The sequence below is a fragment of the Loxodonta africana genome, chromosome 27 (assembly GCF_030014295.1).
Source record: "Loxodonta africana isolate mLoxAfr1 chromosome 27, mLoxAfr1.hap2, whole genome shotgun sequence".
Classification (NCBI taxonomy): domain Eukaryota; kingdom Metazoa; phylum Chordata; class Mammalia; order Proboscidea; family Elephantidae; genus Loxodonta; species Loxodonta africana.
The window spans coordinates 35,543,744-35,665,639 of record NC_087368.1 but is presented as its reverse complement, the minus strand read 5'-3'; the positions used below and the strand labels follow the sequence as shown (position 1 = coordinate 35,665,639).

The window sequence follows — 121,896 nt, the reverse complement described above, 5'->3', positions numbered from 1 at the left end:
TCTATTCTCTTGTCGACTGCCTGTTTAAGGCCTTCACACACTTTGGTCAGGGCGTTGGTCCTTTTTTGCAATGGGAAAGGTATTTATAAAGGAGAAGTATTAACCCTTTGTCAGTTACTACAGCAATTTTTTTTTTTCCCTCTAGTTGTCTGATCACGGCCAGTTTAAAAAAGTATTTATTGGACAAATGGCAGACTACATTTGAAAGAGAAACATCTCTATTTCCTAGTAAATTAGTTCTTTACATTTTTTCATGTTCTCCTCAGTCATCCCTGTATAGATGTGAGAGTCACACGATTTAAAGATTATTTGATGAGAAAATGCAGGTGGAGTTTTTCATTCTGACTGCTGCAATCCAGGAATTGTGTGCCTCCTTCTGGAGTCACTGCCTGAGGGATGCAGTGCGGTTCAAAAACCCCATTCCCAGTAAGCTTGTATGAGTTTAAAATAAGCCACCACATGTACCTGCTTAGATCTCTGCGTGGCACAAACGGTTTGCACTCAATGACTAACTGAAAGGTTGGCGGTTTGAACCCACCCAGCGGTGCCACGGGAGAAAGGCCTGGCCGTCTGTCTCCATAGAGATTATAGCTAAGGAAACTCCATGGGGCAGTCCCACTCTGTAACACAAGGGCCTGCCATGAGTGGAAGTTGACTTGATGGCAACGGGTTTGGATTTTGCTTGGGTCTGCCTTCTTTCAACCTTCCCAACAAATATTTGATATGACAAAAATAATTAAATTATTTACCCAAGAATTGTGTGGGTCAGCAAGACACCCACAGGTACACCACATATATGAACACCTGAGTTGTCCCCACATCCTTGTCTTTCCTAATGCCATCCTGGGAGGATGACAATCCTAAGGGCCATCTCTTCTGACTTCCGCCTTTTCTCACTGTCCTTGGCAGTTGCTTCTTGAGGCTTTCCAAGTCTTTCTCTTTCAGCAAACCCTTCTCCAGCTGCCCTCACCACAACCAGAGAAAGTCAATAATCCGTGTGTCCTCTCCAGGTCTGGCGTTCCACAAGTATCTGACTACCTCCTGGTGGTACACATGGTAAGTGTTGGACTACTAACCGTAAGATTGGCAGTGTGAGTTCACACAGCAGTGTCTTGGAAGAAAGGCCTGGTGTTCTATTTCTGAGAGATCACAGGCACTGAAAACCCTATGGAACACAGTTCTACTCTGAAACACGTGGGCTTGTCATGAGTCAGAACTGCCTTGATGGCAACTAGGTTTAAAAAAAAAACTTTTTTTTATGTGCTGGGCCATCCAAACCCACTGCCTTTGGGTCGATGCTGACTCAGAGCAACCCTGTAGAACAGAGGAGAACTGCCCTGTGGGGTTTCCAAGGCTGCAAATCTTTACGGAAGCAGACAGCCACATTTTTCTGCCAAGGACCAGTTGGTGGGTTCAAACTGCTGACCTTTTGGTTAGCAGCAGAGCGCTTTAACCACTATGTCACCAGGGCTCCTTGTGTTAGGCCACTGGGCTACAAAAACGAGTAAGAGAAGGGCCATGGCCTGAAAGAGGCAAGTACCCTTAGGAGGCAGACAAGTAAGCAGGCAATGGCAGTGCAGGTGGAAAATTTTAGTGTTTTGGGAAGGGGTGAGGAGGAGAGGCAGTGGCTGGGTCTCTGTGTCCTTCAGCTGAGCACTTAACCACTGTGCCACCAGGCTCCTTCTCTGTGTCCTAGCCTCTTCCATACTGAGGCCTCCGCAGCTGTATCTTCCCTCCCCTGCCCCTCTGCCGAAGGGAGTAAAAACTGGCTTTTGTTTGTACCAGTAGATGACGTGATACAGTGGGCAAGCGTGGAAACTTGGAATTGGCAGGCTCTGGGGTCAGAACCTTAAAGCGCTCAGCTGCTAACCAGAAGGCCAGCGGTGCGAACCTACCAGCCACGCAGCAGGAGAAAGATGTGGCAGTCGGCTTCCCTAAAGATTTATAGCCTTGGAAACCCTGTGGGGTCGCCATGAGTCAGAATCGACTCCACGGCAGTGAGTTCGGGTTTTGGTGGACTTGGGGTCAGAACCAGGGAGTTCCTTAGCGGCTCCTTAGGCAAGTAACTTGGACCTTTTTTGAGCCTGAGTGTCTTCACCTAAACAGTGGAGACAGTGCCTCTTAGGGGCTGTGGTGATGGGTGATAATAGTACCAGTTATAGCAACAGCTGCACTCTCTCACTCAGCCCAAACCGCCTGCCAGGTTTTGTTGTCTCAGGCGTGGAGACAGCCTTGCTCAGTGCGTAGCAGATAGTAAAGCAGAAGGTAAAGACTGAATAAATGGAATTGGGCTGGTTGTCCCTGAGGCGGAAAAAACTGAGAAAGATGTAGTCTTGCCAGACATCCTGTCTGGTCCCTGTGGGCGAGGGGTGGTGCCGGGGTGTGTCCTCCAGGGTGGGTGGGGCCGGAGTGAGCCAGCTGCCTCCCCAGGATCTGGGCACTGCAGATGTGAGGGTGAGCAGCTGCTGGCCTGGCAGCGAGCCTTTTGGTCTCCTCTGGCAGGATGGACGTGACAGGTTACGCCGAGCTGCTGAAGGAGTCCGGCAACCAGGAGTTTAGGAATGGAAACTTCTCTTTGGCCATCAGAAAGTACGACGAGGCCATCCAGGTTCTCCGGCACTTATGGAGGTAAGTGGGGGTCAGTTGTTGGATTTCCCCCCACCTTCTTTTTTTTTTTTTTAGCAGATGGGGGACTCTGTTGCGTAGGTTAAGGAGCCTTGGTGGCACAGCGGGGCAGTTCTACTCTGTCCTGTAGGGTTGCTCTGGGTCGGAATCAACTCGACGGCTCCAGGTTTGTTTGTTTTTTTTTTAAAGTGTTGCTTACGTTTCATTTCTCATCGCCTGGGCTGGTTTCTGTTTCCTTTCTCCCTCTCACTTCCTATTTGTCTTTCATGAATTGGGAGCGCGGGCACTGAGCGGGGAGGATCAGTGTGAGAAGGGAAATAGAAAGTGAAACAGGTCCGTTGACAAACATAACAAAGCCTCCCCCTCTGTCTGGCTGCTGACCAGGGTTCCTGGGTGGCTGAAGTCCTCACATCTCCTTGCTGCCGTTCACCCATCTTCTTGACAATCCACGCCACTCCCCCCACACAGGTGTCATCACCTGGGCAGTGAGGACCACCTCATGTCCCCCGCCCTTCTAGCTTTCAGTCGAGTAGGCGTTCTTAAACCTTTTGGTGTTTTTTGGACCCCTTTACACTTTTAAAAATTATTGAGGACCCTAAAGAGCTTTGCTTTATACTTATTTGGTTGGAGCTGTCAACGTAGCCTACACTGGAACTTAAAGCTGAGAACACTTTTTAATATGTATCTATTAATTTATTTAAAAATATCAGTAATAAGCCCATTCCATGTTAACATAAGTAAGAAATTTTTTTCCTAGATCTTATTTATGTTGTTGTTGAGAAGACACACAGCAAAACATACACCAATTCAACAGTTTCTATGGGTACAATTTAGTGACACTGATTACATTCTTTGAGTTGTGCAGCCATTCTCACCCTCCTTTTCTGAGTTGTTCCTCCCTCATTAATATGAACTCACTGCCCCTCAGGTTCCTATCTCATCTTTTGAGTTGCTGTTGTCAGTCTGATCCCATATAGATAGTTCTTAAAAGAGCATAATGCTCGAGGCAGACCTTTTTTTACTAGTTAAGCTAAACTGTTGTTTGGTTCTAAGATGACTTCAGGGGATATTTTTGGTTTAAGGCTTAAAGATTATCTCAGGGCAGTAGTTTCAGGGGTTCCTCCACCCTCCATGGCTCCAGGAAGTCTAGAGTCCAGTAACACATTTTTATGAAAAATAACTCAGTCTTCCCAGTCAAAACATTGAGCGAGAAGAGGGGCGTCATGTTGGTTTTTACAAACCTCTCCAATTAATGTCTGCTTCAACAGAAGGCAGCTGGCTTTTCCCCTCTGCGTCCGCACTGTACTCCGTCTTTCGTGATATCACACGCCGTGTAGGCTCTGGGAAGCTCCCCCGTACACCTGGATGAGAACGAGTCTGAAAAGGCGCATTGTGTCTGTATATCTGTATGAGTACCCTGTTTTCCCTGTAACAAATCACCAACACATTTAGTGGTTAAAACAGCACCAGTTTATTATTTTGCAGTCCTAGAGGTCCGATGTCTGAAATTAGTCTCACTGAGCTAAAATCAAGCTGTCCATAGGGCTGTGCTGCTGCTGGAGGCTCTAGGGAAGAATTCATTTCATTGCTTTTTTCAGCTCCTAGGGGCTGCTTGGAGCCCTGGTAGCGCAGTGTTTAAGAGGTCGGCTGCTAACCAAAAGGTCGGCAGTTCAAATCCACCAGCCGCTCCTTGGAAACCCTGTGGGGCAGTTCTACTCTGCCCTGTAGGGTCTCTATGAGTCGGAATCACTCGACGGCAGTTTAGTTTTTTTGGCTAGTGTCTGCTTGTATTCCTTGGCTTGTGGCCCTGCCCTCCATCTAAGTGCCTGCCTCACTCCAGGCTCTGCTTCCACTGTCCTTTTGCCTCCCCCTCTTCTGTGGTGCTGAGTCCCTCTGCCTCCCTATTGGAAGGACCCTTATGATTACCTTATCATCCTGGCTCATCCTCCCAGCTCAAGATCCTTAACTCCATCACACCTTCCAAGTCCCATTTGCCATAAAAAGTAACATTCACGGTTTCAGGGGATTAGGATGTGGGCATATTTGGGGGGAATTATTCAGTCTACTACAAGTGTAAAAATAGTTTTGACCTTGTGCATGACCTGAAATGGTCTTGGGGACTCCCAGGAGCCCTCAGGTCATACTTTGGAAACTTCTGTAGTAGAGGAAGTGGAAGTTGGCATCTGTGAGGTATGTGGAGCTCATACTTGTACTGAGAAACAGCACCAAGTTACTGAAACATGGCTCCCGTCTCCTACTTCCTACCACGCCTTGTTGCCTATAGTCTAGTTGAACTTAAAACCAAGCCAAACTCATTGTTGTTGAGTCGATTCTGACTGACAGTGACCCTGCAGGACAGAGCAGAACCACCTCATAGGGTTTCCAAGGAGTGGCTGGTGGATTCGAACTGCCAGCCTTCTGGTTAGCAGCTGAGCACTTAACCACTACACCACCAGAGCTCCCAGTTCAGTGTGAGTCATTGGCCTGGGCCTATAGTTCTTTTATTCTGTCCCCTCCTGGTTCCCATGGGAACTGTCTCAGAGATGGGCTCAGAGCGCCTCACTCAGGACAACACACTTACCTTCTGTAAATAAGTAGCATTTGTAGTGCTCGCTTCAAATATTTAGGCCAGCACTGCCTGATAGGACTTTCTGTGATGATGGAAATGTTTTATAGTGTGGAACATGGCTATTGAGCACTTGACGTGTAGCTAATACAATGGGAAGTGCATTTTAAATTTTATTTCGTTTTAATTGATTAAAATTTAAGTAGCTGCCTGTGGCTAGCGGCTCCTGTGTTGGACAGTGCAGATTAATCAAGTGGCCCGTGGGCCTCCGTTTGCACTCTGGCCCCGGTCCTATGAATGTTGGGGTGGACCTGCCAGTGTGACAGAGCAGTCCTCATCCCGTGCCTGTCGCTGGAGGTCCGTGGAGTGGTGTGATCTTATGCTCCGAAAGAGCACTGGGCCTTTCCTATGGTAAACACTGTGTTTGTTCAGCACGGACGTGCGTGTGCAGCGGTTCATGCCATGTCTGGGCTCTGCTAAGACTCAGTGGGAACTCCCATGTTCCCCATTAAATGAATAATTTTTTATAAGGATCAGCACAAATCTGGTTCCTATGGGGCGGAGGTTAAAGACGTCCCAAATGTCTAACCTCTCCAAGCTGCTGTCTACTCCATCATCTCTAACATCAACTGCTCCCTCTCCCCTCAGCACTCTCCCTCCTTGCTTTGGTTTCCCTAAGTAGCTGCAACGTCTCACAGGACTCACGGACCATTTAAAGGTAATGGCTTACTGGCTGTGGACGCTGGCAAGTCCCAAATTTGTGGGTCAGGCGTAGACTTCTCCTTGGCCCTCAGTCTCTGCCCAAAGGCACTCAGCTTTCTTGCTCCGTGGGCTGGAAGCCCACTGCACTGTCTCCTGCAGATCTCTGCTATGGGTCTCTCCTTCTTTAGTGGTGGTGGGCTTTCCTCTCTGCTCTGGTATTGGCTCTCTTCTAAGGCAAAACTGACCAGTCCCCTTGGCGGGACACAATTATCTTATTTGCACAGCCCCATCCAATCACCTGGGTGGGAGTTACAAGATGGCTAGAAAGGCCACACGCAAAAGTAATTAATGGCCCCGCACTCATCCTTAGGCCAGTTGCCATTTTAGCATGATGTTCTCCAGTGGTCTCTAAAGAATAAAGATCCATGGGGGTCAGTGGGGCATGGAAGCAAAGCGTTGATAGTGTTTGTTGTTAAACGGTAGGAGCTGAGGAATTGGGAGTGAGGAAGGGCAGATTTGTACATTGCGAATGTTGCAGGCTTTCCAGGGGCCTCTTGGGTCACATCTGAAGGGCAAAATTGAGAGATTTACTGCAGAAACGCCCTTCAAAAAGTAATGGCAGCAGCCAGCACCAGAATGGTGACCGTCGAAGATTGTTTTCTGCATTTGCAGAATGACGAGGTTACAGGCCACCTGTTGTTTCTCACAGGACTCCCACGAGGGACCTGGCCGTGCTGCTCTGTAACAGATCCAATGCGTTTTACAGCCTTGGGAAGTGGAAAGAGGCGTTTGTCTCTGCCGAGAAAAGCCTCCAGTTCGATCCAACCTATGTGAAGGTACGTCACGGCGGCAGCTGGGGTCGGAGGCTGCCATCTCCTGTCTCTTCACCTGCCTCCTTTCCTTATTTTTAAGGTAAAAATGCTAGGAGAGCTTCTCGTTCAACTCATTTTGCATTTTAGACAGCTGCTCTTAAGGCCACGTGAGTGTTGCCTGGAGAAGAGAAAAAATGACGTTGGCCGAGCCGAGAAATTCACGTGTAGGAGGAGAGCAGGACTGGGCTCTTGGCTCCTATTGGAGCGTTAGCCTGTTCTGCCATGATGGAGTCATGCCAAAACTCATAGACTGCTCATGTTTTTTGCTGTTCGTACATTCCATCTTAGCACAGCTTTATTTCAAATGGAAGCTGGTGGGTGCCATGACACCCATCCTTCAGAAAACGTTTCTTACAGTAGAAATAAGACCCTTGAAGTTCGCCAGTAAAGGTCAGTAAACAATTATTTGATGAGTTTTTTCAGCTACAATGCCCTGAGTACCCACCCTGGTGGTACGGTGGTTAAGAGCTCGGCTGCTAACCAAAAGGTTGGGAGTTCGAATCCACCAGCCAGTCCTTGGAAAGCCTATGCGGCAGTTGTTCTACTCCGTCCTGTAGGGTCGCTATGAGTTGGAATTGACTCATTGGCAATGGGTTTAGCCATTCTGCAAGGCATCGTTACCATTCTTGGTATCTCAGAGGCAAACAGAAGGAACAGAAAACCTCATTCCTGCTCTTGAGTGATTCACAGTCACGCTGGGGAAGGGAAGAGCAGGATAGAAAGGTGAGGAGTTAAATTACGTAGCAATCCTGACTCCAAAGGAGCAACAGAGAATTAAGGTGGTAGAGACAGTTTGTACAGGGGCTTCATGGTAAAGTGGGAAAAGCATGGGCCTTACTGTCTATGTACTTGTTCCAGCAGCTTGGACAAGTTCATTTCTCTTTCTAAGTTTTAATTTCCTTAACTGCGAAGTGGGATAATACCTTTATCTTAGCATTGCCTCGAGGATTAAGGAGACATTAAGTAAAGCTGTTGGCGCTCAATAAATAGGAATTTTTATCATCGTCATCATAGTTCCTCACATGGCTGGAAACAGGAAATAGACCCAGGTATGTTTTGTTGTTGTTAGCTGCCGTTGGGTTGATTCCGACCCCTGGCGACCTCACGTGTGCGGAGTAGAGCTGCACTCCACAGGGTTCTCAAGGCTGCGACTGTTCAGAAGCAGATCGCCAGCCTTTACTCCCGAAGAGCATCTGAATGGGTTTGAACTGCCAACCTTGCAGTTAATAGTCCAGCATTTGTGCCACCCAGGGACCCCCGGATATTTTTAGCCGTTTACATTTTGTGTACGACTGCTAGAAACAGAACAAGATGGAAGGAGGAAGCGGGAGGGGCCGCCAGCAGACCCATCCAACCCCGAGGGGTTTGGATGTTTAGTAAAATGTAAAATACCCAAATCCCACGGGGTCGAAGGGATCTGCTGGCCGCTCCTCCCCTTCCTCTTCCCATTACAGGTGGAGTCCCTGGGTGGCGCAGGTGCTTAAGTTCTTGACTACTAGCTGAAAGGTGGCAGTTGGAACCCACCCAGAGGTACCTCAGAAGACAGGCCTGGCCATTTGCTTCCAAAAGCCCACAGCCTTGAAAACCCAACGGAGCAGTTCTGCTTTCACACGTTGAGTCATCGTGAGTTGGAATGGGTTCAACGGTAACTAACAGCAACATTACAAGTGGGCATTGTCTTGCCAGACCTTTTCCAGGGGAGGGTGGTTACCCTGGAAGCTACCGACTTGGTTTGAAAATGGAAATGCATTCCCAAGGAATTGCCTTTGAAGACACTTTGGGATTTTCCTGGTCTTTTACCTGGGATGTGGGTGGGAAAGTCTGTCCAGTCCATGGGCAGAGGCGGTGGCTGTGGCCCAAGGGGCTGAGAGGGTTCTGGAAGATGCTGCCAGGGCCTTCGCGAGTGGCCCAAACTGCAGCAGGCTTTGACGGCACAGCATCTAGGGTCACACCCCCACTGTCACCTGGAGCTCCTGGGTGTCCCCCCCTTCCCTCTCCCTCCAAAATAAAAGACGTTGAAACTTAAATCTGAGAGAGGTGAAGACATGACAGATTCTGTTCTAACTTGCCTGGTGGGATAAAAAAGGCCAACCTTCTCCCCCTTTTCTGGTTGTTATCTGAGGTCTTTAGACCTTCGAATCACAATGAAAACAAATCAATTACTAATCAGAAATTTGGTATTAAGTGGAATGTTTAAATGCTTGCTTTTTTTTTCTTTTTCATGAACCCTGCCGGTGTAGACCTTTTGTTATCATAGAAATAAATGGGTTTTGGTGGATCTCTGATGCTGATTCACCTGGTCAAAGTGGGTAAGGAAGTATCATTTTATTCCTACTTGAGAATCCCATGGTTTGTACACAGGCCAAACTAGCCACTTTCCTCTGTTAATCATTGTAACTTTACATGCTCTTTCCTCTACAGAAATAAATTTTTTTTTTTTTCTTTGCTTCTGGTGTATAGGTTTTCTGGTGTATATTGCCTGTAGTGTGGAGTCTGGTTGCCTCAACGTTTGCCATTGTGATTTTCCCTTACATAAAAAAATAGTGGAAATTGTGTTTACTTGGACTGAAAGGAGAAGGAAACACCTTTTGTGTTTACACGACCATCTCATTCTTTCCTTGAACACTGAATTCATAGAATCTTTCATTCCTCTGCCCTCGCCCAAACAGTGATTTGAGACATGAGTGAAGAAACCACACGTAGACTTGTGAACTAGCTCTACTTCCTTCTCCCTGCGTCATATGTTAGATGCTGTCTAAGTCATGGATTTGAAATGGATTATTTTCCAGGCATCTAAAAAATAACAGGAGGAACATGGCACAGAATATAACGTGGCAACCTCGTATCCAGGGCTGGTTGGAAACCCGTGTTTACGTGGAGTTGGATTTTCCCAGGTCGTCAGTCTTGCTTTTTCTTTCAGCAGCATGTTAGAAGAGATGGGGTGTCTTAAAGTTTTGCTGATCTTCCCTTTCCAGGGATACTACCGAGCTGGTTATGCCTCGCTGAAGTTGCTCAAGCCTTTTGAAGCCGCTTGCATGTTTTTTGAGGGTCTGCAACTTCTTCAGGACAACCAAGACCAAGGACAGGTTGCTGATTTTCTTGTCGGAATCTTCACCGTGGTGGGCAGTAAGTTGGAACTGCGGAAACATTTATTTATTTATTGTGCTTTAGGCGACAGTTTACAAATCGAGTCAGCCTCTCATACAAAAAGTTATACACACCTTCTATGTACTCCCAGCTGCTCTCCCTCTAATGAGACAGTACATTCCTCCCCTCCATCCTGTATTCCCTGTGTCCATTCAACTAGCCCTCTCCCCCTCTTCTTTCTTATCTCCCCTCCAGACAGAATTTGCCCACAGTCTCACGTGTCTACTTGAGTCAAGAAGCTCACTCCTCACCGGTATCGTTGTTTATCTTATAGTCCAGTCCAGTCCCTGTCTGGAGAGTTGGTTCCGGGAATGGTTCCAATCTTGGGCTAACAATGGGTCTGGGTACCATGACTGTCAGGGTCCCTCCAGTCTTAGTCAGACCATTAAGCCTGGTCTTTTTACAAGAATTTGAGATCTGCATCCCACTGTTCTCCTGCTCCATGAGGGGTTCTCTGTTGTGTTCTCTGTCAGGGCAGTGATCGGTGGTAGCTGGGCACCATCTAGTTCTTCCGGTCTCAGGCTGATGGAGTCTCTGGTTTATGTGGCCCTTTCTGTCTCTTGGGTTCATCTTTACCATATGTCTTTGGTGTTCTTCATTCTCCTTTGCTCCAGGTAGGTTGAGACCAATTGATGCATCTTAGATGGCCGCTTGCTAGCGTTTAAGACCCCAGACGCCTCTCACCTAAGGGGGTTGCAGAACATTTTCTTAATACCTTTTGATACGCCAGTTGACCTAGATGTCACCTGAAACCATAGTCCCCAGAACCCCGTCCCTGCTACTCTAGCCTTTGAACTGGGAAACTTTATTTTTTTAAGTCCTTGTTATTTTATTTGTGATGGCTCCCTTGGTGGAGCAAACGGTTCACGAGCTCAGCTGCTAACTGAAAAATTGCAGGTTTGCATTCACCCAGTGGCACCTTGGAAGAAAGGCCTGATGCTCTACTTTGAAAGGTCCCAGCCTTGAAAACCGTGTGGAACACAATTCTGGTTCGCAACACGTGGGCTTGCCACGAGTTGGAATCCACTTGACAACAACAGGCTTGACATTTTTTTGGATTTATTTTATTTAAATGGCCAACTGTGGGACTCGGACTCCTGGGGAGATAATTTCAGGGTGTTTCTTTGTGGCTAATTTATGTAGTTTAAATAAGATTGCTTTGCACATAAGAAAACATTTTGGAAAATTTCGTGGCTGATGCCTTTGTAAAAATCACTAAGTTCTTTTGCATAAATTACTTAATTAAAGCTTTCCCAATTTTGTTTCAGACCCCTTAAGTTTTTGGATGATGCTGTTCATAGAGATTTCCCTACTGATACCCAAAACAAAAAACACATGGCCGTCAAGTCTGTTCTGACTCATAGCGACCCTATAGGGCAGAGTACAGCTGCCCCACAGGGTTTCCAAGGCTGTAAATCTTTGTGGAAGCAGACTGCCACATCTTTCTTCCATGGAGCGGCTGGCGGGTTGGAACTGCCGAACTTTTGGTTAGCAGCCGAGCGCTTAACCACTGTGCCACCAGGGCTCCTCCCTATTTATACTACATGTTTTATGTAATTTCTGCATATGTTTCTCTAGTACATTGAGAGAATATTCTTGTTTGTTAGAAAATAGCCTGGAAGGTCAGACGGAGCGTTCTGTGAAGGCTGATAATGGATACCTGCTGCCTCGTAGCGTCTCAGCAGAGGACCCAGGCACTCAGCCTACGAGTGTGACCCCCTGCTGCATCAGATCGTTACTCTAGCGATCTGGCCCGTGAGTGGCTTTGTCTACAGCCTGGATTAGGCAAAACCTGAAGATGGCAAAGTACAATGTAATATACTCCTTGTCAGTGACAAAGGAGGAGCCCCGGTGGTGCAGTGGTTAAGTGTTTGACCGATAACCAACAAAAAAGAGATTAGCTTAAGACACCACCTAACCTTATAGACCCCATCAATGTAACTGCTGCTACTCCATCTTATTACGTCACAGGATAGGATTTACAACACACAGGGAAATCACATAAAATGGTGGGCAGTCACACAACACTGGGACTGATGGCCCAGCTAAGTTGACAGATATTTTTGGAGGACACAGTTCAATCCATGACAGTCTGATTTAAGATTTCCCATTAATTTATGTTCTGCCACTGAGAGACAGGAGCCCCTGGGTGGTGCAAACAACTAATGAGCTCGGCTGGTAAACTAAAGGTTGGCAGTTCAAGTCCACCCAGCGGTGCCTCAGAAGAGAGGCCTGGCAATCCGCGTCTGAAGTCAGCCATTGACAACCCTACGGAACAGTTCTACTCTGACACACATGTCGTCTCTGTGAGTTGGCATCGACTTGACAGCAGCTGGTTAACGAGAGACATTGATTGTAGGACATGCCCTGGTTTCAGAGCTGTTAGAATGTGAAAAAGTGGATCACGTTAGAGTTGCTGTAAAATGTTTTTTGGCTTTTAGAGTTGGGGAGATCGCCGCTGACAATGGACTCAGCTGTTCCCATTGCTATTGTGGTCTGTGGACAGAACCTTCCAGGTTCTGACAAGTTTGGCACAGAGAGTGAGTGTGAGCAACAGGCAAGGGGAAGAGGTATAAGTGGGCACAGCCGTGTCCCCTGGACAGAGAAACGGAAGGGCTCCAGAAAGGTGCCAACGGGTCACAGCTGTCCAGTCAGCCCTTTGATGACAGTGACCGAAGCTGGCCACTTTTCCTCCTAACCGGCAGGCTCAGCCCATTCCCTCCATGTCCTCCCTGTCTTCTCTGCATCTTTTAAGAGTCACTGTTCTATAGGTTGAAACCCTGGTGGCATAGTGGTTAAGAGCTACATCCGCTAACCAAAAGGTCGGTAGTTCGAATCCACCAGGCGCTTCTTGGAAACCCTGTGGGGGCCGTTCTACTCTGTCCTACAGGGTTGCTATGAGTTGGAATCGACTCAAAGGCAATGGTTTTTTGGGTTCTATAGGGGCCAGGCTGGAGTTATGGGAATCCCAAACAACTGCTTCTTGGTGACTACCCTCTAAGATAACCTGGGCCATTTCTGTTCTTCCCCCACCCTGAGAGGGGACAGTTACCAGTGCTTCTTAGGCAATGCACTGGGTACTTCTTACCAGAACACCGTATTGGGGAAGGAACCTCGGTGGTGCAATGGTTAAGCACTTGGCCGCTAACTGAAAGGTTGGCGGTTCAAACCCACCCAGCGGCTCTGTGAGAGAAAGACCTGGAGATCTTCTCCTATAAAGATTACAGCCTAGAAAACCCAATGAAGGCAGTTCCACTCTGTCCCAGGGGGTTGCCATGAGCTGAAATCAACTCGATGGCACCTAACAACAACAACAACAACCCCTATTTGGAGAGTGAATGTATACCCACAATCCAGTTTATAAATTTTGAAAAATATATTTACGACTATCTTGAGTCTTTTCCTACAATATGTTTGTTGTGATATTGACTTATTTATTTGGAAGCTGATAACCTTGAGAGAGATGCCATGTTCTTCTCTCCCCTGACCTGTCCCCTTGGACATCCATAAGATTGAGAAACACGGTTTTGGGGGATCATGAGATAGAAGAGGTCGATGGGCCACCTGTGTTAGAAGAATGAGTGTTGCCTTACAGAGTTGGTAACGCAGAGTTCAGGTCTTGGTTTTGTTGTGAACTAGCTGCGTGACATACCAGGAAGCTTTTCCCCATTCGTCATGTCTCTCATCTGTTGGGGGATAGTAATACCTGTCATGTCTTCTTAAAGGAAGTGAGCTGTGTCACTTAAGCTTCCACTTCCTCCTCTGTAAATGGGGCCAATAGGCACTGGCTTGTTGAAGAGGTTAAATGTATCATACATACCACTGTGCTCAGCAAATAGAGAAGCTGAATGAAAGTTAGCTAACGTTATGCTGCCTTACCCTCAGGGGCTTGATTTCACGGGGCAGCTTAACATGGTCACTGCTTTAGTCAGTCATATAGGAACTTTATGCATTGAAAATGCCTGTCTTCCTGATATCTGTCATTTACCATTGTCTGTGTGTGGTTTTAATTGGAGGACCTTTTCCTAAAGGTTTCTAGACTTTTCTGCATGATAAAATTTCTAAACTGTGGAACTTTCTTTCAGGTGATTCTATTGTTTTGCAAAATTTATTACCACGCTTTGATCATCTTTTCATTATTGGATTCTCAACAGAAGTGTGGCAATCTGTTATAGAGAAGCTGGCTAAGAAAGGATTATGGCAGGTGAGTAACACGAGGTGGCTCTGTCTGGGGGAAAGTACATCCTTGATGAAATGATTTCTGTTTCAGCCCTGGGGCATTGTAATTTACCATTTGTTTATTGGAGCCCCAGTGGCACAGTGGTTAAGAGCTCGGCTGCTAACTAAAAGGTCAACAGTTTAAATCCACCATCTGTGGAAACCCTATAGGGCAGCTCTGGTCTGTCCTACAGGGTCGCTATGAATTGGAATCGACTTGATGGCAACGAGTTTGGTTTTTTGGTTATTTGTTTTGAAGCCAGTATAACTTTTTAACTGGACCATCGGTAAAAATGCAGAGTCACTGAGATACACTAGTCAGTTTCCTTTTTTTTTTTTTAAGATAGGAAAAATATTAAGTTTGTGGCATCCTTGCTCTGTGTCTCCATTGTCATCAAAGAAAAGTCCAGGTGTTTGTGGTAACGGTGAATGAGGAACATAAACAATTGCATGTTTGTTAATTTAGAATATTTTATTGTGTTTAAGGTGAGAGTTTACACAGTAAATTAGGTTCCCATTTAACCATTCCTACACACGTTATTCAGTGATATTGGTTATGTTTTTCGCAATGTATCATCATTCTTATTCATTCCGTTCTGTTGTACTATTTCCAGTTCTCTAGTTTCCCTACCCCCTTACCTTCTCATTTTTGCTTTAGAGTAATATTTGACCATTTGGTCTCCTGTAGTTGATATATATATATATATATATATTTTTTAAAGAAGCTCACTGCTTGGGAGTGACACTATTTTATGATCCAATCTGTTGTTTAGATAAAAGTTGATCTCAAGGGATAATTCTGGTTTAAGGCTTAAAGAACATTCCACGGCGATAGTCTCGGGCAGTGCTCTAGCCTCAACTGGTCCAGTAAGTCTGGACTTCTAATTTAAGAGCGTGAGTTCTGTTTGCTTGTTTGTTTTTATAATCTTTCTACGCGGTGTTAGCTAGCGTGGGCCTGTACTGTGCTGCTTTGAGGGTTTCTGTGTAGGTCTGAGGGGCTGCTAAGGGCTTTTTTAGCGCCTGGCACATGCCAAGTGTCCAACACACAGTAGCTGTGTTAATGACAGGCTGAAAGCACTCATAAGCACGGGCTAGCCAAGGTGGAGAGTTTGGTTAGAAAGGGCCTCCTGGACCTTCTAAAGCTGGAAAGTCCAGAAAAGTCACCAAAAGCAAGGCAACCCATACGGCCTCTAGATCCAGGCAGGCCAAGTGGCTTTAGAATTGAGAATTCTTAACTTTTTGGAAAGGTCCCAGATTCCTTGTGAAATCTGTGGGACAGTTCTCTGTATGAACAGACTATAATGCATGTAGTTTCAGGGGTTCATGGGAAACTCCTGACAGTCCAGCCATGGGTTCCCTGAATTAAGAGGCTGTGGGAGGGTAGGCGGCAGAGGTGGGGAAGGCAGACCGGACACTTGGGGAACCGGGAGTCAGAAATCCAGAACCCTGTTAACAAGAGGTCTGGCATCTGCTGTCTTCAGATAAGGTGGCTGGACCAAGAGATCCATAAAGAGCTTTTCAGATTTATTTTTAAAAAAGTCTCCAATTCTGTGATTCCAAGTACTAGGGCGGATGTGTGAGTAGAGTAGGTGGCTCAGGCCTCGTTCGTGGGCTTGTAGTTCAGTTTCCAGCTCCCAGGAAAGAGTCCCTTAGTCCCGTCTCTCCAGCGTGGAGTGGAGGTGGATGGAGCCTCGTGGCCTAGGTGGGCTGTCAGGGAACGGGATCCAGGCAGCTCCTTATAGGTCATAACTCAGCCAACCAAGGGAATGCGCAGAAATCCAGCCCAAGTGTCAGGTCCAGCTTCCTGCTGGCAGCAGGGCCTGGGCCATTCCCCAATATTGGAGACAGAGGTATCAGGTGAAAGCCAGGCCAGCAGTTAGGACTGTCAGAATCCTGAAGATGACACTGGGGTTGAGGATGGGGCAGTGGGGCCTGTTTAGGGTCAGCAGTTAAGGGAGGGTATCAAGCTGAAAGAGACTGGAAGCAAGACGTGGCAGCGGGCTCGGTTCCTGAGGTCCTGCAGTCCACGGCCAAGGGCATTCGTGAGGGAGGTTGGAGCTGAGGCTGCTACTGGCTCCCATGGATGGACATGACTGGCTCTCTAGTCAGGGCCGTACAGAGACTGGAGCTCCTAGACCGTAGGGCCCCTCAGGGTGTGCTGCCACTGTCTGTGTGACCTGGGGAAAATTGTTTCATCTCTCTGAGCATCAGTTTCTTCAGGTAGGGTTAGTGGTTTATCGATTGGCTCTCTGAGGAAAAAAAAAGTCCTGATTTGTGGCGTTTGCCAGTTTCCGTGGTATAAATACTCTCACCATGGTCGGTTTCAAACTACTAACATTGTATCACAGAACTCGGAGTTGGGAAGAGATAGACACAATGGATTCTCACTAGCTGATAACAACCAGCTCCAGCACACCACTGGGTAGAATCTAATGGGCTCCAAATAAACAAAAAAACCCCAAACCGACTGCCATCATTTGATTCTGACTCATAGCGACCATGCAGGACAGAGTACAACTGCCCCAGGAGTCCTGGCGATGCAGTGGTTAAGAGCTAGGCTGCTAACCCAAAGGTCAGCAGTTCAAATCTACCAGCCACTCCTTGGAAACCCTATGGGGCAGTTCTACTCTGTCCTACAGGGTGGCTAAGAGTTAGAATTGACTTGAAGACAACGGGTATAGGGTTTTCAAGGCTGTAAATCTTTACGGAAGCAGACTGCCACATCTTTTTCCCATGATGCGGCTGGCAGATTCAAACCGCCGACCTTTCGCTTAGCAGCCTAGCGCTTTAACCACTGCACCACCAGCGCTCCTCCACTGCCCCAGATAGTTAGGACTTATGAAACACTCATGTACTAAAGACTTGATTAGGGTGAGATATTTCTAAAGGCTCTGAATCTTCTGCTGGCTGAACTTCAAGCATGTCTTACCCCAGCTCCTCCGTTCTCTGTACGATGCTGCTTGACCTCAGCGTTCCCATCCTCGGGAGCCTCTGAGGAAACGCAGAGACAGAGAGACTCCCGTTATCATGGCTCAGGTGGCTTAAAAAGAAACAAGGCTAGAGGGTTCTTTTTTTTTTAAATTTTAATTGTGGTACAAATATATAAACAATATTTGCCAATTCAACAATTTTTACATGTATAATTCTGGAGCCCTGGTGGCATAGTGGTTAAAGCGCTCGGCCACTAACAGAAAGGTTGGCGGTTTGAGCACCACCAGCTGCTCCGAGGGAGAACGAGGTGGCCGTCTGCTTCTGTAACAATTTATGGCCTTGGAAACCCTACGGGACAGTTCCCCTCTGTCCTATAGGGTAACTATGAGTTGGAATCGACTCGACAGCCGTGGATTTGGTTTTAATTTTTGGTATAATTCCATTCTTCACATCGTGCCACCATTATCGCTATCGTTCCCCTCATTATTCCACCACCATTAACAGAAACCCAGTGCCCCCGAAAGAGGAACTTCCCTGTGCCTCCTCCCTTCCACCTGGGGTAACCACTAATGAGCCTTCGTGTCTATGTGTTTGTCTATTTCATGTCGGTGAGAGCACACAGTATTTGTCCTGTGACTGACTTCACTCAGCACCATGTTTTCAAGGTTTACCCACGCTGTCACATGTATGAGAACTTCATTTCTCTCTATGGCTGAGTAATATTCCACTGTGTGTGTGTACCTTTTTTTTTTTTTTACCTTAAGTTTTGCTCTAATAACCTATATGAAGAACAATATTATTCCAACTTTTTCTTTTTCTCCCCTCCGATCAGTCGTTTCTACTTTTGTCAGCGAGAAAAGTCCGACTGCCAAGTGATATCCACGTCCCAGGCTTATCACTGAAAAGTCTTTTTGAGGTAAGGTGACCTTCTTACATAAAGTTTCAAGTCAGGCCACCTCAGCTTTGTATGTGGGGCCTTCCGCTTCAGCCGCCTTGCTGCAAATTTGTTATTTGTGTCTTCGGCACGGACCATAGCTAATTCAGGTTTCACTGATGCCAAACTTTATGGTTGAAGGGATTCGAAGTTTCATATCGATGTAAAGACTTCCATGGTTCTTCCTCGCTTTCTGTTCATTTCCAGAAATATGTCTTCATTGGACCCTATGAGAAAATGGAGCAGGTGCCCCAGTTAGTCCAGTGGCTCATCTCCATTGGTGCAAACATTGAGAGTATTGGCCCATACCCTCTTCATGCCCTCATGAGACTCTGCATCCAAGCGGGTGAGTCTTCTTTCAGCTCCACGGCCTCCAAGCCACCCGGCCAGCACGGGGCACTCTGCCGAGCTCAGGGAAACCAGAGTTTAGCGACTCGAATCGTTTGAGGACAGGAAGCTGGGAAACCACATCATTTTATTTCTCTGGGGACTAGTAGCTAAAGCCAGATTGAAAGGATGTCGTGTTCTCAGACAGATCCTGGCAGCAGGGTGGCGCTCTGGAACCCACGGAGGGGACTTGTGACAGACAGCTGCTGGCAGGCAGAGCTCCAGGAGATCTGTGGGGTTTCCTCCCTCTGGCCTTTTTCCGTGTTCACTTTGCAGCCTGGACAGCTGCCCAGTATGTTCTGGGACCATGGCCGGAGGACCCCAAGGGAAGCATGGGCTATTGATGATATGTTTTGGTTGTGGTTCTTTAAAGGACTGACATTCTTCATATAACTTTTTCTTTAAAACTTCACCTTCTGGCTATAGGATTTAAATTTTTAAATACTTTTGCTTTATCATTAAATCTCTCCTCACTCCCCCCCCACATACTTTTGATACAAGCTTGTTTTTCTTTTTCAAGCATATACGGCATTGCTTTAGGACATTTGTGTCGTCATTAGTTGCTGTAGACTTGAGTCCTACTCATAGCAACCCCGTAGGACAGAGTAGAACTGCCCCGTAGGGTTTCCAAGGAGTGGCTGCTGGATTTGAACTGCTGATCTTTTGGTTAGCTGCCAAGCTCTTAACCACTCCACCATCAGGGCTCCAACTTTAATTATACCATCTTAGAGGTGGAAGGGGCAGAGAGATCTTGTTTGATCTACATCTTCTCAGCTGAATCATCCCCTGGAACTTATAGAATTGGGTCGGGGCAGGGGGTAGGGGGAGAAGGCGGGCAGTGACCAGGGACTTGGGGCCCTGGGGCCCGTCTTTGCTTTAGCAAATATTATCCATTTCATATATTGGAGAGTCCATAAGAGATTTTATTCTTGTAAAAGTAAAGTCTGATTACCCAGAAAACCCAGTGCCGTCAAGTCGATTCCGACTCATAGCGACCTTATGGGACGGAGTAGAACTGTCCCATAGAGTTTCCAAGGAGTGCCTGGTGGATTCGAACTGCTGACCCTTTGGTTAGCAGCCGTAGCACTTAATCATTACGCCACCAGGGTTTCCAAAGTCTGATTACAGGGCATTTAATCGAATCCTTCCAGTTTCAGATTAGGAAACTGAAATGCACAGAAGCATGCCCCCGGTTATGAACGTCACTGTTCCCTATTGTGTTGCTCTTTACGTTGGCCCCTGTGGTTATGGGGTGGTATCGGTATGACCGATAGGTTATCCCTGATTCTTTCTCAGAGGGAGACTCTGATATGGTGACAGATAGTGCCCACAGAGTTGGAGGAGTGTGTGTGGCTTTCCTTGATCTCAGGAGCCCTGGAGAAGAACTTACTATCTGTGCTGTTATTAGTAACGCAGCACGGTGTCCTTCAGATCAGAGATCCTGACTTGATGATTGAAGCGGGGACCCTGCTGCCAGAATCTGCCTAGGAACACGAAATCTCAGTGCCCCACATGGATCTTCCTTACCACTGGTGCCTGAACCCCCAGCTGCCATGAGTGTTGGCTGCTGACAATTCACAGCTGCCCCCTTCTCCAGAGAATTGGCCTTTGCCATCTGGCACCACTTTCCAGGGAGGCTACTGCCCGAATCTTGCCTCACTCCTGTGGGCATTCTTTAGCTCATGACTTACTCACATGGGGCACAAAAGACCGGCTTCCTTGCCTGTAGGTGGGAGCAGCGCTGTGGAACATTGTGTACGTCAGAGCTCCCCGTGGGCACAGGCTGCAGTGGACTGCAGCTGAGAGCACACTGTTGCTTAGCGCCTTCCCCTACCCCCTTCGCTCACCCTCTTTCTCCTGAGAGCTCCCTCCCAGTGGCTGTGTTGCACAAGAATCCCTGTCTCAGGCTCTGCATATAGGGAACCTGACTGAAGATTATTCTGAACAGCTTTCTGGTACTCAACCTTGCCATTTTACCAGCCCCTGTGTCTCTCCACTCCTATTTGTGGTGAGTGGAAAAGTCTGTTAGATGCCCCATTTGGTTCGCTTAGTGTGGTATATATTGATTTGCTTTGCTAATATTTTGTATGTGGGAAATAACCTTTGTAACTCATCTTAATTCCCTTCAGGGGAAAACCACCTTTTCAGATGGGTAATGACCCACAAGCCGGAGTGGAAAGGCCGCATCAACCAGAAGGACGAGGATGACCGCACAGTCCTGCACATTGTGGCCGCCCACTCCCCAGGATACCTCATCAGGCGTAAGTAGGGCACCACCATCGTAAAACCACACGACTCACCGCTGCGTCCCATGACTGACCACTGCATCTTACCTGTTCCATCCATGACAGGATTCTCTGGGTGGCACAAATGTTAAGACGCTCAGCTGCTAACTGAAAGATGGGCACAATCAATTTCTAACTATTTCATCACCTCAAAAAGAAACCTGATATTTATTAGCATCCACTCCTTTTTTCTTCCCAACCCCTCCAGGTGTGGGTACCCACTAATCTGCCTTCTGTCTCTGTGAATTTGCCCTGGACATTGCATATAAATAGAATCATACAGCACATGGCTATTTTTGACTGGAACTGACTCAACGGCAATGGCTTTACTAACTCGTGCACACACACACATTCATTGTACCTGCTGCTTGTATTCTATCAAAGACCATGAGTTTATACTGGTACCTCTGATTCTAATCCAACGCTGTGGTCATTTAGGTTCTCCTTATTTGTAACTTCTTTCATCTGCAGTATATTTACTTATTTGTTCAGTGCTAGGAAACCCTGGTGGTGTAGTGGTTAAGAGCTTAGCTGCTAACCAAAAGGTCGGCAGTTTGAATCCACCAGGTGCTCCTTGGAAACTCTACAGGGCGGTTCTGCTATGCCTTATAGGGTCACTATGAGTCGGAATCAACTTGATGGCAATGGTTTTTTTTTTTTTTTCTTGGTTTTGGTTCAGTTTTAGGAGTTTCAGACTTCCTCACTCCCTTTAGTGTGGTTATGTGATTCATTTGTAGTACGATTAGGTTCATTTTTGTGTGTGTTTGCATTACATTGTGGCAGTTCCCCGCATCCTGGTTGGTTTTGTTTGTTTATATTTCAGGTTTATGAAGAGCATGTGACATATTACTGTGGTTCTAAGAGTCTGAGCTTTACAAAAAGACATACTCAGAGAAGCGTCACTTCCTTGTCATCCGTGTGACACCTCCTCACATTTTCCCGTTCTTTTGACCCTTTTCCCACCCCCGTAGGTAATCAGTTTTTTGTAGTTGTGGACTCATCCTTCCTGAATTTCTTTTGCAACAATGAGCAGATACATATATACTTTCTTGTATCTTCTTTTTTACTTGAAAAACCAAGCGCTTTGCCTTCAAGTCCGTTCTGACTCATAGTGACTGTCTTAGTCATCTAGTGCTGCTGTAACAGAAAAACAAGTGGGTGGCATTAACAAAGAGAAGTTTATTCGCTCACAGTCCAGTAGCCTGGCAATCCGACTTCAGGGTGCTGTCTCCAGGGGAGGCTTTCTCTGTCAGCTCTGGAGGAAGGTCCTTGTGATGCATCAGTCTTCCTTGGGCCTGGGAGCATCTCAGCACAGGAACCTCAGGTCTGAAGAATACGCTCTGCTCCCAGCACTGCTTTCTTGGTGGTATGAGGTTCCCAACTCTCTGCTTACTTCCCTTTCCTTTTATCTCTTAAGAGATAAAAGGTGGTGCAGGCCATACCCCAGGGAAACCCCCTTTATATTGGATCAGGGATGTGACCTGGTAAGGGTGTTACAATTCCACTCTAATCCTCTTTAATATAAAATTACAACCACAAACTGGGGGACAACCACAGAATACTGGGAATCATGGCCTAACCAAGTTAATATGCACATTTTTGGGGGGACGTAATTCAATCCGTGACAGCGACACTATAAGACAGGGTAGAACTGCCCCGTAGAGTTTCCGAGGCTGTAGTGGACTGCGACATCTTTCTCCTGCTGAGAGGCTGTTGGGTTCGAACCACTGACCTTTCGGTTAGCAGTCAAGTGCTTTAACCCCTGTGCTACCGGGGTTTCTTTTTACACAAAGGGTCACATATTACAGATAATCTTTGGCACTTTGCTTTTTTCATTAACAGTTATACTGGAAGCCACTCCATACATGTTCATATATGCATAGATACACGGGCAGTTTGTCGGATATTGTCAAGTCTGTATCCAGAAGGCTTGAACCCCCCATCCGTGTTAAACTACCAGAAGTGTCTGAATGTCTCCATCCCCACAGCCTCACCAACAGAATGTGTTGTGTTCAAAAACTGTTTCCAGTCTGATGGGTGAGAATTGGTATCTTAGTGTTATTTCAATGTGCATTTCTTTAATGATGAGTTTGACCTTTTTTATGTATTTAAGGACCATTTATATATGTGTATATTTGTGAATTATATGATCATATCTCTTTCCCATTGGGTTTTTGGCCCATTGTTCTTCAATTTTTTTTTTTTGAATCCCTTTGTTCATTAGCTCTTTGTCTGTGGTGTATGTTATGAATATTTTCTCCCAGTTTGTCAGTTGTCCAAAGGAAAACTCAATGAATGATCCAAACCATTGATCGATGGAGTGAACAGGGTTTATCAAGCAAGAAGCTGTTTGCCAACAGGGAACATCCAAGCCAAAAGTGGTGAGGAGCTCATTCAAGCAGTGTAAGTTTAGGTTTTTTTTTTTTTTTTTTTTAAAAGGCAGCTAGGAGCCCTGGTGGCACAATGGCTAAGCTCTCAGCTGCTAACCGAAAGGTTGGCAGTTCTAACCCATCCAGTCGTCCTGCAGGAGAAAGACCTGGCAATCTGCTTCTGTAAAGATTACAGTCCGAAGACCCTATGGGCAGTTGTACTGTGTCACATGGTTGCGATGTTGATTTTAATAGGGAATTTCCAGTGATTGAGTCTTAGCTATGTCTTCTATCGAAGGCAGCGTTTTACAAAGCAGGGGTCTTTCTGTCATTGGCTTTGTAGGTAAAATTGTCTATTGGGAATTGGTGGAGTCTGGTCTGCTGAGTCAGAAACATTCTTAAATGTTAAGTTGTTTTTCTGGAAAACTCTCTGTGGTTAGGACACTTTGAAAACTCCCTATTGTTCTGTCAAAGTTTGTACCTGGCACAGACAGCCATTTTAACTTATCGTTCTCAGGAAGGTTTTGTACCTGGCACAAACACCCATTAATTTTTATTTAATATTTAACACAGTTGTCTTTTGACTTTGATCTTCTTTGTCGTGTAAACTTTTTTCTTCACAGTCATGTTTATCCATCTGTTGTTTTATTGTGTCTGAGCTATCTTCTGCTCAGTGTCTTGCAAAGCTAAATCAAGGTGTAGGCTGGGCCTCTTGCAAGCCCCTGTGGTTGGGCCACAACCCAACCCTTGCAGTTGTCAGGCTGAGGTCCCTATTTCCTTGTTGGCTGTCAGCCAGGGGTCACTCTCAGCTTCTGCAGGCTGCCCACATTCCTCGATACCTGAATACAGGTGCCTCTCTGGGCGGTGAATTTTAGGAAAGTATTCACGTGGAAGTTGGGGATCAGACGTGGCTTCTTTTAACTCTGTGCCCATGTAAATCTTTGTGTACCCCCAGGGACACACGTGCTCCATTTTCAGAGCTGTTGCATCTACATCACAGAGCCACCTTGGTGCTTGGCAGATAGATAAGGAGCTGGCAGCTGGAGGGTTGGGGCCAGGAGGGTGGTAGCTGTGCCAACAAAAGACCCCAGCAGCAATTGCCACTTTCTTCTCCTGTCCCCAGACAGGGCTCTTTCCCTGAAAGAATATTCTATTTCCTCTCTATGGAATAAAGAGTCTGAAGTCCCAGCTTGCTGTTAGCCTTACAGCTGTGACTGCTGCCTGGTAACCAGATTCCCTGTCTCCTTGCTTGTTGCCAAGGAGAGGGGAGAAAGGTAGCCAGGAGCACACTTCTGAACCTCTTTGAAGCTATTTTCCCTCCTGCTCCACACAGGACTCCCTGCTTCAGGGAGCTGGGTGGACTGCCTAAGCCTGGCGCAGGTCAGGTTTTGTCAACAGAGGGGCTGCTGGGGCAGGGAACGGGGAGGAAGAGTGCTCGTGGGGACATGTCCTTATAGAAGGCCCCGTGACAGTGCCCCCTTCTGGTTTTGGCCTGCCCTAGGACAGACGGAGGACGTGCAGGCACTCCTACACCTCGGGGCAGACCCCACCCTGCTGGACCGGCAGTCCCGCTCCCCTGTGGACATCCTGAAAAGAAATAAGAACTTCAAAGCTATCCAGAAAATCAACAGTCACTTGGAAAAGCTGGCTACGTGTTCCAAGGAGTTATCAGGTACGCTTCCAGTGACTTCACTTTTTGGGGGGGTAAAACTGATTCTGTGATATTAGATACAAATCAGTTTACTTTTCTTGGTACACATAGATGGAAGTGAGACCCTCCCCAACCTTCAGAAAACTTGTTTGCATTTTTTGAAAGATAGAATAAGAAAACTCTCATTTAGAGAATATCGAGGACATTCTGAGAACGTTGCCGGGTCCACCATTGGACACTGTGAGTGATTTTTTTCCCCATGTATGTACAGAGTAAAAATGAAAAAAATTCAGACAGAACAAGACACAACAGAAGGCAGGCCTACTCTTCAGAAACAACCACTTCCAACTGTTTAAAATATAGATGTATCTCCGTTTCTTGATTTGTTATTTTGAGACAGCACCGCTGCTGAATGAGACCAAGTTCTTGGCTGTCCCAGCCCCACTTGTTGAGTTTTATCTAGTTCTATTATCTGTATCGTTTCCATTCTGTTCCTTAAGTCTTAAGTTTTCCATGCTTCATCTATAGATTGCTGCTAAAAACTGAAAACCAGTAAATGGCATTTGCATGGTTTTTAGATCGTGTAAATGTTACTCTTTCTACAAATAGTGGGATCAAAAGTCCTGAAAACTTTGCTCTTTAAATATGGTACTCTAAGCATCCCTATTTAATGAAACACCTTTTATTTTTCTTTTGTGATTTTAGTTCTTGTCATACTAATATTTAATTCTTTTTTTTTTTTTTGTATTTTAGATGAAGGTTTACAGAACAAACTAGCTTCTCATTAAACAGTTAGTACACATACTGTTTTATGACACATACTGTTTTATGACATTGGTTAACAACCCCACGACATGTCAACACTCTCCCTTCTCAACCTTGGGCTCCCTATTACTAGCTTTCCTGTCCCCTCCTGCATTCTAGTCCTTGCCCCTGGGCTGGTGTGTCCCTTCAATCTCATTTTGTTTTATGGGTCCGTCTGATCTTTGGCTGAAGGGTGAACCTCAGAAGTGACTTCATTATTGAGTTAAAAGGGTGTCCGGGGGTCATACTCTTGGGGTTTCTCCAGTCCCTGTCAGACCAGTAAACCTGGTATTTTTTTGTGAGTTGGAATTTTATTCTACATTTTTCTCTAGCTCTGTCCAGGACCCTCTATTGTGATCCCTGTCAGAGCAGTCAATAGTGGTAGCCGGGCACTATCTAGTTGTACTAGACTCAGTCTGGTGGAGGCTGTGGTAGATGTGGTCCATTAGTCCTTTGAACTAATCTTTCCCTGTGTCTTTAGTTTTCTTCACTCTTTCTTGCTCCCAAAGGGGTGAGACCAGTGGAGTACCCTAGATGGCCGCTCACAGGCTTTTAAGACCCCAGACACTGCTCGCCCAAGTAGAATGTAGAACATTCTGTTTATAAACTCTGTTATGCCAATTGAGCTAGGTGTTCCCCAGTAATATTTCATTCTTGTGGCTCATGTCGTCCCCTTGGATTTCTCCCTTTCTCTGCTAAAGTACCTGCACAAGTACAGTAAGTCCCCGGGTTACGAACCTTTGATTTACGGACAACTCGTACCCTTTAATGTTATGTGATTTGCTCTCTCTTTGACACGGTTGAACCAGTCCCTACTGGCAACAAATTCTTCATCACAGTCACCTTCACTTGCTGTACCTGCAGCTTTGAAGTCACCGGAAAGGCTTCAAGCCTTTTCTTGCAATAAAATCAAAACAAACCCGTTGGTGTCGAGTTGATTCCGACTCACAGCGACCCGATAGGACAGAATAGAACTGCCCCCGTAGAGTTGCCAAGGAGCACCTGGTGGATTGAAACTGCTGACCTTCTGGTTAGCAGCCGTAGCACTTAACCGCTACGCCACCAGGGTTTCCAGTTCTTGAACTAAGTAAGGCTAAGTAAGAGCTGTGTGCACCCGTTCCGACTTATCTACAAATTCTTTATTGGAGACACACTTAGGAGCGGATCTTATTCTTAACCTGGGGGCAGCCTGTAGTTTTTTTTATTTTCACAGAGGGACATGGGTGATAGACTTGCATATCTGAAAATGAGTTCATGCATATCTGAAAATGTCATCATGGTTGATGGTTTGGCTGGACACAGCAGGTATCATATTTCATTGATGACTAGCTACCCTTTTTTTGAGTGTTTTCTTTGAAATGATCTTTGTCACATGGTCTTTGAAACTGAGATGTGTCTTACAATCAGTGGTGTGTCTTAGTTTAATCAGTAGCTTTTTCTGGTGTGTCCAGCCATTGATGGCATCTCAGATTTATGAAATACACTGTAAAACCTTGTTTCTTACAATTTTGAAGATGCTATTCCATCGTCTTCTGGCCTCTGTTCTAACTGATTAGAAGTCTGCTGTTAATCTCATTTTTTTTCCTCTTTAGGATTTTCTCTGTCCTTGGAGTTCCGAAATTTCACTGGCATATACCTAGGTGTGAGTGCTTATTCTTTCTTGCTTAGTACTTATTGGCCCATGTCAATCTGTCTTTCCTAGCTCAGGGAAATTGTTCTATTTTGTTCTCTGTTTCTCTTTTCTCACTCTGCTATTCCTCTTACGTGGATGAACTTCCTGAATGTGTAATCCTGAACTTCCTGAATTTATAATCCTGAGCTTCCTGAATTTATAATCCTGAACTTCCTGAATTTATAATCCATGTCCCTCTTCTTTTTCCTAGTATTTTCTGTCCCTTTTTTCTTTGCAGATCTTTACCTTGGCCTTCAGCTTTTCTAGTTATAATTCGGCTTGACCATTGAATTTATTTGGGAACTCATGGTTTTAATTTTTAAGAACTCTTTCTTCTTCTTTGATTGTTTCTTACATGGAGCAACTTGTTCTTGTTTTGTGTTTGCCACGTCCTCTTGAACCGCACTTGAAAATGTTAGTGACTTTTATGTTTTTAAAGAACATTCTCCCCACTTCCCTGGATTATTTGTGTTCCTTTTGGGGTTAGTTGATTCATTTTGTCATTTCTCCTTTGTGCTTATGCTTTTCCCTAATTACCTGCTAGGAGTCCCTGCGTGGTGCAAATGGCTAAAACACTCAGCTGCTAAGCGAAAAGTTGGAGGTTCAGGTCCACTCAGACGTGCCTTAGGAGAAAGCCCTGGCGATTTACTTCAGAAAAATCAGCCACTGAAAACCCTACGGGGCACAATTGTACTCTGACTCACATGGGATCGCCATGAGCCGGGATCGACTCCATGGCAGCTGGTTGGTTTGGTTTAATTACCTGCTGGTCTTTAGATAGGTCATACTTATGAATGAGGACTAAATTGATTAGCACTTAGTAGGTGGTTACTATGGATTTCCCTGCAGTTATTTAGTCATGTTTCTTCAGAAACACTCCCTCCCTTTGACGAGAGATGTGGAAGTGGCTGGCAAGTTGAGGGCAGCCTTAGGGGGTTTGATGGGGTGGAGGTGGGAGGCCGTCTGCCAGGCTGGGGGCCATGGCGATTGACAGGATAAAGACAGTTATCCATGGGGGAGATTAAAGCGGCTTTTTATCTGCCGCCTTCCTGTTTTTCCATTGATTTGTTATTTTAAGTATCTCCTGTCATTTCCTTGAGACCATGGGACTGAGGCGAGAGAAGTATGTGGAGCCTTCTGTCCTGCGTGGATGTTCATGTGAAGCCCTGACACGTCATGATCGGTTTTGAAATAACCTCACATTTTAAGGAATTCTGACTTCTGCTCCAAGATGGTGTAATTAATAGCACACCATTGTGAAACGCTGTCTGAAAACTTACGGCTGTAACCTCAGCTCCAGGATGATAGCCACTCACTCTGCGAGAATAGGAGACTCACCAAACGTGTTTCTTTGCCTGTGAATTTCCAGGTTTTACAATCGCAACAGTAAATAAGGACTACTAGTTAACTGGTGGGGAGTGCTGTGTGGCTGACTTGTTTGGAAATTTATCTTTCATTGAGCCTAACCTTAACGTCTGGACTGCTGTGTATTTGGTGTGACAGTCTTTAGCCTAAATCTTTCATTTTTTTCTTTTAAGTTTTGATTTTTAATTCTCTTGTGTGACAAAATCTTTGAAGGCCTGCTAACCCTAAAACACCTCATCTTCTGAGACAGGTTCCTTGTTCTCCTTTCCTTTCTCTCTTTTGCTCCTTCACCAACTAAGTCTATGGCTCCCGTTTGGAACCAAGGGAAGAGTCTCATTAGAGTCACAGCTTGTCCCCTTTCTGCTTGTCAGAGTCCAGCTGTACTTGCTTGTCAGGAAAGCACGTACGAGAGGCACGCACACCGTTCCAGACCCGGCCGCTTGGTTCTCAGGAGGTCTGATGATGCCAGTGAGTGCAGTCAAGACTAACGCCCCAATACCCACTGGTACATTTACTGGATGTTTGATTAACTTTGAAGTTTTTCCACACCATTGACCATGAAGACTTCCTTGCCACTTTAGAGGAATAAATCCAAAGACTGTAGAGAAATACCTAGTCAAAAGGCCAAAAAGGAACTGCTAAAAATTGAAAGAGAGTGACCGTTGGCAGGAAGGGCTAGATTGAAATCTTTATTTCTCAAAGTACAACTAGCAGTGGGAGCGTTATAGAATTCAGTCTCTGAACACGATCTCTGTATGGAATTATGGGCTGAATATGACTGTTCTTTCATGTATTCATACTGCTGTATAGAGTTAACCCTAAGGGTTTGCTGGTTGCACAAACGTTACAACCTCAGTTGGGACTGAGGAGTCTTTTTAGACCAGCACCATCCATTTCTGCGATGATGGAAATATTCTTTATCTGCTCTGTCCAATATGGTAGCCACTACCCACACTGAGTGTGGCTGTAAGCACTTGGAATATGGGTGACTCATGACCCTTAAGAACTGAATTTCTAATTTTCTTTAATTAGTTTTAATTTCATTTATGGGCTACTTTCTTACATTGGACAAGTGCAGTTTTAGACTTCAGCCCCAGAAAGGTCTTTCCAGAGCAGTAGTAGAGAAGACACTGGCAGAGAGAGCCAAAGGAAAGGGGCCTGGGCTTGGGAATGGGGATGGACCCAGTTTGTTTTTATGGACCTTAGTTCCCCACCACCCTCACCCATCTCTGGGCCACATGGAATCATTACCTTAGGGGCAAGTTGCTGCTGGTGGCTTTGCACCCTTGTCTGACTTCATAGCTCTGATTTTTTAATCTGTGGGCAATAACGAGTTTCTTGCACCTTTCAGAAGAATAAGCATTCCAGCATCACAGACTAGGATAAAAGGCCTCACTCCCTTAGCTCATCCTGGAGTTGCTGTCCCCAATTTTGATGATAATGGTCATGGTGGTCTCTTTGGATGAGACAGTTTTTGGCATCTAAAACCCATTAAACCAGTTGCCATCGAATCAATTCCAACACATAGAGACCTTATAGGACAGAGTAGAACTGCCCCATAGGATTTCCAAGGGGCGCGTGGTGGATTCAAACTGCCAACCTTTTGGTTAGCAGAAAGAGCTCCTAACCAACCTTGAGAAGCAAGGCGGTAATCCCTGAACAGTGAAGATGCTGTAACTTCTCACAGCTGCCACCAGACGGCAGCATGCCCACCTTCTCCAGCAGCTGTTCCTGCTCAATTCTTTCCCAGAACCAGGAAGAGCAAGATTTGAGCCTTTGTTTTTCTCGCAGTTGTTTGCGATCAGCTCCCTCTGTCTGATTCACTACTACAAGGCTTTTTAGAGTGAGCTTTGTCTCTGGCCCTCCAGAGGGGAGCCAGCTGCGTTTCACCTTTGGGTTTGCGGCATCTATCACACAGACCTGCTAGTGTAGCTCTGGGTACACTGGAGCTTTGTCTGTCTGTCTGTCTCCCCAGGCCAGGGAGCCCCTGACTCAGAGGCTGGGGCTTGTCATCTTTGCATCCCTGAGCACCAACACAGGGCATAAATGCAGGCGTGGATATTGACTTGAAGGACATCCATGATACTTTTTCCTTTTTATAAAAGCAACGTTTTTTTTTTTTTGTGTGTAGAAAATCTAGAAGACGTAGGAAAGGAAAAGCTGTCCCTCCCACCCCAGTTAATATGTTTGTGATTGGGTCATTTGGTTTTATTCTGTACCTTTATAATTATACATTTTTGTTGTCTTTTATGAAAGTGGGATGGGTATAAAAATTTAAATTGTGTGGAATAAAACTTACCAGTTTTGCCCTTTATAACATGAAAGGAAGATTTCAGCAAAGAAGAAATCTCTCTTTTTGAGATGGTTTATTTCTATTTTCTAATACTTCCGAGCACTATTGCAACTTCAGAAGATAGATCTCTTTAATTTTTAATTTAATTTAAAATCTGCTTCTATGTACCTGCTATATATGTTCATTGTGGACAATCTGTAAAAATAAAATTTTGTTATAATTTTATTATATTTATTATAATTACATGTTGGGATATTTTTATCCACTCTTTTTTCCTCCAAGTACTTACATAGTCATCTTTTTAAAAAATCTGTGATTATGACGTATAAGCAACTTTGTATTCTGATGTTTGTGTCTTATTAAACTTATCGAAAATTTAGGAAAAAAACCCCAGTAAAGTTCAGAGTAATGAACAGGTCATGCATAGTCTTCCCACTCAGGGACGCCGTGGTGAGTATTTTAGCACCTTTCATTTTGTGCATTTTTATGTGGCTAACGTCATCCTCTAATTTCTTGCCCGACGACGCGCGCTTTCTCTGATCTTCTATAACTGACTTCTTAACCAGCCTGAACCACACCGTCAGGCATTTGTTATACAGCTTCCCTTAATTGCCTCTGTGGTCAGACTTAGTATGTCCTTGTTCAGTTTCAAGTGACTTTTGCACTAAACTAAGTTCCCTGGGGAGAGAATGATGTTTCCAGAAAGCTTTTAATGGCATGGAGCAGAGAGGCAAGCAGCAAACTTTCATTGTGAAGGAAACCCCCCCTTTACCAAGAGCCCTGTGTTCCCGTCCTGTGAGTTTTCACTGTTTCTGCATCTTCATAGGTATTTTAGGATGAAGGTGGGAGGGTCAAGTCCAGGAGTGCCAGCCAGACGTTGTTACACCAGACATGTGTGTATGTTTCTGGTCTTTTACTTGATATGTTGAAATGTGACCCAAGCGTGGATTAAAAGGCATAGCAGCTAATGTTGGCACCTGCCAGGGTGCCCTCGGTCCCTTTACCATTTCTGTGTGCTCCCTTTAGGGTCTCTTACCTTGGTGTGCTCTCACTTGGAAAAGCCAGCACCTAAGGCTTGTTCTCCACGGGTGTCTTTGGGCTTATGAAGCTTGCTTTGTTCATGCTCCTTCAGACAGAAGTGCCTGAGAGTTCAGATCCTCCCAAGGCAGCCCGAGGAGCCCTGGTGGTGCAGTGGGTAAGAGCTCGGCTGCTAACCGAAAGTTTGGCAGTTCATATCCACCAGCCACTCCTTGGAAACCCTGTGGGGCAGTTCTACTCTGTCCTATGAGGTCGCTATGAATTGGAATCGACTCATTGGCAACGGCTTTGGTTTTTGGTAAGGCAGCCTGTACCCAGTGACTGATGGGTGTGAGAATATAAAAGCCCAGTACCCTTTCCGTGGGTGAAGGTAGCTCTGAGATGCTCCTCCCAGGGGATCAGCTGAGCCCACCTCCTATAGGACTTCTTCTGGGACTGACCTTTTGCTTGTTTCCACACCTCCCTATCCGGCCTCCTTCACTCCCTCACTGGTCTCCCCTTCTTAATAAACTCCCTGCACACAAATCTTTAGCACGAGGTCTGCTTCTGGGGAACCTGACTGAAAATAGGAGGCTCCCCCTCACCCTGGAATTGTTCATTTCTCTTCAGGTGTTCCCACTCTGGGAGAACGTGGCATGGAGCATTTACTCGTCTCTTCTCAAACGTGACTGCACTTCTGCTGTTGGCTAGGCCCTTCTCACTGTGTGTGAAACCAGATGTCCTGTGTGGCTTCTTTGTCAGTCCAGCAAGATTCCATTTTAAAATTATTTAGAAAAATGTACGGAGGTGAAACTCACATCGTCTAAGTTAACCACCGTAAGGTGAACAGCTCAGTGGCGTTTGGTACATTCTCAGGGTCATGTAACCTTCACCTCTGTGTAGTTCCAGTGTGGTTACCATCACTCAAAGTAAAACTCGGGACCCACTGAGCAGTTTCTCTCTGTTCCCCTCCCCTCCTCAGCCCCTGGCAACCACTGGTCTGCATTCTGTCTCTATGGAGTTACCTGTTGCGGATCTTTCCTATAGATGGAATCATACGATGCATAAGCTTTAGTGTCTGGCTGACTTCACTCAGCCTAACGTTTTGGAGCTTCATCCAGGTTGCAGCACGTGTCAGTATTTCATTCCTCTATCTGGCTAAACAGTGCTCCATTGAATGGCTGTCTTACCTTTTGTTCATCCACTCATGTGTTGATGGGTATTTGCACTGTTTCCACCCTTGAGCAATGGTGAATAGTGTTGCTGTGAACATGCATGTATTTATTTGAGTTCCTGTGTTCAGTTCTTTTGGGTATATGCCTAGGAGTGGAATTGCTGGGTCACATGGTAATTTATGTTTAAGTTTTTGAGGAACTGCCAAACTGTTTCTACAGTGGCTACACCATTTTACATTCCTACCAGCAAGAGATGAGGGTTCCAATTTCTCCACATCCTTGCCTGGACTCCATCAAACATTTGTGGTCTTGGCCAATGTTGGCTAGACTCTTTCGCATCTCTGAGGCCTCAGTTCAAACAACTGAGCCTGAATCTCTCCGTTCTGTGTTGTCTCCCATCGGCCAGCAGGCTAGCTTGGAGTTGTTCATGTGGCAGAGGCCAGGGTTCCAAGAAGCCAATAGAAGGGACATAAGGTCTCTTGAAGTCCAGGCTCAGAACTGGGGCAAAAATCAGCTCCAGTCCATTTTACTGGTCACAGCAAGTCACAAAGCCAGGCCAGAATCAAGGGAAGGGGAAATGGACGCCACTTCTCAATGGGAGGATCTGCGGAGTTGCGTTGGCAAAGCACGTGGATACAAAGTGCGGGTTTGGGGGTGTGGAGATGTGAACATTTCTGCTATCTTCCGGAGCTGCAGCTCTGGATTCCAAACCATCACCTTTGTTGCTTTGCAGGGCTGAGCAATGGTGACGGACCCATCAGCGACAGTGAGGTCTTCCAGAGAGTCTCGGAGCAGCTCGAGAAGTACATGGACTCAGGGAACCGGTCACTACATAAAAACTTTCTGAAGCAAGAAATAGTTCAACGGTTCTTGCGCCTCCTTTCTTCTCTGCAAGGTAACTTTTGTTGCAGCGTCCAAGGGTGTTAGAGATGACATATGCTCATTAGAACTCTTTCCTAATATGCTTTTTTACAAGTTAAATTTAAAAAATAATGAAGGGAGTACGCCTACATGTAGAACATTCAAAGATCACGGAAGGTTCTTCAGTGAAAAGTCTACCCTTCACCTCTGAACCTCAGTCCCTAAATCCCATCCCCAGAGATAGTTTCTGTTACTAGTTTCTCGTGTATTCTCCTAGAGTTGCTCTTTGCGTATTCAATCGTTTTTAAAATACTGATGATATCTATCTCTTCTATAACACCACCACCAGTAACAAAAAACCCATTGACGTCGAGTCAGTTCTGCCTGATAGCAACCCTATAGAACAGAGCAGAACTGCCCCGCAGGGTTTCTGAGGAGCAGCTGTGGATTCAAACTGCCAACCTTTTGGCTAGCAGCCGAGCTCTCAGCCACTCTGCCACCAGGGCTCCGTGTTTTCCCAGTGCTTAGAAATACTGGTCTGAAATCTGTGTTAATTACATACATGTGCATTGGGGGTTGACTAGAATCATAGGAACCTTTTTTGGTGTATGGTCTGTTCTTATTTTTGAAAGAAATTCCTCCTGACCTGGCCTGCAACATTAATCACGACTGTGCCAACGCCTTCATCAAGTTCTTACTGGAAAAACAGAAGTGGCCTGAAGTCCTTCTCCTGCTGACGGGCAAAGCAAGCGGGAAGCCACCATTCACAGCTGGTGTCATCAAAGACTGCAGTCTCTCAGACCTTGACATCTGTGCCGTCATCCCACACCTCAGCAGCTGGGACCAGCGGAAAACGCAGCTCCTGGACTGCCTCATCGACAGCGGAGGTGAAAATGCCTAGATGATACACTGAGGAAGGTTGTCCAGATGGGGGGACCCAGGCAGCTGCCCTTCACAGGCTCGTTTCCTTGCTTGTGGAGGCCCCTTAAAACCCTGCCTCATTCTTTCCCACGTATCTTCTTGTTTTGAAACAGTAACAGGATTAATGCCCTGTTGGTGGGTGTTGGCAGTCCCTGGGTGGTGCAAACAGTTTGCATTCATCCACTAACCTAAAGGTTGACAGTTTGAACCCACCCAGCAGGCCAGGCGATCTGCTCCCATAAAGATAACAGTTGAGAAAACCCTAGGGAGAAGTCGTACGCTATAGCACGTGGGGTCTCCATGAGTCAGGATCAGCTCGACAGTGACAGGTTTGTTTGTTTTTAGGGGGCCTTGCCCTGCAGGAACTCTGCATTTTTGTGACTTCCAGTCACCACTGCTGCCTTCCTGTGTTGTGTGAGAACCGTCAGGTGTGTGGAAGGCCCTCTGCTCTGGCTTAGCCGCAGTGGTGGTTTCCTCCTGACCTGTGCCTGGACTTCCCCCGCACTTGATGTGCTGTGTACGTCCTTGTCACATCTGATGGCCTTCTTTTCTAACTAGTGGATTGGGATTTGAGATGCTTGCTGCTTGTTTTTAAAGAAACAACCAAATAATTAGTGGGTGAAAACATCTGCTGCTTTAATTAGTGTGAACACACATGGCTGGGTTTGTGTCTGGAGTGTACAGACTGTATTGCTGGATTGGATTTTATTTTAGAACTAATTTAGAAACACCAACCGTCTCCTGCCCCCACCCCAGCTAATGCCACTACTAACTGTATGGCCTTGGGCATGCTATTTATGCCTGCGTCTTCTCACTTATAAAATGGAAATGATACTCATTCTTTATGCAGACTATTGCTTCCTTTGCCTGGAAACTATGGCTGTTTTGGAATTCCTGTTTTGTTCTTTGATTCAGTGCATGTGTATAGAGCTCCTACCAAGGGCAGTGCTAGGAACCAAGGCCTCAGGGGAATGCATGACTGCCGGAGACGTGCGTAGTAGTTCTGCTGATCTGTTAGCGAGCCTGCCTCGTGGGGGAGGTGGGGAGCCTGCAGCAGATGCATGAACTGAGCTAAAAAGAAGGTGATGTGGGGGTGGAGAGGTGTCAGGGAGAATGGCAACTGAGCGTAGACATACATTCTAGGGTAGAAGTTAGCAGAAGCAAAGAATGTAGGAAGCAGCACCCATATCCTGGGACCAACCATGTGTCCAGTACTGTGTTAAGCAAGCACTGGAATTTGAATGGTTCCATACCCTGTCTTCACTCTAGGGGAACCCTAATGGTGGGCACCATGCTCTTTGTGGTAGAACAAGAGGGACCGCTGGAGAGGTGGGAGAGGCAAGGTCCGTGAACAGGGCACTCAGAGAAGCTGGGCTTTCACTCTGAGGGTGCCGGCAAGCCTTTTCCTTCCAGGACGGTTGGTGGTAGGAGGGCCTTGGAAGTCGGGATCAGCATCAGCTCTTCCCTTAGAACTAAATGGCAGAAGCGGCCCCTCCTGCCTCCCAGGCTGTTCCTCTCCACAGGGATGTGGGTCATGGGACCTTTTTCCTCTGCCTACCTGCAGCTTTGCCCGGGGGTTTCCAGGAGAACCAAGAAAGCCCCCTTGCCCTGTGCCTGAAACACGAGGACTTCGAGTTGGCTTTTCTACTCTTGACCAAGGGTGCGGACCCCCGTGACATTTCTTTCATGGAAGGCGATACTCCTTTACATGCAGCCCTTCGCATCTTTTTAGACATCAACGGTAAGCCCTTAGTTGTTCAGCAGTCTTTTCCTTCAAGAGGAAGCTGGTTAGTAGAATTGACACTGTGTTTTTGGCCTTTCCTTTTGGGAAAACCAATGATCGGAAAAAGGCTCATTTCTTGGCCAGACCAGCCCATATTTCCTAGCCTCTCACACATAGCTTAGTGGGAGGAAGTGACCATTGTTGTGAATGGTCACGGAGGGTTCATTAAGGACTCGTAAGTCCTAAAGTTAGGTGTTGGTGGCTGACAAATACTTTCTATTTACTTACACCCTTTTTGAAGGTCCTGACAAAGGTTCTTGCTGGAACATTATAATATTGTTTCAGGGTTCCTCAACTTTGGCACTGTTGACATTTGGGGCTAGATAATTCTTTGTCGTGAGGTGCTGTGTTGTAGGATGTTAACAGCATCCCTGGCCTCTACCCACTAGATAATGGAATCCCTCCCCCACTGTGACCATCAAAAATGTCTCCAGACATTGCCAGATGTTCCCTGGGGGCCAAAATTGCTCTCATCGAGAACCACTGGGTTATTCAATGGGTATCAAACACCTGGGAACATTTCATGTTCTGAGATTGTCCTGGGTAGCATCTCTCTCAAGCCCAGGGGTCCTCTGTCCTCCTAGGAAAGTGGCCCAGCACTCATAGGGCCTTGTTTGTGTCTTTCAGCTGACATCGGCTTTAACTTCCTCAGCCACCTGTTGGACCTCTTCTTGTCCGATCCCACCAAATTTGACTACCTTAACCCCAACGTCCAGGATGGCAACGGGAACACGCTGATGCACATCCTTTTTCAAAAGGGCATGCTGAAGCGCATGAAGAAGCTGATAGACCTGCTGGCGAAATTCGACATCAGCTTCAACTTGAAGAACAAAGAAGGCAAAGACGCACGGCACCGGATCAAGAAGAATGACCCTCTGCTCTTGGCCTGGAATAAAGCTGTGATGGAGAGCAGGCGGAAAAACCGACAGGACTCTGCTGCCCACCTGGGGAAGCTCCCGAGGTCCGCCACCCCTGGCCGTGTGTCTCAACCCAAGTCTCAGGGTTCACTTAAGTCACTGCCGTGTGGCGTCACTGCCAACCCCCCACCAGAAGGAGCTGAGGTACCTGACAGTGGGGAGATCATCCCTTATGTCCAGGAGGCAAGGCCGGAGCCTGGAGACTTCAGGCCACGCTCTCTGAGAGACCACCTGGTGCAGGACATCATGATTGCGATTCAGCAGGTTGAATTGGATACGTTCCTCCCGGAGCACTGTCCTCAGTGTGCTGAGCCTCTGGTGGCAGGAGCAGGCACAGAAGTAGAGAAAGATGACTTCCAGCAAACCCCAGACTGTAGTGGGTGCAATCTTGCCCCCTCTGAGGCGGAGGAAGGACATGCTCAGAACGAACTTGGGGCCACGCAGCTCGTTCCTGTTGTTAACAAAGGGAGGAAGGACAGCGAGGACCAGGAGGACTGGAGCATGCAGGACATCGAGGCTTGCCTCCAGGACTTTGATAACATGACCTGGGAGATCGAGTGCACGTCAGAGATGCTGAAGAAACTCTCAAGTAAGGCAATGACCAGAGTCATGAAGAAAAAGATCATCCTCGCCATCCAGCAGCTAGGGAACGGTGAGTGGACCCAGGGCCTGCAGAAGCGGCTGAAGCACCTGAAAGGAAGGATCCGGCTCTTTGAGGCCAAGCTGGACAAAGGAGCCCGGATGCTCTGGGAGCTGGCAATCGACTTCTCCCCTCGATGCAGCGAGAGCCCAGAGAAGGTCATCGCCACAGAGCAGAACATGAACTCTGTGGAGAAGTCGGGGCGGGTCTACACGGAAATCATCCGGATTTGGGACATCGTCCTAGATCACTCCAAGCTGTCAGACTCCATCACGGCCATTTGCAGTGCCTACAACCGGGGACTGTCCTGTGTTCTGCGGAAGAAGCTGAAGGGTATCAACAAAGGCGAGGTGTGTGCCAACATGAAAATCCAGAAGCGGATACCCCGCTGCTACGTGGAAGACACAGAGGCAGAGAAGGGCAGGGAGTACGTGGATCCTGAGTACTTCCCCCCGGCCAGCGCAGTGGAGACAGAGTACAACATCATGAAGTTCCACAGCTTCAGCACCAACATGGCCTTCAACATCCTCAACGACATGATGGCAAAGGTGGAGTACCCCTTCCGGGTGGGTGAGCTCGAGTATGCAGTGATCAACCTCAACCCCAAGCCGCTGGAGCCCATCATCCTCATTGGACGAAGTGGCACTGGGAAGACAACCTGCTGCTTGTACAGGCTGTGGAAGAAATTCCACGTTTACTGGGAGAAAGCCGAGCAGGCAGGGAGCCCATTGCTGGCCAAACAGATCTGGTTGAAAAGAAGGTTGGAAGTAGAAGCTGGCAAAGAGGGTCTAGATTGGGAGGAAGAGGAGGAGGAGGAAGAGGATGAGGAAGAGGAAGATTCAATCGAAGTGGTAACAGTGGACAGCATAGGTGAGGAGCAAGAGAGCAACGCCGGTGTGGGGGGACCCGATGGGGAGCCTGCCGGAGACGGCCAAGCAGAGGAAATCGGTGTGCCAGATCATGCCCAGCAGCTGGAGCACCTGCATCAGATCTTCGTTACCAAGAACCACGTTCTGTGCCAGGAGGTGCAGAGGAATTTCATTGAGCTTTCCAAGTCTACCAAGGCCACCAGTCATTACAAACCCCTGGAACCCAATGTTCACAAACTCCAGGACCTGAAGGATGAGAACTTTCCTCTGTTTGTCACTTCTAAGCAGCTTCTCCTTCTGCTTGATGCTTCTCTGCCTGAGCCATTTTTTCAGAGAAACGAAGACGGCAGCTTGAAAAGAACCATCATGGGCTGGTCCACCCAGGAAGAGATGACCATCTCCAACTGGCAGGAGGATGAGGAGGAGGTGGAGGTGGATGGGGACGATAGCGAGGAGGATACACCTGCAGAAGCACGCACAGGTGAGAGCGACCCCCGAGTATACTTGACATTTGAGGTATTCACCAATGAAATATGGCCCAAGATAAACAAAGGGAAAACCTCCTACAACCCTGCACTGATTTGGAAAGAAATAAAGTCTTTTCTGAAAGGGTCTATTGAGGCTTTCAGCTGCCCTCATGGAAGACTTACTGAAGAAGCATATAAGAAATTAGGGAAGAAACGGTCCCCCAATTTTAAGGAAGATCGGAGTGAGATCTACAGCCTCTTCTGCCTATATCAGCAGATCAGGTCCCAGAAAGGTTATTTCGACGAAGAGGATGTCCTGTACAACCTGTCCCGGAGGCTGTCGAAGCTCCAGGTGCTTCCGTGGTCCATCCACGAACTCTATGGTGATGAGATTCAGGACTTCACCCAAGCAGAGCTGGCACTGCTGATGAAATGTGTCAATGACCCCAATGCCATGTTCCTCACCGGGGACACAGCCCAGAGCATCATGAGGGGCGTGGCCTTCCGCTTCAGTGACCTGCGCTCCCTATTCCATTACGCCAGCAGGAACACCACGGACAAGCAGTATGCTGTTCGGAAACCCAAGAAGATCTACCAGCTGTACCAGAATTACAGGTCCCACTCAGGTATGTCCAGCTTGGCTGTGCCTATGGGGCAGGGGGCTTGGGCACTGACCTTGAGCTGCTTTTGAATCTGGGAGCTTGCTTTCATTAGGCTTTTGCAGCTGAAGTAAGAACAGTATTTTGTTAGCAAACAGACTCATGACCAAGAGACCTGAAGATTTCTGCCACGGCTCAGTCTTAAGTTGGTAACTCCAGCTGTGGTTGGGTAGAAATGTACCTTTAGCTGCCTTTAAGTAATTATATCTTGAAGAGTTTGCCATGGCATGAAAACATTTCAGGGGAATGTTTAAACTGTTTGAGAACTTTTACTGAAGCACTTTGGAAGACCTGTTTATTCTACAAAGTAGTTGTAAAATTACTGTTATAAATCATTGATCCCTAAAGCAGCTTATCTCCCAAGGAGAAGCAAAAAAGAGGGGTGGGAGGTGGTGGGAGGTAGATATTTAAATTTAGGTAGATCTTTTTTTTTTTTAATCTATCTAAAATGTGGTTGTAGTGTGACCTAATTTTACTTTTTTCCATACGCATAACCAGTACATCAATACCATTTAGTTCATAGTCCCTCCTTTTAACAGACACATATTCAACATACGTTCAGTTTCTAGCTCAGGTGTGCACCTTATCTGTGCCAGGTACATGCTCAGCAGTTCACATATAGTTGTTATTGTTAGTTGCCGTTGAATCTATTCTGATTTATCCTCTGCTTAATCCTTGCAACAGTCCTAATACCAAAAACCAAACTTATTGCCATCCAGTAGCTTTTGACTCATAGTGACCCTGTAGGACAGAGTAGAACTGCCCCATAGGGTTTCCAAAGCTGTAACCTTTACTTGGAGGAGTCCTGGTGGCACAGTGGTTAAGTGCTTGGCTGCTAACTGAAAAGTCTTCGGTTGGAACCTACCAGCCATTCTGCAGGAGAAAGATGGGGCAGTCTGCTTCCGTAAATATTATAGCCTTGGCACCCTAACATTACTGGCAATAACAACAACAACAACAAAGAACAGAAAATAACAAGTGTTGGAGAGGTTGCGGGGAGATTGGGACTTTTATGCACTGCTGGTGGGAATGTAAAATGGTTCAACCACTATGGAAAACAATATGGCACTTCCTTAAAAACCTAGAAATATATTCCTGGGAATATGTCCCAGAGAAATAAGAGCCATCACACAAATAGACATATGTGCACCCATGTTCATTGTAGCATTATTCACGATAGCAAAAAGATGGAAACAACCTAAGTGCCTATCAACAGATGAATGGATAAACAAACTGTGGTACATACACATGATGGAATACTACACAGCGGTAAAGAACAATGATGAATCAGCAGAATATCTCACAACGTGGATGAATCTGGAGGACATTATGCTGAGTGAAATGTCAATCACAGAGGGACAAATACTGCATGAGACCACCATTATAAAAACTCAAGAAAAGGTTTACACGCAGGAAGAAAAAAATCTTTGATGGTTACAAGGTGGGGGAGGGTTGGGAAGGGGAAATCATCAACTAGATAGTAGATAAGTATTAACTTTGGTGAAGAGAAAGACAGCACACAATATAGGGGAAGTGAGCACATGACCAAGGCAAAGTCATAGAAGCTTCATAGCCACATCCAAATACCCTGAGGGACTGAGTTACTAGGGTTGAGGGCTGGGGACATGGTCATGGGGGTCAGTTGGCATAACAAAGTTCGTAAAGGAAATGTTCTACATCCAGCTTTGGTGAGTAGCATCTGGGGTTTTAAAAGCTTGCACGCAGCCATCGAAGATACATCTACTATTGGTCCTATCCCATCTGGAGCAAAGGAGAGTGAAGAAAACTAAAGACACGAGGGAACTATGAGTCCAAAGGACTAATGGTCCACAAGTACGACAACCTCCACCAGCCTGAGCCTAGAAGAACTAGATGGTGCCCACCTACCATCACCAACTGCTCTGACAGGGATCACAGTAGAGGGTCCCAGACAGAGGGAGAGAAAAATGTAGAAAAAAATTCAGATTCACACACAGACACAAAAGACCAGACTTATTGGTCTGACAGAGATTGGAAGAACCCCCAAGGCTATGGCCCTTGGGCACCCTTTTAACTCAGAACTGAAGCCATTCCCGAAGTTCACCCTTCTAACAGAAAGGTTGGCGGTTTCACACTGCCAGTGGCTCCATGGGAGAAAGATGTGGCAGTCTGCTCCCATAGAGATTTGTAGCCTTGGAAACCCTATGGGGTTGCTATGAGTAGGAATCAACTCGATGGCAGGGTTTTTTTTTTAAGCATGCCCTACATGTGTCCATAAACAATATGCAGTATTATTTTCATGTTTAAGAACTTTATTGGTATTGTGCCAGACAAAAAGCATAGGGTGCCTGGGAATAAATCTAATAGCTGTGCAAAATGTCTGGGGAAATTTGTAAAACATTAGTGGAGGAAGTAAGGAAAGACTTGAATAAATGGAGAAATACACCAAGGTCATGTTTCAGAAAACTCAATACCATATTTTATGCAAATAACATGCATTTTTTATATAAATATATATATTTGCTAACTGCTGGGTGTTACATGGAAAACGATAACTCACATCATTCACTCAATAATGTGAATTCTTCCCAAACAGCCATAAATTCAGTGAAATTCCAATCAAAATTACGAAGTGTTGTTTGAGAAATGTCCTAACTATAGTAAACAGGGGAGTGTGATGATAGCATAAAAACAAACAAACCAAATAGAATAGTGAGCCCAGAAAGAGACTCACATATATGTGAAAAAAAAACAGCATTGCAAATCAGGGAAAATGAGGGACTATGAAGTAGATAGCATTGCCACGCTGATTATCCAAATGGAAAAAAGTAAAATTAGGTCACTGGAAAGCTATTTTAGTAAATATTTAACACCACAACCACATTTTATGTAGATTAAAAACCATTAAAACAAAAAATCCTGTTGCCATTGAGTTGATTCCGACTCCTAACGACCCTACAGGACAGAGTTGAACTGCCCCACAGGGTTTCCAAGGGGCAGTTGGTAGGCATTTCATGTAAATGGAGTCATATACTATGTGGTCCTTTGTGACTGGCTTCTTTCATCTGACACGGTGTTTTCAAGGTTCGTCCATGTGATAGCATGTATCAAAACGTCCTTTTTATGGCTGAACTGTCTTTCATTAAGTGTTGTTGTATCAAAAATTATTTGTCCAGTTCCCTACAGGGCAGTTAAGTGGGTTCCAGGTTTCACTGCCATGAACACCTTCGTGCCCTTTTCTAAATCTCCCCTTGATATAAATCTTTGGCCTAGTGGGAACGGAAACTCAGTAACGGCTGATTTCTTTTATTCAGCAGTTTCCGCTTGTGCTTATCACTATTTTATATCACACACTTTTAATAAGAGTAGTATCAGAGTTTTTTTTTTTTTTTTTTTCAGTATCAGAGATTTCCTTTTATTAGTCAGTAATGGCAATGGGGCGTATGTTCATTTCCTGGTGTTCTGGGTAGAAGATTTTTATGTAGGTTCCTGATGTTGGTAGGTGTTCAATGTCACTGTGCTTTCAGAGTTTGGACAAGAAATGGAAATCAGGGCCCTTTGGGAAGTCCTTTCTTAAGCTCTGACAATTTTTCTTAGTAGAGCCCCTTCTCAGCTGGGTGTAAACCTGGTGGAAAAGGAAGATGGGGGCCTTGGTTGCTACCGCCAGTTAACATCAGCTCTGCTGTTGTCATGGCAACGTTGCCTCCACTGCTCTAAGCACCAATGACAGCCGGCATTTACCATTTTTACTGGCCCCTTATGTTAGCACTCTAACGCTCTAATTGTTTAGATTATGTTTGTGCCTTGACTCTTCCTTGGGAGGTAATTTTCTCCAGCATGAATGTAGGTTGGGAATGAGGTCTCACAAAACTGGGCAAACGAGCACATCTCTGCCTTCATCCGCGGTACCCAGAGTAATACAACTCAGGGCTAAAGTGATAATCAAATGGGAACTGGAAGCAGGCTTGCAATTATACGTGCTGCTTCTCAGAAAAATACTGTATCTCAAACAACAACAACAAAAATCTAGTCGTGTTGTACAGAACCTGACGCGTGTTTTCTGTTTAATCCTGTAGGAATCCTCAATCTGGCGTCTGGAGTAGTGGACTTGCTTCAGTTCTATTTCCCGGAATCTTTTGATCGCCTTCCGAGGGATTCTGGCCTCTTTGATGGCCCAAAACCAACTGTCCTGGAGTCTTGTAGCGTGAGCGACTTGGCAATATTGCTAAGAGGAAACAAAAGGAAAACTCAGCCCATTGAATTTGGAGCCCATCAGGTGACCTTCTTGAGATTTTATGTTTTGAGATAAAAGGCAGTTTGCGATTGAAAACAAACAAACAAACAAAACTAAGAGTCTTAATTATTCCACAAGATAGAATCCAGCTGTCCCTGTCCCAGAATGGGTAATTGTTTTAAGTATTTCCACTTGTGTGGCTGACCAAGTCCACGATTGCCACTTCTCTTTAAAGACGTTACCTGCCTCCCGTAGAAGTAAGTTGAGCTTCATGAGGTTTCTTTTTGTAGACTTTGATGGTTTTTCTCCCTTACCTACTCCCTACTTTTTTGCTTTTTGTTTTTTTCAGGTGATCCTTGTTGCCAGTGAAACAGCAAAGGAGAAAATTCCGGAAGAGCTGGGCTTAGCACTTGTGCTAACAGTTTATGAAGCGAAAGGCTTAGAATTTGATGATGTCCTCCTTTACAACTTTTTTACTGATTCTGAGGTATGGGATCATGAATTCTCTTCACATAATGCATGTACGCGTGTGGGCTGCCCTTCCCCAGAAGGGAAGAGAATTTGGACCCGGGATTAAGAGAGCTTGTCACAGAAGCGTCCTCCATTCAGTGTGGGTGTTGTGTGTTTGGTTGTGGGCGTGGACAGTGGCTGTGGGTGTTGCACAGTGTGTCTTAGGCTGGCTTTCCTTGTGCCCTGCCCTCCCTTGCTCTCTTATGTTCATTATTTTCTGCATGCCTGGTACCCGAGTACCAGTTTCCAGTTCTCATTAGCTGTTGTCATCCTTGGCTCCCAGGGGTACCCAAGTTGGAGCAACCTCTAAGGAGAGCTTTACAAGTGAAGGCAAGGTTAGCAATGTCCACCCCATGAGGACAGAACTGGGCTCTGTCAGTCCATAGAAAGAGACCACTCCAGGAAGACAAGTGAGACTTAATTCCTGCCCACTGGATCAGGTAATGCGGGGGACAAGAAGAGCTACCCTGCTTGGGAGTCCCCTTCTAGCATGGCTTCACGACCACTGCTTGCAGCCCATGCAGACAATGGCAGCAAAAGCATCCCTAGGTCGACCCACAGTAACCTCTGTGCCAGCCCATTGTTCTGAGTTGGCTCCTGAGTCCTTGTGATGATTTTTACTCCCCAAGCATTGTATCTTACGGGTAAAGCCACCAACTCAAGATCGTTGACCTCAGCTTTCTAGCTGCTGGCTTCTCTTCACCACCGTCTTTTGACTGGCGCTCAGGCTGACTACTGACTGTGCTGTGGAGTCTCTTTTGAGGACTTAGCTGGCTGCCTCCTGATCCCTGTTGCAGACTTCCGACTGCCCATGGTGCATGCTTGAAGGGGCTGTTTTTACACCCAAGTCAGGAGCTCTGTTGACTTTGATACCTTGAAACCCATTCCAGAAGTGACCCTTTAAATAGAGTCCTTGCATTTTTTTTTTTCTGATCGTCCTTTCATGTCATGTTTGCCTTAATACCTACAATTAATATTCTATGGGTGCTTTACAGTTTATAGGAACCCTGGTGGCGCAGTAGTTAAGAGCTCGGCTGCCAGCTGAAAGGTCGGCAGTTCGAATCCACCAGCCACTCCTTGGAAATCGTATGGGGTAGTTCTACTCTGTCCTACAGGGTTGCTATGAGCCGGAATTGACTCAATGGCAATGGGTTTGGGCTTTTTGGGTTTTACCGTTTATAAAGTACTTTTTAAATCTATTATTTTACTTCATTCTCCACCAACCCTCTGAGGTATATATTCTTTTACCCTCGTTCTGTAGCAAAAGAGGGTTATGGAGGTTAAGTAAATCGCCCACAGTCATAATGTAGGTGGCAGAGCCTGGACATGAACCCGGGTGCTTTGTGTTCTAAATCTCATGATCTTTCCACTGTACTCCCCTTTCTTTTAAAGGCCTGCATGCAAATTGGCTTCTAGAACCTTCCATGATGAGTTTTTCATTGCCATACCTTATGTACATTCCCATTCTATTCCTTTTTGCTAATAAAATCAGATGCACCCTCCTTAGCCCTGGAACCATTTTTATCTCTGAGGACTAACTTTTTTTTTTTTTTTTTCTCATAATACATCCATTGGTCATTTTTTGGACTGAGGCTGTCCTAGAAGAGGGGTAAGACTTAGTTGTTCCTGTAACTTATGAAGGGCGAGTTGTAGGCTCGTGCCAGTCAGAAGCTCAAGGAGCTCTGGATTTGTGGATCAGTAGCTGTGGTGGAGGAGCTCTGGTGGCACAGTGGTTAAGTGTTTGGCCGCTAACTGAAAGGTCAGTGGTTCGAACCTACCAGCTGCTCCACAGGAGAAAGATGTGTCAGTCTACTTCTGTAAAGATTTACAGCCTTGGAAACACTATTGGGCAGTTCTACTCTGTCCTGTAGGGTCACAATGAGTTGGAATCGACTCAACAGCAGTGGGTTTTTGGTAACTTGTGATCAGCTCTGTTTATGCAAGAAAAATCTAGCCATTCATCTCATCTTGACCCTGGAAATGACAGAGGCCCAGGTATCCTAACCACATGCTCCAACCAATGGCTCGTGAGTTGCATGAAATTAAAACAGTCACAAATTCAATCTTCTGGTAACATCCAGTTCATACTATATACACAATAAAAAAAACAAACCCACTGCTGTCAAGTTGATTTCAGCTCATAGCAACCCCATAGGCTTTCCAAGGCTGTAAATCTCTACGGAAGCAGACTGCCACGTATTTCCCCCACGGAGTGGCTGCTGGGTTCAAACTGCCGACCTTTTGGTTAGCAGCGAAACACGTCTCCTAAGAAGACTTTTGATGGCGGTGCTTTTGAATATACCAGGAAATGTAATCATCCGTGCCCTGGCCGATGTATACTCTCCGTTTCTAGATTACAAACCTCAAGACCAGATGAGGAAAAGAGAGGAAATGCACTAATCAAGGGAGAGGAAAGGCAGAGATCACACAGGTCCCCAGCTGCAGTGGGTCTGGCTGCTCACGTGGAGTTTGTTTTAATTGGCTGAGAGCTGTGGTTTGATCCAGTGAGAGAACCACAGAGAGCGTCTCTCTCCCCTGGCCTCTTTTCCCACCCCCTGTTTATGTTTCAGCCAGGTATTCTGTTTGCAGCCCCGGTCACCTGGGTGTGTGTGTCTGTGGGCTCTTGATGCCCTGGCTTGTGAGTTTTCCTTTTAGAGAACTTACTGTTACCTGCTCAACTGCATGGCTACTAGGACCGTGTTCTGAGATGGGGAAGAGACTTGGTTACACCAAATCCTTTTCTTGTAAGATTTTGCCTTGTTTCTGGTGAGGGGTAGACATTCTCCTAGTCACCCCAAAACTATCCTCCTGCGAGGGCTTGGGAGGGTGCTTTGCCGTTTACACTGTGCCCTGGATGTGAGTCCTTTCCTTTACACCCACATGGAAGCCAGTGAATGGAGCGGGGGGACTTCAAAAGCCATAGCTTTTATGGGCTGTTTAAGTGACTTAGATAACACAGCCCTCAAAGGTAGGCTTGCCTTTTCCTTCACAATTATTGGTCCCAATAGGAGAAGTTGGAAGAGTTTCAGATGCTTCTTTTCTTGCCAAAAGCACTGCAGGCCTATATCCTTATCATGAAAACACACGTACTCCATCCTCAGACGCCCTGTCTGGAGAATAAAATGTATTTCATTCGTGGGAACAGGTCAGTCACGTGCCACCTGCGCAGCTTTGCTTCTCACCCAGCACTTTCAAAATACGGTTGTGCTTCACTAGGCTTTTTCCAAGTAAACCAGTATCAACTCCTGCTGTCTGCCAGGAGGATCCTCTCAAAGGTCAAGCATTTGTGTCTTTTGCCTTCTTTTCTTGGCAGACAATTTAGTCATCTAAACAGCTTTTACCAAAAGTATAGATATGAATATGCCCTGGAGATTTTTTTTTTTAACCTTATTTAACTACTTAAATGATTACATGATTCATACACATTTTCAGAGTGTGGTTGTTGATTCTGTGATTGATTAGTGTTGTTGTTGTTGTTATTGTTGTTAGGTGCCATCGAGTCAGTTCTGACTCATAGTGACCCTGTGTACAACAGAACAAAATACTGCCTGGTCCTGCACCATCCTCACAATTGTTGTTATGCTTGAGCCCATTGTTGCAGCCCCTGTGTCAGTCCATCTCATTGAGAGTCTTCCTCTTTTTTGCTGACCCTCTATTTTACCAAGCATGATGTCCTTCTCCAGGGACTGGTCCCTCCTGATAACATGTCCAAAGTAAATTGATTAGCAGTATAACCATTCCTACTTAATAGACAGTTTTTAAGTAATTTAACTTGATACTTACATAGTTTAAATCATAGGGTAAATTAAAAGCATTTAATCAACTGTACCTACTTCATCTTTTCAGCTTGAAAACACACATAGATGGCAAAGAGCATCATTTTGTAAATAGAAAAATAAAGGCCAGCAGAGTTAATTAGCTACTCTCACAAGACGTACTGAAGTATGAAATCTGGAATTTCATAGGAATTCTGAACTCTAAATACTGCATTTAATCTGGGTATTCCAGCTTTAGCAGGTCTGCAAACCACATCCCGGGACCAAATTCAGAGCCTGTTTTTGTATAGCTTGTGGGGTAAGGGGAACTGGTGGCATAGTGGTTAAGAGCTTCGGCTGTAAACCTAAAGGTCAGGAGTTCGAATCCACCAGGTGCTCCTTGGAAACCCTATGGGGCAGTTCTACTCTGTCCTGTAGGGTCATTATGAGTCAGAATCGATTTGATGGCAGTGGGTTTGGTGTGGGCTAAGAATGGTTTTTATATTTTTAAATGATTGAAAAAAATCAAGAGAAAATATTCTGTTGCACATGGAAATTATATGAAATGAAATTTTGGTGTCCATAAAGTTTTATCGGCACACAGCCACGCCCATTTCTTTGTGTATTGTCTGTGGCCGCCCTTGCACAACAGCGGAGTCGAGTAGTTGTGAGAGAGGCCTTACGGCCCACAAACTTTAAGATATTTACTACCTGACCCTTTAGGAAAAAGTTGACCAACCTCTGGTCTACACAATTACCTTGGTTTTAGGGCTTGGGTAAAGGAAAAATGGGCAAAATAGCAACTATTTATTAGTCATTGTACTAGACATTTGATTATCCCCTTTTATTTTCCAAAAAAAAAAAACTTGGGATGTTCTATTACTTCCATTTTACAGAGCAGGAAAATGAGGTCTACAAGAGAGCAAACAATTTTTCCAAGGTCACACAGCAAACAAGTAGAAGAACCAAGACACACATTTGTTCTGCTGACTTCAGAGTCTACTTTGAACACTATACCCCAGCTCCTGAATCTTCTTCCATCTTTGCTTGGTTGAATAACCTAGTTAGAAAATTCTGCCACACATGTCTTAACTGCTGACCCTAAGTGGCGTCTCTTAACCATAGTGTGAAAAGGCATTAGGACACTGGGCATCTCTCTCTATACTGCTTGTTGAAATTCTTCAAGAAGCAGGTAGTCAGATGGAATAACTTTCTGGGCCCTTTGTTGTTCCTGGAAGTGGGTCCATGACCAAGCTGTCTCAACCAAGTGTCTAGGCAGTTTTCACCGTAGTTTCCCTCATCCTCACCCGAGCATCCTAAACCCTCCCGTCCCACCCTGAGGACACCGAATGGCCGCTTCCTCACACTGGAGCTGAAGGCCTGCCCACTGTGCCAGGAAAAGGTAGGGTTCAGGTCTCTGTGAGGCTCAGGAAGGTTGTGTGTACAGCTGAAAAGCGTATTTTGTTGGTCTTTAATTTGTTGTTGTTGTGCAGGCTTATAAGGAATGGAAGATCATTTCATCGTTTACGCCTCAATTGCCTGACTCCACGGAGGAAGACCGGCCGTTCATTGATGTGCCCCTGGAAAAGCCAAGCTCCTCGCAGGGTCGGCCTCTCGTGCTGAATCCAGAAATGTACAAGGTGATTTTCATCCATTTTCCCTCACAATTTCATTTATTTCATCATTTCATTATCTTCCAAAGATAGGGCTTAGAGACTAATAAAAATAAAAGCAAAACATACCAAAACTTATAGCTGTAAATTCCTACAATAAAAAAGAAGAAAGATCTCAAATCTCTAACCTAACTTTACACCTTGAGGTATTAGAAAAAGAAGAGCAAACCAAACCCAAAGCAACAGAAAGAAGGATATAGTAAAGATGAGCACAAAGAAAAGTGCAAAAGAAAATAGAAAAACAATAGAGAATCACCGAAACCAAAAGTTAGTTGTTAGAAAAGCTTAATAAAATTGACAAACCCTTAGCTACACCAATGAGGTAAAAAAGAGAGAAGACACAGCTTCCTAAAATCAGAAATGAAAACAGTGACGTTACTGCCAACCTTATAGAAATAAAAAAGATTACAAGAGAGTACTATTAACAGTTGTATGTATGGCAACAAATTAGACCATCTAGATGCAACGGACAGATTCTTAGAAACACACAAATTACCTAAATTGGCTCTGTAAGAAATAGAGAATCTCAACAGATTATTATAACAAGTAAAGAGATTGAATAAGTAATCAAAAACCTATCAAAGAAATGACTTCACTGATGAATTTCTCCCGAACATTTAAAGAAGAATTAACATCAACCCTTTGCAAACTCTTCCCAGAAACAGAGACCAAGCAAGGATGTAAAGAAATTTAGGACCCTCATACATTGCTGGTGGGAGTGTAAAATGGTACGGCCACTGTGGAAAACAGTTTGGCAGTTCCTCAGTCAGTTAGGCATAGAATTACCATATGACCCAACAATTCCACTCCCAAGTACAGATGCAAAAGAACTGAAAACAGGTGGTTAAACAAAAATTTTTGTGTGAATGTTCATAGCAGCACTATTCACTGTAGCCAAAAGGTGGAAACAACCCAAATGTTCACCAATAGATGTTGGTCGCTATTGGGTTGGCTTTGACTCATGGCAACCTGTGTATAACAGGATGAAACGTTTCCCAGCCCTGTGCCATCTTCATGACCATTGGTGCGTTTGAATCCATTGTTGAGACCATTGTGTCATTCCATCTCGTTGAGGTTTTCCCTCGTGTTTGTTAACCCTCTACTTTAACAAACATGATGTCCTTCTCTAGCAATTGGTCTTTCCTGATGACATGTCTGAAGTAAGTGAACCAAAGTCTCACCACCCCACTTCTGAGGTGTGTTCTGGTTGTATTTCTTCTAAGACAGATTTGTTCATTCTTCTGGCAGTCTGTGATATATTCAATATTCTTTGCTAACACAACAACTTGAATTCAGTTTTTCTTCTGCCGTCTTTTATCATTGTCCAGCTTTCACATGCATATGAAGCAGTTGAAAATACAGTGGCTTGGGTCAGGCACACCTTAGTCCTCAAAGTGTTATCTTTGCTTTTCAACACTTTAAAGAGGTCTTTTGCAGCATATTTGCCCAATGTAGTATGTTATTTGATTTCTTAACTGCTGCTTCCAGGGACACTGATTGTTAATCCAAATGGAATGAAATCGTTGACAACTTCAGTTTTTTCTCCATCTGTCATGATGTTATTTATTGGCCCAATTGTGAGGATTTTTGTTATCTTCATGTTCAGGCATAATGCATATTAAAAGCTGTAGCCCTTGACTTTCATCAGCAAGGGCTTCACGTTGTCTTGATTGTCAGCAAACAAGATTGTGTCGCCTGCATATCAGAGGTTGTTAATGAGACTTCCTCCAATCCTGCCACCACATTCTTCTTTCTATGGATCTTGGCTAAAAGCAGAGATTACTCAAAGGATGTTTACCTGTGTTTTATTGACTATGCAAAAACATTTCACTGTGTGGGTCATAAAAAATTGTAGATAACATTTTGAAGAATGAGATTCTAGAACACTTATTTGTGCTCGTGTGAAACCTATACATGTTTCAGGAGGCATTGGTTTGAGCGGGACAAGGGAATACCGCGTGGTTTAAAATTGAAAAAGATGTGTGGCGGGGTTGAATTCCTTCACCTTATTTGACATCAGATAAATGGATAACAAAATGTGATCTATCCACACCGTGGAATACTTTTCAGCCACGAAAGGAATGAAGTATGATACATGCTACAACGTGGATGAACCATGAAAACATGCTAAGAAGACAGACACAAAGCCGACATATTGTACAAATCCACTTACCTGAAATTTCTGAACAGGCAATCCATCGAGACAGAAAGCAGATTAATCAGTGGTTGCCAGGGGACAGGGCAGGAGGGAACAGAAGTGACTGTTTAGTGCATACAGGGTTTCCTTTTGAGGTGATAAAAGTGTTGTTTGGAGCTATATGGTGGAGATGTTCGCACAGTATTGTGAATATACTAAACTCCATTGAATTTTATACTGTAAATGGCTAAAATGGTGAATTTTATGTCGTGTGTAGGTGATTTACCACAGAAAGAAAAATGAGTTACAGCAATTGTGTAAGAGGTAACCATTGGGTAACCTGGCTGAAGGGGGCGTGGAAACTGATGGAAGCTCTCTCTGTTATGCTTGTAATGTCCCATGAATCTATAATTATTTCAAAACAGAAAGTTAAAAAAGAATTATAGCAGGTGGTCCTGCTGTAATTCAAGGGTGGTCCTGCTCACTTGTCTTCTTAGGTGGGAGAGGGGAAGAGTGGGGTTTCTCACAGCCCCACTTTCTAACCTGCAACAACCATGGGCCACTGATGTCCCTTTCACAGCTAGGCCATCCTTCTCTAAAATTTTGTTTCTGTGCTTTTCTCAAATCAGAGTCAGCTCATTGACTGTGTCACATTGTGGCTGTTGACAGTAGGCTCATCATCTTTGTCTTCAATCTCATCTCTAGCTCCTCAACGGAGAGCTGAAGCAGTTGTACACTGCCATCACACGGGCTCGGGTCAACCTCTGGATCTTTGACGAAAACCAAGAGAAGCGGGCGCCCGCGTTCAAATATTTCATTAGAAGAAATTTTGTCCAAGTTGTGAAAACAGACGAAAATAAAGGTAAAATATCATTAAAATGACCTCACTGTTGAATAGGAAGCATGTTTCTCTCAACTGTTCTCCTGGTTAGGTCTAAAGGATACAGCTTTTTGAAAGCACATTCTTTTCCTCCTCACAGTCTTCTGAGAAATGAGGGTTCCTATTCATTCGCCAAGGTGTATGGGAAAGTGTGGCTGTAATGGGATTAAGAGGGCAAACTTCTTCAGGGAGAACCTTTTATCCTTCCTTTAACAGTGAGTGTCATGGGCAAGCGTTAGAGGAAATACACACCACTGGGGAATCTAAATTGCTGTGAGCTTTGTGTGTGTGTGTGTGTGGTGAAAATATACACAACAAAACATATACATCTCAACAATTTCTACATGAACAATTTGGTGACATTGATTACATTCTTCAAGTTGTACAAGCATTCCGGCTATCCTTTTCCAAGTCATTCTACCATCGTTAACAGAAACTCAGTACCCCCTAAGCAAAAACTCCCCCTTTCCCTTTTCCTCCCAAACCCAGTAACCACTGATAATCTTTGATTTCTATATATTGGCTTATTTTATATAAGAGATATCATACTGTATTTGTCCTTTTGTGACCGACATATATTGCCCAGCATAATGTTTTCAAGGGTCATCCATGTTGTGGCATGCGTCAGGATTTCGTTTTCCTTTATGGCTTGTTAGGATTCCATTGCATGTGTGTACCACATTTTGTTTATCCATTCATCTGTGGATGGACTTTTCAGTTGTTTCCACCTTTTGGCTATTGTGAACAGTGCTGCAATGATCATTGATGTACAGGTTTATGTTTACATTCCTGCCTTCAGTTCTTCCGGGTACATGCCTAGGATTGGGATTGCTGGGTCATATGGTAATGTGTTCAACTTTTTGAGGATCTGCCAAACTGTTTTCCACCGTGGTCACACCATTTTACGTTCCCACCAGCAAGGTGTGGGGGCTTCGGTTTCTTCACAGGTTCGCCAGCAGCTGTACTTTCCATTGTTTTGACCAATGGCATTCTAATGGGGACTAGGTGGCATCTCATTGTCGTTTTAATTTGCATCTCCCTAATGGCTAATTAGTTTTTTTTTTTTAATGGCTAATGGAAGCCCTGGTGGCACAGTAGTTAAGAGCTCAGCTGCAAAAGGTCAGCAGATCGAAGCCACTAGCGCTGCTCGGAAACCCTATGGGGCAGTTCTATTCTGTCCTTTTGGGTCCCTATGAGTCAGAATCGACTCAAGGGCAACTTTTTCTTTTTTTTTGTAGTGGCTAATGATGTTGAGCACTTTTTCATGAGCTTGTTGGCCATTTGAATGTCCTCTTTGGTGAACTGTCTGTCTAGGTCCTTTGCCCATTTTTTAATTGGATCATTTGTCTTTTTGTTGTTAAGCTGTAGAAGTTTATATATCTATATTTTTTGGATATTAGACCCTGATTGGATATATGGTTCCTGAAAATTTTCTCTCAATCTGTAGGTTGTCTTTTCACTTTTTTGATAGTCATTTTTCAAAAATATTGTAAGTATTTAATTTTTATGAGACTCATTGATCTATTTTGCCTTTTCCTGCTTGTGCTTCTGTTGTGCTGTACGCTTTTTGATAGCAGATTGGCGGGATCTATCAAAGTAAAGAATGCATGTACATTTTGACCCAGCAGTTCCATTTCCAGGAATCTTTTCTAGAGATATACTTGCACAAATACTCAAAGATACATAACAAGGGTACTCATCACAGCAGTGTTTACAATGACAAGAAACTAAAAACAACCTAAGTATCTACCAGTCGGGGATGGGCTAAATACATTTCTTTCAGTGGAATACTATGCAGCCTTTAAAAGGAGTAACGTAGATTTCTGTTTACCAGTATAGAAAGATGTTCAAGATATATTAGATGAAAAAAGCAAAATTTAAACAGAATGATCCAATTTATAAAAAAAAATTTTTTTTATAGATAATACATAATATGCAATATTATATTAGACAAATGAAAAATGATTGATGTTCATCAGTATGTATCATAATAGCATGTTCATGCGCATGTGTGTGCGTATGCGTGTGTACACACAAGCACCTACTCGATGTCTTTCGCTGCCAAATTGGATTCAGTTCCTGAGTTTGAATATCAAAAATTAGATCTGTGAGAGTTCAGATAGCAAGGGTTAACAGGTTGTCTGAATCTATTTGGTTCCTGAGTTTCACAAAGCAAGAGAGTGAGGGGTTCATGAGAGAATTTATCTGTATCTATTCAGTTCCCGACTGTAGGTAGCAAATGTTTACATAGCGAGAGTTCCAAGAGTGAACCTGCATATATATACTTGTAAACACTAATCATTTCTGATACAAAGGTCTTTATCATGGCTACTTCTGGGGCAAGGACTGGTGGATGTGCGTTGTTGATTAAAAGATGAAGTGAAGGTCTTCTGATAGGATAGCCAAGAAGAGAAATGACCAGCTCTTAGTGAAGAAGAAAATTGTTGTCCTCCTCGGGGGTCAGCTGTTGAGTTAGCTCCTCCAGACCATGGTTGCTTCCTCCAAGGGTTGGGGAAGGTATAGGGCTCCGCTGTCGTGGAAAGGTTTTCTGGTTTTGCGAGCATTTCTCAGCCAGTTTTATGGAGGCTGATCCTGGTTATGGCTAAAGTCTCGTTTGGGGACCAGGATTCAATGTTCTCTTCCTGCGACCTGACTGTCGTGGTATAATGGGAAAAGTAGAAAGCTTGGAGTTAAAAACCAGCTGAGTTCTCATCGGAATTCTCCACTCGTGTAGCCACAACACCTTGTTCAAGTTCTACTTTCCACCTCTGGGCCTTTACTTCAACTAAAAAGAAAATGAGTGGTTTGGCCTAGCATGGTCATATTCCTGAATCATACCCGTAGCTCTTACCCCCTTTATTCTCAAAATACGGTTTGGCACCTGTTACAGATTGAATTGTGTCCTCTAAAAATATGAGTCAACTTGGCTAGGCCCTGATTCCCACTGTTATTCTCCATTTTGTGATCTTATATAATTATTCTATGTGTTATAAATGCTAACTTCTATGATGTTAATGTAAACCCTGGTGGCATAGTGGTTAAGTGCTATGGCTGCTAACCAAAAGGTGGGCAGTTCGAGTCCTGCAGGAGCTCCTTGGAAACTCTATGGGGCAGTTCTACTCTGTCCTACAGCATTGCTATAAGTTGGAATCAACTCGGCAGCACCGGGTATGATGTTAATGAGGCAGGATTAGAGGCAATTATATTAATCAGGGAGGGCACAATCTATAGGATTAGGTTGTATGTTGAATCTCTTTTGAGATATAAAAGAAGTGAGCAGAGAGAAAGAGGGACCTCATACCATCAAGCAAAAAGAGCCAGGAGCAGAGTGTGTCCTTTGGACCTGGAGTCCCTGCTCAGAGAGACTCCTAGACCAGGGGAAGATTAATGACAAGGACATTCGAAGAGAGAAAACCTTCCCTTGGAGCTGTTGCCCTGAATTCGGACTTCTAGCTTCCTAAACTGTAGAGGCTGGGGTTCTGTCTGCTAAAGCCGTCCACTTGTGGTATTTCGGCTATACCAGCACTAGATAACCAAGACAGCCCCCATTATAAAAAAATCATCAAGGTGGACAATTTCTTCAACTTCAAATACCAAATGAAAAAGAATTACGAGTTATTTTATGTTCTGGTAGCATTAAGAATACAAGATTACAGTTTTAGTTATGAGTTATACAATGCATATAGTCACATCTTTGAGAGCATCCGTTTTCATTGCATAAGGGTACTTGGGATGAGTGTAGTTATTGTGCAATTTGGGTTTCTTCAGCACGGCACCTACAGAGTTCACTGGCTGTATTTGGAGATAAGGTGGTGTTTTGCAATGAGAACAGGATGTCACCAGGGTGCTGATAGTGCATAGCAGGTCAGAATAAGGCACCCCGATGTCATCTCTGTATTTATGCTGCGGGGTGCTAGCAGAGGGCTAGCAGGAAGAGGCTAGGCTATAAGGCCAGATGTGTGCGGTTTCGTACCCTCTAAACAAATGCGGCACGTCTGCTGTGCTCCCCCGGGTGATGTCCCTTGACCTGGGTGTCTCTGCTCTGGTTTGGCTGTCAGCATTGACATGCTATTCTCTGTCTCTTGTTTGCTTCGTGGAGCTGTGACTTGGCACCCACGGGGAGTGTAGCCCATCACTGGTGATGCTCTGGGGGCTGTGAGTGGGGAGGACTGATACAGCCACCAGCAGGCTAGTGAGGATAACAGAAGGGACTGACGGCAGGTGCTTGCAATAGTCCATATCCACCCAACAGGAATGTGTCAAATTGCTTAGCGTGATGTTGGCAAAAGTCGGCACATTCTGAAAGGCTATAAAATTCTGTCACCTTGTCTCTTGTGAAAGCCACAGCCTGGGTGTTTGATAAGAGCTCCCTGGCTTTGAATTTTTAGGGAAGAATTAGAAAATGTTATGTTTTCTGACTGGTAGCTGTAGAAAAGGAAGGTAGGCGAAAGTTCAGAAACCATAGAACCTCCTAAAAAGTTAAACAGAATTCCCACGTGAAGCAGCGATTCCACGCCCAGGCATATACACAGATTGGTGTACATCGGTGTTCACTGCAGCGGTATCCACAACAACGAAAGGTGGACACTGCCCAACTGTCCACCAACAGATGAACGGGTAAACAGAGTGTGGTGGTAGAAACATATCCTGTCGCCTTCAAGTCCGTTCCAACCCTTGGCGACCTCACGTGTTACAGGGCGGAATTGAGCTCCATCGGGGTTTCTTGGCTGTGATCTGTATGGAAGCAGACCGACCGCAAGGCCTTTCTTCCGCGGTGCCACTGGGTGGGTTCAAACCACTTGTGCCACTGAGGGACCTTATATACATATGGCGAACTATCGTCAGACACAACCCAAAAAACCATTGCCATTGAGCTGATTCTATAGGATAGAGTAGAACTTCCCCATAGGGTTTCCAAGGCTGTAAATCTTTACGCAAGCAGACTGTCACATCTTTCTCCAGTGGAGCGGCTGGTAGTTCAACCGCTGACCTTTTAGTTAGCAGCCGAGCACTTCACCATTTTGCCACCAGGGCTCCTTATCAGACATAAAGAGAAATGAAATTCTGGTACATGCTATGTCATGGACAAACTTCGAAAACATTATGCCAAGTGCAATAAGCAAGACACAAAAGTATGACTATTGTACGATCCTATTTATATGACATGTCTAGAGTAGACAAATGCCTAGAGTCAGAAAGAGTATTAGTAGTTGCCAGGGGTAGATGAGGGAATAGTGGGGCAGTATTGCTAAATGGGTGCAGAGTTTCTGCTTAGGGTGATGAAGAAATTTCGGAAAGAAATAATAGGGATGGTTGTACAATGTCGTGAGTGTGATTAACGCTACTGGACCGTACGCTTGAAAATGCTTACAATGGTGAATTTTATGTTGTATATATTTTCCCACAATTAAAAAAAAAAACCAAGCAACATCCTTTCTTATCCTTCCTTTCCCCTTACAAAATCCACACCTATCTGGCTTGGAAGGTAAAATCTATCTTCAATGAGTATTAGAAAGATAAAACAGGTTTAAGTAAATGCGTGCTCGGAGAAGCAAACTCTCTTCTTTTTCATTGTAGACTTCGACGATAGCATGTTCGTTAAGACTTCAACACCAGAGGAGTGGATCAAACAAGGAGACTACTATACCAAGCACCAGTGCTGGAAGGTAAGGGGCTGGACCAGGAGCCAGGGAGCGAGGTCTTTGTGACCAGCGGCCTCGTCAGGCCTTAAGGCTGGTACCCCACAATTGCATTTATCACCAAAGGAGGGCAAAGGTAACAGTGCTTATATCAAAACGCTTCTTTGGAAACGTCAGGTCATCCCCCGATGATGAGAGCTCCCTGTGCCATCCCCTCCCCACCACAATCGTGACAACGCGCTTTTTTGCCGGCATGAGCCAATAAGTAAATACAAGAGACAGGGTAGTGCCTTAGTAAGGAATCCTTCTATTTATTTTTTTCCCTTTTCCACCCTATGTTTAGAAAGCTTTTGCTATTCTCATACTGTACTTTAAAACTATAATAGATCGGTCCCCCCTTTTATTTTTTTGAATTGATGAGACATAAACTTAACTGCCCACCTTAGCTTGGTGAACATAGGTAAGCTTTTTCACCAGGCTGTGCTGGCTGATTTCCATCCATGAGCCATTTTACTGAGCTTCAGCAGTCCTCTTCCAAGAAGTGTTATCTCTGCTAGTCCTCTTGAAATGTTGGAACCAGCTTGAAAAGCCCCATCACTTCCCCTACAGCCAGCATCCCTACATGTCACAGGGTCTCAGGTGGGGAGCCGTGGCTTATGTGTCCCCCATGACGTAGTGGTAATAATGTCTTCACGTGCAAGTTACAAACGCTCTACTAAAATGGTGTTTTTAAACCCAATAACAAGAAGTATGATCTCAGGGTTGTCTCTGCAGTCCAAGAAAGTCAACAAGAACCCAGTCTTATTCCATCTCTTCCTTATATCATCTCAATTCTCCCTTATGGTTGCATAATGGTTGCAGTAGCTCCAAGCATCAGATTCTCCCTCAGTAGTGCCCCACGCAGGGATGAAGGGCAGGCACTCTCTTTTCATGGGGGTCTTTTTTATTATGAAGTCCCCAGTGCCTTCCCTTTATGTCTCATTGACTAGTACCAGGCCACTTCTAGCTGCAAAGGAGTCGGGGAGAGTAATCCCATCTGGAAATTTCAGCCCTTCATGGGAGGTAGATTCTGCCATTAGACAAGAAAGGGAGGCGAGAGTGCTATGGGGAAAACAACTGATAGCATCTGGCTTGGCATGACCACATGTACATTTCCGTAAGCTCTAACTGCCCCAGGCACCTGGAGTGCCCCATGCTGGCAGCTGCAGGAGATGCCTCCTGAGAGAACAGCTGGGCTTGGGCTTTGGGCAGATCGCTTTCTTTCCTTTCCATGCTTCAGTGCTCATGTTAGAGAGGTTCCAGCCCCTCAAAACTGACAAAACAAGCATGTGCAGTTTCTCTTGCCCTTTCTGAAGAAACCTTGAGACTGATTTCTCTGGAGGACTTCTCCTGCTGCTTTCCCAGTCCTTCTCGTAGGACATAGACTTGGACCTGAGCAGAGGTCCTGGGAAGCAGTGAGTGTGTTGGAATCCCAAGTCAGAACTTAACGGAAGCCACAGTCAAGATGTCTTCTTTCTGATGTTCCTGGAGAGAGGAATTCTGAGTTTTCTCAGTCACAGTTTTTAGGAGAGCTTTGTCTGCCATTGCAGGGAATGTGGTTTTAAGTCTATAGCAAGTAGCTCATCTCTGGGGCTTATCAGTTATCATTAGCTGCACAACACCTTGAAACTTAGTGGCTTGAAACAAGTCATTTATGTAGCTTACAGTTCTCTGGGTTGGCAAAGCTGAGTTAGCTGAGCAGTTCTTCTGATCTCAGCTGGGCAGCCCATGTGTCTCAGCTGGCTGCCAGTCAGCTGGGCAGCTCTGTTTCTGGGGGTTGGCTGGCAGCTGGCTCAGGTGATGGAGGTGATTGGGGTTCCTGGGCCACTCATCCTCCAGAAGGCTCGCCCAAGGCTTGTTCATATGGTGTCTGGGCAGGGTTCAAAGAGAGTGAGCGGAAGTATGCAAGACCTCTTGAGGCCTAGGCTTGGAGCTGGCACAATGTTGTTTCTGCTGCATTCTCTTGGCCACAGCAAGTCACAGCCCAGACTGAAAGGGAGCAGAAGAGCTACCACTCTTGATGGAGAAGCTGCAAAGTCATGCTGTAAAGGGGCATGGATAGAGGGCAGAGTGAAGGAATGTGGCCACCCTTGCAGTCTGTCATGGGGGTGAGAAAACAGTATTTCATAGTTGTGTGTTTGGATGAGTATAGAAAGTGTTTCTATTAGTACGTAGCATTTAGCTGCAGAAGCTGACTGAGTCCTCCCCCCCGCCCCCGCCCCAGTTTTTCCCTAGCCATCCTTGTTATAATTGGAAAGGAATACTGAACACTTGGCTATTGTTATAAAACAGAGACTTTTTTGCTGGGGTTGGGGGAGTAGGAAAGAGAGGGTGGAATGGAATGGGCAGCAGGGACGGGTATAAAATTGGAGAGGTATGTAAAGTCTTACCCTTTATTCTTTTTGGATTGCTGTTGGTGTTACCCCTATGTGTTGCCTATGGATTTCCAGTTCTTTATTTCTTTTTAAAGGTCTTTTGAATGTTTGAAGCTAAAATCTTGTTAGGGGAGCCGGCACACATGAGAATATTACAAAAAGCCTTTTCCTCGCCTGACTTTATTTTGACCCTTCTAAAGAACTTCAGTGGTTAAGTGCTCCAGCTGCTAACCAAAAGGTCAGCAGTTCGAATCCACCAGGTGCTTCTAGGAAACTCTATGGGGCAGTTCCCATAGGATCGCTGTGAATCGGAATTGACTAGACTGCAATGGGTTTTTTTTTTTTAAGGACTTCAGGAGTCCTGGTGGTGCACTGGTTAAGAGCTAAACTGCTAACCAAAAGGTCAGCAGTTTGAATCCACCAGCCATTCCTTGGAAATCCTAAGGGGCAGTTCTACTCTGTCTTATAGGGTTGCTGTGAGTCGGAATCGACTCAACAGCATTGGGTTTAAAAGACTTCAGAACTGAGGTGGTTTATTGAGTTTTTGACTGCATGTCAATGAATATTTCAGAGCCACCATGCAAGTGGAAACCCTTTGAGATTCAGTGATTCAACAAATACCTGTTGAGCTGTGGGCCAAGCATTGTTTAGATCTTAGGGATATGATAGTGAGCAAAACAGGCACACAGACAATGACACAGTTCCAGCTGTTGCAGGTATCATAGATAAAAGACCAGGTGCCACCAGAATGGCTCTGTCCTGGGCAGGGAGGCCAGAGAAGGCTTCCCTGAGGAAGGGAGCCTTGAAATGAGACCTGCAGAAGAGTGAGGTTAACCAGCAGAGAAGGGACAAAAGAGCGTTTCAATCAGAAGGGAGAGTGTGTGCAAAGGCCCTGTGATGGGAAGGAGCATAGGGCTGGGGAGACTGGAGCAGAGAGTATGAAGTGGGGAGATGCTTTTCTGTGCACTTGATCATTAAGTGCTGCTTAGTCCCTCCCTTGCCCAGGCTGAGATCTCATCTGTCATGCCTGGCAGGACGTGAACTTTCCCCCCCTATAGCCTGCACTTTGAGTCACAGGTCAGCATTTCTGTTTTAGAAAATCAGCTTTCTCCTTGCAGGAATCAGGGTGTAGGCTGACTCTGTGACATGTTTGTCTACTTTGTGTTCAGAGGGTTTGGTTATCCCACATCTGAATATCCCAAGGACCTAGCCAGTCATTTTCTTTGTTGTGTTGTGACACCATCTCTGTCCCTGTGTAGTACATGTACTCCATGTTCCACCAATACTGCCAGGTGCTGTTGGAGTTACCAACTGGACAAAACCCGTGTTGAGGCCCAGAAGGTCCATTGGGTGACTTTGGGCCAATCACTCCACATCTCTGACTGAAGCTTGCTACTATAAACAGCGAGAAGGATGAGACTTCTTGCACATAGCTGATGGAAGATTAACTGAGGATGCTATTATGGTGGTCTTGGGACAGTGGCCTATAAAAAAAACCCATATTATGTAGCTTTTCCACAACTTCTGAGTACCTCCAAAAGGCACCTTTGAGCGTGAAGCTGGTTATTCTTGTTGGGCTCTTTCCTCTGAGGCTACTTTCTTTTTTTTTTTTTTTAATTTGTTCTTTAGGTGAAAGTTACAGCTCAAGTTAGTTTCTCATACAAAAATTTATACACACATTGTTACATGGCCCTAGTTGCTCTCCCTATAATGTGACAGCACGCTCCTTTTCACCCCGGGTTTCCCATGTCCATTCAACCAGCTCCTCTCCCTTACTGCCTTCTCATCTTACCTCCGGAGAGGATCTGCCCATTAGTTTCATGTATCTACTTGAACTAAGAGGCACACTCTTCACGAATATCATTTTGTATCTTACAGTCCAGTCTATTCTCTGTATGAAGAGTTGGCTTTGGGATGGTTTTAGTTCTGGGTTAATGGAGAGTCTGGGGCCATGTCTTCCAGGATCCCTCCAGTCTCAGTCAGACCGTTAAGCCTGGTCTTTTTACTAGAATTTGGGTTCTGCCCTCCACTTTTCTCCTGCTCCGTCAAGGGTTCTCTGTTGTGTTCCCTGTCAGGGTGGTCGTTGGCGGTAGCTGGGAACCATCTAGCTCTTCTGGTCTCAGGCTGATGGAGTCTCTGGTTTATGTGGTCCTTTCTGTCCCTTGGGCTAATAGTTTCCTTGCGTCTTTGGTGTTCTTCATTCTCTCTTGCTCCAGGTAGGTTGAGACCAATTGATGTATCTTAGATGACCACTCGCTAGCTTTGAAGACCCCAGACACCACTCACGAGGCTCTTTTTATTAGCATACCTCTCCCAGGTAGGGCTGGGTTGAGACCGGATGCTTTGTCAGTGGAAACGTGTGACGCGTGCTTTAACTCTTGTTCTACGTCACCTCAGTTACCCTGTGCAGGATCAAAGCCTTTTGTCTATTCCAGGTTGCCGCTAAGTGTTACCAAAAAGGAGGTGCATATGAAAAAGAGAAGTTGGCGCTGGCCCACATCACTGCCCTGAACATGAAATCCAAGAAAGTCAGCCCTAAGTAAGAGTCTCAGGGATCATCTCTGTATTCCTTTGATGAGAGTAGCAGGGTAATGGATTGGTGTTGGGCCAATATTCCATGGAGATCCTGTTTTGTTTCCCTCCCCCCAGGGAAAAGCAGTTGCAGTATTTGGAACTGGCTAAGACCTATTTGGAGTGCAAAGAGCCAAAGCTGTCTCTCAAGTGTCTGAGCTACAGCAGGGAGTTCCAGCTCTGCGCCCAGCTGTGTGAGAGGCTGGGAAAGGTATGGCCCCAGCCCGTGGCTGCTCCTGGGAAGACTGGGCTTTAGTGGAGCAGATTGAGGGGTGGGTTCCCAACCTCCGCGTGAGGTGGCGGTGGGCGCCAGTCCTCCAAGGAGAGAGAGACTGGCCTTATAGGTTCTTTAGACAGCCTTTCTTCCTCCATTTGCTCAGGCTTTTAGAAGGCTCCAAAGGCAGTATGTATATGTGTGTATACCCACTTCTGTGTCAGTGTTTGAGGCCTGATTTTTTTTTTTTTTTCTAAACCACCAAAAAAAACTGTTGCCATTGAATTGATTCTGACTCATAGCCACAGAACTGCCCCATAGGATTCCAAGGCTGTAAATCTTTACGGAAGCAGACTGCCATATCTTTCTCCCGTGGGTTTGAACTGCCAATGTTTCGGTTAGCAACCAAGCACTTAACTACTGCACCACCTGGGCTCTTTTATATTAACCACCAAAAAAAACCCCCAAACCCATTGCCATCGAGTCAATTCCAACTCATAGCGACCCTATAGAACAGGGTAGAACTGCCCTAGAGTGTTTCCCAGGAGCACCTGGAGGATTCGAACTGCTGACCTTTTGGTTAGCAGCCATAGCTCTTAACCATTACACCACCAGGGTTTTCGTATATTAACTACAGGGAGGCTGAATGTCACAATCAAAGGGCAGCTGTGTTTTAGAATATTCCTGTCTCCCCTTCTCTACGTTCACAGCCTGTAGTCTGCCTGGTAGAGTGGCCTGGTGTTTACATAGTGGCTTTTCTATGCTCTAGACCTGCACCGTCTTGTCCAGCAGCCACTAGCCTTGAGGCTATTTCTTTTAAAATTTTAATTTGCTAAAATTTAATAAAGTTAAAAATTTAGTTCCTCAGTTTCACCTGCCACATTTGAAGTGCTCGATCTTATAAAACATGTCCATCATTGCAAGGATTTTCCTGGACGGAGCCAGTAGCCTAGAGCACAGCTCCTTACCATGCGGCCCACAAGCTGACAGTCGGCCATAGGCCGTTTGCATTTTTCTGCAACAAGACCAACACAGAAAATGAAGGCGAGCAGTCGGAAATGTTTACAGCAGTTTGGCATTGCTGTAGCAACCAAGAGGTGGTCAGTTTCTTAATGATTCATTTTTAGCGAATCATTCCTGATGGCGAAACCCTGGTGGCGCAGTGGTTAAGAGCTAGGCTGCTAACCAAAGGGTCAGCAGTTCGAATCCACCAGGCACTCCTCGGAAACCATATGGGGCGGTTCTACTCTGTGCTATAGGGTCACTATGAGTTGGAATTGACTCAGTGGCAATCGGTTTGGGTTTTTTTTTTTTATCCTGATAGGTTGGAAATGTAGAACAATCTGGACCTCCTCCACAGATAGTCTGAGAAGCTGTGTTCTAGAGTCCCTGACAGTGGGCTGCAGCTTTCCCCTTGCCCTAGACTTTAGGAATCTCTGGTAGGAAAGTGAGTTTCTGTGTCTGTACATGAAATGTGGTAACTCCTGGGATCCTCAGAGCACCCTGGGCATTGGGCAGGGTGGGGATGGGACCCCTTGGGAAGCTTGCAGTGTTGTCTCAAGTTAGCGTCCAAGAAGGAGATAAGGCCCTCTAGATGCTGCCTGCCCTGTCTCATGTTTATTATGGGATGTAGGCTGTTAGGATGTGGGAGATGGAGATGGAAGGGGGTGGGGGGGAGTAGTAGAGAAGGCATTTCCATAGCTGAAAGTTTGACTCCTAAGGTTACAGGAGCTAGAAGTGTTTTCAACCTCTCCAAGTCCCTCAGCCCCTGCCTTCCCTCTCCAATGCCACCACCTTGGACCCCAACCAGTGACAACCGTAGGGGCTAGACCTGAGCCTGATAACCCCATTTTGCCCAGCAATGGCTACCATGACTGAGCCAGAGACCCCTTCCATATCTACCCACCCTGTCCCAGCCTGCCAAGCTCTGCGTCTGAAGGGGATAGGAGATCGTAAGTATAGCCCACCCGCCTTCTCCAGGACTGCAGTACCCTCTCAATGTGAGGCCACCCTGTTCCTGGAGGCACAGCCTTCCCTCCTTCCCTCCATTTCTGCGACCATGGCCATTGGTGGCAGCTTCTTCTGCCTTCTCTCACCAGTACATTCCAGCAGCCCTAAGCCCCATCTAGGGAGCAGTCCAGTCCCTTTCTTTTCTCAGGCCCCTTCCTGGGATGATACTCAGCCCTCAGCCAGCATCAAGTGTCTTGTGGCCATCCCACTGAAACTGACCATCATGATTCAAACTGATCAGCCTGGCAGCAGCCTTCATCAGAATCCTCAGGCTAAATTGCCTTCCTGCTCCCAGCCCCCAAATGTGTGCTGCCCCCGGGAAGGAGTTTGTGAGGGATGCTGTGGGAATGTCGGCTTCCCTTCCAGGGATTCCTGTGTCTCGCCTGTTCCTCCCTGTCTCCTGAGAGCAGCATTGGTTTCCCTGGAAACCTCTCAAGGCCCTTGCTCTGGATGGCAGGTGGGGGACTCCTCACAGAGCCAAGCAGATTAGAGCTGAGGAACTGCCACTCAGGGCCAGTCTCTCTTCTCTGCTTCCAGTCGGTCCTCATTCAGCACAGAGTGATCAGCATTCTCCAGGAGAGGAAAACAGACTGGATGGCTAGGTGTTTTACTGATGTGGCTGAGCACCCTGGCCCACGAGCCCTCTGGATGTAGAAGAACCTGAATCTTGTTTATATTTTAGCACTTTTTGTAGCTTGTGCCATTTAAAATTACCCAGCTAAGATTTGTTACAGGAGCCCTGGTGGCGCAATGGTTAATAGTGCTTGGCTGCTATCCAAAAGGTTGGCAGTTGAATCCACCAGCCACTCCAAGGGAGAACAGACCTGGCGATCTGCTCCCGTAAAGATTACTGCCTAGGAAACCCTATGGGGTGGTTCTGCTCTGTCATATGGGGTCGCTATGAGTTGGAATCAACTTGACGGCACACAACAACAAGATTTATTAGAGGGCTTGACACATGTATTTTGTTTCATTCTGACTGTTTTATTTTTAGACCTCAGGTGCAACAAGCAGAATTAATTAACTCACTCAGCACACACACGTAGCACTCCTACTGTGTGCCAGACACTGTGTGTGATGACCGCCAGAAGTCAACAAAGCACGGGGCTCTGCCTAGGCAGAGTTTTCATTTATGGTGCAGGAGAGAGACGATAGATAAGCAAACAGTATATGTCGGAGTCCCTAGATGGTGCAGATGGTTAAGCGGTTGGCTACTAACTAAAAGGTTGGTGGTTTAAACCCAGCCGGAGGTGCCTCAGAAGAAAGGCCTGGCCATCTGCTGCCAAAATGTCGCCACCATGAAAACACTAAAGACTTAATGGCAACTTTTTTTTTTTTAATTGTGCTTTAGATGAATGTTTACAGAGCAAATTAGTTTCTCATTAGACAATTAATACAGATGTTATTTTGTGACATGAGTTGCCAACCCCACAACATGTCAGCACCCTCTCCTTCTTGACTTGGGCTCCCCGTTAGCAGCTTCTCTGCCCCTCCTGCCTTCTTGTCCTTGCCCCTAGGCTGTGCCCATTTAGCCTCTTTTTTTTTTTTTTTTTAAATGTATCAGTGGGTGGTGAGGGCTGAGAAGAAGAAGGAAGCACGATGAGGGGAGAGAAGATGTTAGATGTTGCTATTTTAGACAGAGCATTAGCACTGACTTTGAGCAGAGACCATGAGAACAGCTGCTGGAGGACACCGTGGCCTAAGCACCATTAGTGCAAAGACCCCAGTGTGGGAGCATGTTAGCAAGACTGAAGAACAGTCAGGAAGCTCGTTGGGCTAGCGCGGAGTGAGGTGGAGAGAAACGGTAAAATGAGAACAGAGAGGTTGGCAGGAATGGATCACGTAGGAACAGATCCCAGGGCCTGTGGTAAGCACAGATGTGGTGCAGGTGTGATGGTGGGCCAGTGGAAGGTTCTGATCGGAGGTGTGATGTGAAGCTAATTATTTGGATGCTCTCTGGAAAGGTCTGTAGGATAGCAAGAGCAGAAGCAGAAAGGCCACTTGGGAGGGTCTGAGGCTGAGATGCTAGAGCGTGGACTGGCATGATGGTGGTGGGAAGGGGTCGTATCTGGGAAATGTAACCCAGAAAGCTAAGCGGACGGGGTTAGCTGATGGGCTGGATGGGACGTGTGAGAGGAAGAGGAATCAATATATTCTTCTAGTCATGGAAACACTAACCAAAAGGTCGGCAGTTCAAATCCACCAGCCTTTCCTCAGAAACCCTATGGGGCAGTTCTACTCTGTGCCATAGTGTCGCTATGAGCCAGAATCGACTCGACGGCAACAGGTTTCTTTTTTTTTTTTGGTTTGGTCTGCAAGGTCCACTCATTGCATTTTTTGAAAAATTCCTTGCCTGATATACTTCTCTTTATGGCAACACCTCTCCCCTTTTTAAAATTGTTGTAGAACATTTGCTATTTGAATGTTATTTCACACGTCCAGCTCAGTGACATTAGCTTATGTTCATCATGCTGTTCAGCCTTCACTCTTTTTTTTTTTTTATTAACTTTTATTGAGCTTCAAGTGAACGTTTACAAATCAAGTCAGACTGTCACATATAAGTTTATATGCATCTTACTCTGTATTCCCACTTGCTCTCCCCCTAATGAGTCAGCCCTTCCAGTCTCTCCTTTCGTGACAATTTTGCCAGCTTCCAACTTTCTCTATCCTCCCATCCCCCCTCCAGACAGGAGATGCCAACACAGTCTCAAGTGTCCACCTGATATAATTAGCTCACTCTTCATCAGCATCTCTCTCCCACCCACTGACCAGTCCCTTTCATGTCTGATGAGTTGTCTTCAGGGATGGTTCCTGTCCTGGGCCAACAGAAGGTTTGGGGACCATGGCCGCCGGGATTCCTCCAGTCTCAGTCAGACCATTAGCTGTGGTCTTTTTGTGAGAATTTGGGGTCTGCATCCCACTGATCTCCTGCTCCCTCAGGGGTTCTCTGTTGTGCTCCCTGTCAGGGCAGTCATCGATTGTGGCCGGGCACCAACTAGTTCTTCTGGTCTCAGAATGATGTAGGTCTCTGGGTCATGTGGCCCTTTCTGTCCCTTGGGCTCTTAGTTGTCGTGTCAGCCTTCACTCTTATCTGTCCCCAAATTTCCTGTCACCCTTAACAGAAGCTCCGTGCCCCCGAAGCATTGAGTCCTCTGTTCTCCTTCCCTCCCTCCCTCCCATCCACTAGTCACTAATAAACTTTGGTCTCTATATAGTCACCTATTCTAGATATTTCTTACAAGTAGGATCATAGAGTGTTCGTCCTTTGGAGTCTGACTTATTTCATCCAGCATAAATGCATTTCATTTTATTCATCTTCTTCCCCTCCCTAGCGAGTTTCCATTCTCTTCTCATTGGCAGCCATTGTAATGCATTTAATGTCAATCTCATATACACACATGATTGAAGAGTAACTAGGGGTATGGCCTACACGTGTATGTTTTCAGCTTATCGAAACGGCATCTTCTGTTTTTGTACTTTGTCCATTCCCTGCTGTAGTGTTAACATTTCTGACTGCCGATAATATTCTAGAGTGGACATTGGCTGAACTTGACTTATCCAAAAACCCGTTGTCATCGAGTCGATTCTGACTCATAGTGACCCTGTAGAACAGAGTAGAACTGCCCCACAGGGTTTCCAAGGAGAGGCTGGTGGATTTGAACTGCCAACGTTTTGTTTAGCAGCCAAACACTTAACCACTGCACCAGCAGGGCCCTTTGACTTACCCATTCCCCTAGTAATGATCATTGGGGTGCTGCTAGTTCCCAGCTGCCACACACAGCATTGTGGCAGAACACACATCCTACCAGTCCTGTGTGAAGCCTCCTGCAAGGTGCATACCTAGGAGTGGGCTTGCAAGCCTGGAGCTGCACTGACTTAATTTCATTAAGTTCTGGGTAGTGGGAACAGTTTGCGCCGACTGCTAACCTAAAGGTCGGCTGTTGGAACCCACCCAGCAGGACCACAGAAGAAAGGTCTGGCAGTGTGATTCCGTGGAGATTACAGCCAAGAAAACCCTATGGAGCAGTTCTGCTCTGTACTATACGGGGTCACGGTGAGGCAGAATGGACTCGGTGGCGGCCAACAACGACAGCAACCACTTTGCTTTCCAGAAGGGCCTTGCCTTTGTGCCAGAGGGTTCTGTTTTCCTCATGTCCTCGACTAAGTGTAGTGGGTTCTGATTTTCTAATTGTTGCAAATGTGATGGACGTACTTCTCTGTGGTTTTCGTTAACATTCCTCTCGTTATTAGTAAGGTTGTTAGTCATTCACGTTTCCCCTACTGTGAACTGCCAGTTTCTATCCTTTGACTAGTTTTTTGTGGTTTCCAGGAATGTCTTTTGTGGTTGTAGGACTCCATCTTATGTTCTAGATCTTCCCAGCCCAGTACGGTAGCCACTAACCATGTGTGGCTATTTAAATTTGAATCGGAACCCAAATTAAATAAAATGAAAAATTCGGTTCCTTGGTTACACTAGCCACGTTTCAAGGGCTCAGTATTCACATGTGGCTAGTGGCCACCATATTGGGCAGTGCAGGTATAGAACGTTTTCACCTTCACAGGAAGTTCTATTGGATAGTGCTGGTCTAGATGTTAATGTTTGTCTTCTGTTTATTTTATTTTGTGTGTCCTTTGTTAAACAACTTTGATGTCATCACATTCATCCCTAAAGTTTGTGTGTTTTGGGTTTCACTGAAGACTTCCCTTACCTCAAGGTTACAGTGATATTCTGCATTTTCCCCATTGACTTTTATATTTAGATATTTAATCCGTTTGGAGCTTACTTTTGTGTATGGTGTGAGGTTGGGATTTAACTTGATTTTTTTCCATATAGAGAATTAGTTTGTTTTTTTAATGTTATCTATGTTTTAGTGTTTTTTACTGGATTCTAACGAATAACATCGTCTTTATTATTATTATTATTTTTTTATTAGTCATGGTGTTGGGTTTTTTTTAAGATAAAAAGTTATGTTTTGAATGTTCTAACAGGAAAATTTTACTCTGTCCTAGATAAAAGATGCTGCCTATTTCTATAAGCGAAGCCAGTGCTACAAAGATGCTTTTAGATGCTTTGAACAGATTCAAGAATTTGATCTAGCACTCCAAATGTACTGCCAAGAGGAGCTTTTTGAAGAAGCTGCAATCGCAGTGGAAAAGTAGGTGGTTTTATTCTCTCCATCCTGGGTCCTCCTACTATCTCTTATGGGGCCACCTTGCCCTGGGTAGTGTTACTGTGCTGCTCCTGAGGTGGGTGACCATGTCTCCTCCTTCCGCTTGAGTAGTGGTCTCCATGCTGGGCCAAGAGCTCCTCGAGAGCAGGACTCTGTGTTTTCACTTCCTTTATAAACTTATAAAGTGTTAAGAAGCAAAGACGTTACCTTGAGGACTAAGGTGTGCCTGACCCAAGCCATGGTATTTTCAATCTCCTCGTATGCATGTAAAAGCTAGACAATAAATAAGGAAAACCGAAGAAGAATTGATGCCTTCGAATTATGGTGTTGGTGAAGAATACTGAATATACCATGGACTGCCAGAAGAAAGAATAAGTCTGTCCTGGAAGCAGTACAGCCAGGATGCTCCTCAGAAGCAAAAATGGCAAGACTTTGTCTCTTGTACTTTGGGCATGTTATCAGGAGGAATCAGTCCCTGGAGAAGGACATCATGCTTGGTAAGGTGGAGGGTCAGCGAGAAAGAGGAAGACCCTCAAAGAGATGGATGGACATAGCGGCTGCAACAAAAGTCTCAAACATAACGATTATAAGGATGGCGCAGGACTGGGTGGTGTTTTGTCCTGTTGTACGTGGGGTCGCTGTGAGTCAGAGCTGACTCAATGGCACCTAACAACAACAGCAATAAACTTTGACACAGTATCATGTGGAGAGGGGACTGAAAAAGATGACTGGTGTGTTAGGAGTGTGTAAATAACATACACAATAGTCCTGATGTTTTGTGCCTGATGACAGTTCTGTCCTCTTGCCGATACTTGCTCAGTTGGCATTTTGCTGTTGTGTGGATGGATAAAGGTAAGTGCACTAGTGGGCAGTCAGGATTTTGCTTTTTCATCTTCTCCTGGCAGGTCCCCAGCTATGCACTTCTACCTACAAGTATGATATGGATCTGCATATACCCTCAGTGGTAGGACGCACACATTTCATACACGACCCAGTGGATGTGTGGCAGGCATTGGGAAGGCCCCTGGACGTTCCGATCGTGAAATGGAAGATGAGTGGAGTTAATAGTTGACAAGGACTCTAGAAACCACATGTGTTCCCTATCCTGGATGAGCTCCTCCTGGTGGCATGAGAGAGCCAGAATGTGAGAGCTCCTGCTGTCCTGCATTTCTGCTCAGCCGGGGTTTGAGTCAGCTCTCTGGTCCTGGAAGAGTGGGCCATGGATTGGTTCTCCATTCCCTTTGCTTTCTACCAAATTATGCACATTGACAGAATGAACATAATTGACCCAGATGTTGAAACTCTGAATCTTTAAGTTAACTTTTGTGGAAGTATAACACACGTTTAGAAAAGTATGCATAAATTTCACAAAGTGAACGCATTTGTGTAACCAGCACCCAGATAAATGTGGAAAAGTAGGTGTCCAGTACTGCAGTGGGTAACTGAGCATATTCCTTTATCAAGGTCCTTGGTGCCATTATGGAGCCCTGGTGGTGCAGTGGTTACGTGCTGGGCTCCTAACCAAAAGGTCAGCAGTTCAAATCCACCAGCTGCTCCTTGGAAACCCTATGGGGCAGTTCTACTCTGTCCTACAGGGTCGCTATGAGTGAGAATCAACTCAACAGCAACGGGTTTGGTTTGGTGCCATTACAGACATGGTATACACAATGAGTGCCAGCTTTATAATATACAATTTATAATAAGCGAGCAGCATTTATTGGGTATCAGATTAATTGGGTAACCCATAAATATGCATAAGCTATTGTGAGTGATACACACAATGGGTATGATTCTGTGGTGGTGTGCGTAATGAACAGACTAATTACCTTGTGAGTTCAGGTGACAAAACCAAATGAGAGAAGCTTCGGTGACGTGTTGGTTTGAGCTCCAAGTGTCGTCTCAGTATTAACTGGAGCCTCACATGAGATTTCTTTGATGCCTTTTAAGTGCTGTATATACTGACTGTAGAATTCATTTGGTAACGGGCCTAAGCGAAGTTGCATTGAAGTCGCAGCCTTGAAAGCCCAGTGGAGTGTAGTCCTCCTGGGCACACGAGCAGAGTCAGATGTTGCACAACCCGCGGGTCAGAACCTATGCAATGGCAATGGGTTTATGTTGTTGGTTTTATGGGAGTTTAAGGAATATTTTTTCAAGGGCAATTTGACTACACGTAATTTTTGCTCTACTGATTGATTTTCAAACTCCCACTTACTTGAGTTGCAACTCCGTTATATTTTGTTAATTAAACACACTGATGACTGGCCCCTTTGAAAAATAAAGGTTTTTTTTTTTTTTTTTAAGTATAAAATGAAACATAAAAGTGCTTGATCAGTGTAGGTCCCTATTCTATAATTTATATTGACATGTAGGGACTTTAAGTTTTTCTGCTCTGTATTTTGGAGGAAAATTTCTGTTGGTGGGGTGACAGTAAGTTGACATTTCCACACTCTGTCTTTGCAGGTACAAAGAGATGCTGAAGGCCAAGACCCTTCCCCATTCCAAGCTGTCCTGTTCCGCCAGTCAGTTTTACTTGGAAGCTGCAGCAAAACACCTGAGTGCCAATAAGATCAAGGAAATGATGACTGTCCTCTCAAAGCTGGACATAGAAGACCAGCTGGTATTCCTGAAGTCTCGGAAACGGCTCGCAGAAGCTGCAGACCTGCTGAACAGGGAAGGCCGGAGAGAGGACGCTGCCCTGCTGATGAAGCAACATGGCTGCCTCCTAGAAGCTGCCAGGCTCACTGCCAACAAAGACTTCCAGGCCTCATGCCTGCTGGGGGCAGCGCGCCTCAACGTGGCCAGGGATTCTGACGTAGAAAACACCAAGGCCATTCTGCAAGAAGCCCTTGATCTCTGTAGTCAAACCAACCAGTTGTCTGGCATTGCTGAGGCCCAGTTCCTGCAGGGAGTAATCCTGAGAGACTTTCAGAAGCTCAAAGCTGCCTTCCTCCAGTTTGACGAGCTCAACCACTCGGCCGGCATGGTAGAAGCACTCTACAAGGCGGCCAGCCACTGTGAGGCTGAGCCTGAGAAAGTCCTGGCCCTGGCCCCAGGGGGCTTGGAAGTCCTCCTCAATCTGGTGAGGGCTCTCAAAAGGGTGACCAACAATGCTGAGAAGGAAATGGTCAAATCTTGCTTTGAGTTTTTTGGGATTTCTGAGGTGGATGCCAAATATTGCCAGATAACTCAGAACAACCTTGGACCCATATTAAACATTTTTGACCTGGATTCAAACTTGAGAGAGAAGAAAACAGAAGACCACTTCTTGATAACGACTGACCGAGTGAAATTAGCATTAAACAAACACCTTTTGAGCAGGCTGTGTCAGATCACACAGAGCCTGCTTGGGAAGACCTACCCGGGGGTCTGTACGAAGTTTATTGTAGGCTTAACGTGTGAGGACAAAAACTGTGAAGACTTCCACAGGCCCTTGCGGCGCTGTGAGGCCAGGTGTTTGGTTCAGTCAAAAATACACCTGGTGGCAATCAACGGATTGCTTTTGGAAGCCAAGAAAGTATTCCCCAAAACCTTAGCTAAAGAACTTGGAGAAATTGATTACATTTTGTCTACAGAATCCACAGATGTGTACGGCCTTTGCAAATCCTTCCTGAATGTCACCTTCCCCAAGCATTTCCATCAGAGAGTGTTATCAGAAAATCCCATGGCGTGCAAAGAAATCTTCAAACCCAGTTACAAATCATTCCGATCCTACAGGTCCGCTTTGAAAGAGTGCATCCACTTTCTGTTTGAAAAGGAAAGCGCCGAGAACCGACGGGCATCCACAGACCTGTGGCTGGGTGCCATGCAGGCTTTCTTCATCTCCTCCAACTACCCGGAAGAGTTTGAAAAGCTGCTCCGCCGGGAGGAGGACAACTACCACAGGGAACTCAAGGCCCTGGAGTCGGAAAAAGAGGAGAGGGGCAGGGGCAGGGGCAGGGGCAGCAGAATGAAAGGAATAGAAGGGAAGTTTGGCATGCTGGTGACCAACAAGGGTGACGACAGCGCAGAGAAGACCCACGTGTGCTTTATCCGGCTGCTGGAGAATTGCGTCGATCAGTTGTACGTGCACAGGAACCCTGAAAACTACAAGAGGCTCTTCTTCCGTTTCATGAATGTCCTTGTTAAGAGGTGCAAAGAACCCCTCATTCCCGGCATTGGAAACACGGTGGCCCTGCTGGAGACCCAGTTTGTCCACTGTGGGGCAGTGCTGGCCCGCCTCTGGAAGAATGCTGTCCTCTGCCTTCCCAGGAGCTACATCTCGCTCTTGCACTACTGGGAGTTCCTGTGCAGCAAGAAGGGCAAGGAGCCCCGGGACGTCTTCTCCATCATTCAGGAATACAAACCCAAGGACACGACCAGAGCCATTCAGAATTTCCGCTTCCACCTCTCCTACCTTGTCAAGGTGCTGTGCGGCGAGGAGAACGAGAACTTCAACGTCCTGCTTGATGCCTTTGGTGAAATAGACTATGTGGTCTCCGGTGAGGCAGAGCGGACGCTGGTTCTGTGCTTGGTGATGCTGGTGAACACTGAGGGCATTCTGCTGCAGACCTGCAGGCCTCTTCTGTGCCGCCACTTCCAGGAGATCGAGAGTCAGCTGCAGCAGATGACCGTGAACTTCCCGGGCCAGGTTCCTGAGAGGCTTCTCAGAGTGGTGAGACGGTTGTTGGTGGCGGTCGACGTGAAGTCCATGGCTGAGGCCCTGCAGGACTTGCTCTTTGACCGGGATGAAGAGTACCTGATGGACTGCCACTGGCGGTGGGACAGTGTGCACGCCAAAGGCCCCGTGATCCGCGGCCTTTATCACGAGGAGGTCAAACTAAACCGCTTGGCCTGTGTGGACCATGTGAATGGTTTTGCTGAACCAGCGCGTGAGTTTGATCAGGAAGAGACGGATGAGCTGGTGTTAGAAGACCAAGACAACCTGTTCGCCGCCATCCTTTCCCAGAACCAGTGGAAGGCTTCCATCCAGCGCAAGCTGAGAAGAGTGTGCCTGGTGGTGTCTCTGTGCATCAGCTGGAGGAGAAGGGTGAGTGCCCAGGCAGAGCACAGCAAGGAGGAGACCAGGGAGCCTGGCGCTGGGAACTTCAAAAAGGCCGACGTCGACAGGACCCAGTGCGACCTGTGTGGAGTGAAGTTCATCCAGGGTCCTGAGAACTACTTCAACCCCAGTGAAGCATTTGAAGAGGTGACTTCAGAGGCTACGGCCCTTTCCAGGGCTGAACTGAAAGGGAAAGAGGGGCTGGAGAGGAACAGCGAGTCTTACGAGCAGCATCTTGGCCTAGAAAGCCACCAGAGGCAGCAAGTGGCCTACCAGGAATATGCTGAGTTTTTCCGTGAGAAGGTGGACCCGGCCATTGAGAAAGGCAAGCTGGTGGTGCAGGACATGGAGCAGAGCCTGTGGATCCACAGCCACCTGGGCTCGAAAGAGCACAGCCATATGCTGCAGGGGAAGGTCCAGGAGAACATCAAGAAGGTTCTGGATATGGTGGAGGAGCTCTACAGGCAGAAGGCCTGGGATGATGGTAAGGGGCCCTGGAAATGGGCCCAAATGCAGTTAGAAAGTGTTCAGAAGTTTGGGGTTCCAGAGCACGAGTGGAGCCTGGGTCACCACTTAGGGGTGATGTCTGACCACGGGAGGATGCAGTCTTGGCCTTAGCAGAAATACACGGAAGGAATGTATGTTCTCAAATTACAGCAGAACCTCGCTGTTTGGACCGCTCCTCCCCCCAGTTAAGAATTTGTCTTGGCCTGTGCTGGCTTTCTCTGGCGCCGCTGGTGAGGAAAGGTCTTGGCCTGTGCTGGCTTTCTCTGGCGCCGCTGGTGAGGAAAGGTCTTGGCCTGTGCTGGCTTTCTCTGGCGCCGCTGGTGAGGAAAGGTCTTGGCCTGTGCTGGCTTTCTCTGGCGCCGCTGGTGAGGAAAGGTCTTGGCCTGTGCTGGCTTTCTCTGGCGCCGCTGGTGAGGAAAGGTCTTGGCCTGTGCTGGCTTTCTCTGGCGCCGCTGGTGAGGAAAGGTCTTGGCCTGTGCTGGCTTTCTCTGGCGCCGCTGGTGAGGAAAGGTCTTGGCCTGTGCTGGCTTTCTCTGGCGCCGCTGGTGAGGAAAGGTCTTGGCCTGTGCTGGCTTTCTCTGGCGCCGCTGGTGAGGAAAGGTCTTGGCCTGTGCTGGCTTTCTCTGGCGCCGCTGGTGAGGAAAGGTCTTGGCCTGTGCTGGCTTTCTCTGGCGCCGCTGGTGAGGAAAGGTCTTGGCCTGTGCTGGCTTTCTCTGGTGCTGCTGGTGAGGAAAGGTCTTGGCCTGTGCTGGCTTTCTGTGGCGCTGCTGGTGAGGAAAGGTCTTGGCCTGTGCTGGCTTTCTCTGGCGCCGCTGGTGAGGAAAGGTCTTGGCCTGTGCTGGCTTTCTCTGGCGCTGCTGGTGAGGAAAGGTCTTGGCCTGTGCTGGCTTTCTCTGGCGCCGTTGGTGAGGAAAGGTCTTGGCCTGTGCTGGCTTTCTCTGGCGCTGCTGGTGAGGAAAGGTCTTGGCCTGTGCTGGCTTTCTCTGGCGCTGCTGGTGAGGAAAGGTCTTGGCCTGTGCTGGCTTTCTCTGGCGCTGCTGGTGAGGAAAGGTCTTGGCCTGTGCTGGCTTTCTCTGGCGCTGCTGGTGAGGAAAGGTCTTGGCCTGTGCTGGCTTTCTGTGGCGCTGCTGGTGAGGAAAGGTCTTGGCCTGTGCTGGCTTTCTCTGGCGCCTTTGGTGAGGAAAGGTCTTGGCCTGTGCTGGCTTTCTCTGGCGCCGCTGGTGAGGAAAGGTCTTGGCCTGTGCTGGCTTTCTCTGGCGCCTTTGGTGAGGAAAGGTCTTGGCCTGTGCTGGCTTTCTCTGGCGCCGTTGGTGAGGAAAGGTCTTGGCCTGTGCTGGCTTTCTCTGGCGCCGCTGGTGAGGAAAGGTCTTGGCCTGTGCTGGCTTTCTCTGGCGCCGCTGGTGAGGAAAGGTCTTGGCCTGTGCTGGCTTTCTGTGGCGCCGCTGGTGAGGAAAGGTCTTGGCCTGTGCTGGCTTTCTCTGGCGCCGCTGGTGAGGAAAGGTCTTGGCCTGTGCTGGCTTTCTCTGGCGCCGCTGGTGAGGAAAGGTCTTGGCCTGTGCTGGCTTTCTCTGGCGCCGCTGGTGAGGAAAGGTCTTGGCCTGTGCTGGCTTTCTCTGGCGCCGCTGGTGAGGAAAGGTCTTGGCCTGTGCTGGCTTTCTCTGGCGCCGCTGGTGAGGAAAGGTCTTGGCCTGTGCTGGCTTTCTCTGGCGCCGCTGGTGAGGAAAGGTCTTGGCCTGTGCTGGCTTTCTCTGGCGCCGCTGGTGAGGAAAGGTCTTGGCCTGTGCTGGCTTTCTCTGGCGCCGCTGGTGAGGAAAGGTCTTGGCCTGTGCTGGCTTTCTCTGGCGCCGCTGGTGAGGAAAGGTCTTGGCCTGTGCTGGCTTTCTCTGGCGCCTTTGGTGAGGAAAGGTCTTGGCCTGTGCTGGCTTTCTCTGGCGCCTTTGGTGAGGAAAGGTCTTGGCCTGTGCTGGCTTTCTCTGGCGCCGTTGGTGAGGAAAGGTCTTGGCCTGTGCTGGCTTTCTCTGGCGCTGCTGGTGAGGAAAGGTCTTGGCCTGTGCTGGCTTTCTCTGGCACTACTGGTGAGGAAAGGTCTTGGCCTGTGCTGGCTTTCTCTGGCGCCGTCGGTGAGGAAAGGTCTTGGCCTGTGCTGGCTTTCTCTGGTGCTGCTGGTGAGGAAAGGTCTTGGCCTGTGCTGGCTTTCTCTGGCGCTGCTGGTGAGGAAAGGAGAATGTTTAAGGTCTTGAGGTTTTTATTTTATGGGGCTAAAATAGACACAACAAGAAATTTGCCACTTTAACCATTTCTAAGTGCGCCTTTCAGTGGCGTTAATTGCGCTCGCCACGCTGTGGAAGGAAACCCCGGCGGCGCAGTGGCTAAGTGCTACGGCTGCTAACCAAGAGCTCAGCAGTTCGAATTTGCCAGGCGCTCCTTGGAAACCCTATGGGGCAGTTCCACTCTGTCATATGGGGTCGCTAGGAGTCGGAATCGACTCGACGGCAGTGGCTAGTGGCATGCCGTGAAGGTTTTCTTGGTTCATTCATTCAGTGAGCATTGTCTGAGCACCTGCTACATGTTGAGCTCTTGACTAGAATATACTGATGTGCAGCTGGACTCTTGGTTTTAGGTGGGTCATTGTTCGGTAACTGAAAGGTTGGCTCCACTGGAGAAAAGACCTAGGGATCAGCTCCCCTAACAATCACTAAACCAAAAACCAAATCCATTGCAGTCGAGTCAATTGCAACTCATAGCGACCCTAGAGGACAGAGTAGAGCTGCTCTGTAGAGTTTCCAAGGAGTGGCTGGTAGGTTTGAACTGCCAACCTTGTGGTTAGCAGCCATAGCTTGCCATAGCTCTCAACCACTGTACCGCTTATAGCCTAGCCAATCCTATGGGAGACTTCTACTCTGTCCTATAGGGTCTCTATAAGTCAGAATCAACTTGACGGTACACAAAAACAATGTCCTTAAACTATACCCAGTATGGGCTGTTAGTAATAAGCAGTTCCTATGTGGTATCTGAATCAGATTTCCCCTAGCTTCTCTAGCAACACTTCTTCGCAACACTGAGTGGAAGTTATGTATATAGTTAGTGTAATAGCATGTTTGAAAACGTTCTGTAATTCAGACACCCTCTTCAGCTGAAGGTTTAGTGACACTTCTAACACATGCTTCCTTGGATGGCTTTCTGTTGGTGGTCTCTTCAAGTACCCTTAACGGTAATGGTGTTAGGCTAGCATTTTAACTGTAGCTTGGTTGCTCTTCCTTGTTGCCTCTGGTGGCAGAAGGCGGCTTTGGGTCCTTACCGTGTAGTTCTCCAGAAAAGCACACACAGACCAGCTTTTGGAGGGTGGGGGCTTTGGCTCTAGTACTTGGTGTTCCAGTCCCAGAAGAGGCCTCTTTACTCAGAGCCCTTGTTGTTTGGCTTTTTTAGGGCAGAAAGTGATGACTGGGCTGGTCGACATTCTGATCCCATCAGTCAGGAATGCTCAGGAATGGCTGAGGAAAACGGAGCTCTCCTTAAAGGAGGATGGTAAGCAGTTCCTTATTCTGGGAATGGGTAAGGGTTTGGGTCTCCCAGTTCTAGATACTGCTGGCCCCCAGGTGAACCTGAAGTGGGCTGCCCAGTGATGTCAGTAGTGGCCCCTCACTGTCTAGGAGCATAAATGAATAATTTATAAGGATTAGCATAAAGCTGGTTCTTATGAGGTGGAGGTTAAAGACGTCCCAAATGTCTAGCCTTTCCAAACTGCTGTCCCACTCCATCATCTCTAACATCAACTGCTCCCTCTCCTCTCAGTACTCTCCCTCCCTAGTTGGGTTCCCTAATCCCCTCCAACGTCTCACGGAACTCAGGGACCATATAAAGGAAATGGCTTATGTGGTTGTGGAGGTTGGCAAGTCCCAATTCGTAGGTCAGGTGTAGACTTCTACCTGGCCCTGAGTCTCTGCCCATAGACACTCAGCTTCCTCGCTCCATGGATCAGGAAGCCCACTGTGCCGTCTCCCGCAGTCCCTGCTGCTGGTCTCTGCTGCAGGCCTCTCCCTCTTTGGTGGTGGCGGGGCCCTCCTCCTTTGGAATTGACTCTCTTTTAAGGCAAAACTGACCAATCTCCTTGGAGGCCACAATTACCCTATCACACAATCACCTGAGTGGGACTTACAAGACCATGGCTAAAAAGGCCACGCACAAAAGTAATTAATCCACCACCGAGCATCACCCTTAGTGAGTCAAGTTGTTAGCAGCATAGTACAGCAACCATCTGTACTGTGAGGGCAGTTATGCTGGGCCCTTCTTAGTTGCTAAAACCCTTTTTGCTACTTGTGAGCTATTGCTGGACGACCTTCAGTCGCTAGTTACACTGAATACAAAGCCATCCCTTGGTCAGTGTGTTGTCTGTCAGTGTGAGGGCCATGGACAATGCAAGATGGATCCTGCCCATAAACAACTCTGGGAGAGAACCAGACTATTTTACTGAGCAAGTGACCTGGGCCAGGAAGAAAGCACACCAAACACCTGACTTCCTGGTAATGTCAACTGTAATCCATTAACTAGTTCAAAAACAATCCCACCCATCATAGGTTAGACAAGTTTTTTTTTTTTTTTTTTCCTTGCCCCCCTGTGTGTATCCTTGCATGTAAGCCCTGGGTATATAAACCCATACTCTATACTGCCCTGTGTGGACCTCTACCTGGGTGGCTGTGCATGTCCGTTGCAGGAATCTTGGCATCGACCTCTGGCTGTATGTTCCCTGATAAAAGCTAGATCTGATCAACCTAGCTTTTTCCACCTCCTTTTTCAGAATCCTAACTATGCCCCTCAGAGCCACTCTGCTGCTGGTCTGATAGGGTACAACACTCAGTCATTTACATCAATAAATATTTATCAAGTGTCCAGCATAGTTCTGGGTCTGGGGATACCCCTGTATCTTTGGGGAAAGTTGGACACATCCTCCTACAGACGGTTAAAGGCTTGTGCATAGTGAGTCAGATTTCTTTTCTAAACGTGGAGGCCAATAGGGAAGGGTTAGTCAGTTAATACGTTGAGGTCAGGAGAGGCCTGGGTAGAAAGGCAAGCCTGGCAAGTGAGTGGTTAAAACATCTGTGACCAGAAACCAAGAGAGAACCCCCTGAGGGAGCAGGAGAGCAGTGGGATGCAGACCCCAAATTCTCATGAAAAGAGCAGACTTAATGGTCTGACTGAGACTAGAGGGACCCTGGAGTTCATGGTCCCCAGACCTTCTGTTAGCCCAAGACAGGAACAATTCCCAAAGCCAACTCTTCAGACATGGATTGGACTGGGCTATGGGATAGAAAATGATACTGGTGAAGAGTAAGCTTCTTGGATCAAGTAGACGCAAGAGACTATATGGGCAGCTCCTGTCTGGAGGGTAGACGGGGTCAGGAGCTGGCCGAATGGACATGAAAATAGAGAGTGGAGGGAAAGAGTGTGCTGTCTCATTAGAGGGAGAGCAACTAAGAGTATATAAACCCAAAACCAAACCCAGTGCCGTCGAGTCAATTCCGACTCATAGCGACCCTATAGGACAGAGTAGAACTGCCCGATAGAGTTTCCAAGGAGTGCCTGGCGGATTCAAACTGCTGACCCTTTGGTTAGCAGCTGTAGCACTTAACCGCTACGCCACCAGGGTTTCCAGGAGTATATAGCAAGGTGTATATAAATTTTTGTATGAGAGACTGACTTGATTTGTAAACTTTCACTTAAAGCACAATAAGAAAAAGAAGAAAAAGACCAGACTTACTGGTTTGACAGACTGGAGAAACCCCGAGAGTATGGCCTCCGGACACTCTTTCGACTTAGTATTGAAGTCACTCCTGAGGTTCACCCTTCAGCCAAAAATTAAAAAAAAAAAGGCCCATAAAACAAAACGAGATTAAATGGGTACACAAGCCCAAGGGCAAGGATAAGCTGGCAGGAGGGGACAGGAAAGCTGGTAATAAGGAACCCATGGTCAAGAGGGAGAGAGTATTGACATGTTGTGGGGTTGGCAGCCAATGTCACAAAACAATATTGTTTAATGTGTATTGTTTATTGAGGAACTAATTTGCTCTGTAAACCGTCATCTAAAGCATGATTAAAAAAAAATCATGTCAAAAAAAAAAAAAAAAACCTCTTGTGACTGAGGGTGTGTGGTGAGGAGGGACTCCTGAGAGACACAGAGAATAGGAATTTGGAAATAAAGAGGCCACAACATAGTATTGCAAGCAGGGATGGTGGTATCAGGAGACCAAGGGGAGCATTTGGAAGCTATAGGCTTGGATGATCCGGTAGATGGTCCCTGGAATCCTGGCTGTTAGGAGTAAGCGAAGGGAGTGTCAGTAGGCAGAAAAGGACTAAAGTAGGTATGATGAGGTCCCAGTGAGGTGGGAAGGGACACTGCCTAAGGCACTCAAGGATTTTAGAAGAAATAGCAAGGGCCAACATACAGAAGATGATGGACCTGACTCTAGAACCATGAGGCCTATCTCACTTTTGATTTCTTTTTAGTTAGACTACAGTCGGTGGACAGCTGGACCCTCAGTGCTAGAGAGGGAAGACAGAGGATGGACTGTATGGTTGTTGTTGTTGTTAGATGCTGTCAAATTGGTTCCAATTCATAGCAATCCTGCGTACGACAGAACAAAACACTGCCCAGTCCTTCGCCATCCTCACAATCCTTATTACGCTTTAGCCCATTGTGTAGCCGCTGTGTCAGTCTATCTCACTGAGGGTCTTCCTCTTTTTTTCTGACCCTCTGCTTTACTAAGCACGATGTCCTTCTCCAGGGACTGGTCCCTCCTGATAACATGTCCAAAATATGTGAGATGAAGTCTTGCCATCCTTGCTTCTAAGGAGCGTTCTGATTGTACTTCTGCCAAGACAGATTTGTTTGTTCTTCTGGCAGTCCATGGTAGATTCGATATTCTTCACCAACCCCATAATTCAAAGGCATCAATTCTTCAGTCTTCCTTGTTCGTTGCCCAGCTTTCACATGCATATGAGGCGATTGAAAATACCGTGGTCCTCAAAGTGACATGTTTGCTTTTTAACACTTTAAAGAGGTCTTCTGCAGCCGACTGTATTAGACAAGGAAAACTGGCATTTTACATGTCTTCTAAACTTCTAGAGCCCCTCTTTATGGCTGAATAACATCCCTCACATGTATATTACATTTTCTTTATCCATACATATGTTGGTGGACACTCGGGTTGTTTCCAGCTTTCGGCTGTTGTGCATAATGCTGCGGGGGACACTGGTACACATGTATCTGAGTCCCTGCTTTTGAGTCTTTGGGTACACACCTCAGTGTGGAATTGCTCGCTGGGCCACGTTTCTTAACCGGCCTCAGGTGGCCCTCTGTGGGTCCCCATAATCTGAATTCTGCTGGAACCAGACCTCAGAACTGGGGGAAAACGTGAAGGGCCTTGACACAAGTGTCTGCCAGGATTTAAAAAAAAAAAAGTCTTTAGACTGTAGCTCGTGCTGGGGACTATGGTTTGGTGAGTGTTTCAGAAGAAAGGTAATTGGTGTACCTACTTTGTTTGTGAGTTGAGGTCTTGTTTGATATCTTTTCATTTAAAGGGACTCAGAGCCCTGGTGACACAGGGGTTAAGAGCTCAGCTGCTAACTAAAAGGTCAGCAGTTCAAATCCACCAGCTGCTCCTTGGAAACCCTATGGTGCAGTTCTACCCAGTCCTATAGGGTTGCTATGAGTCGGAATTGACTCGGTGGCAATGGGTTTGGTTTTTGGGTTAAAATAAGACCAGAGAAAGCAGCCTGTAAAAGAATTTAATTTCAGAGACTGATGTTTACTTTAGGTCTTCCCTGGGAAGCAATATCAATATTCCGAGAAAACTCTTTCTTCGCATCTTTAATTTAAAGCAATGGTTACAGAGACGTTAGGTTTTACCAGGATGTTATACTTTATAGCAGGGTGAAAACACAGACACCCTTCTGCACTTGGTTTCTCTTTTTGTGTGTGTGTGTGTGTGTTTAACAGGTATCGTTCAGGAGGATGAATATGAAAATGAAGTGGAAGACTTTGTCGAGCTGCGTCCTATAAGGCGTGCACGAAAATGCGGAAAGCAGAGAAAACACTAACGTCCACACAGCTGGTGCCTCATACATCTTCAGAACATTCCATCCTGACTTAGAATTCTGAGCGCTGGAGCAGAAGGAATAGGCACGTAAATAAGCAGCAAAAAAAAAAAAAACGTAGGGATGTCTGAGAATGCCTTTGCTTTTTGCTTTTGTTTCTTTTTTCATAGTGGCTTAGGGTGTGAAACCCTGGGGGTACAGTGCTTAAGAGCTGCGGCTGCTAACCAAAAGGGTGGCAGTTCAGATCCACCAGCTGCTCCTTGGAAAATGTATGGGGCAGTTCTACTCTGTCCCATAGGGTCGCAATGAGTCGGAATGGACTCAACAGCAATGGGTTTGGGTTTTTTTTTTTTTAGGGTGCAATTGCTCCTTCATCTGCAGGGACCCTTGTAAGTGCTTTCCAAGTTCAAGTCTAGCAGTATCAGCCACCCCCTTCCAAAAGCCTTCAAGTCAGAGGAACTAGAGTTGAAGGCAACGTTAGGACTCCTCACCTGAAACCACCAGGTCCTTTGGCTCGTTGCCATCACGACATGAGTCTGTAACAGGAGACGTGGTGTTGAAGGCACATGCCCCTCATCTCAGAAGAGCCCAGGTGGCACAGTGGTTAAGTGCTTGGCTACTACCTGAAAGGTTGGCAGTTTGAACCCACCCAGCAGCTCCATGGGAGAAAGACCTGGTGACCTGCTTCTGTAAAGACGACAGCCTAGGAAACCCAATGGGGGCAGTTCTACTCTGTCATATGGGATCTCTATGAGTTGAAAATCGGCTAGACTGCTCCTAACAACAACATCCCTTTTCTCAGAGTTGCTGCCTCTCTGGGCTGGGAAATTCCCCCTCAGATTCCCTCTCCCCCTGTCACAGTACTGCAGGATCAAGTAGTGTGAGAGCAGTGTGGGCCAGGGTCAATGCCGGCCCTGCCATCAGCCCCTCTGACTCCAGGCCAACGTCGAGTACTATGAGAGCTGTGTGGGCCAGGGTCCATACTGTCCCTGCCACCAGCTACCCTGACCTCAGGCCAACATCAAATACTATGAGAGCTGTGTGGGCCAGGGTCCATGTTGTCCCTGCCACCAGCCAGCCCGACCCCAGGCCAACATCAAATACTATGAGAGCTGTGTGGGCCAGGGTCCATACTGTCCCTGCCACCAGCTACCCTGACCTCAAGCCAACATCGAGTACTATGAGAGCTGTGTGGGCCAGGGTCCATGCTGTCCCTGCCACCGGCCACCCTGACCTCAGGCCAATATCAAGTACTATGAGAGCTGTGTGGGCCAGGGTCCGTGCTGACCCTGTCACCAGCCAGTCTGACCCCAGGCCACAGTCTGGTCATCTCTGCACCCACTTGCACCCTAGTTCCTCCATTATATATGTTAGCCTTCTTTCTTTGTGGGAACTTTTTATACCCCTGCCTCCCTTCCCCCCATTTTTTGTGATCATTCTCAGCTATGTACTCTTCCCCTAGAGGGAAAGGCTGGGGAATGTGGCCTGGCGGTTGTTGGCCTGCCTCTCCCAGGTGGTCCTAACTCTGCCTTGGTGATGGTGCAGACATTGCAAACAGTGTCGTGTGTGCAGCCATGTTCGTCTAGCTTTCCCGGCCCTCCCTGGCAAGCTTGCCATCCTAGGTTGACATTGTAATGAGCCTCTGTCGGCTGAATTTACCTCAGTGGGGCAGAAACCTGCAGAGCTACAGGTCAGGAACCAGTGGACAGGGAGGAAGCCAGCCGTCCATGCTAATCCACCGGGGTTTGGCTGTGAATCATTGCCACTTAGCTGGTAGGTCCTGTGAGAGGAGGAGGAGGGAGGGAGTGGACCCTTTCACAGGAGGTTACCTCTCCGGAACCCCCAGGCCAGCAGCCCTCAGTACGGTCCCCTGTGGGAAGCCTTCATGCCTCCCTCATGGTTTCTGCCCCCCTTGGCCCTACCTGCAGCTCAGCTTGGTGCCAAAGGTCAGGCTCACCTTGATCCTTAATTGTTTGGTCCTTACAACAGAACCACCTTCCTCCCGCTGTGGCTGCTCCTGGTTTTCTCACCGATGTATTTCAGAATGACTCTGTTTTCTTGAAATGTTTATGCTTCTAATTTTTATTAGGTTGTGTTTCTAATTTTTATTCCAGGTGTTTTTTTATAAACTTGTCAGGGGGGAAAAAAAAAAGCCTATCAAATCTTGCTGTATTAATCACATTTTTATAAAGTTAAATCCTTTGTCTTACCTGCCGCTGTCTAATGGTTTGCTTCTCATCTTTGCTCAGAGACAAAGGCATAAATCTTTGAGCAGGTTCCTCCTATCCCTGGTGGTGATGCTGACCAGGGCAGGAAGCTTGCTGTGTCTTCTGGAACTGAGAAATCCAGGGACAGAGATGTAAAGGTCAGCCCAGGGACTCCCAGTTGCTTGGGGTATCTCTTGAGGGCCTGCCCCGTGAAAAGTCTCTCCAATTTCGATGCTCCTGAACATGCGGGCTTTGGACTCCCGGAAGTGTTGTTAGTGCTGTATGCTGGGACTTTCTATGAACAGGGGCATTCCCTGGGAGGCAGGAGAGCTGGAATCGAATCCTTGTCCTGCCCTCATGAGCCGAGTAACCTGGAGCTTGTCAGGTCCATTCAAGCCTACTGAGTGCCCAAATGCAGACCCTCAGGGGACTCACAGTCTGATGTGGGAGCAAGATGGAGACGTGGGAAACCAGCAGGGATAGAAATGTGCCTCACACGTAGTGGAAGCGGCATTTCTATAACCCAGCTGGGCCTGGGCTTCACCTTTTGGGAGACTGAGAGGGAAATTCAGTGGTCTAAGACCTCTACCAGCATTTCTTCTTCCTTGGGGCCCACTGCTCCTGTGCAGTACTCTGTGTATAGCATGCCTGCCCTTGGGCATTTAGAGAACTCACCCCTCAGCCTCTCACCTGTCTGTAATGTTTCTCTGTAGAAGGTGAAATGCCTGGCAAGGAAGCTTTCGTGTGTTGTAGTGTGGCCTGGGGCAACCTGGCCTCTGACCTCTGGGGACAGGACAAAGCAGCTGCCCAGAGTCATTCACATCACAACACTGACCCCAAAATTGAGGTGGGCTTTACTCTGTCCTGGAGCCCTGGTGGCACAGTGGTTAAGAGATTGGCTGCTAACCAGAGGGTCGGCAGTTCAAATCCTTGAAAAGGGGAAGGAAAATGCAGGGAGAACAGATGTATAGCTGAATAAAGAGCTGAAGGCTGTGGAAGGGAGATGCCAAAGATGGCCACTATCAGTTCCTCCCCATCCCAGTATGTGTGTGTTGCTCCACTCACCAAGAGGCGGAGTTTGTTTTCCATCCCTGTCTGAGTTACTTTGACCAGAATAGTGTGGCAGAAGTGACAGTGAGCCCATTCCAGGCCTGGCAGCTGCTGCTTTTCTTCAGTGTAATCCAATGGCCATGTAAGACTTCAATTACCCTGAAGACTGTCACCCTGTGAAAAAGCCCAAGCTAGCCAGGTGGAGAGGCCACATGGAGAAGCACCAAGGCAGCAATCACATGAGTGAAGCCTTCTTGGGTGTCTCGGCCCGAGTGCTAGTTGAGTGCGGCTGGGTGAATGGCCCCAGCAGAGTCCACGTGGAGCAGAAGAAAAACCAGCTGAGACCTGCCCAAATTTCTGACCCACAGAATCATGAGTGTTAATAAATCATTATTGTTTTAAGCTACCAGGCGTTGGGATGGTTTGTTTCTCAGCAATAGGTAGCTGAAACAAGGGCCTACTATGTGTCAGGCATGCTACATCTGTGATCTGTAAATCCCAACTCTCCAAAGTTTAGAGTGATGATGTCTAATTTGTAGATGTGTGAAGTGAGGAGTTTGCCTGAAGTCAGTGAGCAGGTAGGTGGCAGAGCAGAGCTGCCTGTGGGAGCCCTTGCTTTTACACAGCCTGCAGTTGTGTGGACTGGGCTTCTCCAACTGCCTCCCTGGCCTGGTGTCTGAAGGGGTCCTAATGCCCATCTCTGGAACCCAGCATATGTCATCTTAGCCACCTCCTCTGTGGACCCTGACAACTAGATGGCTGTGTGAGGCTTCACCAGTGGCTGAGACTTGGTCCCAGGGCAACTTGCAGAAGTGGGTCCCTCAGACCAACGTTACAGGGTTCTCTCCACTCAGCTCCTGGGTTCTGGTTCCCTTGGGCACTGGCAAACAGCAACACTGGATGCCATTTAGAAGAGAAGTCCTGCCCCTAACATTTGTGCACCTCTGGTAAGAATATTAATGAAGATCTATTCCCTCTATGCCTAGTCTTCCCACCCTTTGCTTCATCCTACAACACAAAGGGCCTCCCTTGCATGTGTGTTGACATTCAGCCCACATATCCAAGCTCATTCCACATCTGCACACCCCATCCCCCCAATGGCTTCCTCGGCTACTCTTGGACCTAGCACATCAGAGGGAACAGGCCCAGGGCTATTTGAGCAGGGGTCTCCTGGGTCCTGGAGTGTGATCTGGAGTGGCCCACAAATATGTACTCTTTTTGCAGGTTTGGGACACAATACTTATTTAATGACACAGCCCTGCACCACTTTTCTTGACCATTTCTTACCATGCATCTACCTGCAGGGACCTTGCAGGACAGGAATCTGACATCATAGTTTCTCCAGCTGTGATACCATCATAATATTTTCAACACACACAGAATAAATTCTTCCTGCCTTCTCCAGCAGGCTGATGTAGGGGCTGGAATGCATTGAATGTGTTCCTGGATCAATACCATGGATTTATTGGAAATCTATGTCCTTGGGGTTGCTCTTGAGTTCATGATCCAGAGGATGAATCAACACAGCGGATAATCGCGCAGCTTTTGTCACAATATCTTTCCTAGGCAGTGGAGGCTGGCGTTACCTGATCTCGTTACAATAAATTGGCTTTGGAGATTCTGATTATAGAACGAAGGGCAAGGCGGGTGGCAAGAAGAATGATCTCTCCAATCAGCAACCCCCATAACGGCTATAGAGGATGAGAGTTCAGGGCATGCCCCTCTGTTTAACCTGATAGAATTTTATTCCTGCGACAGAGAAACCAGGTCTGCCAACAACATTCGACAGCTGATCTTCACTCCCACCCGTCACCCAAGAAAATGTCCCTACTCACCAAGGAGAAGAAAAAAGCCATTGGCAAGGTACCAAGCATTCTTTAGGTGGGTTGTTGTTTAGAAACCTATCTCCTGGTACTGCAGAATTCTAACCCATATCAGAATTATATGTTCTCTGCTTCAGACACATGTTATCTTACCCTTCTCAGTGCTGATGTGAACCTCAACATCTCATAGGACCTTCTGGAGGGATGGTTGCAATAGACAAACGGTATCATGGTGAAAAGACCTAAGATTAAAATGAAGAAAACCAAAGACAGGGAAAAAAAATTAGTCCAAAGGACTAATGGGCTACAACTATCACGGCCTCCGCCAGACTGAGTTCAGCACAACTAGATGGTGCCCGGCTACCACTACCGGCTACTCTGACAGGGATCTCAATAGAGTGTCCTAGACAGAGCTGAAGAAAAGTGTAAAACAAAATTATAACTCACAAAAAAAGACCAGACTTACTGGTCTGACAGAAACTGGAGAAGCCCTGAGAGTATGACCCCCAGACACCCTTTTAACTCAGTACTAAAGTCACTCCTGAGGTTCGCTCTTCAGCCAAAGATTAGATAGGACCATAAAACAAAACAGGACTAAAGGGGCACACCAGCCCAGGGGCGACAAGAAGGCAGGAGGGGACAGGAAAGCTGGTAACAGGGAACCCAACGTCAAGAAGGGGAGAGTGTTGACATGTCTTGGGGTTGGTAACCAATGTCACAAAACAATATCTGTATTAATTGTTTAATGAGAAACTGGATTTGCTCTGTAAACCTTCATCCAAAGCACACACACACACAAATTACAGCCAAGAAAACCCTAAAAAAAAAAAAAAAAGTCTTCTTATTCTAGTTGAGGGAATTCAGGCAAGTTATTTAAAGTCTGAATCCATTTGGGCACTTACAAAGTGGAAATAACTACACCAACCTTGTAGCTTGGCTGTGGTACTATAGACAGTAACTTGCTGGGCACTTATAGGCACTCAGCAGGCCTTTTCCTCCCTTCCTCCCTTCCATAGGTTAGAACAAAAATGAAGGATCTGTGAAAAGATTGCAGGTAGGGATGGGTTTCCAGGGTAGGGAAGGGTAGGCATGTCCAGTGAGAAGGACTGGGGACAAAGCTGGGTCGGCTTGGCCGTGCCCTTTATGGAGGTGGAGACAATTCTAAAAGGCCTTTATTCCCAGGGACCCAAGCTTCTTTTAGGGACTGAGAGTACTTTTTTTTTTAATAATTTTTATTGAGCTTTAAGTGAACGTTTACAAATCAAGTCAGTCTGTCACATATAAGCTTATATACACCTTACTCCATACTCCTACTTACTCTCCCCCTAATGAGTCAGCCTGCTCCCTCCTTCCAGTCTCTCCTTTCGCGACAATTTTACCAGTTTCTAACCCTCTCTACCCTCCTATCTCCCCTCCAGACAGGAGATGCCAACACAGTCTCAAGTGTCCACTCGATACAAATAGCTCACTCTTCGTCAGCATCACTGAGAGTACTTTTAACCCAAGTTTTAGTGATTCTGCAGGGCAGCTGTTTCAGGGAAATATGTAGGCCAGTCCGTGATTTTTGGAGTCATCGATTTAAGGTTAGGGAGTGGTTTGGGGGAAGAGAACTAGAATAACTCTGGAGCTTCCAGAGGCATCCACACCTACCCCTCAGAAATCTGCAACCCAAATAGACTTTGTGGCCACTTGAGTAAGTTGATGGGGCTGAGCAGATGAATATTCGTGTTATGCTTCAAATTTCTACCCCCTTCCTGTCCCCACTTTCAATCACCAAATCATGACGGGGGAAAAAAGGATTGGAAACACTTGTGTTGGAGAGATTGTGGGGGAAGGGCTCTCACACCAGTTGCGGTCAAGTCAATTCTGACTTATGGTGACCCCACGTGTACAGGGTAGAACTGTGCTCCTTAGGGTTTTCAAGGCTGCGACCTTTCAGAAGCCAACTGCCAAGCCTTTCTTCCAAGGCACCTCTGGGTGGGTTTGAATTACCAAAATCTCAGTTAGTAGTCAAACGCTTAACCCTTTGCAGTACCAGGGCCTCGGCCACTGTAGTGGAGGCAAAAATCACTACAGCCTTTCTGGGGGCATGCTGGCAATATCTATTAGAATTAAAAATGGACAATATCTATTAAAATAAAAAAAAATTGGATTAAGCATTTCTACTTTTAGGGGTTTATATTAAAAAACATTTCTGCAAAAGCTCCAAGAAATATGTACAAGAATGTTCACTTTGGTAGTATCTGGGAGAGAGCAAAATTGGAAACAACCCATATATTCAGCAGGGGCGTGGCTGAGGACCGTGAATACAGTTGAGTTTCTAAAGAGATCTGAGTGTGCTGGCATGGAATATGGCAAAGATAAATTGCTCACCGAAACACTCAAGTTGCAGAGGAGGCTACGTGGTCCAACCCACTTTTGTAAAAATTAATGAAAATTCAATTCCAAATTGTTGTCAGTGGTTATCTCTCTGGTGTAGGATAACTGGGGAATTTCATTTTGACCTTCAGTATTCTGTAAAAGATGGATTTAAAAAAATAGTTTAGATTATACTTGTAGTCTCAAGACACAAAGATATTTATAGAAACCAGAATGGAAAGATATGAGAGGGCAAATATTTATTGCCCAAAGAAGTGGTGAGAAAAGAACCTTCTCTCTCCCACTCTGATGTTACAAAGAGACATTAAGAGGCAGTGTGTATTCTGTGGTGATGATAACCTACTAGGAAAGAATGTGCTTCTAGACAGCCTTTGAGGTCCCACAGAGGTCTACCTTGGTCTTGTGCTTTCCATCCAACTGACCTACATCCAACTGATGTGCCTTTCCGGGCAGCAGTAAATAAGAGGGAACCTCAGCTTCTAAGGTTGTCCATCATTTACATCTTGAACCTATCACTTGGTCATTTCCTGTCCTATTCTTGCTGATCTTGGCTCTAGACCTTCCATCTTATTCTCTGAGTGCATCCTCGTCCTTGTTTCTCACAGCTGATGGTACATTCTTGCTGCCTTCCCTGGCTTCTTTCCTAAGCAATGTAGACACTCACCTAGCTATGGGGCTTGAGACGATGCTATGGACTGAAAAATACATTTTGGAATCCTAACCCCTATACTTGTGGATATAATCCTATTTGGAAATAGGATTTTCTCTGATGTGTGAATGTGGGCATATTAGCGTAGGATGCGTTCTCAACCTAATCATTTCTGAGATTTAAAAAGAGTAGATTTGACACAGAAATAAGCACCAAAAGGGGAAGATGGATGCAACCTGGTGACGATGGAGGCAGAAGAACCTACAAGCCCAGGAACTCCAAGGATTGCTGGCTACTAGATGCCGAACTAGACAAAGGAGGACTTCCTCCTAGAGCCACACTCCGTACTTGGACTTCTAGCCTCCTGAACTGTGAGAAGTTAGATTTCTGTCCTTTAAAGCCATCCGCTTGTGGTATTTCTGTTACAGCAACAATAGGTAACTAAACCAGACAGCAATACAAATAGCAACACTGATAATACCACCTATCATTTATTGAATGAGTGCTTCAATACTGGCGTGTGCAGGTACTACTCCAGTGGATACTCGCAACAACCCCATGAGACAGGTGGTTTATTACAGCCATCACACAGACGGAAACTAAGACTCTGAGAGTCCTATCTAGCCTGTCCCTAAGGGCCCCGGCCCAGCACTAGCCCGTGGGGATTACAGGTGAATTTGTTTGAACTACACACACAGAGAGAGGGTAGAGCTTTTTGACCATAAGAATACTTTGCTTCCAGTGTCTATGTCACTGATGTTCTCCTTCATCCTATTCTCTTTTGAGCAGATGTCAACATGTTTCCAGTTTTCTGGGGTCCTTTGGCTGTTTTGACTGCTGACCTTGTAGGTACTGATTTGGCAGCGGGAAGGAGGTGGGAGCGAAGAGCAACGAATCCCTGTGGGCAGTTCTGATTACCCGTCAACTGTAGGCCAAGCTGCTCACCAAGTCCATTTTCTTGGATGAGAGCCACAATGGTGAACCCAGCATCCAGGAGACTTTCCCACTGGGTCACTGGTCTTGTGGACCTTGGAAATGGACCCCCCAAAACAATACAGAGCTGAGCCACATCCAAGGACGGGAAGGGGACCCTCACATGGAATGCACCCGAATTTCACAAGACGGGGAGCGGAGCTACAGTTCAGGTGGTGCCTTTCTCAGTATTGCTCAGAGCTTTCAGGTTAGATCTGGGAAAGCACTAGATCCTCCTTGGCCTGCGAGATGCCCAAACAGCTAGACAAAGGCTGAAGACGCAGCCTGTTGTCCTGGAACGCTCTGTGCCTGATGCATCACACACTCCTTGGAACCTACCACAGGATTGCTGACCTTGGTTGTTGACTCTCTTGGCTCTCAAAGCTCAGCTCTGAAGAACCAACATCAGATTAGAGTTTTCAGAGAGACCTGGGTTTGTGACTGAGGCGCTTTCCTGGAAGAACTCTTCTTCCTATCAAAGGCTTTAAAACAAAAAAAAAAATGAAGCCTGGTTAGAACAAAAGTAGACTCTGGAGAGGCTGGGCTGTCAAGCTGACGTGTTGGAGGATGGAGAATGTGTCCCCAAAGGCACAGCTTTTAAGCAGGCAGGACATTTGCCAGAAGGGAATTGTATCTCTGCGTGTGTGTGAGTGTGTGTTCATATGTATGCAGTGTGAGCATGTGTTCACGTGTATGTGGTGCGAGTGTGAATTCACATGCATGCAGCATGTATTCACATGTATGCGGCGTGAGTTCACATGTATGCAGTGTATGTTCACATGTATGCGGTGTTAGTGTGTGAGTTCACATGTATGTGGTGTATACATTCACGTGTGTGATCACAGGTATGTGTGAGCTCACATATATATGGTGTGTGTTCACGTGTATGTGGTGTTAGTGAGTTCACATGTATGTGATGTGAGTTTGCATCCATGTAGTGTGAGTGTATGTGTTCGCATATGTGCAGTGTGTGTGTACATGTGTGCAGTGTGCGCATGTGTGTGTGTGACGGGAGATGGGGCCCTGAGAAGGACGTCATACGAGTTCTCATCTCCTCTGTACTTTCTTTGCATTTAATTCAAAGAAAAAAATGCACCCCAAGGCTGCGGGGGAGGGGGTGGCAGGGGACATTCAGCCTTGGTGGAATTAAACAGTGTATTTTAGTCCAAGAGAACTGCAATCCGGGAATACATCTGAGGAGGAGTCTTTGCCAAGGGACAGACACTGTTTTGTCTACCCTTATTACAGGAGATATTTTAAAAAATAAAGTGGGATCCTGCCAACCAAAAGGATCTAAAACTCCTATTTAGATGTGAGTAGGTGGGTGGGGGCAGGTGTGTGGAGAGGGGTGGGGCAGGTCTGCTCAACGGGGAGGGGGCTGCCTGTTAGGCACAAGGTGAGGAGAACCAGAGGCTTTCTTGACTAAGGGCACTGCCTCACAAGCGATAAGCAGGGAAAGGCATCAGCTTTTCCCAGCAAACTTTGAACAAGAGGGTTTGCCTGAGTCTGTTACCACCAACCTCAGGGAGCAGAGCCTGTGACAGTGACATTCTGGTTGAGCACGGGGGCCAAAGGAGCCATGCTATCTGGTTGAATTCAATGCTGCGGGTGCCTGGGGGCTTGGACAATGGCTGGCTCTGGGGGAGACCAAGGCTGTTCTTTGAGGCTCTTCTTCCTCTCCCTTGTCTTTTCTGATCCTACTCCCTGGACATCGCCGCTCCCGTGGCCTCCGTTTCCCTGCTGTGCTCCTGACTTCACAGTCAAGTCTTCCTGCCCCAGCAGCTTTTCCAAGGACCTGCAGGGCTCCTCCAGCTGACGTTCCACTGGTACACTAAACTCAGGTGCCCCAAACAAAACTCTGTGCCTCAGGCCAGCTTCTCCTCCTGCTTCCTCGATTTCCCCCAAGGGCGGCCCTCGTCTCTGTCACTGAGCCTTGGAAAAAGCTGGGTGCACTCTCACCCAGACTTTGATCTCTCTGAAGGCAGAGCCTTGGGCTGTTTCACTCCTGCACCCGCCATGCCTGTGCGTTCAGGCCTTAGAGGGCACCCACTAATAATCTGCAGGAATGAATCCGAACCCTGCCGAGTCCCTGTGGCTAATTTCTAACCAATCACCAAGCCTCAGAGGCTGCTCAACTTTGTCCATTCTTCTTGCATTTATTGAACACCTACTACGTGCTTTGATCCCTTTTATCAAGTGAAACTTAGTGGGGTGCTAGGGGTGCAAGAGGAAACCCTGGTGGTGTAGTGGTTAAGAGCTATGGCTGCTCACCGAAAGGTTGGCAGTTCGAATCCACCAGCTGCTCCTTGGAAACTCCATGGGGCAGTTCTACTCTGTCTTATAGGGTCGCTATGAGCCAGAATCATCTTGACTGCAATGGGTTTTTTTTTTTTTAGGGATGCAAGACAGAGTAGGAGGTGTTAGGGGTAGCACTGGGGGACAGGCTCACACTTCCCCTCCCCCAGCTCCCGCCCTCTGCCCTGACTGAGTTCTTCATTTCCTCTGGATATGGCCACGGCACCCACCTCCCAGGGCACCAGCTTTCCCCCTCAAGTGTGTGCCTGCTTCTTAAAGCTTGTGTTGACTAGGTCATTCTGTGGCTCAGAGGCAGTTCCCTGAGGCCTCAGGATGCCCCTGGTGCCTCGCCCACCAGGCAAGCTCTCTACAGCCCACTTGTCTAGCTCCTTTTCCACTATATCTCCCTGACCCCCAAAGAACCAGTGTTCCAGGCGGCTCCTTTCCTAGCTCTCCCCTGAATGTCTGCTGCACACTCCAGCTTCCATGCCTTCGCCCAGAAGGACCCTTCCCATCCAGGTCCCCCTACTGAAGTTCTTTCTCTTCTTAAAACTCCTCTCCCAGGCCACCACTTCCAGGATGCCCTCCCTCATCTCCATGTAGAAACTAACCTTTATTTTTGAGTTGGGGGCTGATTCCCCACTCCCTGAGCATGGGGTCTCCATGCTTCTCTTGTAGCACTTCAGAGCAGAAGGTGGGATATGCTTCTGGGCCCTCCTCTAGCCTGCTTTGTCCACTGCAGTAGCCACTAGCCACAGGTGGCTATTTAAATTTAAATTAACTAAGATAAAAAATGCACACTAGCCACATTTTAAGTGCTCTATAGTCCAAATGTGGCTGGTGGCTACCATACTGGATAGTGCAGAGAGAACATTTCCATCATCATAGAAAGTTCTACCGCAATACGTTGCTCTCTTCCCAGAGGGCAAGAACTCTTTTCCCGGCAGTAAGCGTGGGGTCTGGCCCATAGTAGGTGCTCAGTGAATGCTTGTTGAATGGAATTGTGTGAGTGTTTTTTAGAGATTAAGAGAGCCAGAAGACCATAAATAAAATAAAAAGGCATCTTTGGGGCCCTTGGATCAATGTTGCAGAGTCCAGAGTGTATGAACAGCTGGGCCTGAGGGGCAGAAGAAAGAGGAGAAAGGAAGGGAAGGTCTGCGTGCTGAGCGCCAACTGTTTGCAGACCTAGCGTATAGTCCAAAAATTTGGTGGAGCTGACGGGGTGTTTGTGTGGAGTGAAGACAATTGCTATTCTTGACACGTTTTCCCATTTAGTTGAGACATATTTTTGGCTCACAGCTAAACACAGAATTAGGGCCAAGAGTATGCATCTGAGATTGTCAAAACATCTGAGCACGGCCGCCTTTGTTCCGTTTCTGGCCATTTCCCCCTGCTGTGCCCAGCCAGCAGGCTGTCTCAGGGGCCAGGCCGCCCTGAGCGGAGCTTCTGAGAGGGGACAAGAAGAGAGCAAAGAAATGGGGGAGGCTCATGGGAGGGAAGAGCGAGGCTCCTGGCCATTTCTCACCCCAAATCTGGAGCTGTGTGTCAGTCTTAGCTTCAAACAGGGGCCTCCCTTGCAGCAACGGGGAGCTGATTTCTCCGGGAAACCCAGCCTGCAGGTACCCCAGCTGCGAATGGGAAGCTCCGAGCTCTGTCAGGCTCCAATCAAGGAGTAGATCATCTTCTCGCTCAAACTCTGCTGGCTTCCCGAAAATGCCCCCAGCAATTTCTCACCAGATGGTTTTGACACCCGGGAATCAATCTATTCCCAGTCAGAGAGCTGACGCTTAGCGCCTTTTCCTCTAAGAATGTTCATGAGAAACCCAAGCATAGCAATCAGGGCATCTGCGTGGAGCACCTACCTACTGACAGGCATTTGGTAACTAAGTATCTCTTGGATGTCATTGTCCTTCATTCTCCTGGTAACTGTGGGAAGCAGGCAGCATCCTGCTTTGTGGATGCGGAAACTGAGGAGCAAAGAGATTAAGCAGCCTGCCCCTGGCTTCCTCCTCACCACCTCCCGCACACGGTTGTGCTGAGCATTCTGACCAGGGCAAACAGAGCCTTTGCTTTAGGTCCCCCAAACCCCATTGTTGTTGAGTCAATTCCCATTCACAGTGACTGCCCCACAGAATTTCCAAGGAGTGCCTGGTGAATTTGAACTGCTGACCTTTTGGTTAGCAGCCAAGCTCTTAACCACTGCATTGCCAGGGCTCCTGCCAGGGCTCCGTGCACCTCGCTAGCACAAACACGAGGGACGGCATTTGCTGACCATGTCCATGATAGCTCTCCAATTTGCCCCTCCTGTCAGGCAAGACTGAGCCCCATGTACCCCATCTTGGACCTGATGCAGCGTCAGGTACCACTGACTCCCCGTAGCTCTGGTTAAACTTTTTACCTGTCCCACCACACCCTAGCAGGGGATCCATTGCTCGCTTCCCCTCTCAGGTTCTCTGCAGCCAGGCTTTATCAAGCCCACTTTTCTCACCGCAGAGACACCTCCTACCTCGGTTCTCCCGAGCTCCTCCATCCTCTTCAACTTTTCTTTCTCCCACCTTCTGCGGCAGATTATATTTTCCAAAAACCAGCCCCGTAATATTTCTAGTCCCACACGCTCTACCAACGCTTTAACACTCCTCATCAAGAGATGGAGCCTGCTTCCCCTCTCCTTGTACCTGGGTGAAACTTCCTTACTACCTTAAGGAATAGAATTGGAAGAAGAAAAACTGCGTTATTTCCAAGGCTAGGTCATAAAAAGTGATATGGCTTCCACTTGGCTTTCTCTCTTGGGGAACTCAACCACCATGTTGTGAGGAAGCCTAAGCAGCCATATGAAGAGGCCATATGTAGGTGTTCCAGCCAAGAGCCCCAGCTGAGGTCTCAGCCTACAGCTAGCATCAACTACTAGACATCAGAGTGAGCAAGCCTTCAGATGATTCTAGCCCCAGCCCTTGAACTCCCTTAGCTGATGCCAAGTGAATTAGAGATCAATGACAAAATACATGTCATTGTTTTAAGCCACTGCACTTGGAGTACTGTGTTATGCAGCTACAGTAACTGGAACAACGGAATTTAACCCCAATAATTAATAATTGATGCATCCCTTTTCTGATTTTGCTGACACCCTGGGCCGCTCCTTTCCAGCATCCTTGCCTCTGGCTGCTGCTTAGTACATACTCTGTAGGATAAAACCCATAAGACCACAGGGTCTATGACCTGGACACCATCCCTGGTTATGGTTGTTAGGTGCCATACAGTTGGCTCTGACTCACAGTGACCCTATGCATAACAGAACGAAACATTGCCCGGTCCTGCACCATCCTCACAATCATTGCTATGTTTGAGCCTATCCCTATGTTGGCTAGAAACTGTTGTGTAATGAACCGCCTTAACAATAATTTAAAGCAACAATCATTTATTATTAGAATTCACAGGTCATGAGCCTGGGCTTGGCTGACCTTGGCTGGGCTTGGCTGACCTTGGCTAGGCTTGTCCATGCGTCGGTGGGTCACCTAGGTGTCTGCTCCAGGCTAAGCTTGTTTGGGCCATCTTAGCTGGCATAGATTTGCTTTACATGTCTCTCCTCTTCCTACTGAGCCCAGCGGGCTAGCCTGGGCATGCCCTTCTCATAGCAATGGCAGAAGCACGAGGAGCAAGCTGAAGCACACACAAGGTCTCTTAAATCCCAGGCTAGGAACTGGTACCTCATCACTTCTGGCTCACTGCATGGGCTAATACAAGTTACATGGATGTCAGGGTCAGGGAATTATGTCCCACCACCAGTGAAAGACCACCAAAGGTTGCCCGAGAAATGAAACCGGAGCAATGGGTCCAAGCCCAGTGTGCAAGAGGCCAAACTCTCAGACTCTGGTTTTGAAAGGAAGAAAGCGTTTATTTATGGAATAAATAAACGGCAAGCAAGCAAGCGGGAACTCAGAGGTATCGACCTCGCATTGAGTTCCCCGATGTGCGCGAGCAATGTGCAATGTAACTTATACATCTTCATTTAGGGGTGGAGGGAAACGGTAGGTGGGATCAGAGGTTTCGCCTGTTCACAGTTTCTCCTGATTATTTATTATGAGGAGGGGCTAAGACTCAGCATGGGCTTGACTGTCGTAGATGATGCGTTGCAGTGGTTTTGGCTCCTGGACATAAGTTCTCCTGTGTTATTGAGCATGCGTGGCAGCCCAGGGTCGTTTGTTCGTCGGTCTTGGTGGTCTGCTCTGCGCACGTCAGGCTATGCTGAACCGGTTAGATCTGGACCCTTCCAGGGCTCTCCGGAGGGTCTGCAAAACAACTTAGAGGAAGTGAGTGACCTGGTGGGGAGGTGACCGGGAGCAGCCTGACACCTGGTGGGGTACTAATTAATTAGGTGTCTTCAGCCTCCAGAATCTCCTAACAGAAAGAAAAAGGGTAAGGATAAAGACAGGAGTGAAGGATTGGGGTCATCAGTGCAAATCTATAATTTCTTTCCCAACAGTTGCTGCACTTGGAGCTTGTTCTGGTCCTGGTTTTGACTATTCCTAAAGTAACACCGCTTAGTATTTATCTACAATAGCTGTTTGGGAGAATATATTTTAAAAGTCATTATTCTTTATGCTGCTTTTTTACCTATAAGCACACCAATTATACACATAAAGCGTTCAAGCAACATGAAAGGTTGTGTGGAATATTCTTTCCTCCTCTGGCGGCTGACCTCCTTGTTTTCCTTCCGAGGCTGTTCTGCCTTCTCGTTTATTTTCGCTTAATAGCGTGTCTCGCATGTTGTTATCGGTGTTAGATGTCATCGAGTTGGCTGCGACTCATGGCAACTTTATGTATAATAGAAGCAAACGCTGCCTGGTCCTGTGCAATCGTCGTGATCTTCGATAGGTTTGAGCCCATCGTTGTGGCCCTCTTGTAGGTATCAGTCTATGTTTATCTGTGACATTTTTAAAATCCACGACATATGTATGTGCTGTAATTTACCAGGTCTCGTGTTGACTGATATTTAGATTTTTTTCTAATCTTCTCCTGTCACAAATGATGCTGTAGTTAATATCCTCATACACCCATCTCAGCAAGAGCCCTGGTGGCGCAGTGGTAAGTGCTCAGCTGCTAACCAAAAGGTCAGCAGTTCGAGTCCACCAGCTGCTCCTTGGAAACCCTGTGAGGCAGTTCTACTCTGTCCTGTAGGGTCGCTATGAGTCGGAATTGACTCGACGCCAACAGGTTTTTTATATTCATCTATGCGTACATTTGGGAGGATATCTATAGGATAAATCCTTAGAAATGGAATTGGTGGGTTAAAGTGTATAAGCATTTGGCATTTTGGTAGATTTTGCCAAATTGCCACCCATCAATGGTTAATTTACTCATCCTTTGCGATGTAGGAGACAGCGTGTTTTTCTATATCCTTACCAATCAACGCTGCTATTCATAAGGTTTTCACTGGCTAAATCTTTTCAGAAATAGACTGCTGGGTGCTTCTTCCTAGTCTGTCTTAGTGTGGAAGCTCAGCTGAAACCTGTCTGCCATGGTTGAACCTGCTGGTATCTGAATACTGGTGGCATAGCTTCCAGCATCACAGCAACATGCAAGCCCCCACAGTACGACAAACTGACAGACACGTGCGGGTAATGAACAAATCTCTCTTGGAAGAAGTACAACCAGAATTCTCCTTAGAAATAGGGATGGCGAGACTACATCTTACATGCTTTGGACACATTGTCAGGAGGGCTCAGTCCCTGGAGAAAGACATCATGCTTGATAAAGTACAGGGTCAATGAAAAAGAGGAAGACCCTCAACAAGATGACACAGTGGCTGCCATAATGGGCTCAAGCATAACAACGATTGTGGGCATGGCCCAGGACCGGGCAGTGTTTCATTCTGTTGTATATAGGGTCACCATGAGTCGATGCCTAACGACACCACCAGTCAATGTGTGTATGCTTTTTGATCGTTACCCATGGAATAGTTAACATCTAGCCATCTGAGTTTCCATATTCACTTCTCGTATTGTCAGTGAGGTTTTGAGAACTTTTCCATACATCTAAAAGCCATCTTCATGTACTTTTCAGTGAATTGTATGTTCACATTCTTTGATTATTTTTCTAGTGGGTGAGTGGTCTTTGTCTTATTTATTTGTAGGCCCTGTTTATGTGACAGAAAATTAGTGTTTTTACTTATCATATATATTGTAAATGTTTCTTCATATTAAGTTTTTGTTTAGCTTTAAATTTTGCCATGTAGTATCTTCTTAGGTAAAGGGCATCTATGAAAAACTTACAGCTAACATCATATTTAATGATATAAGACAGAATGTTTTCCCTCTAAGGTCAAGAACAAGGCAAAGCTGTCAATTTTAAGCATTGTTATTCAATTCAATGCTTTAAAAAATCCAGTTTATTCAACATTGTAGTGGAGGTTCCGGCCAGTGCAAAAAGGCAAGAAAAAGGAATAAAAGCCATCCAGATTGGAAAGGGGGAGTTAAAATTTTCGTCGTTTACAAAGTTACAATTGTCTATAGAGGCAGACCTAAATGTAAAACCTAAAACTATAAAAGCCATAGAAGAAAACAGGATAAAACCTTTGTTACCTTGGTTTAGGCACACATTTCTTAGCTCTAACACCAAAATATGACCCATAAAACAAAAAATTGATAATTGAACTTCAGCAAAATTAAGAATGCTCTTCAAAGACACTCTTAAGAGAAAGCAAAGACAAATCTTAGATTGGATGAATATCTGCAAATCATGCATCTGATAAAGGAGTTGTATCCTGAACACACACACACGCACACATTTTCAGTGTCTTCCCATCGCTCCTAAAATCCTCACTTCTCACCCTGGATTGCAGTGCCTGATGTGGCTTTCGCTTACCTCTCTGACTTCACCTTGTGCTATTCCCCCTCGGCAATCACCACACTGCATTCCAGCCACACTGGCCTCCTTGTTGTTTCTGGAAGACGCCAAGTCCTTCCCACTTCCCCTTTACACTTGTGCCCTCTGCCTGAGTACTCTATCTCATGTTCTTGCCATGGTTTGTTCATTCTCGTTTTTTAGGTCTCAGATCAAAGCTATCTCCTTAAATAAATTTTCCATGACCACCCTGTCTAGGCTTGTTGTTGTTGTTGTTGTTAGGTGCTCTTGAGTTGGTTCCAATTCATAGTGACCCTATAGGACAGAGTAGAAGTGCCCCACAGGGTTTCCAAGATGTGGCTGGTGGATTCGAACTGCCGACATTTTGGTTAGCAGCTGAGCTCTTCACCACTGGGCCACTAGGGTTCCTAGGTTCCCTTAGATGACTTAAAAAAAAACAAACAGCTTTATTAAAGATTAATTGACATATGACAAACTGAATACGTTTAAAGTGTAAAATTTGATAAGTTTGGATACATGTACAAACACACATACGTACACACATCCCAAAACTCAATAAGAAAAAACAACCCACAACATGGACAGAAATTTGAACAGATGCTTTACCAAAGAAGATAGACAGACAACAAATAACTTTGCCAGATGTGGGACAAGGCACAAGGGTCCATCAGCCAAAAGGGAGAGCGTGAACAAGAAAAACATCCAATGATCCTTCTGGCCAGGATTTGCTTAGTCTAGTGCTAAGCATTGTTGCAGTTGACATTGTTGCTGTTGAAAAGATGCTTCAGTCTTGTCCTCTTCCAAGGACCAAGAGTTAGAACTGATGACTGTCCTTCAGAAGTTCTTCTCTTCTCTCTCCTTCAAGAACCTATTCAGTGAGAACATTCATGTTCCAAGATGCTCTGGGTAAGAGCTGACCTGCTTAGCAGGAATTCGCTTTGCTTACCTGGGTTCCAAGATCTCTCTGGGTTTGCATGTGGCATGGCTGGGTTGCCTGGCAACAGGGCTCAGATGACAACCATCTGCTGAGATGACAGAAGGAACCACCTCCACTCTACCCCTACTCCACCCCCACTCCACCAAGGTGCTTCTCTCTTCCCAAGGAGGATGAGGACTGCAGTCCTCAGCTGCAAAGACCATGGCTGGGCAGAGGAAATTTAGAGACTCATCCTTCCTAACTCCTCAGTCACTCTCTGTCACAGCCTTGTTCTTTGTTCACCTTGTAGCACTTGCCACAATTGGAAATCACCTTGTTGATTTGTTTTCTTCTTTATTGCCTGTCTTCTCCCACTGGAGTGTAAATTCCACAAGAGCTGGAATCTTGTCTACTTTATTCACCCCTGCATCCTCAGTGCTCATAGCAGTGCTGACCATAGGATCCCAATGAGTATTTTTTTGAATGAGTCAATGAAAGAATGAGTAGATATAAGGCTCCTGTGTTCTAGATTGGAGGCATGGGGTGGAGTCCTACCCAGATAGCCCTCTCTCTTTCGCAAGTATGGCCAGAGAATGGGTTTTCAAGGTTTCAAAATGAGAGGTACTGTAAATGAGGAGGAAGTAGAGGCAAGATGGGGACTCCAGGTTGGGAAGAAGGGGCTTGATTGGGCAGGATATAGTGCTCAGTAGGTACAATGGTCACAACGGGGGGGGTTGACATTCCCAGAAAATGGCTCTGGGTTGGCTGCTGGCAGAACTTACCTTTCCAATATTCCCAGTTGTACTCAGCCCATCATGCCTCTTCTAATCTCCTTCCACAGGAATAGATCAGCACGGGTACTAGGAGCACACCCACATTTCTGTTTTTTCCTGAACTAGACCCTGTAGAGAATTTAGTGCCGATCATTGGCATGCTGACCCTCTATCTTAGTCATCTAGTGCTGCCATAACAAAAACACCACAAGTGGATGGCTTTAACAAAAAGAAATTTATTCTCTCACAGCCTAGTAGGTTACGAGTTTAAATTCAGGGCGTTGGCTCTAGGAGAAGGCTTTCTCTCTCTGTTGGCTCTGGAAGAATGTCCTTGTCCTCAATCTTCCTATGGTCTAGGAGCTTCTAAGGCTCAGGAACCCTGGGTCCAAAGGACACACTCTACTCCCGGTGCTGCATTCTTGGTGGTAGGAGGTCCCCAACTCTCTGCTTGCTTCCCTTTCCTTTTGTCTCTTGAGAGATAAAAGGCGGTACAGGCCACACTCCAGGGAAACTACTTTGGATCAGGGAGGTGACCTGAGTAAGGGTGGTGTTACAATGCCACCCTAATCCTCTCAACATAAAATTAAAATCACAAAATGGAGGATAATCACACAATACTGGGAATCGTGGCCTAACCAAGTTGATACACATATTTTTTTTGGTGGGGGAGCATAATTCAATCCATGACACCCTCCAAGCCAGCTGGATTGGAATTCCCCAGACATGGCTGAAAGTGTTTAGAGCAGAAGCTCTCTACCATAGCTAACCAGGAAGCGGTCCTAAGTCTCAGTGAAATATCTCTTATAATCTCAACTAAGTACTAACTAGCAGTGAGCTGTACTGCAAAAAAAGTGCTGCAAGGCCCTTCTTCAAGACGGCCATGCAGACAGGCAACCCACATTCCCCTCACACTGGGAGAGAAGGGTAGAACATTACCTCTCTGACCTATTGAGATTAAAGTTTCTTTTATGGGATCTGCTTATCTGAGGGCTGTGATAGATACTAGAGTCCCTGGGTAGTCAAACGGTTATTGTGCTTGACTGCTAACTGAAAGGTTGGAAGTTCAAGTCCACCCAGAGTCACCTTGGAAGAAAGACCTGATGATCTAATTCTGACAAATCTGGTGGAGCACGGTTCTACTTTGACACGCGTAGGCTTGCCATGAGTGGGAATCGACTCAACGGCAGTGGGGTTACTGGTAACAGATATGGCTTGACCATCCAAACTGGTGGCAGCTATTTCTCAGGGAGTCCCAGTGGGTGCACCCCAATATTGCTCCTAATGAGAAAACTTGCAAGACATTGTTGCTATTAAAAAAATGTTTCAGTCTTATCTTCTTCCATGGACCAAGAGGCAGGACTGCTGACTTTGTCCCCTTGTGCAAAATAAGGCAAAAGTCCTGTGACCTGGCCGCAAGACTGCACTGGGCAGGCTCTAAGCTAAGACAATGTGGTGAATTCAGGATCAGGAAAGAGGTCTCAGAGTCTTAAGTAAGTTCATGCTGATTCATGCGAAATATCTTCCTCAGATTCATAAGGCTTTAACTTGTTACTTTAAATTACTGGTTCCTTTCCTAAATTCCTTGGCTCTTCCTCCCCCCCCCCCTTCTTTCATATTCTACACCAAAACCAAACCAAACCCATTGCCATTGAGTTGATTCTGACTCATGGCGACCCCGTGTGTTACAGAGTAGAACTGCTCCATGGTGTTTTCTTGGCTATAATCTCTATGAAGCGGTTCAGCAGGCTTTTCTTCTGTGGAGCAGCAGGGTGGGTTTGAACCACCCACTTTTAGGTTAGCAGCTGATTGCATACTGCTTGTGCCACCTGGGCTCCTTCATATTCCACACACCAAGCCCATAATAGCCCTCTCAGCACAGAAGCTTCAAATGTCCAGTAACAACATGGTGCTTTGGAGACAACATTTAGGGTGAACATGAGCACAGAGGGAGTGTGTCTGCAGAAGCCTGCTACGTGCATACATTTGGGAGCTGCCTTGTGTTGTTGTTGTTGTCATAGCAACTGCTTATAAGACATCTCGGTTAAATCCCCAGAGCTCCTGAGGATGTATTACTTTCTCACGTTTGGGAGATGGATTTTGGCCTAACATCTGTGGGATGGGAAAGAGGAGCGAGTGTGCTCACTGAGAGTTGAACAATACCTGAACAGAATTCTACAGGAAGCATCGTTGTTTGGGTCAAACACTTGCCTAATCAGGGTGGTTAATCCAGGAGGTGTTTAGGTTTTAGCATTAACTAGCCCTTGAATAAGAATCGACCCAGTGGCAATGGGTTTTGGGTCAGATAGCACATAAAACATGTTTTAATTTTTTTTTAATATATAGTTATGAACACTTCTGTCTTAGTCATCTAGTGCTGCTGTAACAGAAATACCACAAGTGGATGGCTTTAACCAACAGAAATTTATTCTCTCTCAGTCTAGAAGGCTAGAAGTTCGAATTCAGGGTGCCAGCTCCAGGGGAAGTCTTTCTCTGTCAGCTCTGGGGGAAGGTCCTTGTCATCCATCTTCCCCATCGAGGAGCTTCTCAGCGCAGGGACCCTAGATCTAAAGGGAACACTATTCTCCTGGCTCTTGTCTCTTGCTGGTATGAGGTCCCCACGTCCCTCTCTCACTTCTCTCTTTTATATCTCAAAAGAGATTGACTTAAAACACAATCTAATCTCGTAGATTGAGTTCTACCTCATTAACATAATTGCCACTAATCCCACCTTATATCATAGAGGTGGGATTTACAGCACATAGGAAAATCACATCAGATACAAAATGGTGAATAATCACACAATACTAAGAATCATGGCCTAGTCAAGTTGGCAGATATTTTTGGGGGACGCAATTCAATTCATGACTACTTCAAACCACCCTCCTTTATCTGGCTTGCTGCGCAGTCTCAGTTTGGATCTCACTCCCCTTGGGAAGACTACGTCATCCCCAAAGCCCAGGCCTGAACACTTGTTATACGTTCTCATAAAATATGGTGTTATTGCCTTTTCACTTGGCTGTGTCCCGAGCTAGCCTGTCGACTTCTGTAGGTCGGGGATCATGTCTGTTTTGTCCACTTTGTATCCCCAGTGCACAAGACAGGCAGAACATACTGAAGCATAGTCAAGTTTGTTGTGTGAATGAATTAAAGCAATCCACCTAGACATTCATTATAAACAAACCGTTCAACGCAGAGGTGACCTCTGACAGCAGGTTTTGTTCCCCCTTTATCTCCTTTGCAAATTGGCATGCAGAGATGTTCTTCGTGGAAGCAGAGCATCGGGTCTTTCTCCTATGGAGCGGCTGGGTGGGTTCGAACCACCAGTCTTTTGGTTAGCAGCTGAGCGCTTAACTGTTTGCACCACCAGGCCTCCCTGTCAGTACAGCTCTACCATCAAATCTTCAGATCTCCTTCAAATTGCTAAACATCCCACTAATGTCCTTTAGAGCAAAAGGATTCAGTTCAGAGTCATGCCTTTCATTTAGCTATCAGATTTTTTAGTCTCATTTAATCTGGAAAACTCCTCAGTTTTTTCTTGACTTTGTGAACTTGACACTTTTGAAGATTGTAGGCCAGTTACTTTGTAGATTGTCCCCCAGTTTGGGTTTGTCTGGAGTTACTTCATGAATAGATTCAGGTTATGTAACTTTGGCAGGAACATCATGGAAGTGATATTCCCTTCTCATGCATCCTATCAGTTGACAATGACTTTGATTTGTCCCATTACAGATAACGTTAATTTCGATCACTTGAGTAAAGTATTGTCCACCAAGTTTCTTTACTCTGAAGTTACTCCTTTCCCCTTTGTAATTATTATTTTCTACGTAGGTACTTTGAAGTTACATAAATATCTTGTTCCATACCGAATTGTTAGACTCATGGATTCCTATTTTCTTTAACGGCTTATCATTCATTACTATCATTATGTAGCTTGGCGTTCAAATTGTCTCAGGTTTGGCTGGAAGAAGTCCATTCAAGCTGACTTTTGTGTCCTTTTGACAAGTTCCCATCATTTGAGTATTTCCTTACTCTGCGATCAGTTGTGTCACTAAGGGGGTGTAGGGGGCATGGACCTCACTGGGTGGCACTGTCAGAGGGGGTGACACCAAAATGGCTATCTATAAAATTTTTGTGCAGTATTTCCACAGAAATTATTACTTTTTATTAAAACATCACTGTAGTTCATTGTAACAACAACAAAATTTCGTAAGCCCAGCTTACATGTATCAATATAACTACAAGGCTAGAACTCTGTGCTAATTGACTTTTTAAACCTTCTAATGTGCCCTGGTCAGAGCTGTCATTGTTACCCAATCGCAATGACACTTGGAGTCACGCGGTTTGATCTGCACGGCTACGAGCAGGGACTCGTTGTTGTCGTTGCTGCTCGTGTCTTTATAGTCACTGATTTTGTTAGATTTTCTGGGACAGGGATGGGATGAAGTGATGGGTACAGAGAAGACGGCCTGAGGAGAGACTGGGAGAAAAAGCGGTGAACAGAGGGTGAAGCCCCGGAGAAAGCAGCATGAAAAGGTGGACAAGGAAAAGGAGTCAGTGAAGAAGTTGGAAGAAGGGGCGGCCAGAGAGGCGGAGACCTGCAAGTGTCCAGGGCACGCGGGGCTTGGCGAAGGCGGGCGGGGTCACCAGAGTCCAATACCGGAGGGAGGTCAGAAAGAATGACGGTAACGTTCCCAGTGGGTATGACAATGAGAAGGTCTCCGGAGCCCTTGGCAGGAATTGTTTGTTTATTATTATTATTGTGGAAAAATGTACATAACAAAACATTTGCCACTTCAGCAGTTTTTATGTGTGTAATTCAGTGACACTGATCACATTCTTCCCTTGTGCAGTCATTGTCACTGTCCTTCTCTGACTTATTCCACCACCATTAACGTAAACTCATTATCCCCTAAACAGGAATTGTTTGAACAGAACAGCAGAGATAGACGTCACTGGGTCAAGGAGGAAATTAGAGTTGAAAAGGTGGTCCTGACGAGTGCAGACAATTCCTTTCACAAGAATGGTGAAAACTCTTGAGGTCTTATACTTCTTACCTTCTTGAACAAACAAGCATTCTGACCAGGGCAAATAAAACCTTTGTCTTAGGTCCCCTGAGGCCCCACTGCTGTCCAGTCGATTCTGTCTCATAGCGACCCCATAGGACAGAGCAGCTGGTGGATTTGAACTGCTGACCATTTGGCTAGTAGCCTATCTCTTCAAGCACTCCAGGAGCGTGAATTTCATAGGGAACATTCCGTGGGAGTAGGCTTTCTATGGGGTGGGGCTGAGGAACTTCACTTTTTGTTCAGTGGCTTTCAAAGCGTCTGAGTGTGCTGAACCAGCAGCATCAGCATCGCCCTGGTACTTGCTGGAGGTGCAAAACCTCGGCCCCGCTCTGAGGAATTATTCTGAATCAGAAACTTCAGGGCTGGGGCCCAGCAGTCCGTGTTCTCATAAGCCCTACAGGTAACTCTGAGAAAAAAAAAAAAAAAAAAAAAATTTTTTTTTTTTTTGAGAACCACTGGCCTATGGAACCCTTTTTGAGAAAAACTGCTCTATGGATTGTATTGAATTTATACATTTATTGGGCAAGAACTGACAGCTTTACCAACCTAAGTCATCCTAGCATTGGAAATGGTATAACGCTCCATTCAGTCAGTTCTTCTATGTTCTTTAGGAGAGTTGTGGAGCCCTGGTGATGCTGTGGTGAAGAGCTATGGCTGCTAACCAAGAGATCAGCAGTTCAAATCCACCAGCTACTCCTTGGAAACGCTATGGGGAAGTTCTACTCTGCACTATATAGTCACTATGAGTTGAAATCGACTTGATGGCAGTAGGTTTAGTAGAGTTGTAAACTTTTCTCTGTAGGTATCTTTTTTTTTATCTTGGTGTATCTGTTCTAACAAAGTACCACAAAATGAGTGGCTTTAAACAAATTTATTGTCTTGTTTTAAGCCATTGAGTTTTGAGAGCATTTGTTTCACAGCATTATTGTGGTAATAGCTGATGAATACACACACACACACACACACACAGAAATTTATTGTCTCACAGTTCTGGAGGCTAGAGTCTGAACTCACGGTGTTGGCAGGGCCACACGCTCTCTGAAGGCTCTATGGGAATGTCTTTCTTGTCTCCCACAGCTCTGGTAGCTCCCCCGTCGTTCCTTGTCTTGCAGATAGATCTTTACATGGCCATCCTTCCTCTTTGTCTCTCTGTGTCTCTTCTTTTTTATAGGACACCACTCAGATTGGATGAGGGCTCTCTCTACTCTGGTATGACCTCATGTTACCTGATAACATCTGCAAACACCCTATTTCCAAACAAGGTCGTGTTCACAGGTACCAGGATAAGGACTTCAACATAAATTTTTAGAGGATGCAACTCAATTCATCACACTTGTTGCTCTTTGTTGTTGTTGTTGACTCTGGTCCTTGACTGTTTCTGTTGCTAGTGGCAGTGGTATTTTACTTTCTACAAGATTATCAAATCGATTTTTGCTTAGGTAGAGAAATAATATTATCTGTTTTGAACCTCCTAGTTGAAGTATAAGATGCCATACAGAGAAATGGACATATCGTAAGAGGATGACTCAGTAAATTCCCACAGACTGAGCACATTCTTGTAACCAGCAGAAGATCAAGAATCTGAACATGACAGCACCTTAGCTTCCACTCACCATCCCCCGAAGGGTGACCACCACCCTGACTTCTAACTCCCAGTATTAGTTTTGCCTGTTTTTGTACTTTATGTAAACGGATCCCTGCAGTGTGTACTCTTCTATATCTGGCTTCTTTTGCTCAGTATTGTGTTTGTGAGAGCCATCCATACCGTCACTTGTGGTTGCAAATCATTCATTTTCATTAACGTACACCGTGTTTCATGCAGATAAGGTGCCCCTTCTGTATTTTGTGTCCCGGTCTTGCCCTACACCCCTCGAAGCACCTTCACAAACACTGCCTTGCCAGTCCTCTTCCACATGTTGCCATAAAAAGAAATTAGCATAGCGCACCATGAAAATACCTCTCGGGGAGGGAGAGGGCGTGGCTGGCAAACAAGCGCAGAAGTCGAGCGCTATCTGCATAAAAATACGGTAGTATTTTTGTGATGACCACACCACAATTTTAAAAATCCATTCTAATATTGCTGGGCATTTGGGTTATTTCTGTTTGGGGGCTATTATGAATAGTACTGCGATGGACAGTTTGTACATATCTTCTGGTGAACATATGCACATGTTTCTGTCAGGTATACACCTAAGAGGGAAAATGCGTCATAGAATTTGCGTATGTTCATTTTTAGTAGAGGCTGCCAAATGCCTTTCTAAAGTGATTGTGCTGCTGTTGATTTCTATCTGCTGATTTTGTGTATAAAAACCATGCTGACCTCTGTTATCCACTCTAATAGTTGCTTCTGTTATGCGTTTGTGCACGGACGCTTTTTCGTCATTGAACATTTTCCAGGTAAGAGCCCAGGAATGTTTTTGTGCTCAAGGTGTACTCACTATATATATTTCAGAGTTTCTCACCAGACTTTTAATTAGCTCCAAATGAATCATACTTTAGATGTCTGTGAGGAAATAAACCACCCTAAAAAAGTCCTTGTTACCAGTTAGGTTCTCTGGAAGCAGATGCTGAGACAGAGTGTGAGATTCAAGATGTCTATTAGGAACCACAGCTGCAAAGGGAAGGAGAGAAAGCAAGATTGGACAAAGAGAAAAGTCAAACGGCAATGCAGGCCTGACAAGACTTTGGCCAACCTGGTGGGTGTTCTGGAGTATTACCCAATTAGAGTTGTCTTGGGGTGGACAAAATGCCTAGGCCTTAACACCCTACCTCACTCAGTTATCGCTGTGGCCTGCTCTAGTGAGAGTGTCATTTCTGGCAAGGTGGCTTTCTGCCACTGAGGCAAACCTTGAGGAACTGACAGCTGAGGTAGCAACGCCTCCCTTTATGGGAGATCCGGATGGCTCAGCTCTATGTCTGATGCACAAGAGACCTGGAACCCTTTCTTTCTTTTTACTTTTTTTTTATTTTACTCTAGATGAAGGTTCACAGGGCAAACTCGTTTCTCGTTAAACAATTAATACACATATTGTTTTGTGACATTGGTTGCCAATCCCACGACTTGTCAACACTCTCCCCTTCTTAACCTTGGGTTCCTCATTACCATCTTTCCTGCCCCCTCCTGCCTTCTCGTCCTTGCCCCTGGGCTGGTGTACCCCTTTAGTCTCGTTTTGTTTTATGGGCCTGTCTAATCTTTGGCTGAAGGGTGAACCTCAGGAGTGACTTCAGTACTGAGTTCTAATGGTATCTGGGGGCCATACTCTCGGGGTCTTTCCAGTCTCCGTCAGGCTAGTAAGTCTGGTCTTTTTTTTTTTTTTTTTGGTGAGTTAGAATTTTGTTCATTTTTCTCCAGCTCTGTCCTGGACCCTTTGTAGTCATCCCTGTCAGAACAGTCGGTGGTGCTGGAGCCCTTTCTTGATGCAACTCTATCGCCTCCCTGGTGAGAAGCGGGACCAGTTCTGGGGTAGGGCAGACGATACAGACAGTTAACTGGGAGAGGTGCCCAGGGAAGGGTGCATTCTGGGGAGCCAGCAGGAGACAGCCTTTGGTGAAGGGAAAGTGGCAGCAGGACTCAAGAGTGGGTATGGTCAGGGTCAAGAAGAGGCTCAAGTTTGGATGGGCGTGGGACCTCAGAACCTGAAGCTGAGTAGGAGCCCACAGCATTTGGCTGTGCTGAGCCCACTAAGGGAGTGGCCTGTTTTGTTGAACAATGTTTTAGCTGACACACGAAAAATGAACAAATGTTGGCCTGATGAGAAGTTGGGAAAGGACATTCCAGGCAGAAGTTTCAGCACATGCAAATGTCCCGAGGTGGAGAAGAACCTGACCGAGCCTCGGGATGGAGGCCAAAGATGTCAGATCAAAGTGAGCAAGAGTAAAGACCAGAAAGATATGTGGTGGGCCAAATCATGCTGGAGCTTATAGGCTACGAAGAAGTTTGCGTTTTATCCTAAAAACAAGGGAAGCCATTTGAAAGTCTGAAGCAGGGAGAGCCATAGAAGAAAGGTCCAGCAGTGTACCATATAGGGACCTAGGCTTCCTTGAACAAAGGACATGTGTTTTTTGCTGAGTTCTGATGGGTTAGTAGGAGTTAGATAAATAGGGTCAAAATAGGGGGTGTGAGAATGTTCTAGGTCAGGAGCTATCAAGGTTTTTCTATAAAGAGCTAGATACCAAATATCACCAATTCTGTGGGCCATGTGGTCTCTATTGCATCTACATAACTCTGGCGTCATGGAGCCAATGCAGCCACAGATAGTATGTAATTGATGGGCATGGCTACATTCCAATAACACTTTGTTGGAAAAACAAGAGATGGGCAGGATTGGCCTGTAGGCCACGGTTTGACAACCCCTGTTCTAGGCTTCGGGAACAGCAGGCACAAAGGCACTGAGGTGGGAAAGAATGAGGTGCCATCAAGGAACTGGTTTAAGGCCAGCGTCACTGAAGTTTACTAAACAAAAGGGTGAGTGGCTGAAAAGAAGGATGGAGATGTGGGCAGGTACTAAATGGTATGTGGTCTCATAGTTCATGTTCAAGGTTTGGGATTTTACCTTAATGGGAAGTTGTTGAACAATTAAAAATTTTCATTTAACTGTAAAGGCCCTGGGAGCTCAATTGTTAAGAGCTTTATGTTCAGCTTTAGCAGATACTAGAAAACCATTTTCCAAAGTGGTGCCACCATTTCTTGTTCGCCAGCAATGTATGAGAGTTCCAATTTCTCTGCATCTTCACCTACACTTGGTATTTTGCACCTTTTTCATTTTAGCTATTCTGGCTATTTTGTAGAGTTATCTCACTGTGGTTTTAATCTGTGCTTTCCTAACAAGTAAAAATAGGATCACCTTTTCAAATGTTTATTGGTCATTAAAGGCTTTTATGCAAGAACATGACGTATTTGCATTCCAAGAAAAACTCTCTAGCTTCTGGTGTGGAATAAATGGAAGGGGGGCAAGAATCAAAGTATGGTGATGAATTAGTAGATTATGACAGTAGTCTAGGTGGAATGCAGTGATGGCTTGGATTAGGGCCATGGTATCTGAGATAGAAAGATGTAGAAAATTTCAGAGCCATTTTGGAGGTAATATTGACAGGACTTGGTGGCGTAGTGGTTAAGTGCTAGGATGCTAACCAAAAGGTCAGTGGTTTGAACCCACTAGCCACTCCTCAGGAGAAAGACCTGGTGATCCACTTCCATAAAGGTTGTAGCCTATGGGGCAGTTCCACTCTCTCCTATGGGGTCGCTATGCGTTGGAATTGACTCAAGGGCGATGGGTTTTGGTATTCACAGGACTTGGTGATGGATTAGATACAGGGGCTGAGAGAGAGGATGGTACAAAAATTGTGGCTATGAGATCTCCAGTTAACTCACCAACGTCTTCTAGTCTGTGTTTTAGGTTTGCTACTATTACATATATTCTCTTTAAGACTTTTGTTGTTGTTGTTGTTACTTTCAAAAGACTGAAGAAAAAAATTTAATTACAAAAAAGAAGCATACCTAATAAGGTAATTGAATATGACTTTTTAATTATTCCTTTTTTGTTTGACTTTTCTTTCTTATTCTCTAGGGTTTCTGAATTCTTTAGTTTCGGATGACTCAGAAATGAGACAGTGCAAGGACCTAGATAAATATTATGTTGGTGGTGAGAGAATGCTCAGAAGCACAGTGTCCTTTAGAGATTGCTAGGAAGATCTGGCAATCTGCTTCCATAAAGATTACAGCCTAGAAAACCCTATAGGGCAGTTCTAGTCTCTTACATGGGGTCACTATGAGTTGAAATTGACTCGATGGCACCTGACAACAGCAGTCTAGCTGGTGGGCTAAAGAGCATCCAGGTCCATTTTTTTATGATCTGCTCTTTCTGTGGTTTATCTCCATGCAGCTTCTGGGAAGGATGCAAATCCCATGGGAATCCAAAGGTTCACGCACGGTCTTAACTGTATCCATGCAGCTGATAGCTTAGAAAGTCCTAAGCAAAAGCCAGGAGAGGCTAAGAAGGCTTCCTCTGAATGTGCCCCTGGGGCCCGAGGAGCATCAAGGAGAAAACCAAAGATGGGGGCAGCGGTCAGATTCCTAGCAAGCTCTCAAACAGGCAATGGCCATACGCTGCCATTGCTTTCATACTTTTTGTTCTTTTAGATAAACCAAAAATGACTGTTTTCTTCCAAGACATAAAGCCTGATCTTATTTAGGGTAGCAAGCCCTATCCCTGTCTTTCAACAAGGGAGATGTGCACCTGAGTGGTCTTGGGCCTTTGTCTCAAGATCAACACAGCAGACATCAACAGTCAATCACGGCGCTCTTGTCCACAGAGTCCGTGTTAGACAGTGGCATAGCAGTCCCATCTGTGAATTCCTTCCTTGCGTTATTTTCTCAAAGGGCATGAGTGCCTTGTTCCCCTGATCTGGCCTGACAGAACAGGCCAGCTGGATGGATCTCATCAGGCTCATGCAGGCTGAGCAGAAAGTAGGTTCTTGAGAGTCTTATTAGCTATTTTCTGGAATGTCCCCAAGTTACCTTGATTTAGGTCTCACAAGAGTTATTGTCCTCCATTAGCAGAGCAGTCTCATTTTTATGTCTCTGGAACATGTTTTTCCCACTGAGCTAACTTCTTGTGGACAATTCCCATGATGCCCTGACATCCGTCGCCAACACCCTTAAGGATGGACTTTTTCATTGAGAATTGGGAATTTTACATTAGTTCCCACACTTGCGTTCTTGGATATCTCTCGGAATTTCCCATTTTAGCCAGATGTTTTCCTCTAACAATTTCCCAGAAGCAAAGGTCATCCCAAGTTTCATCTGATGACATTCATTTGGAATCTAATCGGCATCCTCCAGCTGAGGGCTGAAGCCCAGAAATCTCTTGAAGCCCAGAAATCAAGCTATATGTACACACCTCAAATTCCCACTAGACTTCTTGTAGCAATTGTGACTTCAGTAAGTAATGGAAAGATGAGGATGGTATACTGAGAAATACAGAGAATGTTGATCCTCCTGAATATAAGATTTTGATAATCAAGACACAGAATAATGGTCTTCAGGTTACATAAAACTGGATTAGAATGTTTAGCTGTGTTTGCTGTTCTCAGGTGCCATCAAGTCGGTTACGACTCACAAAGACTCTGTGTACAACGGAATGAAATACCATCTGGTCTAGTAGTGTGATGCTAGATAAATTATTTAAACACTGTGAAAATGAAATTAATAATATCTATTGGAAACCCTGGTGGCGTAGTGGTTAAGTGCTATGACTGCTAACCAAAGGGTCGGCAGTTCAAATCCGCCAGGCGCTCTTTGGAAACTCTACAGGGCAGTTCTACTCTGTCCTATAGGGTCACTATGAGTCGGAATCAACTCGACGGCACTGGGTTTGGTTTGGTTTGATGAATGCAATGCTTATGAGTGTCCGTCTCAGCACATGTTTGACAGTATTGAGTACTGTGGGCAAAAGGGTGTTCTCATTGCTGCTCTATTGCTTTGTTTCACTGCATCATGTTGCTTTGATAGCTACTGCACTTGACCATTTTCTCATATCTTTGTAACACCCATTAGGCTTCGGAGTTACCTTGCTTTCTGGATATGGGGACTTACATAGTACTGTATTTTCCATAAGCTCTCATTTCGAATATTTATGTTATCAAAGCAGTCTTACTGTGTTCATCAACAGTGAGTGTACTATAAATCTAAAAAATGAATCTTTACCAAAAAAAAAAATTCTGCTTTGTTGGTTTTATACATTTACCTTTTGGTGAATCATGGGCCATACTGTATCCAAACCACTTTTTATACCTCTGGCGTTCTTTGGGAAGGAGGTAACCAGGTTTTAACATGTTTTGCCTCAAGGTGGGAGCCTTTTGAAATGTGTGAAACTCACAAATCCTGAGCAGGAGCCTCATGGTTGTGCAGTTTGTGCGTTGTGTTAGGTGATGCCTCTCAATGTGTGAATTTTCTAAATTTTGATAAATTTGCCTTTGTTTCTGTGAGATGAGCCTCCCCGCTGTTTCCCATTTACTATGTTCTCGTGAGAATGTACTTGTCACAAGCATAAGCTATTGTCAGTCTTCATTCAGTCATAGCGGCCATTTCCTCCCACATGCCATTCATTGTTTACAGGTGTTACTGGCTCCCTTCTCGTCTAGCTTCTGAACAGTAAATATTGCCTTTCCAATAAGGAATAATGCATTATAGTGGTACTTTCAAGAGACTCAAACTCCATTACGTTATTCTTATCATGCATTCGTTGACTCATATTGGTAGGATTTACTTCGTCCTGGTGTCCACTGGGACAAATGTGATTCCAGATAATGGGTAGCTTGGAGTCTTCTGGAACATATGTGATCCCAGATAATCGGCATCATGGAATCTGCTGGGACATACGTGATCCCAGATAATGGGTATCAAGAAGTCTGCTGGAACATATGGGATCCCAGATAATGGGTATCAAAATCCATAACTTAAATTCTGAATTGGTCCTTTAATTAGCATGCCTTCCATTAGTAAAAACACATGATATCAACAAAAAAATTCAAAGGAGAAAATACTTGGACCACCAAAGGGTTAAGGTTCTGTGTAAGATTTCAGTTGACAGAAAGAGTTCTGCTGAAAAAAAGTTTGGAAATTGTTCTCGTATATAAAGAGGTCCTTTTCCTATGTCATCCTCTTCAAGCCCCCCAACTTTCTCACCTTCCTACAGCAGATAAGGGGGTTCTGATGCTGTCAGCCTAGTCCAGGACAGGGCCTCTCAAGCCACAGCTCACACAGTTGCTGCTTCTGCCTTATTTCACCTAAGTGAGGCAGGGTAGTGGGAGGGCCTTGCTCCTCAATGTCTGTTAGAAATGCAGAATTTCAGGCCCCACTTTGGACCTGCTGAGTTAGTGTCTTCTCTTTGAAAAGTATGGAAACCACTGGAGTAGGGGAAGAAACACAGTCTTTGAAGTCCAAAGGCCTTGACATTGACTTTCAGTTCCGAAAAAATGATTTAAATGAATAATCTTGGGTAAGTCACTTAATCTTTTGGAGTGTCTGATTCTTTTTTCAAACAGGTAAAATGAGAATGGTAACATCCATGCCTCACAGGCTCGTTGTGAGGATGAAATGAGCTAGGGTCTGGGAACACACTCGGTGAAGTGCCCCTTACATGAGAATCATAGCTGAGACTGGCCTTGCCTTCAGGTCATTATCCAATGAACTGTGGAATCTAGTGAATTTACTGAAAACTCTTCAGCCTTCGGTGAAATTTCTTACTTCCACATTTTGTATTCCCGTACCATTTCTATTTTCCTTGAACCCCTTTTTAGGTTCTAGATATTGTGTTTAGAAATTTGTCTGTAGACAGATTCCTTTAAGTCACTATACTGGGTATGAACTTTAAGCTGATCTACTGATTTTTCTCTGCATTTAGGTTGGAAACTCTTGTATTGCTAGGTTAAGAGTAGACTCACAAATGAAACGTGGTTTCGTAGGAGCAGTTTCCCTAAGCCTATGCTCACAGGAAAATGAGAAGGAAGCCAGTAAGCGACACTTCTATAGGAGGCAAAGGGGGGGAAAAAAAAAGGAAATATATGTTGATATAAAGAAGAAGCGTTATATACACAGAGTCATAGCAAATAATGTCAGCCAAAAACACGTTACTATATCCATGAAAACTAATCATTGCGATTCAGTACGTTACATGGTTTATAACATTTACATTCTCTTTGATAGCTACTATTTAGAGTCAACATTTTAGATGGTTGTTTAGCCTTGGCTTTGTATTGCATGGTTTAGATGTTCCTCGCCATCCTTTTTTGCTGGAGCCATCATCATGTAGGTTCTCCGAGAAGCACTCATAGGTGCTTCATTCTTGAGATTCTGAGTGTTTGAAACTTCCCCCTTGCCTAGATACTTGAATATAACTTTGGCTAAGCATTGCCAAGTCATCACATCTTTCTCTGAAGACTTTGGAAACTGTTCCACTTTCCTCTGTTTTGAATGTTGCTATGGAAAAGTCTTAGACTCATCTGATTTGCTTCCCCTTACTATAAGGGACTTGGTATCTCCCCCACGTGCCCATTCTTTCCAGTAACTTTACAAAGATATAGCTCAGTGTTGGTCATTCTGGGTTCTTTTAATCTGAAGATTTGGGCTTTCTATAATATAAGCTTTCTTATATCTTTGCATATTGTTTTCCTACTTCATTTGCTCAATTCTCTTCAGAGACGGGAAACCCTGGTGGTGTAGCGGCTAAGAGCTGTAGCTGTTAACCAAAAGGCTGGCAGTTTGAATCCATCAGGTGCTCCTTGGAAACCATATGGGGCAGTTCTACTCTGTCCTATAGGGTTTCTATGAGTCGGAATTGACTCGATGGCTATGGGTTTGGGTTTTTTGGTCTTCAGAGATGTAAGGATTTCCTGTGCATGGTGTCCAGAGTTATTAGTCAGAAGCAGATGAAAACTGAAGCTTAATATTTCACAATGAGGTAAAACCATAATAAACTGATGAAGCTATGAAAAATAGTGTAAGTCAGATAGAAAAACCTAGAAATGAGATGGCTGGACAAAAGGAAGAAACAAAACAGAAACAGCTTAAAATAACTCTTTTCACAGAGGTGATGTGCAAGGTGCCTTTGTAGCTTCTCCATTCAAGTGGTAAAGTCTGTATCTTGACTATATCTGGCCTTGTGACTTGGCCCTGGACAACAGACTGAGGGAAGTGATGTTATGCTTATTCTAAGCGTAGGTCTCAAAAGATCTTATACATTTGTTCTCTTGGAACACTGCCCAGCTACCATGTGCACAGGCCTGGGCTAACCTGTTAAAGGATGAGAGACTACATGGAACAGAGATAGGCTAACCCAGCCAAGGCCATCCTAGACCAGCCAGCCCCCAGCTAACCTATTAGCTGACCATAGTGGCATGAAAGAGCCCAGCCAAGACCAGAGGAACTGCCCATCTGGGCTCAGTAAATCGGTAACTCAGTAACTCATAGAATCATGATCTAAATAAGTAGTTGTGATTTTAAGTCACTAAGTTTTGAGTTGTTTGTTATACAGTAAAAGCTAACTAATATACATACTCACCTCCCATTCTAACAGGGTGGTATAGAAACATAAGCATTAATGTTAGACAGACCTGGGCTCAAATCCTATCTTTGTTGCTTATTAGCTGTGTGGTCTTGGAGAGTCATTTCATCTGAGTTATTGATGAAGTGGGAATAACACTTTCCACACATAGGCTGTTGTGAGGAATAAATAAGATAGTTCATATAAAGCAAACAACATAGAGCCTAGAACCCCACATAAACCAGAGACTTCATCAGCCCGCGATCAGAAGGGCTAGAATGTACCCAGCTACCACCAGCGACCACCCTGCCAGGGAACACAACAGAGAGTCCCTGATGGAATGAGAGAAAAGTGCAGAGCGGAACTCAAATTCACGTAAAAAGACCAGACTTAATGGTCTGACTGAGACTGGAGGAACCTCACAAGCCATGGCCCCCAGAAACTCTGTTAAGCCCGAACTGAAACCATTCCTGAAGCCCACTGTTCAGACAAAGATGAGGCTGGACTATAAAACAAAAAATAACACTTGTGAAGAGTGTGCTCTTAGCTCAATCAGATACATGAGACCAAATGGGCAGCTCCTGTCCAGAGGCAGGATGAGAAGGCAGGAAGGGACAGGAACTGGTCAAATGGACACAGGGAACCTGGGGTGGAAAGGGGGAGTGTGCTGTCACATTGTGGGGATTGCAACTAATGTCCCAAAACAATATGTGTATAATTTTTGAATGAGAAATTAACTTGAGCTGTAAACTTTCATCTAAAGCACACACACACACACACACACACACACACAAACCCAACAAAACAAAACAATAGAGCCTAGCACATATGTGTGTTTTATCACTGAGGTCTGTCTAAGATCCAAGGTGATACCTTTTTAAAGTTCAACGTGTAGGAGGTACCGTTTTTC

At 45.9% G+C, this 121,896-nt stretch overlaps 1 protein-coding gene across 7 annotated transcripts; it reads left to right on the top strand.

The window, feature by feature from the left end:
• Positions 1-2,400: 2,400 nt before the first annotated feature.
• On the top strand, positions 2,401-87,162 carry TRANK1 (tetratricopeptide repeat and ankyrin repeat containing 1). Of its 7 annotated transcripts, XR_002787152.2 has the most exons (24): positions 2,401-2,628; positions 6,582-6,729; positions 9,741-9,891; positions 13,998-14,116; positions 17,894-17,977; positions 18,203-18,341; positions 20,512-20,643; positions 24,538-24,708; positions 33,747-33,908; positions 34,507-34,761; positions 36,360-36,536; positions 37,206-40,097; positions 44,186-44,385; positions 44,693-44,830; positions 50,102-50,248; positions 53,124-53,280; positions 58,876-58,964; positions 63,787-63,890; positions 64,001-64,133; positions 71,157-71,302; positions 73,778-76,839; positions 80,289-80,387; positions 84,856-85,038; positions 85,310-87,162. XR_002787152.2 is itself a non-coding variant. In XM_023554849.2 (23 exons), exons 1-23 carry the CDS (start codon positions 2,504-2,506, stop codon positions 84,954-84,956), a joined length of 8,910 nt encoding a protein of 2,969 aa, XP_023410617.2. In that variant the 5' UTR covers positions 2,401-2,503; the 3' UTR covers positions 84,957-87,162. The 7 variants fall into 7 exon arrangements, 6 of the variants coding, with proteins under 6 accessions (XP_023410617.2, XP_023410615.2, XP_023410618.2 ...); XM_023554849.2 differs by having other exon boundaries at positions 6,603-6,729; positions 84,856-87,162; XM_023554847.2 differs by having other exon boundaries at positions 84,856-87,162.
• Positions 87,163-121,896: the final 34,734 nt, after the last annotated feature.

What these genes read in the sequence shown, in the direction of transcription:
- TRANK1 (XM_023554847.2), top strand. Translation starts at nt 2,504, where the DNA reads ATGGACGTGACAGGTTACGCCGAGCTGCTGAAGGAGTCCGGCAACCAG. An exon ending in GAGACTCTGCATCCAAGCGG is followed by an intron (nt 18,342 to 20,511) that starts GTGAGTCTTCTT and finishes AATTCCCTTCAG; the next exon opens with GGGAAAACCACCTTTTCAGA. An exon ending in GTGTTCCAAGGAGTTATCAG is followed by an intron (nt 24,709 to 33,746) that starts GTACGCTTCCAG and finishes GTTGCTTTGCAG; the next exon opens with GGCTGAGCAATGGTGACGGA.